Source organism: Centroberyx gerrardi, chromosome 18, assembly GCF_048128805.1.
Source record: "Centroberyx gerrardi isolate f3 chromosome 18, fCenGer3.hap1.cur.20231027, whole genome shotgun sequence".
In the NCBI taxonomy this organism is placed as follows: Eukaryota; Metazoa; Chordata; class Actinopteri; order Beryciformes; family Berycidae; genus Centroberyx; species Centroberyx gerrardi.
This window is the reverse complement of record NC_136014.1, coordinates 2,930,103-3,074,281: the sequence shown is the minus strand read 5'-3', so window position 1 is coordinate 3,074,281 and position 144,179 is coordinate 2,930,103. Positions and strand designations below refer to the sequence as shown.

The window sequence follows — 144,179 nt, the reverse complement described above, 5'->3', positions numbered from 1 at the left end:
CGTCCCACCAAGCTGATCAGGAACGCCGAGCAGGGTGGGTGGAGGGGGCCTGGAGGAGGGATTTGGAGGCAAGTGGCCCGGGGGCAGGACAAGGGCGGAGCAGAAAACCTCAGGCGGACGGCCTGGGGGCCGGACAGAGGCCGAACAGGAAAACTCAGGCGGACGGCCTGGAGGCAGGACAGAGGCCGAACAGGAAACCTCAGGCGCACGGCCTGGAGGCTGGACAGAGGCCAAACAGGAAACCTCAGGCGGATGGCCTGGAGGCAGGACGGGCAGTGCAGGTCTGGACGATGGCCTGGATACTGGCGACGAAGATGGAGCAGCTCCGGAAATCGACCTGGAAGCTGGCGACGTAGGAGAAGCAGCTCTGGAGGACGAGCAGGAGCACGACCAGAGTGGCGGAGCAGCTCTGGAGGACGACCAGAGTGGCGGAGCAGCTCTGGAGGATGAGCAGGAGGTCGACCAGAGTGGCGGAGCAGCTCTGGAGGACGGGCAGGAGGACGACCACACAGGCGGAGTCGCCCAGGAGGATGACCTGGAGACCGGCGACGCAGGCGGGAGACTGGAATGCAGGAGCAGAGGCCGGAGACTGGAATACCGGATCGGAGGCCGGAAACTGGAATGTAGGAGCAGAGGCCGGAGACTGGAATGCAGGAGCAGAGGCCGGAGACTGGAGTACAAGACCGGAGGCCGGAGACTGGAGTACAGGACCGGAGGCCGGAGACTGGAGTACAGGACCGGAGGCCGGAGACTGGAGTACAGGACCGGAGGCCGGAGACTGGAGTACAGGACCGGAAACCGAAGACTGGAGTACAGGACCGGAAACCGGAAACTGGAGTGCAGGACCGGAGGCCGAAGACTGGAGTGCAGGACCGGAAACCGAAGACTGGAGTACAGGACCGGAAACCGGAGTACCGGACCGGAGGCCGGAGACTGGAGTGCAGGACCGGAAACCGAAGACTGGAGTACAGGACAGGAAACCAGAAACTGGAGTACAGGACCGGAGGCCGGCGGCTGGAGAGCAGGGCCGGCACCGGTGTTACAGGAGTCACTGGAGACATAGAAATTGTCGGAGTCACTGGAGTAGTCAGTGTCACTGAAGTCGACGGTGTCATCGGAGTCACTGGAATCACTAGAGGCACTGGAATCACTAGAGTCACTGGAGCTGACCAGAGACTGGAATGCAGGACCGGAGTCCTGCAGTGGCCGTCGGCGGAGATGGCCGACGGGGAATAGTAGGGCGTCGGCAAATGTGGCTGACGGTTGGGAATCTGGCCGGAGGACGGCAGGCATGGCCGGAGGAGCCAGAGGAACAGGAGGCTGCTGGAGCCCAGCCACAGGAGACTGCAGCAGAACTGGTACTGAAGACTGCTGCAATTCAGGCTCAGCGGATTGCTGCAACACAGGAATGGAAGACAGTAGCAGTCCAGGAACAGAAGGCTTAAACAGCTCAGAAACAGAAGGCTCTTGCAGCATAGGAACAGGGGACCGCCGCAGCTCGAGGACTGGGAGCTTTCGCGGCGCATGAGCAGGGGACTGCTGCAGCTCAGCAGGAACAGGAGATTGCTGCAGCTCAGCAGGAACTGGAGATTGCTGCAGCTCAGCAGGGACAGGAGATTGCTGCAGCTCAGTAGGGACAGGAGACCACCGCTGCTCGGGGACCAGGAGCTTCCGCGGCGCAGGGACAGGAGACCACCACAGCCCGGGGACTGGCAGCTTACGTGGCGCAGGAACAGGAGACCACCGCAGCTCAGAGACTGGGAGCTTTCGCGGCGCAGGAGCAGGGGACTGCTGCAGCTCAGCGGGAACAGGAGATTGCTGCAGCTCAGCAGGGGCAGGAGATTGCTGCAGCTCAGCAGGGACAGGAGATTGCTGCAGCCCAGCAGGGACAGGAGACCGCCGCAGCTCAGAGACAGGGAGCTTTCGCGGTGCAGGAACAGGGGATTGCTACAGCTCAGCAGGAACAGGAGATTGCTGCAGCTCAGCAGGGACAGGAGATTGCTGCAGCTCAGCAGGGGCAGGCTGGACATCAGTAGTGGCGCTGGGGAACGGAGACTCTGTAGCGCTGGGCAGCGGAGGCTCTGTGGCGCTGGGCAGCGGAGGCTCTGTGGCGCTGGGCAACGGAGGCTCTGTGGCGCTGGGCAGCGGAGGCTCTGTGGCGCTGGGCAGCGGAGGCTCTGTGGCGCTGGGCAGCGGAGGCTCTGTGGCGCTGGGCTGCTGAGAGAGCCAGTGGCGTCGGGAGCCATGGGGACCTCGCCTCCTTTTGGAGACTCCGCGGTTTCCCGTGAAAAAGGCAAGGCGAGTCCCTTCATAGGGCGACCGCTGGACGTCAGGGTGGCTCCACAGCAGATCCATATTAGTCTCAGGGAATGCAGAATCAGGACAGGTAGGAAGCGAGCTAGCCGGCTCAGGACAGACAGGTAGTGGGCTAGCTGGCTCAGGACAGGCAGGTTGCAGACTCACAAACCCGAGCCTAACCGACTGGAGTGCAGGCTGGTTGCGAGCAGTCCGGGGTGCAGGCTGGTTGCGAGCAGTCCGGGGTGCAGGCTGGTTGCGAGCAGTCCGGGGTGCAGGCTGGAGGCTAGCAGGCCGGGAAACAGGCTGCGATGCAGGCCGAGATACAGGCTGGAGTCTAGGATGCAAGTGGCTATCATGATGGTGGTTAGCAGGCTGTGAAGCAGGCTGAATCACATGGCAAGATGCAGGCTGGAAGCTAGCTGGCCGGTTGCTAGCAGACAAGGCTGCTTGACGGGCAAAGTAAAAGGGAAATAGTCTGTAATCCAGTTGCTGAGGGTGTGTCTGCTGGGTCCATGACTGGCCGGATCATACTGTTACGGCCCGGTGTGGTGAGGACCCAAGTGCAAACACAGAGACAAGGGGCAGGAGCACAGTTCAAAAAACAGTTTAATTACTGGATAGGAAGCTGGTAGCTGGAAGCTGGAGCGAGGGCCTGGGCAGGCAGTCGGAAACCCTGGAGCTGAGGATAGGCCCGCAGCTGGGCCAAGGCAGGACAGGGAAGGAGCAGAGGTAAGCCAGGCAGAGCGGGCTCCCAAGAGCGGGGAGCCGAACTGATCCGACGAGGGAAGCCGGCGAGGCAGGAAGGCTGGAGTCTGGCTGGCAGGCTGAATGGTAGCCGAGTCCTTGGAAAAACCAAGTGTATGATCCGGCGGAGAGTGGATGGCAAACTGGGGACAAATACTATGGGCTGATAGGAAGCAGGTGAGCAGACGAGCAGACCGGTGATGAGCTGATTACAGGCAGGTGTGGAGGGAAGAAGCAGAGAAGGGAGGAAAGACCAAGGGCATCCAGTGGCTGGCAGGAGGATGGCAGGACTGGGGAGCGAAAGGGGCGGCGACCAGGACACAGGGGCAGACCATGGCAGACACAAGGGCTAGGGCTAAGAGGGCAGACACTAGAGCTGAAAGGGGCAGATCATGGCAGACAGGGGCAGACCATGACAGGTAGTGGTAATAGTAGTAGTAGTAGTAGCAGTTGCCCCACAACAGTAATGGTACTAGTAGTTTCAGTAGTATCTTTATAGTAGTAACTGTTACAATAGATAAAAGTAAAAGAAAATATATAATAAATAGAAAAAAAAAAAAAAAAGCAAAAAGGTAAGATAAACAGATGCAGCCATAGGGATAACAACAAATTGAATAAAATATACAGGCAAGGCAACAGGGTTAAGAAATGAATAGAAGTCAAAGGTTATAAAAAGGCCTTACGATAAAAGTATGTTTTAAGAAGAGATTTAAAAACTGATACTGACTGCCAGTTTGAGGTCCTCAGGCAGGCCGGTCCAAAGCCTAGGAGCCCTAACTGCAAAAGCCCAGTCACCTTTAGTCTTTAACCTGGACATAGGGACAGTCAGATGATTCCTGCCTGAGGATCTCAGAGTGCATGCAGGCTCATAAGGGATCAAAAGCCCAGAAAGATAACAGTCCATGCAAAGCCTTAAAAGTAGTCAATAAAATCTTAAAATCAATTCTAAAACGAACAGGCAACCAGTGAAGAGACGCTAAAATGGGACAGATGTGGTCCCATGTTTTAGTTTTTATTAAAAGCCTTGCTGCAGCATTCTGAACACATTGGAGCCGTTCTACCTCTCTTTGGTTAAGACAAGTAAACAGGGCATTGCAGAAATCAAGGCAAGATTAAATTAAAGCATGCATAATCCTCTCTGTATCACTGAAACTCAGTATGGACCTAATTTTAGCAATGTTCCATGAATGGAGAAAGCATGACTGGACAAGCTTTTTAGTATGTTGCTCAAAATTAAGGCTTGAGTCAAATAGGACTCCTAGGTTCCTTGAGGCAGGCATAATGCCGATTCACATGCAGCGCTCTAAACCGCTTGGAAAACGCAAGACGGGCTGTTTGCATCCTTTTATCAAGTGGCTCGGAAGGTTGCGCTACAGGCGTGCCAAGCAACCAAAGCCAACCCGGACTTCACACAAAGTTTGTTAGTAGTTATCTAAAATAATGGATTACCATCGCCGTAAAACTGTCGTAGTAGCTTTACTTCTTGATCTACATATGGAGCAGAAAAATATCTTGCCATGTCTGAATGCATCCGTCTCTCCAAGCCCGCAAAAATACAAGAGTACGGAGAATATCACCGGTAGATCCTAGACCTTCGCTTAGATGGTGAGTGATTATTTCAGGCTTTCATGCTATGTGACATGCAGTGCGCTTGTGGCATTCCAAAAAGTTGAGATATTTTTATCTCAGGATGCCATGGCCTGAAAAAAAGACGCCTCAATTAAACGCCTTAATTAAAAAATTATTAGCCATCCAGTCTTTAAGGTCCTTTAGGCAGTTATGCAGAGAGGCCAATATATATAGTTCACTCAGCTTGACTGAGAGATACAACTGTGTATCATCAGAATAACAGTGGAAGGAGATGCCGTGCCTTGTAATAATGTGACCCAAAGGAAGCATATACAGGGAGAACAGAATTGGTCCAAGCCCTGAGGCACACCCCCAAGGGACGACTGTGAGAGACAAACCCATCCAGGGACACAAGGAATTTCCTAGCAGTTAAGTAGGAGGAAAAACAGTCCAGGGCGGTCCCTGAGACACCAACCCACTGCCTCAATCTATCAATAAGGATACCATGATCTGTGGTATTAAATGCTACACTAAGGTCAAGCAGCACCAACACTGAGCACTGGCCTGCACTCGCCTGATGAAACTGCTATTAAAAAGAAATAATAAAAATGAATACTACTAATTACTATTCACACATAAAGATGTAGGTGTGTGTGTGTGTGATCCTGTCCACAGTGAACTATCATTTCAGCAGCTGTCAACAGTATGAGTGTTTCCCTCTCCCTCCTCTATCTGACACAGAGACACTGAGGAACCAAATCCCAATCCAAACCCAAACCAGAACGCAGGATAGAGTGGTTCAGTGAATGTGGAGTGGAAGGTGTGGATGTGGATCAGTGTGTCAGAGGAGACACTGTAGAAGGACAGAGTGCCAGCAGGCCAGTCCAGATACACTGCTACTCTGTTAGAACCAGAGAAGGAGGGGGAACTTATGGCTGTTGATCTGTTATTGTGACAGGCAAAGGAACCATCACCAAAGTAGAACAGACTCCAGGACTTTTCATTCCCTCCAATCCAGCTGTCAACACTGTATTGTCTCCTTCCAATTCCTCTGTAAGTCACTCCTATATAAACCCTTCCCTCCCACTCAACCTCCCAGTAACAGCGACCAGTCAGACCATTTCTACACAGCAGCTGATAACAGCGCTCAAATCTCTCTGGGTGATTAGGATATGGCTGCTCCTCTCTCTGCCATGTCACCTTTCTGTTGTCTTCAGACGGGAGGAGGTTTCTGTGTGCTGTGTTTGGGTCCAGTGTGAGGTCACAGGCATCTGATGGAGAGAACAAGACACAATACAGCAGCAGCTTCTCATCCAATACACCTGTTGTGTTTATTATTGGTTGATTTATTAACAGATTTACTGTTCATTTCTTCACAGTTTCATGATGACACATTTTGTCAGTAGGATTTGAATGAATAAATGTCACACATGAGATTTCTATTTAAATAGAAACTGAATTTGTGCTGCTTTGTTTTCATGAATCAAACTAAATACACACTTACACTTTCTCAGACCTGGTTTCAACCACCGCACTCCATCATGGTCCACACTGGGGGGGTAAATACAGTCAGACCAGCATAATATCTGTGATAATGGAACAAATAACCTTCATAACCTTCCATATGTGTGATTTTTCAGACGGCGTCACTCATATCGGCGTCACTCATATCCACCAACATTAAACAATATTCCTCAGCTCCGTAGCTCTGATCACACTGAATTTATGAATCAGAGTGAATGCTCATTATGTTGGAACAGACTGGAGCAGAGCAGACTAAAATGACCAGACTGAGTCTGTACGGTAACTCCACTCCTGTAAATAATGTCTGTAACCATAGTAACGTTTACTTCAGACCAATATGGCGGCTACCATCACCTGTGTTTTCAGTCTACTGGACACCAGGAACACCAGTAACCACAGGCATCAATGTATCCATAAGATTTTAATAAACCACCACTGACAGTGGCTTTGTTTTCTTTTTCCACCGCAGGAACTTGCTACTTTTAAACGACACAACATTTGCTTCACCTCAAGATTGCAAAACTGGACCAAACTGAATACCTGAATGTTTTAGGTAGCGAGTTTGGTTGTAGAATGCTTCACTCTCCTTAATAACTGAACTGTGTATGAACTGAACAGGATGAAGCTCCAATGAGGGGTGACAGCTGTATTTAGCTACAGTGTGGACGCAGCCAGTCTGACAGAGAAAATGTGTGTGACTCTCAGCCTTCTAGCAGACGTTGCCCCTCCATACCTGAGAGTGTCCAGTCTCCAGTGTGGATCCTCCAGTCCAGCAGAGAGCAGCTTCACTCCTGAGGCTCCTGGATGATTGTAGCTCAGGTCCAGCTCTCTCAGATGGGACGGGTTGGAGCTCAGAGCTGAGGCCAGAGAAGCACAGCCTTCCTCTGTGAGCAGACAGCCTGACAGCCTGCACACACACACACACACACACACACACACAAGCTACATGTTAGATATTTTTGAGTATACGACTGTGAAAATAGTTGACAATGCAGTCAAAAACTGTAACTTTCTCAAATGCAAACAGTTGACCCAGTGATCGGCTCTGTGGCTTCATCTGGTTCAGTTTGAGAGTTTTCAACTTAATTTGTGATAGAATCTTAGAAGTCCTTTCTGGTATTTGAGACAGCTGTGCAGGAGATCGGTGGGAGGAGTCGGTAAGGAAGATCAATGCGAATGACTGTCACCTGGGCTAATAGGCCTCAGAGGAGATATAAGGAGCAGACCTGGGACCTCATGTATAAACCGTGCGTACGCACAAAACCAGGCTCAAACTTTTTGGGATTTATAAAAAATAAACGTGACGTGAGAAAGTGCGCACCTCTACGGTAACTTTGACCCATCCGTACGCACATTTTGGACACGCTGTGAAATGGAGACTCTGATGGCCAAGCAGTGAAATCAAGTAAGATGTGATTATGACACTTTCAATCGGCTCTTTATGCTCCATAGGATCAAATTACAGACCTCTAATAATAATATCCCAGAGGAACATCCAGAACTTAATTATTTATTTGTTGCCTTAACACACCGTCAAGTTAACTCAAACAGTGTGCATCCTTTTTTGTAACATTTTGTAACAGACTGCCAATACGGCCTCATAAGTTCTGAGTCCCGTTTAATTCGGATAAACTCAAGATGTTAAGCATCTGGACTGACTGTCAAAGGGTTATTAAAGAACTTGCAATGATGGTGCGTAATGATGCGTTATGGTTGCTTTCATGGCGCACACGCACAGAGACGCTGTGGCCGGGCGCACACCGTCCGTACAGCCAGATCTTCACCACCAGTCGCGCCGATTGTCTGATACCCCGAGTCAGAAAATGAGAATTACACACTTGTCAAGTCTATTCCTAAGTCTGTAATGCATTTTATTAGTCAAATAAGAGTGTGAAATGTGAATGTGTGGTTTCGTTCACTCGTTCAAAAAAGAAAAGGCACATTTAGGATAGACCTGCGCGTTGCCTGCAGTCTCGTCTCGTTCTGATGTCATATCGGTGTCACCCTCTTTTTCTGGCATAATGCCACTAATTTGGGTTTCCGCTACTATCGAGGTGAGACGTCAGTCAAGGGCAAAGAGCTCCCTCGCCCCCACCAGTGGCACTGACACTTCGCTTTTTGGCAAACAGTTGTTTATTTATTTATTTATTTTGGTGATACCCGAACTAAGGCCAGCAAATAATACCTCTGGCTTTGTCTCGACCTCCCAACAAGCATTTCAATTTCACAATCTGTGAAATGTATATTTTTGATCTTGCGCTACGACTTCGCCATTTTCTCATACAAAGAGAATGGAATGACAAGTACATTTACATGCATATCAATATTCATGAAGGGCGTTTCATTAACCATTCATGGCTAATTGTGGGAGGTAACGGGGTGGGAGTAAATGCTTGTTCACGTGCACACAATTTCAAGTTGATTGATATTTATAAAAGGAAACTGGTGCACTGGAGGGCGTATGTAACTTTTCTACATCACAATATTTTTTTGGCGTATGCAGGTTTCCAGACTTCTGCTTACGTAGCCTTTTAGTGTGGAATCCACGCAAGGTTTTATACATGAGGCCCCAGGCCAGTCCCTCACCCTCTCTTCTCTTCTCGGCTTGGTCACACCATTGGGGACCCACCCAGACCTCCCATTTTGTTGGTTCTTTTGAAACAATCTACAACATCTCTTACACTGTCTCACACACCCAAAAATACAATATGGTACTGACTCATTGACTACCACATCCCACTTCTCCTTTTTGTTTAGTTGGGTAAAATAAACTTTTTTGAACCTTTTTTAAATGCGTATGGTCTCCCTCATTTGTTACAAGCTGAGTCACTTGTAACATATTTTAGGTTTCAGCAACTGATTCCGCAAGGAGAGGAAATAGTAAAATATTTTAATGGAAATAGTAAAATATTTTAATGGAAAGTAATTCACAGGAACTACAAAATAGTGCTAAATGCTGACATCACAACTGGTTTAAAAATAATGTAAGTAGAGAAAATCCTACACAGGTCAGGTGTTTATTTACTGACATTAACCTGCATGTAAAGCAGGATTCTGTTGAACAGATTGAAGAATCCTGACCTGAGAGAGAGACTTTTGAGAGCACAGACCTTAGTTTGGAGAAATGTGTCAAATCAATTGAAAAAAGCTGGATCTTACTTGATTTATTGGAGGCGTTGACCACTGGCAGCAGCCTCAGAAGAGCCTCCTCTGAAGAAGAGTATTTCTTCAGGTCAAACACGTCCAGCTCTTCTTCTGATGACAGTAAGATGAAGACAAGAGCCAACCACTGATCAGGGGAGAGTTCGTCTGTGGAGAGACTTCCTGATCTCAGGTACTGCTGGATCTCCTCTACTAGAGAATGGTCATTCAGCTCATTCAGACAGTGGAGCAGATTGATGCTTCTCTCTGGAGAGTGATTCTCCCTGATCCTCTTCTTGATGTACTGGACTGTTTCCTGATTGGTCTGTGAGCTGCTTCCTCCCTGTGTCATCAGGTCTTCTAGGAGAGTCAGATTGGTCTCCAGTGAAAGACCCAGGAGGAAGCGGAGGAACAAGTCCAGGTGTCCATTTGGACTCTTGCCTTGTCCACAGCACTCTGGTAGAGGTGATTTATCTGAGACTTGTCTCTGGAGGTTGACTGTGGTTCTGACAGCAGGTTGACACCAGAGTCAATGAATGAGACGATGACATAAACAGCAGCCAGAAACTCCTGAATGCTCAGATGGACAAAGCAGAACACCTTGTCCTGGCCCAGCCCACGCTCCTCTTTAAAGATCTGTGTGAACACTCCTGAGTACACTGAGGCTGCTCTGATATCAATGCCACACTCTGTCAGGTCGGCTTCATAGAAGATCAGGTTGCCTTTCTCCAGCTGCTCAAAAGCCAGTTTTCCCAGAGAGAGAATCATCTTCCTACTCTTTGTGTTCCAGTGTGGATCTGTCTCAGCTCTCCCATGATACTTGACATTCCCCAGTTTGGACTGAACCACCAAGAAGTGGATGTACATCTCAGTCAGGGTCTTGGGCAGGTCTCCTCTCTCACTGATTTTCAACACATGCTCCAGAACTGTAGCAGTGATCCAACAGAAGACTGGGATGTGGCACATGATGTGGAGGCTTCGTGAAGTCTTGACGTGGGAGATGATTCTGCTGGCCAGCTCCTCATCTCTGAATCTCTTCCTGAAGTACTCCTCCTTCTGTGGGTCAGTGAAGCCTCTCACCTCTGTCACCATGTCAACGCACCCAGGAGGGATCTGATTGGCTGCTGCACGTCGTGTGGTTATCCAGAGGCGAGCAGAGGGAAGCAGTTTCCCCTTGATGAGGTTTGTCAGCAGCACGTCCACTGAGGTTGACTCTGTCACATCAGTCAGGATCTCGTTGTTCTGGAAGTCTAGAGGAAGTCGACACTCATCCAGACCGTCAAAGATGAACACAACCTGGAACTTGTCAAACCTACAGATTCCTGCTTTTTTGGTCTCAATAAAGAAGTGATGAAGAAGTTCCACCAAGCTGTACTTTTTCCCTTTCAGCAGATTCAGCTCCCGGAAAGTGAATGGAAATGTGAACTGTATATCCTGGTTGGCTTTGTCTTCAGCCCAGTCCAGAGTGAATTTCTGTGTTAAGACTGTTTTCCCAATGCCAGCCACTCCCTTTGTCAACAATGTTCTGATTGGTTCATCTCTTCCAGGTAAGGGTTTAAAGATGTCTTCACATTGGATTGCTGTTTCCAGTCTTGCTCGTTTCCTGGATGCTGTTTCAATCTGTCTGATCTCATGTTCATCATTGACCTCTCCACTCCCTCCCTCTGTGATGTAAAGCTTTGTGTAGATCTGATTCAGAAGTGTTAGGTTTCCTGCTTTAGCAATCCCCTCAAACACACACTGAAACTTCTTCAGATTAGCTTTGAGTTGACGTTGACAGAGGGGAGCAAGAGTTTCTGAATGAACAAACAACAAATGAAATCAATGAGTGGATTTCAGTGTGGATGTTTATATTTTCCCACTCCATATCTATTCAGCTCATCAGTAGTGGAAAACATGTTTTGTGTGTGCAGCCCAGAAGAATTGAATAGATCTGATGCAGATGTGTACAGCAGAGTTTGGAAACATAAACATCTCTCATTTTCCCACCATTTCCCCTTTGCATCATGTTAAACATTTTAAAAGCCTCTTACTGCTCTGCAGAGTCAGCCAGCTCCTCCTGCTTCATTCTCCGCAGAAAGTGCTGTATGATTTGCAGAAAAGCCTCTCGGCTGCTCTTCCTCTGCTCTTCCTCCTCACCGTCCACCACCTCCTCATCCTCTCTCTGCCTCTCTAAGCATTCTGGGTAATCTGGACTGAGGACCCTCTGGACACTTTTCAGCTCATTCTTCACAAAGGTGATGATGTTCTCCTCAAGAAGCTGCAACAGAATAGTACATAGATTAAAGTTTCATATTAAAATCGTGGAACAGAACATAAAATCCATCTTGCATGGATTGAAAGCCCACTGGTCTAAAGAGTGCAGCATGGAGACTATAATAACCAGAATGGTTGATTTGTATTTTCTTTGCAGCTGAAGTAAAAGGTGGTGTTGTACATTTACGCACCATAAATATGGAGGCCAGGTCTGTTTGATGCTCCTGGGCAGACTGACCACTGGGAACCTCTTTCCTACGCTGGTGAACTCTGTAGAGAAAACATTAAGTATTAGGTCACCGGATATCAACACACACACACACACACACACACACACACACACACACACACACACACACACACACACACACACAGGTGTTGTGTTCTGTCATGATGAATCCTGGCAGAAACACAAGAACTCCACTGTAAATGTTTTTCTGGAATGTCTTTCCCAAAGCAGGTCATAGATCTCAGGACTTGATACCTCTTCTGAGGAGAGCTGCTTAACAACAAACGCATCCGTTTTAAATTCTTATCTTTGCTCAGCATAGTGCTGTCCTTCTTTGAACTCAATAAGGCGAACAATAGACTTATCACTCTTCATGGACACACAGCTGGGTTCAGGGGAGTCTGGTCTCTCCTGCTAGATCCTGATAGAAACACAGGATTGACAAAAGAAGGGTAGTTTTAACCTGAAGAGAAGCAGGATTTTGACCAGAAGGTCACCAGTTCAAATCCCAGAACCAGATAGAAAATTTGTGAGAGGAGAGTGAATGAGTAACGTTCTCCCCTTCATTCTCCCCTTTAATATGAAGCAGCTTCTATTGTAGCTGTCAAACTTTCCTTGTAGGAAAAATGATAAAAAACACAAGACCAATGTTGCATATCACTGTTAATATCTTACTCTCTTCAGAGGGGATTTGTTCTTATTTTTTTTAAATGCTAACATTAAATATTAACATTATGTTGACTTACTTTGTTTCAGAAGGTTGTTTATCTTCAAAATCAATAGGTTCCTCCATAGACCAGTCACTCTTCATGGACACACAGCTGGGTTCAGGGGAGTCTGGTCTCTCCTGCTGGATCCTGATAGAAACACAGGATTGACAAAAGAAGGGTAGTGTAATGGGTTGAGAAAATGAATTAAGAGAGATTTAAAAGTAAAGGAAAAAAGAGAACCCCCTATTTTTTTATTTTTCATTGTTATTTTGTTAATGAAATAGTTGGTATTAGGGATGTTAATGATTAATCAACGAACGATTAATCACCGTTAAGAATTTGATCGATCAAGAATATATTAACTGATTAATCGACAATGTAGGCTTTGTGTCATTTCTCATTTTTTTGCTTTTTCTACCACGAGGGCGCAATTTAAATTTCACTGCGGCGCTTATACAGAGGAAGAGGAAAGCCAAGCAAGGGCGAAAAGTCCAGTGTAGGAGAATTACACCTGAAAAGACGATAGTGTTCATTGTAAACATTATAATACAATGTTGAAATGCAGCATGTTGACAAGCACAATGACAGGGAATACAGGAAGATGCCCCTGGGTGGCGAAGTTGGCGCAACACTATTTCTGCCTCCCGACCCCGGGACATCTGTTCCATGTGTTTCAGCGGCTGGACTGACTGTCAACACTGGACTCATCCCCGACCACGTAGATATGCTCTTATTCTTCCATAAACGAGTAGATTATGGTGCCAGTGTTTCCAATACATAAACTGTGGCGCAGTGCCACAATATCACAAAATAAAAAAGTTAGTCAATGTATCTAAATCACTCTGTAGCCTAATGCGCCTAATGTGCGCATCACATCATGTCTTGACTGTAAATCAGTAAACCTGTTAACTGCCCAGACAACAAACAAACCAGTGACACACTCCTGTGCTCAACTTAGCAAATTGATGCTGACTGTAAGTGTGAAGGAAAAAAAACACAGAACATGTCACACTCGCAGGAAAAATGGCACCCTTCTGTAGACTTACAGCATCTTCACAAGCATGAACAGGAAGTGGTACGACAACTGCTCTTTGAAGAATGTGATGTGTTCGCTCAAGAGGAAGGAGATATTGGTTGCATTCCCAACTTACAACTGAAAATCAATGTTATGGATGATATCCCAGTTCAAAAATGCTACAACTCCATCCCGAAACCACTGTATAAGGAAGTAAAGGAGTATGTGCAAAATCTGTTGGATCGAGGTTGGATCAGAAAATCAGTGTCACCTTACTCCTCTCCCGTGGTTTGCGTCCGCAAGAAAGACCAGAGTCTGCGCCTTTGCGTAGACTTCAGAGGCCTCAACCGCAAGACCCGATCATCATCCATTGCCACGAATCAGGGACCTGCTGGACAGTCTGGGAGGCAATTCATGGTTTTCCATATTGGACCAAGGAAGCGCAAGAAAGGGCAACTCTCCTCCAGAACACCGATAGTTTGGACAGAGGAACACCAGAGTGTTGTTTCAAGTTTGGTGGACATGTTAACCAATCCTCCCATCCTACCTTATCCCAGCTTTGACCTTCCATTCATATTACACACAGATGCATCCAATGAAGGTTTGGGAGCAGTGTTATACCAACGTCAGGATAATAAGTTGCGTGTCATTGGCTACGGGTCAAGAACATTAACATCTGCCGAGAGAAACTACCACCTACATTCCGGTAAACTTGAGTTCTTGGCGCTAAAATGGGCCATTTGTGACAAGTTCCGGGACTATCTGTATTATGCTCCAACGTTCGGCGTCTATACAAATAACAATCCGTTGATTTATATCTTGACCACTGCACGACTGAACGCTGTTGGACATAGGTGGGTTGGCGAACTTGCCGACTTTCACTTTGACATAAAGTACTGGTAAAATGAACACAGACGCCGACACTCTCTCCAGATACCCCATAAAACTTAAAGACCAAATGAGTGAGGAAACGGAAACAGTATCGCCAAAGGTGGTGTCTGCAGTGTGGCAAGGTAGCAAAGCTGTGCGAGACAATGATGTCCCTTGGGTAGCTGCATTGCAAATCGGTGATGCTAGTGTTGAGTCAGTGCCAGTCAATAGTGCCTCTAGTGTCATACCCGAAAACATCAGAGCAGCACAACATGATGATTCAGCCATCAAAGAAGTTATCACCCTGAAACTGAAAGACTGGACTCCCAACGAGAAGGATAAGAGTCATGGGGAGAGAGACAAAAAGACTGCTCTATGAATGGAATAAGCTTACTGTGGATGATGGGATACTTTACAGAAGGACGGGACAAAACAAACAACTCGTCCTCCCTGAAAAATTGAAATGTCTGGTGTTAAAGAGCTTACATGATGACATGGGGCATGTAGGTGCAGAAAAGGTTAGTCAGTTGGCACATGAGAGGTTTTACTGGCCCTACATGCAGCAAGACATAGTGGACTGTGTAACCAAAAAATGTGTCTGTATCAAGCAAAAGCACCCCAATGTCCCACAGAGAGCTCCAGTGGGGTCTATCTCCACCAGTGCTCCGTTTGAACTAGTCTGTATCGACTACCTACACCTCGAGCCAAGCAGTGGAGGATATGAGTATATCCTTGTTCTAGTGGACCACTTCACTCGCTTTGCCCAGGCGTATCCAACGAGGAACAAAACAGGGAAAACTGCAGCTGAAAAGATATTTCAGGATTTTATCCCTCATTTCGGGTACCCAGAGAAGCTCCATCACGATCAAGGACGTGAGTTCAAGAACAACCTGTTCCAAAGACTACAACAACTATCAGGAATTGCTCACTCATGAACCACCCCTTATCATCCGCAAAGCAATCCAGTGGAACGACTGAACCGTACTCTCCTTCAAATGCTGCATACCCTACAAGAGGAAAAGAAAAGCCATTGGAAGGGCTATTTACCACACATTGTGCATGCCTATAACTGCACAAGGCATGAAGTGACTGAGTATTCTCCATTCTTTCTCTTGTATGGCCATGCTCTAAGGTTAGCCATTGACTTGTTGTTTCAGTCCAGAAAAGAGAATGAAACATCCAGCTCTGAGACGTTTGTGCAGAAATAGGCAGACAGAATGCGGGCTGCTTACCAGATAGCCTCCAACAACAGTGAGAAATCTTCAGCCAAAGGCAAGCGACAATATGACAGAGCAGTAAGAGGCGCTACTCTTCAGCCCGACGACAGAGTACTGGTAAAGAACCTCTCTGAGAGAGGAGGACCAGGGAAGCTACGTGCCTATTGGGAGGATACAGTACATTGTGTCATGGAGACAGTGGGAGATGGACCGGTGTATAAAGTACAGCCAGAGAAAGGCACTAAATCCCTGCACGTGCTTCACAGGAACCTCCTTCTACCAGTAAATGACCTACCTCTTGAAGAAGACCTGCCTGTGGAAAGAAACAAAGACAGAAAAGACGGAGGTTACCTGAAAATGACACCAGTCATCACCACGCCGATAGCTCTGATGAGGAAGAATATCCAGAGCAAAATCCCATGCTACAGACTGATACCGCCACCACAGCAAACCCACAATATGCCCCAGCACACTCTCAGAATCAGTTCAAGCTTCGCACAGCAGCCAGTGAATTCTGTCCTCCAGTCAGAGAATTGGCTGAGGAAACTCAAGACGAAGAAGAGGTGCAGAGTGAGTCTGAGGCACTGGAGGAACCGCCTGAACAGGAGAAGGTGGGAGACCAGGAGGTGCAGGAGCATGAGGCGCATGTGAGGAGATCACAAAGGGGAGGAAGACCAAGTGAAATGTTCACCTACGACATTTTAGGGCAACCGATATAGAGACACTTAAACGCTAAGGTGAACCCACTATTGTCAGGTCAGCCAATCCCAGTTCACTCCCAGTCACTCCCAGTCAGTTTTGTACCCTTCACTTACCCCATGCACCATCAGCCTTATGGTTACACTCAGCCTTACACCTACACTCAAGTACACTGAGCCCACTGACATAGCCATATATATATATGGCTATGTCAGTGGGCTCAGGGAGAGTGTAATGGGTTGAGAAAATGGACATTAAGAGAGATTCAAAAGTAAAGGAAAAAAGAGAACCCCCTATTTTTTTCATTTTTCATTGTTATTTTGCTAATTAAATAGTTGGTATAGTTCATTCATTCTACTCAGGGGGCAAGTCTTACACATCCAGGTCACTAGAGGGCTTTTTGCGCCTGAGGAACGATAGTGATACAGAGGCAAGCACTGTAAAACAATAAAGCCTGTGACAGTGAAAAGAAGCTGATGTTCTCTGCCTTTTTATTTCAAACCACAGGTTTGTAAATATTCCTCAAAATAACAAACAAATGTGATATTCTAAGAGTTAAACATGTACTTTGACATTGCGAAGTGGTTGTATTGGTTAAAGTAGTCCCAGTTGTGAGATATTCGGTTAGTTAGAGATCAAAGCTACATGTCGCTCTGTTAAGCTAGCGAACTGGTAATGTGTGAGTTAGCATCATGGCGACTGCCATGTGTCTGCATTAGTTAAGTTCATAAACGATAACTGGTTTAGTTCTAACCAAAAGGAACAAAGCAGCATGCACATGAATGAGTTTCACTTTTATACAAGCTTTGTTTATTTTGTAGTTTACACTGAATAATACTAATGACTGGATGAATATTGATATGTCAAGTACTTGAAATAATGTAATTCAAGTGTCTTAAATGGTTTGTAGTAAAGTATGGAGAAAGTATTCTGAAATGTTAATGTTTTCTAAATGTGTGTTGTTTTTTTTTAAATAACTGGTATAGAGTTAAGCACAAAGCCTACATTTCTTAAAGGTAAATTCTGCCATTGCATATTATGAATATTTTGTAGTTTACTGACAGAAGGAAAAGTATTTTGATGATTTGATTTTACTGTCAGTGAAGATGTATTTCAGTGGTTTATACATTGCAGAGGAGAAACCATTGCACAGTACATGGGTCTCTTGGTTATTGGTCATTTGTTAAAAGGACATTGTAGGTCAGTTTTATGATGAAAGTCTGTCGTCACTACATTGTTGAGCATCAATGAAAATACTTATTTTATTTGAATTGAGGCTGTATAGCCTCATGCCTATATGTTTTAAAGTAAAGATAGAACAATAAAGCCTGCGGTGACAGTGAAAAGAAGCTGATCTTCTCTGCCTCTTTATTTCAAACCACAGGACATTACACTGCCCACCCTGACCCTCCAAGTTAGGGAGGCAACAGTAGTTTTAACCTGAAGAGAAGCAGGATTTAGATCAGAAGGTCACCAGTTCAAATCCCAGAACCAGATAGAAAATCTGTGAGGAGAGTGAATGAGTAATGTTCTCCCCTTTGTTCTCCCCTTTAATATGAAGCAGCTTCTATTGTAGCTGCCGAACTTTCCCTGCACAAAAAAGGATAAAAAACATAAGAGCAATGTTGCATATCACTGTTAATATAGTACTCTCTTCAGAGGGGATTTGTTCTTATTTTTTTTTAAAAGCTAACTGTTCTGGCTTTCTATGTTACTTTTCAAATGAAGCCAGTCAGACGTCATATGAGACTTCCAACACGCAAATGTAGGTTATCTTCTTATCGTGAGATGAATTTGCTTGTAGGTCTTGTTGTACAGATGAAGGTGAATGAATGTTTGAATAGGTTATGTGGATGTGTATATCTATGGCAGCCTTACGTCAAGTTCAAATCAAAGTAGCTTAACGTAGGTTAAAGAAAATTACTCAAACGAGTTCAAAGTATCAAAACAACAAATGGTAATAAAAGATAATCAACTATCTTAGGAGCATGTGGTTGAAAAAAACTGTTTCTCTGCTGCGTCTCCCTCCTTTGTCGCACACCTGGTTCAATTAACCTCTTGCCGCACGTATGCTACATCATGTGTAGGCTGGTATCAGTCTCAGCCAGTCAATTACTTCGAAATATGCTCGTTAAATAAAATGGCTCCAACACTAACATTAAATATTAACATTATGTTGACATACTTTGTTTCAGAAGGTTGTTAATCTTCAAAATCAATAGGTTCCTCCATAGACCAGTCACTCTTCATGGACACACAGCTGGGTTCAGGGGAGTCTGGTCTCTCCTGCTGGACTAACAGAGACAGAGCTTTTACTCTGAATAATGATGCTGTAATGATTTCACTGCTGAGCTCTGAGATGGAGAACAGTCATGGACAGTTAGAGATCCTCATCTTACCTCTTAGCTTTGGTGTGGCTGTCATGTTCCCCAGACAGAGTGGTTTTAGAGGGAGGGAGCCCCTCCTCTCTCTCCTCAGACTGACTCATAGCAGAGCGAACACCTTTACACAAAAACAAACCCAACATGCTGAGTCAGCTGGACTGATTCATTACAACAAGGTTTCCATTACAGGATATATCACTTCTGCTTTTGTGATCATTCCTGACTGTAAAATGCACTGACTCCAGCCCAGTGGAGTCAGTGTCACCCTCAATCCATTTAATGAACAAAACAGCAAAAACACAAATACTGACGAGACAAAGACTGTTTGAAGTATTAAGAGAGCCTTGGCTAACAGGAAACACAAGCAACACACATCACAATAAAAAACTCCAGTCTGGTATCTGGTTAAATGTTGTGATTGTTTCTTGAATATAGCTTTAGAGGTCTGAGTTGTTGCTCTTTATACTACATTTGTAGTCAGAAATCTCCCTGGTTGTGCAGATGTATACCTTTACTTTTTCTCTACTCTTCAGGCTTATTTAGGAATGAAATTTATCTTAAGTTGTTTTTTTTTTAAAATATCTTAAAATGTTTTAAATCTCACTCTTTAATTCTACAGACATGTAATAACCCTGTTGATGATTTGCACTTTTGTTTTCACTCAGAAATAAAAAAAATATTTTTTTAGTCAGAATTGTCTTCATTCAGATTTTGTTCAAAACATTGGGACAATATCAAACCGTTAACCCAGTATTGTGTATCAAACGTCAGTTGAATGTATGAATGTAGAAAACACTAGGGAAGACCTGCTCTTTCCAACAAATGAACTCACCAGGTTTATACAGACAGAAGGATTTCTAAGCCTTGAGACTTTTAAGGTTCAAAAGGATTTTGTGTGAAAGGAAGTGAACCTCAGTTTTGTGGAGGTTGCAGTGTTTTGTACACTGTATTAACATAAACATAACATGTATCTGAGCTTTCACACTAGTTCTGATGCATATTTCACCAATGCAATGTATTGAGATTTCCACCTAACTAGAGTTTATCAAGCTTCCACTAGTCACAAATAAAACAATCTTCTTATGGCCACAAAGAGAACAAATGTTGGATATTATGGCACTATGAACGCCGTCTGCAAACAGCAGGTGATTTGAAACACTTTAGCACCTTGTCTTGCAAAAATCGACTATACTGTCATATCATACAATGTCAGATAGTGTATTCATCAAACAGTAATGTTACCTTGGAAGATGTTGCCTGGTGAATTCACATCCAGATGAAGTCACAGAGACTTTCTACCTTCATCTGTAGAGGAAACACTGACAGAGAAGACGCTGCTTATTCTCCTTCTTCAGTTCTGGGTGTCTGTTCATCTGAGGCTGCTGTCATATCCTCATAACTTCACTATCAAAGTGTAGAAACATCAATTTGACACCAAAGCGATCTAGATTCAAAAAAGGAGGGATGTCCGAACAAAATGAAATACAAAAGTTTATTATACGCACAGCAGCAAGCTGAGAAACTAAATTAGCAATCGTGTGATAAATCAAGATAAACAATAACAATATAATATAGAACAGCAAATATATGGAGACAATACTATATCCTACAACAAAATACATTAGAAGATAAGAGAAAAAGGATGAAAAGAGATAAAAAGAGATAAAAATCCACAAGGGGATTAATAAACTGATATCTTATCTTATCTTATCTTACCTTAAGAGCTCCTCAATATAGAAACGGCCACTTTACAAAAAACAATTTAGCAGTAATTCTTCGTTGAGACCCCTTGGACACTGACGATTTCTGATGTTGCTTTTGTGTTCAGATATTCTGATTTTCTATAGGCCTATTCTGACCAAACGGTCTAACCTGAGGCCAGAAACCAAGTCTAAGTCTAAGGCAGAGAAATCACAGATGTAGTTCTACTGTGTGTCCACTAGATGGAGACATTAACCACATCATCTACAGTGAACTAAACAGCAGACCAGCACACAGAGATGTCATGCATGGAGGAGAAATTGATATCGCTTTAAAATTCAATGACAGAGCTAGAATGAGACTGCAGATCTAAAATTTGTCTGACGCCACACAAAATGAAAAGTTTCTTGCTGAGGTGGTGCATGTACAGGAAGTTAGACTTCCCCATTTGATATTTCACTGTCTTTTGATTATTTTACTTTGCATTTTATTTTATGTGACATTTCTTGTATTTTAATGTATGCATTGTTTTATCTTTCATGTTTGTCTTCCTTGGCCGCCTTGAAGCAGCAAAAGCAGCCTGGTTAAATAAGTAAATATAATACATGGAAAGATAGTTTCCACAACATCATTATGTTGAACTTGTGTAATAAACCTTAATTTAACTGGTGTTTTTGTTAAGAAATGGTCAGAAAGCCTCCTTAGCATCGCTGGCTGCTAGTGAGAGGAACTGAAGTTTTTTCCCTCAAACCTGCAGGCAGACAGCAACAACTAATTATTAATTAGCTAATTCTACTTTTAGTAGACTTTAGATTTGAACATGAACACACACTAACACGAACATGTTGGAAAACCGTTAGAAGAGCGCTGAGTTGTGTTTTGAAGCTAAACATCGGTTTTCAGACAGACAAACCTTTAACAGCTGAGTTGTATATTTCCTCTTTTTCTAGTCTAAATAAGCAAACGGTAGGCGGTAACAGTCAGATAAAATATCTGCTGATAGAGTCAATCAAATAAAATACACGGTAAACTGTCATGTAAAGTGTTGGTTACAATACCTTTAGGTGGAGAAAATAATCTGCGTCACGACGATAAGTGAAAGTGAAATTAAGTCAGAGAGAGAGAGAGAGAGAGGTTTGCTTCAGGAAATAGCAATGTCTGTTGCTGTAGGCCTATTCAAATCTAAAGCTCATTTCCACAGCAAGTGAAGTGCGTGACTATTGTATACTGTAATATAATGTAACATAATATAACATATTGTAGCCCCGGGGAATAGGGGCGGGGAGAAGCCTCCCAGCATGTCCCGGGGGGCATTAGAATTGTTAGTTTGTTAGTCACGTTGTTGTGTTGCCACATTAGGCTACTTAGTGTTACTAGTTATTCCTTGTTATTCCCTGTTCCTTTTCTTGTCGGCTGAGAAGCTTTTCTGTTGTATTACATTTCACACATTGTTAAACCATGACGAAGGTTGTGTGTGAGTTTAGTGACTTGCCCTCAGTACAAGATTGGAGGTGCTCTATTGTAAATGGTGAATTGTGTGTTCATGACCTGTAAAAGCACACGTTTGATTGACGAAAATATCTTTACATCTGTTCTTCTGAATAATAATCCAGTGTAAACTAAAGTATGTAACGGCATTAGTGATGGGAATTACGGCTCTTGGAAGGGATCCGGATCTTATGGCTCCGTTCCTTTCCGAGAGGCATTCTTTTGAACGGCGGGGGGTTACTAGGTTTATCTGCGAAATAATCACTAGGATAATGATAGGGTAAGATTTGGATCAGATTAAAATTTAGACATCCCACCAATATAATTTAATTTCGTATGTGTGAACTAGGTTTAGCAGCACTAAATTACTCGTATTGCCAGACCTAATGTCAATGATCTGCATTGTAAACATTACACAAGGTGACGCCATATCCCTCTGCTTTGTCAGTGAATTTACTACTTTGAATTTACCCTCTGTATGAAATGTGTTATGTAAATAAAGTTGCCTTGCCTTGAATGCAATTCATGCAAGACTTAATATTAGAAAACATTTTATTGGCACAATAAAAAAACAAGTATAATGAACTTTTGTGCAAAACAGATTTTAGTGCAAATCAGATAGATAAACAATTATCTGAAAAACATTTCACACGAGAAAATTTTTAAGAATAAATAGTAAAACAACTTATCAAAATAATAATACTTTGTGCAAAAGGCCCATACTACAGCCAACTTCTGCACAATATTTAAATATTATAAAAATAGAGAAAAATAAAATAAAATAGAGACAAATATACAGATACTACTAGTATAAACCCTGCAATGGACTAGTGAACTGTCCTGGGGTGTGTACACCTGAGCTGCTTTGACAAAAACAGGAGATGAGCTCATCGGCTCAAACAAGGCTTACTTACTTGTAAACAATAACATAATATACATAATACTCACAGGTGTGTGAATTGACTTGGATATGAAGCGTCCGTAGCACAAAATAATATAACGTTAGTTTCTAAAGAGATAAGACGGAGCCCTCTCCTCTCCTCTCCTCCTCTCTTCTCCTCTCCTCTCCTCTCCTCTCCTCTCGTAAAAAAAAAAAAAATTCAGCAGCGGCGGTCATATTTCAGCACCTTGCGAGGCAGCTGGATTCGCGAGATCACGATCACGCAAGACCATCTGGTGCGTCAGGTTGGATTTAGGGCAGGCAGTGAAATTTGGGCACAACAATAAAAACAACGGCTCTCAAGGACGACTCGGTTCCTTTCGTTCGTACCAAAGAGCCGTTGAAAAGCATCGGATCGTTCGCGAACGTCACATCACTAAACAGCATATCATAACTTGTTGGCTAAACAAGGAACATCAAAAATAGATTGAAAGATTGACAGTGCTAATTACTTTATAGAACATTTTAGTGCTCTCCATTAACAAATAAAACAATAGTAAGTCCAGGGGCGTTCAGTGGCCCATGGGGGTCGTTTACCATTGACAGATGACTTTGAGTTTTCTGCACTGGGCTAGGGTTTGGGCTGTTAACTAATTAAGGTATGACAAATTCAAAAATCATGTTGGCTTTTTCCTTTAACAACTTCGAAAGAGGATTGGCCCAAGATTGTACGTAACAAGTTTTGTGTGAATCAGATGAACAGCCTAGGAGGAGTTGCAAAAAGAGTGTTTCTTAAATAATTAAAAATGGCGGGCAATAGAAAATGGTGGACATAGAAAGTGATATATGGGTTGGATTCAGCAACTTCAAAGAATCTAAGGACACAAGAATTTCAGTCTACGAAAATGTAAAAATGTAAAGTTGCTTGTTATAGCGCCACCATCTGGCCAATGTGCGTGGGCTGCCTTGCCTGAGTAGAGAACAATTCCAGCAAAAACAACAGGGTTCCAGCACTACGTGCTTGGACCCCTAAATATATTATATATTATACAATTGCGGTGTCCAAGCACAATTTGAAACACAATTAGACAGATAGATAAAACATTCGGAAAGGACAAGCCTGGATTTGAACCTTCCACATGACAAGCTGATGCTTTACCTACTAAGCCAAACACCTGTTACAGGTTTACTGAGGAGAAACTAACTAAAGTGAGTAGTACTGTGATACTGCAGCCTATGATTGAAAGATTGACAGTGCTAATGACAGGGCTACTTTATAGAACATTATAGTGCTCTCCATTAACAAATAAAACAATAGTAAGTCCAGGGACATTCCGTGGCCCATGGGGGGCCGTTTCAACATTCTATCATGAGGCCCTTTCCTCTCCTTTCAACCCTGCCCTAGCCACTTGCCTATATAGACCTACAGAACAGTTGAATTTGTTACAACCATTCACAACTGTAATTTATTTATCAAAATTTTTAAAAGTTGTGTTAAAAAAACAGACATTAAACGTCGATTGCGCGTTTCCATAGCTTTTTAGAAAAAACAAAATGTGAAATTAAAAACTGTTGCAAATGTTGACGTTCTAATTGATGTATTCAAATGAAAACAACAAAATATAACATTATAATATAGGTAACATTCAATATGGGACAGTAAAAGGAACAGGAAAACAATACTTGAATGACGAGCATGGAGCTGTCCTTTAAAAACTCTGACGGACCAAGCTCAGTTGAGTGATTTCCTGAAATAGTGAGAGGAGAGGGAGACAGAATGAAGCTTTCAGTTTAGTTTGGGATAATTTAGGATGACATTTTCTGTAACAAAACTAAGTGAGACAGAGGCCATTCAAAATTAAAAAGTAAAGACTCACCTTTAGATAAAATTCTGGCATCTGGCAGGTTTGAGTCTCATTTGCCAAATAAAGTGCAGCAGAGACAGAAGACTGAATCAGATGAGAACCACAACCTGTGCATTTTTTCTCAATTTTTCATATTGCGAAAATATCTTTCCTCTTTCCTCTTTCCTGTAAAACGGCGAGGTGTGCCAGACACATAATTTCTCTGTGGAAACTGTACATCTGTAATCTGAACTAGTCCCTGTCTCACAAGACCATCGTTAACAGACCGACGGACAAGTTTGAACTGCCCGCGCCTCTTGCACTGTGTGAGCTGTAATGGTAAGATTCTACCAGAGGGTGGCAGTGTGGAGTCAAGTCTTGACTACACAACTCCCAGCTTGCATCGAGGAATGACTTCCCTCTAGCTGTAAAAGACAGTAACAACAGTAATACAGATAGAAACACAGAGATGACTGACCTCTAGTGGTAAAAGACAGAAGAGTAACACAGATAGAAACACATAGAGATGACTGACCTCTAGTGGTAAAAGACAGTCTTACTGTAACAAGTAATACAGTAATACAGATAGAAACACATAGAGAAGTAATCATGATTTTGCCCTCTAGCGGTCACAGAGAGGAACTGCAAATCGAATCATGTAATTATTTGAACTATTAATAACAATATTAATATCAGTATTACGATTATCGGTGTTAATGTCAGTATTTATAACATCTGTACAGATAATAGTTTTAATAAAATGCACAATCATTCCACTAACAATAATATAATTATTAATATTAGATTAGATTAGATTCAACTTTATTGTCACTGCACAGAGTACAAGTACTGAGACAATGAAATGCAGTTTGGCATCTAACCAGGAAGTGCAAAATAGTCAACCCATTCTGTTGACTCAAATCCCTTGGTGTCGCCATAATGATAAACCATTAGTTTTCCTCTTTTTCTAGTCGAAATAAACTAATGGCAGACGCTAAGAGTCAGATAAAAGATCTGCTGTGACAGAGTCACTCATGTAAACTGTCATGTAAACTGTTGGTTACAATACCCTTTGTTGGAGAAAAGCTGCAACACTACGATAGGTTAAAGTGAAACTAAATCAGAAAGGGGACCCATTGAAAAAGTGAGCCTCTCAGTCAAGTACGTGACTATAGTAGTCTATACTTTAATATAATATAATAGAATAGAATAGAATACAAAATTTGAGTTTGGGGAAGCAAAAGCTATAAACAGGGAACATTAAAAACAGCAAAAATGGCAATGTATTGTCAATAGTTGTGTGTGTGTGTGTGTGTGTGTGTGTGTGTGTGTGTTTCACTGTCCCTCAGAGTCAGAGGCTATCTGCCCCCTAGTGGCCGTTAGGAGACATTCACTCACTCTAACTTCATTCCTGTGAGCCTTTTCACCACTAAACTGTCAGCATGCACTCCTCAGGCTTGGAGACCTTTGTTGAAGCCTTGTTTTTTTGGCTGCTGTGAAGGTTGCCTGGGCATTGTGCCATTTCATAAGACAAACCTGAAATATTCATATCAAATATGCCCTGCCTTTTAGCTTTTTTGTGTACTGGAGTCATTTTTAAAGTCAGTCATTTTACTTTTACTTAAGTGTGTTTTTAGCTGCATTTTAAATCACAAGCATTACAGCATGTTGCGTGCTCTCCACATCCGCATTTGGTCACCAAGAGGGTGCACAAGGGAGGCTGGATTAGGGTTAGGGTCTCACTCACAGGGTTCATACAAGGTCCTTAAAGTGCTTAAAGTCCTTGAATTTTACTTTTCAAAATGCAAGTACTGGAATACCTAGAAAATGAGCCTGTTATGTGGAGAAGTGCTTAAAAGAGCTTGAAATAAATAAATAAGCAAATAAAAGAATAAAATGTTTGCATTGCTTGACAGAATGCAAGTCAAAACATAGAAAAGAAGACCAATGTATTCTGGGAAAGACGACTTAAAAGCATGTCAACTAATTGTGCTCCGATCGATCGGCCACCGATCGTTATCGGCCGATATTCGTTCTAAATAGTTTGATCGGTGGTCTCTATAAAGGCCGATCAGAAGCGCCGATCAAATGACGCAAAACACGCGAGACAATTTGCGCCGCTAAAATGGCTTCACCGGTCTGGCAGTTCTACCAGGTGTCTGAAAAAGACAATACATTTGCAAAAATGTTAGGGAGAGACCAGTTGGGAAGAGATCCAAACAGAAGTAGTCTCTTTGTGCGGTCTCTCTCTCTCTCTCTCTCTCTCTCTCTCTCTCTCTCTCTCTCTCTCTCTCTCTCTCTCTCTCTCTCTCTCTCTCTCTCTCTCTGTCTCTCGCGCTCTCCCTCTGTGTCGCTCTCTCTCTCTCTCTCTGTGTGTGTCGCGCTCTCTCTCGCTCTCTGTCTCGCTCTCTCACTCTCTCGCTCTGTCTCTCTCTCTCTCTCTCTCTCTCTCTCTCGCTCTGTCTCGCTCGCTCGCTCTCTCTCTCCCCGGACCCGTCTGTTCGCCTCCCATTGCATACGTGAGGGATATTTTTTTTCCATGCCAAGAAGACGACCGGCTGAATTCCCAAAAAGAAGAACTAAGGGTTATTAACGTTATTCGGAATACAGTTGTGTTTCCGAGACTAGCAGATTAGCTGTATATAGGCTACTGTAGGTGCTAGTCAGTATCCACTGAGTGGACTGAAAACGTTAATATTTACTTTTTAACTCGGACTCTGAATGTTTGCTTCCTCAATCCAGATTAATATTGAAAAATATTTTGTTGCAGTTTTTATAGTTTCTAAAGTTGGAGTAAATTGATAAAGGCCCTGTGTTTTCCGGCTACTGGAATTGATCTTTGTTGCCTCAGTAGGCCTATATATAATTTATTGTTCTAACTTGGTGTGTTGTGCACATTTAGCTTTTATTCTAATTTTTATTTTATAAAATTGTATTTATTTTATTCCACAGGAAAGCTATATTTGTTAAGATCTAAGCTGCTCCCAATAACCAAGCGTAGGCTGCTATGGTTTAAGTTGTGTCTCTAAGTGAGAGAGTGGAATATGTTGCACATGTTGCCTGCCAATAAACAGTTGTCAATTCATGATACTTTCTCATGTCTTAATTTTAATACTTAATATACAATGTTGTTAAGAATAGTTAAATAAATAAATAATGCTACACGATGAATAGAAGGCTTCAAATAGACCCCGTGATCGGTGATCGGTGATTGGTATCGGCCGATACTGCTTCCAGCGATCGGTGATCGGTGATCGGCCCCAAAAATCCTGATCGGAGCACCCTTAAATGTGAACCTATGATATGAAATGCAGTAAGGTTTAGGGAAATGTTTCTTGCTTTTGTGCGGAGCCCTTATGAACAGAAAAAATAGTGCTGGAAAAAGACACATTTTTGGCAATTCATTCAACACAAATGTCTACAACAGATGCAAAAATCAGCTGTGTAGGACTTGCTGGTCCAAATGGATTATATTGTTTTCAGCTGAAATACACACTCACGATTATTGATACATATGTTGATTGTGCAAATCCTTACATGTAAAACAATATAAACAACAATCGTGCGTTGACACTCAGACATATGAAATGACAGTGATTTGATATTGTTGAAGAACAGATGGACTACACTTGGCAGGCACTTTTTGGAGTAGACTAAATGACTTAATTTGCTCACGTGTGAAAGCAGCCAATGCTGTCAGGACACTGTGGCAGAGGCCGCAGGGGACGTTTGCCCCCTTGTAAATAGTTCTGCCCCTGTATATAGTTTACCCCCCTCAGTATGTTTGTGACACATCACAAGCACACTGGTTCATCCAACAATATGGGGCATTTAATATAGCATTTCTTAGCGTTACTTAATATACAGTTCCTGCTTGTGAGAAACCAAACATTTGTACATTTCTTGAGTGATATTTGTGTGGCTACCCGCAAAGTCAATTTCAATGACTGTAACACTGTGCTTGTGATGCACCAGACCAATAGTGCTTGATTAGACAATATGGGGCTTTTCTTTCATCTTTTCATGCTACAAAGTGACTTTATGTGACTGTAACACTTTACTTGTGAACACCATAACAACATTGGTTTATTGTTCTATTTTGAAATGTGATGAGATTTGTTGCACTGTCCATCTCTAATTAAGTACTAATCGCATCACTGTTGCACTAGTTACACTCAGCTCCCCGTTTTGTTGTAGCACTACCGCATGTTCCAAAACTAGATGCACAAATATCAATATTTGAGTGCAAATCGATCAAGATATTTCCTTGAAAATGTTCATCCTTACTTTACAAATAAAATTGCATAGCCTTTTCCCTTCGGAAAATGGCCGGTGCGTTGAATTGACATGGAAGCATGTTGTTGTTTTTGTTTTTCACTCTGTTTTGTTATTTTGTTTGTTTGTTTCTGCTTCGGTTTTGAACCGGGCGCAGTCTTGGATCATGCTGTTGTTGCCGTCTTGAACGTCAAGCTCATTGTATCTGAACTTTAACTTTACATTTTCACCACAGTATCTCCTTGTATCCCCCTGATGCCTGAATTAAAGATAATTTTTTCTATTTTGATTTTAGGTCATTAAGCCACATTAAGCCCTCGTTTTTGCCTAAATTCAGACTTTGATGTTTTTTTTTTAAATGTTTATTTTTTCTAGACATTCTTTTTGGACTCTAATGAAGTGTTATGGTCTCTAATTCATGGCTACATTTTCAGAGTTTTTCATTTCAATATTAGCTCATTAAAGGTTTGTTTTCTGAGGTAAAATCGGTCTGTATTTTGAGAGTATAAGTTCCAAAATGGGGTGAAATTGGATAGATAGTGTAAAAACAGATTTACTATTAAATTCTTACGAAAATCATTAAACATGTATAAAACTTGGAGGCAAATATTCCTTTATTTTGAGTGAGGATAGGTAAATAAAGTTGTAATGATGGATCTTGTCTGCCTATAGTACTTTGACATCAAATCTGTGCTCTTTCTTTAATGTGACTTTGATTGTAGGCTATTTCGCTTTCTTACATTTTTGCATGTTGTCTGTTTTATGTTTCTCAAGATGTTGCTTTCTTGATCAGTTATCCCTTGATAAAAAAGTGATTTTTCATATTGTGAATAAACTGTTGAATATAGGCTAGCTTAAATAAAAAAATAAAAAAAATAAAAAATTAAAGTGCATTAGCTGAGTTGGCTGCATTAAATGTTCTTGCACGTATGCCTCTTTTTCTCTCAAGTGTTTTTCTCCAGATCTAATTTTGTTTTTTGCCTATGGCTAAAATGAAATGGATTTTTGGATCCCATTTACAAATCGTTCTGTTCTTAAAATGGGTTAAATAATGTCAGTAGAATTTACCTAAGATGAAGCTATTACATATTTTTTTATGATTAATATTTTTATTGGCATTTTCCAATAACATACACATGTACATAACATACAGTTGAGTAGAGTAGTTTGCAGACATCCAACAATAATGGCATGTATATTTGTACATGGAAACACACAGATCAAACCCGCCCCCCCCCCCCCCCCCCCAGCTATTACATATTTTAACACGTTACTGAATTTTTAAAAAGTATTTTTCTAACAGCCATGGTGTAGATGTTGTTGCTGTGTTATCATGAAAAGCTGAATGCTAAGCTCAGTCTGGCTTACATTTTTAAATTTTTTTCATTGAATCGCCTCAACTAATAAAGAAATGCAGAACAGAGGAACCTGAAAGAAGAAATAGTCAATATTAGTGTTGGACGCAGTTAAAGTCATTAACATCATTTTCACATTAGACTGAAAGTGGGCAGGGCCACAATCCCTTATTGGGCTGAAAAGTGATCAAGTCAAGTGTATTTATAGAACACATTTCATGCACAAGGCAGCACAATGTGCTTTACATTTAAGAATAGAAAACATAAGTACAGAGATATACATTCAAAACAGAAAGACACATAAAACACAATACAGTGATGTCACACTTGAGAGACAATTTGACAATGTAAATCAATGATGTCATACATTACATTTTCCTTGATTTTGAGATGAAATGACTCACAACTTATAAAACACAACAACAAAATGTATTTATTTTAGGATAATTCTAATCCAATTATATGTTTAGGTTTGGATGATGAGATGAGAATAAAATACTACTAAAAAGTTGCAAAAGAAAGATATTTTAACCTGTCAATCATCCACAACAGACTCCAAGATGAACAACTATAACTTGATTCTGTCTGGTTTAATATCCCATTCATTTCATCTTCACAATAAAATGTCCACGTTCTTGTACATGTGTGTTGTAAAAACCTTGTTCAGCTACCCAACACACAGAATACACTATTTACACTGTTTGATGGATGGTTTTTTACAGACAGCTGTCTTTGGTCAGCGGTCTGAGTGTTTCTCTACACAGGAGGCGACTCTCCCTCCTCTATCTGACACAAAGACATTGAGGATTCAGGCACAAACCCAAACCCATACCAGAACCCAAACACAGGGTAGAGGGGTTCAGTGAATGTGGAGTGGAAGGTGTGGAGGTGGATCAGTGTGTCAGAGGAGACTCTGTAGAAGGACAGAGAGCCAGCAGCCCAGTCCAGATACACTGCTACTCTGTCAGAGTCAGAGGAGGAGGGGGAGGGATGTATGTCTGTACTACTCTCATTGTGACAGGCAGAGTAACCGTTACCAGAGTAGGACAGACTCCAGGACTTTTCATTCCCCCCAAGCCTGCTGTCAGCACCCCATCCTCTCCTGCTGATTCCTCTGTAAGTCACTCCTATAGAAACCTCTCCTTTCCTCTCCACCTCCCAGTAACAGCGACCAGTCAGACCATTTCTACACAGCACCTGATAGAAGCGCTCAAATCTCTCTGGGTGGTCAGGATATGGCAGCTCCTCTTCCACCTCTGTCACCTTTCTGTTGTCTTCAGACAGAGACAGGTACCTGCTTACTGTGTTTAGGTCCAGTGTGAGTTCACAGGCATCTGATGGAGAGAACAAGACTCAATACAGCAGCAGTTTCCCATCTAATAGACCTGTTGTGTTTATTATCTGTTGAGGATAATTTTAGGATTTGAATGAATAGATGTCACATACATGAGCTTTACATTTAAATAGAAATTGAATGTGTGCTGCCTTGTTTTCATGAATATAAAAGTAAATACACTTACACTTCCTCAGACCTGGTTTCAACCACTGCACTCCACCATGATTCAAACTGGGGGTAAATAAAGTCAGACCAGCATAATCTCTTTGATAATGGAAACAAATAACCTTCATAATATATGAGTGATTTTCTGATTTTCCATACAATGTCACTCATATCTGTCATCATACAAACAATATTCCTCGGCTTCTCAGTGTGACAGAGAAAATGTGTGCGACTCTCAGCAACTCTCAGCCTTCTAGTTGACGTTGCTTCTTCATACCTGAAAGTGTCCAGTCTCCAATGTGGATCCTCCAGTCCAGCAGAGAGCAGCTTCACTCCTGAGGCTCCTGGATGATTGTAACTCAGGTCCAGCTCTCTCAGATGGGAGGGGTTGGAGCTCAGAGCTGAGGCCAGAGAAGCACAGCCTTCCTCTGTGAGCAGACAGCCTGACAGCCTGCACACAAACACACACACACACACACACACCAAGCTACATGTTAGAATTTTTTTTTAGTATATGGCTGTGAAAGCAGTCAAATTCAATTTGAGAGTTCTCCACTCAATTTGTGACTGAATCTTAGAAGTCCTTTCTGGTATTTTAGGTTTCAGCAACTAAGCCGCAAGGAGAGGAAATAGTGAAACAACTTCATGGAAACCAATTCCATGGGGGCTACAAAATAGTGCTAAATGCTGGCGTCACAATTGGTTTAAAAATCATGTAAGCAGAGAAAATCCTACACAGGTCAGGTGTTTATTTACTGACATTATCCTGCATGTAAAGCAGGATTTAAATGGTCATCTGTTGAACAGGCTGAAGACTCCTGACCTGAGACTGTTTTGAGAACATGGACCTTAGTTTGGAGAAATGTGTAAAATCAATTGAGAGAAACTGTAAATGGATCTTACTTGAGAGTTTCCAGTCTACAGTGTGGACTCCCCAGTCCAGCAGAAAGCAGCTTCACTCCTGAGTCCTTCAGGTTGTTGTTACTCAGGTCCAGCTCTCTCAGACTAGAGGACTGGGAGCTGAGAACTGAGGCCAGAGCTTGACAGCTTCTCTGACAGCTTACAGCCACTCAGCCTTAATGGACATGAACAGATATAAAAATGTTATTCTCTTATATTTTAATGTCAATGTTTGTGTCTTTCAACTTGCTACTACTAATAATGATAACCCTAACCCTAGATTGAGGGAAAGTCAGAAAGACATGAAGATCTCAGCTTGCTCTTCGGCTCATAGGGAACTAAGAGCTCTGCAGTGTAACTCATGGACAAAACTAGCCATGCTTTAAAGGTGATCAGTGAAATCTTAATATTAATTCTCAATCTGTGTTGTGATAACCAGTAGAGAGATGTTAAAATTGGGGATATATCATCTCAACTTAACACTAGTTAAAATCCTAGCTGCTCTATTCTGAACAAGCTGGAGATGTGACAGTGAATTATGGCAGTGCCGTAATCTAAATGACATATCAGAGCATGGATGATCTTTTCTAAATCCTTCATGTTTCATGGTTGTGTATTTGAATTTGGATCAGAATAAAACAAGTGCTGGAAAATTCCCAAACCTTCTTTCCAATGAAGCAAATCGAAATTGAAAATGCCGATGTAAAATGGCTGTGAATTGCTAATATATAACTTGTAGGGTCGCCCTTTGCAGATTCGGGAATCCTGACATGAGAGAGACCGTTTTGAGAGCACGGACCTTAGTTTGGAGAAATGTGTAAAATCAATTGAGAGAAACTGTAAATGGATCTTACTTGAGAGTCTCCAGTCTACAGTGTGGACTCCCCAGTCCAGCAGAGAGCAGCTTCACTCCTGAATCCTGCAGGTTGTTGTTACTCAGGTCCAGCTCTCTCAGACTAGAGGACTGGGAGCTGAGAACTGAGGCCAGAGCTTCACAGCTGTTTTCTGACAGTTCACAGCCACTTAGCCTGAAGGAGCATTAGTGATAAAGAAAAACAATAACTTTTAAAATATTTTTAATTTCTTCTGTATGCATATTAGGTTTAGTATATTGAATCTATCCAGTTTTTTATGCACCTACAATGATTTATTGGAGGCTTTGACCACTGGCAGCAGCCTCAGAAGAGCCTCCTCTGAAGAAGAGTATTTCTTCAGGTCAAACACGTCCAGCTCTTCTTCTGATGACAGTAAGATGAAGACCAGAGCCGACCACTGAGCAGGGGAGAGTTCGTCTGTGGAGAGATCTTCTGATCTCAGGTACTGTTGGATCTCCTCTACTAGAGAACGGTCATTCAGCTCATTCAGACAGTGGAACAGATTGATGTTTCTCTCTGGAGAGGGATTCTCCCTGATCCTCTTCTTGATGTACTGGACTGTCTCCTGATTGGTCTGTGAGCTACTATCTCTCTGTGTCAGCAGGCCTCGTAGGAGAGTCTGATTGGCCTGCACTGAAAGACCCAGGAGGAAGCGGAGGAACAAGTCCAGGTGTCCATTTGGACTCTGTAAGGCCTTGTCCACAGCACTCTGGTAGAGGTGATTTACCTGAGATGTGTCTCTTGGTTGAGATGGTGTGGAGGTTGATTGTGGTTCTGACAGCAGATTGACACCAGAGTCTATGAATGAGACAATGACATAAACGGCAGCCAGAAACTCCTGAATGCTCAGATGGACAAAGCAGAACACCTTGTCCTGGTTCAGCCCACGCTCCTCTTTAAAGATCTGTGTGAACACTCCTGAGTACACTGAGGCTGCTCTGATATCAATGCCACACTCTGTCAGGTCGGCTTCATAGAAGATCAGGTTGCCTTTCTCCAGCTGCTCAAAAGACAGTTTTCCCAGAGAGAGAATCATCTCCCTGCTCTCTTTATTCCAGAGTGGATCTGTCTCAGCTCTCCCATGATACTTGGACTGAACCACCAGGAAGTGGATGTACATCTCAGTCAGGGTCTTGGGCAGTTCTCCTCTCTCACTGGTTTTCAACACATGCTCCAGAACTGTAGCAGTGATCCAACAGAAGACTGGGATGTGGCACATGATGTGGAGGCTTCGTGAAGTCTTGATGTGGGAGATGATTCTGCTGGCCTGCTCCTCATCTCTGAATCTCTTCCTGAAGTACTCCTCTTTCTGTGGGTCAGTGAACCCTCTCACCTCTGTCACCATGTCAACACACTCAGGAGGGATCTGATTGGCTGCTGCAGGTTGTGTCGTTATCCAGAGGCGAGCAGAGGGAAGCAGTTTCCCCTTAATGAGGTTTGTCAGCAGCACGTCCACTGAGGTTGACTCTGTCACATCAGTCAGGATCTCGTTGTTCTGGAAGTCTAGAGGAAGTCGACACTCATCCAGACCGTCAAAGATGAACACAACCTGGAACTTGTCAAACCTGCAGATTCCTGCTTCTTTGGTCTCAATAAAGAAGTGATGAAGAAGTTCCACCAAGCTGTACTTTTTCCCTTTCAACAGATTCAGCTCTCGGAAAGTGAATGGAAATGTGAACTGTATATCCTGGTTGGCTTTGTCTTCAGCCCAGTCCAGAGTGAACTTCTGTGTTAAGACTGTTTTCCCAATGCCAGCCACTCCCTTTGTCATCAGTGTTCTGGTTGGTTTATCTCTTCCAGGTAAGGGTTTAAAGATGTCTTCACATCTGATTGGTGTTTTTGGTCTCGCTGGTTTCCTGGATGTTGTTTCAATCTGTCTGACCTCATGTTCATCACTGACCTCTCCACTCTCTTCCTCTGTGATGTAGAGCTCTGTGTAGATCTGATTCAGAAGTGTTGGGTTTCCTGCTTTAGCAATCCCCTCAAACAAACACTGAAACTTCTCCTTCAGATTAGATTTGAGTTGATGTTGGCACACTGCAGCAAGAGTTTCTGAATGAACAAACAACAAATGAAATGACTGGATTTCAGTGTGGGTGTATATATTTCCCCACTCCGTACTCCACTCCTCAGTAGTGGAAAAACATGTTTTGTGTGCGCAGCCCAGACGAGTTGCATAGATCTGATGCAGATGTGTAATGCATAATTACAGCAGACTTTGCAAATGTAAACATCTCCCCTTTTCACACCATTTGCATCATGTTAAACCTGTTAAAAGCCTCTTACTGCTCTGCAGAGAGTCAGCCAGCTCCTCCTGCTTCATTCTCCTCAGGAGGTGCAGCGTGATCTTCAGAAAAGCCTCTCTGCTGCTTCTCCTCTGCTCCTCCTCCTCACTGTCCACCACCTCCTCATTCTCCCTCTGCCTCTCTAAGCATTCTGAGTAATCTGGACTCAGAACCCCCTGGATCCTTATCAGCTCGTTCTTCACAAAGGTGGCAATGTTCTCCTCTAGAAGCTGGAACAGAATGCTATATAAATAAAAAATGTATATATTAAAATTGTGGAACACAACATCAAATCCATCTTGCATGGTTTGAAAGCCCACTGGTCTAAAGAGTGGAGCATGGAGACTATAATGACCTGGGCCTCGTTTCCCAAAAGCATCTTAAGGCTAGTGTTGCATTTGTCAGAAAGAAATGAGAACATTAATGCATCAAGACATCATTAAAACTCACTCGCCAGTTCTCGGAGTCATTCAACAAGATGAACACCGCACAGTGTATCAAGTATATTCTCACACACAAACTCCTGTGCACTATGAAATGCCTTCTCAGAAGTTTTCGTCTTTATCTTTTAAGGAATGTCAAGGTAACTCTCACTCCCTGCAGGGCCCTTTCCGGCTCAGGGCAGTGAGAGACGTTATTGTTCTTATTCCAAATAATGAGACTTACGATTTGCAGCTGTGGTTGTTTCACTTACTGATAACCCACTCTCCTCTCCTTCTGTCCAATCTGAAAGGTTTTAAAGCTTAAAAACAGAAAAGGTCAACAGTACTTTGTCACATAGGATAAGTTATGTTATCTTTTCATGCCCAAATATTCATGCACTATTTTCATGCAAAAAAAGGGAGGGTGTATATATTCAATGCGAAACCTCTTTCTTTTGACTCTTATTTTCTCATTTCTAATTGCACTTTGTGAGTGAACTCATATGTGTATTTCATATCCTCTTGCCTATATCGTGTTTTCCCTTCAATCCTGTTTGCTCCAAGCAGACCTAGGATTTTGGTCATTAAACTATGTCCATCCCATGGACCGAAATCCGACAAGGGTTACCTGTAATATTTCAGACAAGGTATCCTGTTCATTCTATCTCCCCGGGCGTCCTAGCCCTGGGCAAGAAGAGTTTCCTGAGGGGCGCCCCCACATATGTGCTCACTCTAGTGCTCAGTTCTTAATTTTGGATCCCGTCAAGCATCTCCCGGGCAAGACGAATAAAAATTCGTACTAACCCATTTTTGCTGTTTTGGGATCCTGCCGACAACGCCAAATTGTTGAGGAAAAAGTTCTGGAGTCAGAGATTCGTCTTACTTGAGTATATATTTATTAAAAGGAGTCTCGAGAGGAAGAGATGCACACAGCATGGAGGTTACATACACTTCTTCGAAGGAGAATAGGTTTGAGCTGGTCTTTATGTATCTTTCAAGGGTGCACAGAGTGTGCTGACATGGGAACAGGTCACAGGAAAAGGTTACAAACACATATGTTATGTCTTAGTTTTAGAGAGAATCTACAGATTAGTCTAGGACAGGAGCCACTTGTGTCAAGAGGCCTCTGACCTAGTAAGTTATGGGCTAAGGGTTATCAGTGAGGTGAACCTTCACCATGCAACCGTACATTCTCTGAGGGGCCCCAGTTCAGCTGTACATACATGCGTGTTAATTTTTCTTCCACAGCTAGGATGATCGTAGTATCCATCTTATGAAGCCTCTTTAGTTTGTGAGGTGTTTCCGAAAAGCATCTTAACTTAAGGCGCTCTTAAAAGTGATTGTAGATAGCGACTGCCTCTGAACGCTAAGTGCATCTTGAGAAGGAAAAAAACACTCCACCCTCTCACCTGCAGGACTCATAGCAATAAAAAAAAAGTCTTCGGGTGCTGAGGTAACCGTGAAAGAGGAGACAAAACATAAAATGGGTGGCGTCAGCAATTGCTGCAACTGGAGTGGTGAGCTTTTGGAGAAGGGACAGGGAGTGGAAAACTTTTTCAAAAGGATGTTCAATAATTTGCTGACACGCTGTGAAACCAGTCATGTAGGCTATTGTGCACCTGTTGTGGTGGCATCGCCCAGACTGCAATGTTGTGCGAAAACCTGAGCAGTGTGTAATTAAAAAAATAAAGTTGTCTTGATCAGAGAACAAAAGCTATGATATGAATCATCACTCCTAAATCTGAGGCTAGTTATTAGTTTTTGCTCAAGGGCCAAGTAGGCTAGGCTTCATTAACATTAACATTAAACCCACGAACATACTGTATGCCTATTGTATCCCTATATAAATTTAAATGTCTCTGTGGCAATTCAAAGCATATATAATTGTTTTATAGCATTTCATTTTTGTTTAGTAGCCTCTTTGATGTATTTGCATAATATCACATAACTTAATTAATCCGTTATTATGAAACTAAGTCAACAAAGGCTTCAATACCTTGCGCTCCAGTGCTGCTTTGAGAAACGCACGTAGGTAATGAACGAACCTTCGTTGGATCACACTTAAAAACACTCTTCACCTTTACCAGCCATCATTATTGGGAAACAAGGCCCAGAATGGTTGTTTTGCATTTTCATTGTAGCTGAAGTAAAAGTGATGTTGTACATTTACACACCATAAATATGGAGTCCAGACTGTTTGATGCTCCTGGGCAGACTGACCACTGGGAACCTCTTTCCTTTGCTGGTGAACTCTGTGGAGAAAACATTAAGTATTAGGTCTCCAGATACACACACACACACACACACGCACACATACACACACGCACACACAAGGTGATGTTTTCTGTCATGACGAATCCTGGAGGTGAACTCCTCTGATTTCCAATCAACTTTTGTTGAAATGGCAATAAAGTATTGAATTGAATTGAATAGTGTTTTGTACACAGTGTATTAACAGAAACATAATCTAAGCTTTCAGACTAGTTCTGAGACTTCCTGCATATTTCATCAATGCAATTAATTGAGATTACAACCTAACTAGGGTTTATCAGGCTTCCACTAAAAGTCACAAATAAAACAATGTTCTTTATGGCCACAAAGACAACAAATGTTGGATAGTATGGCACTATGAACACCATCTGCAAGCAGCAGGTGTATGATTTGACACTTAAGCACCTTGTCTTGCAAAAATCTGCTATACAGTCACAACATACAATGCCAGCTAGTGTATTCATCAAACAGTAATGTTACCTTGGAAGATGTTGCCTGGTGAATTCACATTCAGATCAAGTCACAGAGACTTTCTATCTTAATCTTTAGAGGAAACACTGACAGAGAAGACGCTGCTGCTTATTCTCCTTCGTCAGTTCTGGGTGTCTGTGAACATTTGATCTGAGGCTGCTGTCTCACAACTTCACTATCAAAGTCTATAAACATCAGTCTGACACCAAACCGGTCTAACCTGTGGCCAGAAACCAAGTCTGAGGCAGAGAAATCACAGATCAGGTAGGTGATGTAGTTCTATGGTTTGTCCACAAGGTGGTGACATTAACCACATCATCTACAGTGAGCTAAACAGCAGCCCAGCACACAGAGAGGTAGCAATGTAGCATGGAGGAGGAGACAGACATGAAGAGATTTTACTGTCTTTTGATTACATTGTTTTACTTTGCACTTTATTTTATGACATTTATTATATTGTAATGTATGTATTGCTTTATGTTTTTGGTTGTGTCATGTCTTGCTGCAGCTGAAGCAGGAAGTCAGTGAAAGCAGCCTGGTAAAATAAGTAAATATAATACATGAAAAGATAGATAGATAGTTTCCACAACATCATTAATGTTGAACTTGTGTGATAAATCTTATTTTAACGTGTTAAGAAATGGTCAGAAAGCCAGCTGTTAGCATCGCTGGCAGTGAGAGTCAAAGGGAACTGTAGGTTTTTCCGTCCTGCAGGCAGAAAGCAACACAACTAACTACTAACTACAACTTTTAGTAGACTTTAGATTTGAACATGAACACACACTAACACCAACATGTTGGAAAACCATTAGAAGAGCGTTGAGTTGTGCTTTGAAGCTAAACATCGGGTTTTCAGACAGACAAACCTAGTTTTCCTCTTTTTCTAGTCTAAATAAACTAACGGTAGACGGTAACAGTCAGACAAAAGATATTTTGCGATAGAGTCAGTAAAGTAAAATACATGCAAACTGTCATGTAAACAGCTGGTTAATACCTTTTAGTGGAGAAAATAGTCTGCAACACAACGATAAGTGAAAGTGAAACTAAACCAGAGAGAGAGAGAGAGAGAGAGAGAGAGAGAGAGAGAGAGAGAGAGAGAGACTGGCTCAACTCGCCTCGACTCGACTCGCTTTTGGTAGTACCACTTGGTTTTCCACTGCAGATAATACCCCCTCAATGTGTCCCCCCGCCTGCCCACCCGCCCGCCCACAACTGGTCGTCATAGCGACGCACACTAACGTACTATTCATACGTGAAATTGAGTATGTAGTGCGTTCCAACTGTATAGTATACTAGATTAGCAAGAATTTCTGAGTATGCGGCGTGAGTTTACTGGACATACTCAACCGCCCCAAAACGCACTGCGTCTCTTCAGACTGCGGAATGGCGGACTGCGAGGCAGACGGTCTCCGAAAACGTCGCAGCAGATTTACAAACAGGCGTTATTTGGTTACATGGTTACTTTCTCGCCTGAAAATATATTAAAACTTAATAAAGTGACATATTAACAGTCGTATTATCGTCGTAAATTATATTAAATGTACCATAATGACAGTAAAAGAGTGTTACTACACAATTATAACATCAAATGAGGTTTACTAATATAATAAGATACACAGCTTGTTTCTTTTTCTTCTCATGTATTTTTTCTGTTTCCTGTTGTTGCTCAGCTGATAACATCTGACTATTTGAGGGAGGGAACTATGAGAGAACTCATGTTGTAATGTTAGTAAACACAACGATCCTGTGCAGAATGGACCAGCGTAAGTGCTTATGCATTTTTAACAATAACCAAGAACAGAGCAGAAAGAGAGAAGACACAGGATAATGTGTCGATAGACTACAGAGTTTTACAATTGCAAGGCAGATGTAAATATGTGCTTAGTTCTAGTGAATCTTATGCAATATATTACTTGTCTGTTAAGTAGATTTAGTACCTCTAAGTGTTACCTCTAAATTAACAAAATGAAGGCAATTTGCTGTCTGCTGTGTGTGTGTGTGTGTGTGTGTGTGTGTGTGTGTGTGTGTGTGTGCACGCAATTAAAGGTCTCTGAGTAGAGTTTCCTTTTATATAGTGAAAGTTAAAGGTTCACAGGGGTGACGCAGTTTGGTTTTAGAGGTTAAAACATGGCTATATATACACTATATATGCTATATTACTCGTCTGTTTGTGCTTATATTGTTATATATTATTTGTCTGTTTGTAAAGTAGATTTAAAGTGGTACCTCTAAGTGTTACCTCTAAATTAACAAAATTAAGGCAATATGCTGTGTTCCGTGTGTGTGTGTGTGTGTGGGGTGTGTGTGTGTGTGTGTGTGTGTGTGTGCGCGCGCGCGCATTTAAAGGTCTCTGAGTAGAGTTTCCTATTATATAGCGGAAGTGAAAGTTAAAGGTTCACAGGAGTGACGCAGTTTGGTTTTAGAGGCTAAAATGTGGCTATTTCTCTTTGGAATCGAACCAGATAGTTAAATAATAGACCACATGTGTTTCTGTTTAAAGGTCTTTTGGTCACACTTTATTTCGATTGTCCAATCCTGATACTCAGCTCACTATCAAATGATTCTAAAAAAGTGTGCTGGCTTTCAGGTGATACTGAAAGTAGTGTGAAATTTAGTTAATAGATATTCATTGTCTGGGTTAGGGTTACATAGTCTGTGTGTGTGTGCGTGTGTGTGTGTGTGTGTGGGTGCAAAATAATAGAACAAGCCAAAGTCCCAGAAATAGGGCCAGAGCTTGTGTGTGTGTGTGTGTGTGTGTGTGTGTGTGTGTATGTGAGAGAGAGAGAGAGAGAGAGAGAGAGAGAGAGAGAGAGAGAGATAACAGAATCTAAATGAAACATGTTGCAAAATAATAGAACGAGGTTAAAAAGGAATGCGATTCAAGTTGTTCCATCTCTGTCTAACTATGTAAGTTAATGACAAAGTGAATTTACATTTCAGGCATTTGGGAGAGCAAGAGTCTGAAAACTAAGACACCGTGTGCCCTGTTGATGATGCTGTGACAACGAGCAGATGCAGCATGAATTGTTGTTGACGTAGCACTGCGGGAAGAAACTTTAAAGAGGTTTAGCGCCATCTTCTGGCTAACATGGGGAAGTTGTTAACAGCTTAGGTTCAGGTATGTTCCTGTTAACTGGGGATACCACTCATTAAAAAAATTTACACTACCAGTCAAAAGTTTGGACCCACCTGATTGAATGTATGTTTTTCATTCTCTTAAAGCTATTTTGGTCTAAAGGCTTACGTTTAAATGCTTTAAATGTGTTTCTTAGACAATTATAAATAGTGAAGTTGATGCCTATGTATGAATTTCTTTCCAAAGCCTTTGCCAGGCAAAGGGCGGCTGCTTTAAAGAATCTAAAATATAAGACAGTTTTGATTTGTTTAACACTTTTTTGGTCACTACATAATTCCATTTCATAGTTTTGATGTCTTTACTATTATTCTAAAATGTGGAAAATCAGCTATTAAAATGACATTTGCCCATGTCGCTGGCAAATTTAGTCAAATTCTACTGTATGTCATAGAATATTCATAGAAAGGGTTAGATAGATTAGCATTAGATAACTAATGCAGTTAATTTCAGTAATAAGTAATACATGTCTATAGCCATGACCAAGGAAACTGCAAAATAAAGATGTAGAATTTAAATACAATCAAGGAGATTTAAAGTCTAAGAGACCTATATTGTTTTTCCACTGCAGAAGTACCTTGCTGTACCTGTGTTGGGCCTGGGTCTGGTTCAGTACAATATGGCACAGGACCCTATAGGTCACATGTGTAACTATAGCAACAGCAGAACCATAGCAACCAGTGTCACCATCAACATGTCTTGACTTATTTTCAGAAACACCTTTCCGATGCACACTGTGGAATTAAGATTGTTCTGTATTTTCTCGTTGGCCCATAATCTGATTAGTGCTTGTAATTCTTCCATTTCCATTTGTTCAGTGATTTGTCAGTTTTCCAGTCTTTGTTAATATTTTGTCTCTTTTTCAACTTGCCACTTTTGTTCTGTTTGTTTACACCAGCTAGATATTTAAAATGGCGCTGTAACTGACTGTTGACTCTGTGCGTTGCTTGTGCATCACTTGCATGATGAGGACAATCCTGCCAGCAGGCTTTGAAACAGTTAGATAGATAGCATGCTTTTAATATATCTGAACTGTATTGAACCATAAACAAGATTTAATACAGTACAGCACACTAGTGCAGTGGGAAAAGCATACTAGTTCACTATAAGCATTGCATGAATATATATAATAAATATACATAGATTTTGTAATTTTACTAATTTATACTGTTCACCATTCAGCTTTGACATGAATTTCTCTGAGGAAAGTGCAGAGGGGGGCACTGCTGCCCACGAGGGCCACAGATCGGAGCCTCCAGCCCCCAGCTGCGTATCAATTAAGACAAGCCGTTCGAAGAAATCTTCTCCAGATTTCAGAAAGGAACCAACACCCTCAGACACAGAGTAAGATACCAAACACTCAAACATTGGACAAGAAAGTAAGCAACATGACTTTGTAAAAAAATAAACAGGTTTCAAGTTTGTTGGAGTTTAAAATTCATTTAACATGGTGTCAACATGTTTTGCAAAGGTTAAAACAAAAGAAAAAAAAAGTTTAGTTAAAAGAAAAATAAATACATGAAAAGAATAGATAACACAGGACTGGCAATCTGTTGGAGATGGATGGCTTAGGATAAGAAACTATTTCAGATTCCCTAATGTGGCCTGGACACCTACTCTGCTTTCTCTTAGCCAACTATTCATTTATCTTTTTGCTTATATAAACAATAGCTATAATAACTACTCAATGCGATGCTATGAATATCTTAATAATTTGGATGTACACAGTAAGGAAGAGATGAGAGGTAAAGGATGTCACTCAGGACCTCTGCGTCAAAGCAATGCATTAGTGCTATTGTAGTCCGCTTGCCCCAATGATTAGTCACAGGTTTGAATACAGCCTGGGACATTTGTCGCATGTCAGCCCTCTCTCTCTCTCCCAATCTTTCCTGGGTTCGAATCCAGCTTGGGACATTTATCTATCTATCTGTGTTCGCCCTGTGATGGACTGGCGACCTGTCCAGGGTGTTTCCTTGTGTTCTGCCCAATGCATGCTGGGATAGACTCCATCCCCCCATGACCCTGAATAGGAATAGGAGTCTCCTGCACCCAGTTCAATGAAGAGCGACTGGTCTATTAAAAGATGTACAGATTTAAGAAATAAACCAACGCCCTCAGATACAAAGCAAGATACCAGATATGGAAATAAAGAACAAGATGTATTGAAGCAAAATCTTTGAATGTTCAAATCATGTTGATATATTGTGTGAATATTCTGCATCTAATTCCAGGAGCCATAACCAGTTACAGAGACCAGGGTCTCCAACCCCCACTTGCCTGTCTATGAAAAGTGATGCATCGAAGCGCAGATATCTGGATTTCAGCGGAGAATCTGCACTTTCAAAGTGAGCAATTCAAACCATAATCCAATCTAAATATCCTTAATTTAATTGTTGAGAGTAGTGCAGGGTGGCATGTTGTATTACATGTAAATTGCACAAATTTTACAATAATTATATAAATATAATAATAATGTTTAAGTATATAGCATTCTTCCCAAAATAATTTGTAAGTGCTTTACAGCCGAACAGGACAACAGAAAAGACAGCAGGGAAAAGGAGCACAAAGGATGTAATATAAAAAGAGTTACAGAAATAAGAACAATAAAAAAAATAGTATAAAACAAACAAGAGAAGTTTATAAAAATAGGTCACACAGACTCGGCCAACTTCATATCTAGTCGTTTCAGAGTTTAGGGACTGTGACTGCAAAAGCCTGGTCTACCTTTGAGCCATTTTTGCCAACCTGAGTGTATGCTGTTGAGTATAGAGACATATGAACTTGGAAATGGTAGGGTAGGAATGCACCATGAAATTCATCATTTTTTATAAGTGAACATCATTAAAACCATAATATATCCATTTATCTTGGCAGTGAGAGCGAAGGCCCATCCAGCTGTGCAGAGTGTGGGGAGGCTGTGAGGGATCCAGTTTCCACCAAATGTGGACACTGGTTCTGCAGACCATGCATCACCTCATACTGGGACCAGCCTAGTCCATCAGGAGAAAACGGTTGCCCCAAGTGTGGAAAAAGATCTAGACTCTTACCACACACTGAAGTTATAGATGGCTGCAGTTCTGTCAATGGTAAGGCTACAAGTTGCTTTCAAGGAAACATCATAATGGGATTTTCTGAGGATTGTGTGAAGCTGAGAGGAGGGCTTCAGCAACAGCATTCTTGTTAGCTGAGTGCTGAGCCAAAAAAAAAAAATCCAATCCAATATGACTATTCAAAAAAGAGTGAGGTAGCACATCCAAAATAAGGGAAAAATGGCTAGAGACAATACTTACATTTCACTCAGATGACAGCCCACTGGCATCAGAATCAGAGTTACTTTAGTTGTCAAGTACGATAAATGTATAGGAAATAGTCTTGGTGGCAGGATTTCTTGACTGGTGGATTCTTGATTGGTGGAAGTTAATTGATTTTGGACCTATATAGAATTTGCTTCTTACATACCTGTAATACTTGGATCCGCAGATAATATTGGCTCCCAAGTCAGCTGTCAGTTGAAACAACAAGCTCTGTTGCTAGGCCTCTTGCCGCTAACAGCTAACAATGAGTCCAAACAGGGTTTGTCCAAATATCTCTAAAAATGCCAGTTTGTGAAATGTCGATATGGCAACCAACCAATGTCTACATTTTCACAGCCCACAAAACAGCAGCGCTGTACCATTTTGACTCTGTGGATAGTCTTCTACCAAACTCTACCTGGCTCCATGTGCAATTGTTTACTACCTGACCTGACCATCCGCAAAACTAGATCACGCCGTCAGTAATGCACTTTCACCCCACAGCAGTCTGTGCTGCGGCAGAGAAAAATAGTTCTGTCATTTCCTTATTAGTGAAAGTGAGAGTGATTGCGCAGTTGTGTCATGAAATCAGACCTAATTTATGTCCTTTGCAACTGTTCTGCTTACTCGCAACTCCCCTGTGGAGTCTACAAATGGCTTTTTTTGGAGATATTTTGACAAACCCCATTTGGACTGCTTGTTAGCAGCAAGAGGCAATGGGAACTTGGTGTTTCAACCAACAGCTGAATCAGGAGCCAATATTCTCTGTGGTATTACAGGTATGTAAGAGACAAATTTTCCCGAATTTCTCCACGGGGATTAATAAAGTGATATCTTATCTCATCTTGTCTTATCTTATCTTATATATAGGTCCAAAATCAATTAACTTATCCGTTTAAGTAATTTTGAATTAATTAAATTTTCTCCTACAGACTGTTTTAATCAGCACAGGATCAATATGAAAAAGAAAGCTGAATATGTGATGGGAGGCACTGATGAAAGGACTGGAACCCACCTCAACAGCATCTACACAGAGCTATACATCACCGAGGGAAAGAGTGAAGGGGTTAATACCCAACACGAGGTGTGGCAGCTCGAGATAATTGCCCATATGAAATTACTCTCTGACAAGCAGATCAACTGCAACAACATCTTTATATCCTTGCCCGGCCAAAAGACCCACATCAGAGCTGTTCTGACGATGGGCATTGCTGGTATTGGAAAAACATTCTCTGTGCAGAAGTTCACTCTGGACTGGGCAGAAGGCTTGGCAAACCAAGACGTGAATCTCATGATCCTCCTTTCGTTCCGGGAGCTGAACTTGATCAAAGACAAGCAATTCAGTTTTCTTGACCTTATAAAGCTTTTCCATCCAACGTTACAGATGGTCACGGCTGAGGAGCTCACTATCTGTAAAATCGTGTTCATCTTTGATGGACTGGATGAAAGCAGACTTCCATTGGATTTCGAGCACAATGAAGTTGTGTCCGATGTCACACAAACATCACCGGTGGATGCGCTTCTAACGAACCTCATCAAGGGGAATCTGCTGCCCTCGGCTCTCCTCTGGATAACCTCCAGACCAGCAGCAACCAACCAGATCCCTCCTGAGTATATTAACAGGGTAACAGAAGTGCAAGGGTTCACTGACCCACAGAAGGAGGAGTACGTCAGGAAGAGAGTCACCGATGATGAACTGGCCGGCAGAATCATCTCACACATCAAGGTAGCAAGGAGCCTCCACATCATGTGCCACATCCCAGTCTTCTGCTGGATGACTGCTACCGTTCTGGAGCACATGTTGAGTACAGATGAAACAGCAGAGATGCCCAAGACCCTGACTGAGATGTATGCTCACTTCCTGCTTGTGCAGACAAAGAAGAAGAATCAGAAGTATTATGACAGACATGAGGAGAGTCAGCAGGAGCTCATGGAGACTGAAAGGGACGTTCTTCTGAAGCTGGGCAGGATGGCATTTGAAAATCTTGAAAAAGGCAACCTCATATTCTACCAAGAAAACCTAGCAGACTGGGGACTTGACATCAAAGAGGCATCGGTATACTCAGGGTTGTGCACACAGATTTTTAAAAGTGAATCTGTGCTCTTCCAGAGAAGGGTCTACTGCTTTGTCCATCTCAGCATTCAGGAGTTCATTGCAGCTCTATACATATTCTATTGCTACACAACCAATAACATGGAAGCACTGAAGCCAATACTCGGGGGAATGTTTGGAGCAGTGTCACATTTAGACTATCTTCTCTGGGCTGCCACGCATAAAGCCCTAGAAAGTAAGAATGGCCACCTGGACCTCTTTGTCCGCTTCCTTCACGGCCTCTCTCTGGAGATGAACCAGAATCTCTTGCAAGGCCTGCTGCCTTGGACCAAGATCAGTCCAGAGGGTATCCAGAAAGCCATCAAAAATCTTAAGGGATTTCATGTGAAAAATGTGTCCCCAGAGAGATCAATCAATGTTTTCCACTGCCTGCTGGAGATGAATGACGACTCAGTGCATCAGGAGATCCAACAGTACATGCAGTCAGAGAACAGATCACAGGAACAGCTATCTCCCATCCAGTGCTCAGCTCTGGCCTACACGCTGAAGATGTCAACGGAGGTCCTGGATGTGTTTGACCTGAAGTCATACAACACTTCTTCGAGAGAAGGATGTATGAGGCTGATACCAGCTGTGAGGAACTCCAGGAGGGCTATGTAAGCATGCCTAATGTAGATCTAGATATATAGATGTATGTATGTATGTACAGATGTTGTCTTACATAATGTTTCCTGGCAGACTTTCTGGCTGTGGCTTTGCCACAATAGATGTTTGTGAGGTGTTAACCTCAGTTCTCAGCACCAACCCATCCCATCTGAGGGAACTGGACCTGAGTAACAACAACCTGCAGGATTCAGGAGTGAAACTGCTCTCTACTGGTTTGAAGAGTCCACACTGTAAACTGGAGACACTGAGGTTGGTTCTTTTAGTGATGTTGGTAGATCTTTGCTTCAGGTATTGTTTTTTAATCTATTTTTTTTCTCTACTTAACATTTATGCAGTTTGTTGGTGTCATACTGTTTACCTTTTCACTGTGTTATTGTCATTTAGTTTCTGTCAGTTCTGTATTCATGATTTTGAGATATATGTACAGTATAAGTTTCTTGGGGCTTCTTTGTCTCACCTGCACCATTTGTATATTTTCTTTTATTTTAGCATTTAAATTCTCAAGCACACTAAAACTAGAGACGATTATCAAAATCCAAGAATGCCAAGTCAATACTTGTGTCCTTCTGGAGAAAGTTCTTCCCAAGTTGTCTTGGAGAGAACAAACTTCTCAAGAAAGCGCAGAGAGGCGTCCTTACAGTTTGAATGTAATGTGTTCTCGCAATGAATCTTGGGGATTCCCATTTGTTTTCTTCAGCCAAGTCACCATCCAATGCATGCTTGGTTAGCAAGAAAACTTACAGGATCTTTATTTGTCCTCTGTCCTTGCGTACTTTTGTTTTGCAATCATACTTCCAACATTAGATACAGCATTACATCAAATGCATCATGAAAGACACAAGACTGAAAGACCCTACATGTTTTCAGCCTCAATTTTTTGATTTGTTGTTTGCTCACATGCCATTAATTCACTGTGATCTTAGACTCGATAATTGTGGGGCAACAGAGACATCTTGTGAATCGATAGCTACAGTTCTCAGCTCCAACTCCCACCTGAGAGAGCTGAACCTGAGTAACAACGAGCTGCAGGACTCAGGAGTGATTCTTCTCTCTGCTGGACTGGGGAGTCCAAACTGTAGACTGGAGACTCTGAGGTGCGTAATCCTTTTCTGTTTTCTTCATACAAGACCCTAAAGCAAAGTGTCCAGGAAGCCTCTGTGACGTTGCGTAGCAGCTGACCACTGACCACTTATGACCACTCCATGTTCTCCACCACCAGTGGAGAACGACTGGTGAAACAAATGAAACCAAATTATTTACAGTCAGCCATCTTTCTTCAGCGTTGAGCAGAATACATGGTTGGCTGATACTTCACTTGAGTTCCAGTTTAAAATGAAAATCAAGAATGTAAAAAGGTTAACTGGAGGAGGTTAACTGTCTCAAGCTTCATAAGAAGCTCTTTAACCTGTCTCGTCCCCTGCATCGACATCTCCCCTTCATGACTGAAGTGGATTTAAAGGGTGAAATCAATAAATTACCATAACTTTCACCTGTATTCACCTGGTCAGACTATTTAATGGAAAGAGCAGGTGGTCCTACTATTTTGTACTATTTGTAAACAGTCTAAAATGACACAACTAAGAGAAATATTGTGATATGAACCTCAATTTTGATTCCCGTTCCTCTGGACTCTGCAGGTTGTCAGGCTGTCTGTTCACAGAGGAAGGCTGTGCTTCTCTGGCCTCAGCTCTGAGCTCCAACCCCTCCTATCTGAGAGAGCTGGACCTGAGCTACAATCATCCAGGAGCCTCGGGAGTGAAGCTGCTGTCTGCTGGACTGGAGAATCCACACTGGAGACTGGACACTCTCAGGTCAGTGGAGGACTAAAAATAACATAGGACAATTTTAACCTATCTCCAAGGAAATAAAGAGGTCAAGGTGGTTAAAATTCAATGGACTTACCACTGAAGTTCAGCGTTATACAGTCTAAAGAGCTTCTAAAGTTGCATGAGGCAACTTTGCATTTTGGCGCCTCCAAATGGCAGTGAGAAGTAACTTGAAAACTTTTTGAACTTGCTTTATACCAAAGAAAACCGAGAGAAAGGAAAAAGATCTAATGTTGATGCGTCACTTTCTGAATTCCTGCCAGTGTCCTTACCCAACACCAGAATTTCATTTGGGCAAATACGGCAAATCTACTTTGTCTTAGTTAGTGGAGGTGGGACACTCTTTTCTCTTGCAGGTCTGCTTTTTGATTTAGGCTGATAAGACAGGTGTATTTTTACATTAAAAATATTGCCTAATTATAACTCAGGAAGCAATAAAGGTCTTATAAGCAAGTTATACAATGGCATCACATCACTGAATAAGGACACTACAGACTATGTGAAACAACGATGGGAAAAAGTGCTGGACATTGAAATAACTGAAGATGTGGCTGAATGCCTGGGAAACACAGTCGTCCTCCACCAACTCCCGGACCTGGAGAGACTTCTGTTGGAAAAACTTGATACGCTTTTTTATCACTCCTAAACAGAAGTCTAAACAAACTGGCACTCAGCTATGCTGCTGGAGAGAATGTGGAGAAAGCATCGTTGATCATGCTCATGTTTTCTGGTCCTGTCCCTCTATTCAGACTTTTTGGAAGGAAGTAGCAACAATCATCTCAAAAACCCTGGTTTTTAGTATCAGTACAACATTCACATCCCTCTATCTTGGACATATCCCTGACGGGTTAAGTAAAGATGATCCCTACCTCCTAAAGATCTTGCTGGTAGCAAGTAAAAAGGCCATTACAAAATATTGGCTTCAGAAAAACTGCCCTACTGCTGGCCTCTTTGTCTATATTGTTAAACACCTACATCTTCTAGAACAGATGACCTACTCCATATGGCCCCAAAAAGAACTGGGAGAAAAACGGTGGGAAAAATGGTGTGTTTATTTAGCCAATGAGACAGATCTAAGACAGATCATAATTATTGTATGTATCATGTATGATATTTTCTTTTAAATTAGGCAAATTTGCAAATTAGGCAATTTGATTTATTTTTTTATGACCAATTTTTTATTGATTCATATACATGACTTGGGCCGCTAGCATTCCCCTTCCCCATTCCCCCTCTCAGGCCTCTTCAAAACAAAAACAAACAAATAAATTTAGATGTACAAGTTCCGTGCATGTGTGTGTCAAGCCATCAATAGTACAACATTGCTTGACCTACTATCCACAAAACATCCACAGTACGCCAGCGAAAACACCCACATAATTAGGCTGGGTCAACCAAGTAGCAAATGCACAACTACAATACATAGTCCATGAGAATAGACATCGGAAACACACCAAGATCGTCCCAGGTATTACCGATTGACAGAAACGCGGTAAAGCACAACAGTAATAAAGGCAAAATAAATAAATAAATATTAAAGAGAAACAAACAAACAAACAAAAAAAAAAAAAAAAAAGTAATGAAGGGGGGTATAATAGTGCAAAGTGTTTCATATACATGCACATATATACACATATACATACACATACACATATATACACACACACACATACATACACATACTTATACATACATACACATATACATACATACATACATACACATACATATATGTATATACATATATACACATACACATATATACATATACATACATACATATATATATATACATACACATATACATACACACACATATACACATACACGCACACCCACTGCACACGTATATACATATACATATACAGCCCACATACAAGTACATATACAGTACACATGTACGCATATACACACACACACATATACACATACACGCACACCCACACGCACTGCACACGTATATACATATACAGCCCACATACAAGCATATACAGTACACATGTACGCATATACATACACATACATACGCATGCATACATACATGCAATACAATACAGTATAATATACTTTACACCCCACTAGTATTATATATGCCGTTTGACTAATTCGGCTGCATCTGTAAGTGCTTCAACTGTTTCCCTTTTTGCACCATTTACACTTGCTATTGATGATTCTAAAACAAGTATACTATAAAATAGAGACATCCACTGATCTAATTTAAGGACGTGCGGTGGTTTCCATCTCATTACTAAAATCTTTTTTGCTGCTGTAAGACCACAAAAGAATTTTTTTTTTTGTTTGCCTAATATATTGAGGGAGGAGTCGTCATTCAACAATATAACATTAGGCAAACATGGTATTTCAGTGCCAATAATATCTGATAAGACCTGTGCAATCTGTACCCAAAATGATCTTACACCTGAACATTCCCAAAACATATGGATGTAGGTGCCAATTGACCTTTGTGAACATAGCGAGCAAATAGGACTGGGGGTTATCTGTAGTTGGCAACACTTTCTAGGCGATAGATAGAATCTATGAATCATTTTATAGTGCAGCAACTGATTATTGTAATTGCGAGATGTTAATGAAATGTTCCTCCATACTCTTTTCCAATCTATTGTCAAGCCATCATTTTTCAAATCGGTATTCCAAACTTTAACAATTCCCATATAACCTTGAGTGTTGTGTTGCATCTTTTTGTACACATATGACACAAAACCCACACCTGGATGGAGAGTTCTCATCATTTCCACCATTGGGTGCATTTTGAGAGGCTGGTTCCATGGCACGCCATATGTGCGCATAGCAGTGCGCAACTGCAGATAAAAAAAAAAGGATGACCCAGGCAAATTAAAATCATGTTTCAGATCTTGGAAGGACCTTAATCCTTCGTCATTCATAATGTCTGGTAGAGTATAAATCCCTTGATTTTGCCACTGTGGGAAGTAGATTGGTTTCCCCCCAATATTCAAATGGTTATTCCTGAATATTGGAGTATCAAGGTGCCAATCCAATCTCCAAGCGCCCAGTTTTTCTACACAGTTCCATATATAAATAGAATGAGCAACAATCGGGCCAAAATGTTCGAAACAATAATGGTCAGACAAGGCAGAGAACAATACGTCTTTAAGTGAAAAAGGTGACACTATTTGCTTTTCAACCTCTATCCACGGCACCTTTGAGTTATCATTAAACCAGTTCTTTAAAGGGCGAAGCATGAAGGCATAGTAATACAATTCAAAATTTGGGACATTTAGACCCCCAGACATTCTGTCATGCTGTAATATAGTTGTTCTAATTCTAGGGAACTGTCCTTTCCAGATATATTTTGAGACACGACCTTGAAGTTTGTCCCAAAATCCAAGAGGAGGTGGCAGTGGTAGCATACTAGCGAAAAAATTTACTCTTGGCAGAATATTCATTTTCACTATTGAAATGCGTTCAGCTAATGATACAGTTAAATTGGCCCACTTATCAATATCAGCCTTTATAGACTTGTACATACTTTTGTAGTTTTGGTTTATAAGTCTATCTAGAGATGGATATATATCTATTCCCAGGTATCTAAAATTTTGTACAACAGGAATTTCTGTGTTTCCGTCCAGATCTGTCATTGCTGCATTCAAAGGTAGTAATAAGGACTTAGTCAAGTTGATCTTATAACCAGATATTGCACTAAATTTCGTAAATATGTCAAGAACGACTGGGAGTGTTGTAGGTACTTGGTCCATATAACATAATAAATCATCTGCGTATAAAGATATTTTGTGGTGTGTATTGTTAATTGTTATTGGTTTAGCTGCCTCAGATATTCTAATTTTTTGAGCCAACGGCTCAAGGGAAATCGCAAATAGTAATGCTGAGGCAGGACAACCCTGCCTTGTACCGCGTGCAATAGAAAACTGTGGAGAGCACTGATTTCCTGTTAAAACCATTGCTGTTGGGTTGTGATATAATATTTTTAACATATTCATGAATTTATCACCAAATCCCATATTATGCATTGTATACCAAAGATAAGGCCATTCGAGCCTATCGAATGCTTTTTCAGCATCGACTGACATCACAGCACATGGTGACTGCAAATTGGATGCTCCATGAATAATATGAAGGAGGTGGCGGATATTGTCAGATGATAGCCTATGTTTCACAAAGCCTGTTTGGTCGGGATGTACTAATACTGGCAGAACTGTCTCAAGTCGACAGGCTAGGACCTTAGCATATAATTTGATATCTGTATTTATAAGTGATATAGGTCTGTGACTGGAACATAAAATAGAGTCTTTCCCTTTCTTATGTAACAATGAAATAATGGCAGTATTTACGTCCCTATGGAAACCTCCTTGATCGATAGCTGTGTGTATCATTTCTAATAGTATTGGACCGAGGTCAGCCCAAAACTGCAAGTAAAATTCCGGAGGGAGACCATCCCATCCTGGAGATTTCCCTTGTTTCATGAGTTTCAAAGAGTCATATAGTTCTTGTAGTGTTATAGGAGAGTCCAAAAAATTAATGTCATTGACTGTAAGTTTAGGTAGCTTCAAACCTACAAAAAAGCTTTCCAATTCTTTTGTTGATGTGTCCAATTCAGACGTGTACAGGATCTTATAAAAGTGCTGAAATTCAAGATTAATTAAGTGTGGGTCATTAAGTAGGACTCCCTCATTGTTCATAATAATTGGAATATCAGCTAATCGTTCGTTCATCCGAATTTTGCTTGCCAATAAAAAACTTGGACTGCTGCCATCTAAGTAACAGGATTGTCTCGCTCTATGCACTAGAAATTCACCTCGTTTTAGATTTAACGCATTTAACTCTGTTTCAATGTTAGATAATGTTTTTTGTCTATCTGAATCAAATTGATTTTGCTGTTGCTTAATTAAAGCTGATTGAATGGTCTCCAAGTCAGAAATAGTTTTGAGTTGTGTCTTATTTAGACCAGATGAAAATGCTATCGATTTATTACGAATATATCCCTTAGCTGCACTCCACAAGAAGCGAATGTCCTTGACTGAATTCTTATTAAGTAAAATAAATTTGTGAAAGCCAGCTTTAAATTGGTCACTATACTGTTTGTTCTGCAGCAATGTCAGATTAAATCGCCATCTACTGGCCCTTGTTGGAACATTGGGAAAGACAAACCTGCACAAATTTGCATGATGATCTGACATAGACATATAATGAATTTCAGCTTTCTGTACAGAAGGAACCATTCCAGAGGAGACAAAAATGTAATCTATCCTTGAGAATGTTTGGTGTCTTGCAGAAAAAAAGGTATATTCTCTCCTTGCATGGTGCTGGAGTCTCCAGATGTCGACCAATGAGAAATTGGATATCAGTCTCTTTAAAGCGGAATTGGCAGAAGAAGTAGATTGGGTGCATGTGGATCTAACAATGGATCAAGTACAGCATTCATATCACCCCCTAAGATTATTTGATAACCAGTCATTTTGGTAATAATTCTTGATAAGAAGTAAAAAAAAACAGGTTCGTAGGAGTTAGGTGCATAACAAGTAATAAGTGCAATCTTCTCACCAACGAAATTTCCTTTCAGATAGGCGATTCTCCCATCTTGGTCGTTCCCTTTATCAACAATGTGGAACTTTAAGCTATTGCGCATGAGTATGATAACTCCTTTAGCTTTATTATTAGCAGATGATGAGGCAACAACTCTATAGTTATTCTTAATTTTATATATATCTTTTTCCATAACGTGTTTCCTGAAGCATCGCAATATCTGCCCCTTTTCTGCTTATAATATCAAGAGAGCTGGCAATCTTCAGGTCAGTGTTAAGGCCTCGTAAGTTCCATGAAAGAGTAACTAATTTGGCCATAATACGGAAGAGTATAATTCACACTTTTTATTATGTGTCAGCATGTACATCTTACTCAATAAAATTGAACAGTTCACCTGGAGCCCACCCTCCTCCCCACTCTTATTTGCAGCCATAAACCCTCCCATACCCCCCTCAGTTCCCTGCCTCCCAAGAGAAGGGGAAAAAAAGTCATAATACCATATCACATTATATTTACTGTACCCTTCTCTCTGACTCCCTTTACTCTGCTTCACGTTGCAAAGCTGTGGCATGGAAAAGCTTAACCCATCAGCCCTCTGATGGTACCACCCCCAGCCAGTCACTCGATCAGTCAATAATATCATTGTTCACAGCAATGGAGAGTGGTAGTTGTTTTGTTCATACCAACAGAAAAAAGAATGAAATAAAAAAAAAAAAAAATAAAGCAGAAAAAAAAAAAAGAATTTTTTACTTCTTTAAGACCACACTAAAATGTCTCTTGTATGCTGGTATAGATTGACGGTCTTTGAGGTCCAATATCACCTCAGAAAATTAAAAAAAAAAAAAAAATAGTATAGCTAAACAACAACAACAACAACAAACGAAGATAGTTTCTGAAGAAAGACTCGTCATTAATAATAATAACACTAAGGAAAAAAATAAAAATAAAAATAAAAAATAAATAAAACGCTACTTAACCAGCAGACAAACAGAACAGCCAGATGGCTAAGCGGACATACCTTTGGAATTGTCTCTCATGAGTGCGAATATTAATGGTATTCAGTCTTATCATATCTGCATCTGCATGACAGTCGGCCCCGAGTCATATAGGCAGAGAGCGCATCTAGGATTCCAGCGTTGGCTTGATCTCATTCATATAGAAGTCTTTCGCTTCAGATGCCTGCGTAAAGGAATGCGTCTTCTTGTTGAAAGTGATCAGAAGCTTGGTTGGTTGCACGATTCCGTATCTCAGGTTGGTCTTGCGTAGTAGTGCTCTCACCTCGTTAAAAGAGGCATGCTGTTCCCGTTGTTCCGATGTCATGTCGGGGTAGATGCTTATCCTATGGCCGCGGTACTGTAGCCCTTGTTTCCCCTTTTCTGAAGTCATGCGAAGGATGGTTCTTTTCACTTCAAAACTGTTCAGCCGTATTATCATGGTGCGCCTGTCGTGTTCCGCTGGTCCGGTGCGGTGTGCAATATTAATTAGAGGAGACGGTCCAAGCGCGTCTTGGCCAAAGATCTCATAAAAGAGTTTGTTCACAAACTGGGTTGGCTTGCCCTCTTCAATTCCCTTTGGCAGTCCGATTATTCTCAGATTAAATTTTCTACTATGACTGTCCAGAGCCAGAGTCTTTTCTTTCAATTTGCACACCTCCGTCTTGAGCCACTTATTTTCCTCCTCCAAAGACTTTGCGGTCGTTTCCATTGCATCGGCTGCGGTCTCGAGTTCTTTAACTTTACTCATGCATGACGCAACATTTGTTTGTAAGTCACTTAAAGATTCTTTGATAGGTTTAAGATTGTTTTCGAAGCCTTCTGTTATTTCTTCTCGCACGATTTGTCGGATCACGGAGGCAAGCTCGGCGTTCTCCATTGATTGTTTGGCTGCAGCCCGAGTCTTTGATGTCATTAGGATGTTTAGTAAATCCAGCAAAGTTTACTTCAGAAGTGATAGGGACACGGATATGAGGTTCGTACCTTGATAGGATATATTCTTTGTTTGGCGTTTTCTGTGGTAGAATTTAAAGTATAATTCGCAGAGGGCTGTGGCGAGAGCTTGGCGTGGTCACTCCATGCCGCCGGAAGCAATTTGATTTATTGATCACCCCATGACCTCATATTTGTTTGCTTTTTTATTTTTTGTTTCTTGTTTGCTTTTTGCTTGCTGTCCTTATAATGTGAAAAATGTTCATAAATAAAAAGTAAAAAAATAAAATAAATATTGCCTAGTGCAGCATTAAATTTAAACAAAATAGAGGGATTATGTATGTATACAACCAATGAAGACATTATTTATCATTAGTATAAAAGGGAATTGTAAACTGATGCATATTGGTTAAATAATTAAACATTGTTGTGATGGCTGCCTCTTTTCATCCCTACAGTATGAATCCCGGAGGAGAACACTGGATCAAACCCGGACGTAGAAAATGTGAGCACCGACACTGTTTCACACTGTTCACACTGCTGGTCACACTGCTGCTCCTCAGTTCATACGATGTTTTTTTTAAGTTCACAGTGGGTACATTTATTTAATCACAGTATTACAGTTCATGCTGCTGTCCACATAAGCCTGCCTCTACAACTACTTCTGCTGGTCAAGGATTGAATCCCACCAGATCTTTCTCTCCCACTCTGTACATTTCAACTCCTGTCTCAGTAAATAAAATAATATTAAGTGGAGTGAACTGCCCATTACATTTAAAAAGAATAATATGGTAACCAGCTCATATCCTGGTTAAAGCATAACTAGCTGTCATACCGATTCTGACCAAAATCTCATAAATTTCTTCACTGTAAAGCTAGTTACATCTCGCTTGCCTGTGTGTCAGGCCAATGAACACTCATCTTTTTCAACATATTGAAAGTCATGTGTTTTCACTACAGTTTTGATGCTACCTTTGCCATTACTTTAACACTTGCTGGTTTCCTCTTCCCGGCCAGCTTTGGCTTTGGCTGCCTGTCTACATGTGCCGCTGTGTAAAGTTATGCAAAATAAACAGTGAAAGTTAACTCTGTTAAGATGTCTCATAACAGAGTGAGTGTCAATATGTTGGAATAGATATGCTTTGGGTGCTTTTGGGGTTGGTTTTTGGAGAGTCCATCGGCCTATTAGGACTGTAGTGGACAACAAGATGCAAGTAGATTTTCAGAATTCACCAGTATCATGGAAAAAGATGGAAAAATAGAGTCTGAAAAAAAGTTGTGAGTTGTGCGGAGGTCATATTTGGGAAAATTTGGGATTATATGCATCTTCCTGCTCACAGATGTAACCATTTACATGAATTAACAGAACAACTAGAATTTAGACTGACCAAAAAAGAAAAGGGATAAGGAGTTCCATTGCCTCAGTACCCAAGCTAATATCTGCATATCCCATCTATGATACTGTACATTATTATCTGCCATTTGGTGAACGTTTTTATCCAAATCACCTAGATTTCACATAGATGAAAATGTTTCTATTGCTTAACATGTATGTGTTTCTTGCATCTGTGTGTCCTGGTCTCCCATCTCAGATGCTTGTGAGCTCACACTGGACCCAAACATGGTTGAAACGCACCTCTGTCTGTGTGAGGTGGGTAAAAAGGTGACACTGGAGAGGCAGCCGTCCACCAGTCGCCCAGAGCAACGCAGCTGTTGGAGGCAGGTGCTGTGTAGAGAGGGCCTGACCGGACGCTGCTACTGGGAGGTGAACTGGACCGGTCGGGTTTTGATCGGAGCGTCGTACGGGGAAACCGGCAGAATAGGGAACGATGACCACTGTAAGCTAGGGAATGATGAGAAGTCTTGGAGCCTGGGCTGCACAGATTACACCTACATTACGAGGCACAACAGGAAGAACACAACGGCCCCGGTCCGGCCGTCGGACTGTCACAGGGTCGGAGTGTATCTGGACTGGCCCGGCGGCACGCTATCCTTCTTCAGGGTCTTCCAGGGCACACGGACCCACATCCACACATTTCACTCCACATTCACCGAGCAGCTTTATCCAGGGTTTGGCCTGGTGGAGTCTGCCACAGTATCTCTGTGTCACATCACATAGCTTCTTTTAGGCTAATGCAGTTGCAAAAACTAAAACTAAAAAAATAACTGACAATGCCGGAAATGTGATTTAAAAAAAATAAGGGACAGATTGAAGGAAGAGAAATTACTAATACCTTTTGTTTTATGCTGTCTGTTTTACTTAGTGTTTTTGCTGATTTTGCTTTACCTCTTAATAGCACTTTAATAGATCTTCAGGGATTCTGCCTCATGCCTGCAAAGTCTGCAAAGAAATTAATTTGACATTTTACAGATCTCAAACATTTGGGAATTGCACAATTGCCTCTGTTTGAAGTATGGGGAAAAAATGTTCTCAAGTCCTGATACAGATGTGGCAATGTATTTTTTTGTCATATATATATTTTTGTCATTTATATTATATTCAGAGTGAAGAATTATATTCAGCTATAGAGTGAAGTGGGCTGGCAGGCAGTAATTGCACATCATATTGAACGACAGCTAAAATGTTCAAATCCAGTTAAGACATTAAAGGAACAGTTCACCCCAAAATAAAAATTCAGCAATTAACCACAGTTAGTCAAAACTTCACTGAAGTTTGTACAAAGTTGGCGCTTTCTAGAACAAAGTATTGTCATTGGGGAAAATCTAGGAGATAATAAGGTAAATATTGGACTTTTGGTCTGGAATTTTCAATTTTTTTTTTGTACAGGAAGCCCAGCTGTTGCTTTCATGATGATACACACATGTTTGTCTTGACATCAGGGGAACCGCTTGGAATTCTGGGAACCATGTCATTACTGGAACCACCCACCCCTCTTTTCTTAGCTAGGGTTAGGGTTTTATGTTTTTATGTTTTGTTTTATGTTTTGTTTAAATAATTTTAAAAGATTTTGAAGAGACAATGCCTGTATAGGAGTTATGTGAATGGACAATATTTATGTAAGTGTTGAGTTTTTTTGCAAATACTGATGGAGCCCTGGAGGTAAAATGGTGGTTTTTTTAATCTATTTTATTATTTTAAATTGTGCGAACGAGATCTATCTAAATAAAAAATATGTTCAAAGACAATTTTGCAAATCCTATTCTTGAGTGCTACGTCCTCATCCTTTTTTCTCCAAGCATTGCACAGTGTATCTCTCTTGCTTGCCGCACCCCCCTCCCCCTCTCCCATCTCTCCCTTGTGCTCTCCAGGCCTTCATGGTGATGAAAAAGATAAAGTCGTTTATTTATTTCCTTTGTACGTTACCTTATTAGATTGCTGTGGATTAGTGCCTTTCTAACAAGCATCGCCCACAAATGTTTCATGTTTGGGAAATCTGTCAAAGAGGGATAACTAGTTTTTATTGTTTTGTTTTTAGCCTATGAAAACCCGTTTTGGGACTGTGACATACATGGCAACGATAGTATAAAAATAATGCAATAAAAATTCAAGCTATAGAAATAAAGGCACATATAACTGAATTTATTGGCTCTTTATAACAGCAGGCCAACATCAAGCAAATATGAATATAATCAATTCTGACCAGGAGATATGAGGGGCCGTATAGGCCATATTTCAAATTATGCTCATGTATACACATATGAAACACACACACACATACATACATACTCTGTGCACATATGTGAAACACTTCTGTATACTGACACACATACATATGAAACGCTTGCACATATACGGTGAAACATTTATACATATGTATCTGAAACACTTACGCACATGTGAAACACTTGCATATACATTGGTGAGACACTTGTACATACAACTACTGCATATAAATACATAAAACACCCCTGTATGCATACATTAACCACTTGTACATGAATGTGTAAATTAAAAGTATACATATATATACAGGTATTGTAGGAGTGTTTCACATATCTATGTGTGAGTTTCTCACATGTATATGTGTGAGTGATCTCAGTATATCCGAAAGGTATCTCAGTATATACGGAAGGCAGAAGTAAAGCGTGACACATGCCCCAGCCCCAGAAGAGCCCTGGGCTGTGCGGTGATTTTGGCGTAGTGGCTAAGCTCAGATCAGCAAGTCATGTGACACCATGGGGCCCAAAAAGACTCTTTCCCATAGAGATACATTAGAAAAGAAATACCTGTAAACTGTAAAAAAAAATCAAAAAAAATCAAAAAAAAAAACATCTGGGTATTGCACAAGTTCAAAAGGGAATTTTGTAACTCACATTTTAAATCATTGGGTCCATTTTTCTTTAGAAGCCACCAAGAACTATGAAGCCTCTAAGCCACGGGAACGGTCCAAACACACTCACCGCTTCTACTTCCGTTGTTGACAGCTACACAGGCTAGCTGGCTGTTAGCGGAGGCTTTTAGCTGTATCCATCAAACTAGAGCTAACCCTACAAGTCTGCTGACATTTAGTTTTAACAGGCAAGACTTAAGAACAATAACGGATGGTTTCTATTTTGGTTTATTTTCTCTGCCGATTAAATAGGTCGCTTGCAAGTTAGCGAACATAGACTATGCCTATGTACTTTTCTTTAAGTTATGAATATATTTTGGCTTTGAGGGTTGTTCTCATTTCTTTTACTGTCTGTAAATGTATCTTTAGATGTCCAATTTGAGTTAACCTGCTTGAGTTACATACTGATAATGTCTATTATCTATGTAAATGGCACTGAGTCTATTTCCAACCAGGTGCGTTTCTGGGCACTGTACAGGGAGGTCAAGCATATAGATAGTAAAAAATAGTACTATAGTAGCATAGATAGTAATACGAATTTACTAACTAGTGAAAAGCCCTGAGCACATCATAAATAAGATAATTTCTCTTTGCTCTTAAACAAACACTTAACTTAACTTATAAAGGACACCAAGATGGCGCCGCGGATGGCTGCCTCGGTGTGTTGGTGCGCATTGTTTTGTCTTGTTTTGTTCGTAAATTCAGTGTTTTGCTATAGCACCAGGAGCTCTTTCACCAGAAAAGAGCTCATGAACATCAGGGATTCAACATCTGAGGATTTATTTCCCACTTTCATCGCCCCATCTGTGGAATTACTGGACATTCTGGTCAAAGGTGCACTCACCTTTGTGAACACAGTGAAACGCCGGAGGAGAGGAAAACGCGCCGGTGCGCTTGTGCGTCTCCGCCGACGCGGACTTCGCACACCGTTACCGGGAATATTTCTCTCTAACGTGCGTTCACTGGGAAACAAACTGGACGAACTTCAGCTACTGTTGGGGAAGAACAGAGACTTTTCTTCATCTTCCGTTCTGTGCTTCACGGAGACGTGGCTGTGTGGATCGATACCGGACTCTGCGCTGCAGCTGGCAGGATTCCAACTCTTCAGAGCGGATCGCCACAAGGAACTTTCCGGCAAGACGAAAGGTGGAGGTATCTGTTTTTATACTAACAGCGGATGGTGTAAGGATGTGTCAGTGATTCTACAGCACTGTTCTCCTGATCTGGAATCATTTTTCATCAACTGTAAACCCTTCTACTCCCCTCGTGAGTTCGTTTCATTCATTTTGGTCGGTGTTTACATTCCACCGCAGGCCAACGTGCAGGAGGCACAGCGCACGCTCGCCGACCAGATACTGTGTGTGGAGCGGACAAACCCGGATTCCTTAGTTATTGTCATCGGTGACTTTAACAAAGGAAATCTCACCCATGATCTCCCCAAATACAGACAGTTTATTAAATGCCCGACCAGAGAGGAGAACATTCTGGATCACTGTTACACCACAGTAAGCAGTGCCTATCACGCCGTCCCCCGCGCTGCACTGGGACACTCTGACCACGTCATGATCCACCTGATTCCTGCATACAGGCAGAAATTAAAGCTCTGCAAACCTGTGGTGAGGACATCAAAAAAGTGGACCAGTGAAGCTGTGGAGGATCTTCAGGCGTGCTTGGACTGCACTGACTGGGAGGTTTTCAGGACTGCTACCAACAGTCTGGACGAGTACACAGAGGCTGTGACGTCATACATCAGCTTCTGTGAGGACAGCTGTGTATCATCACGTACCACGGTGAGGTACAACAATGACAAACCCTGGTTCACAGCCAAACTCAGACAGCTAAGGTCGGAGAAGGAAGAAGCGTTTAGGAGTGGGGACAGAGACAGGTTCAAAGAGTCAAAGTACAGGTTTAGCAAGGCGGTGAGAGAAGCTAAACGACGGTACTCTGAGAAACTCCAACACCAGTTCTCAGCCAACGACTCTGCTTCTGTCTGGAAAGGGCTCAGACAGATCACCAACTACAAACCTAGAGCCCCCCACTCTGCTAACGACTTGCGCCTGGCCAACGACCTGAATGAGTTTTACTGCCGCTTTGAAAGACAATGGGACAGTCCTGACACCTCTCCACAGCTGCCCACCTCATTGCCCCCCTCCCCCCCTACCACAGTGACGACTCTCTCCATCCTGGAGAAGGACGTTAACAGGCTTTTCAAGAGACAGAACCCCCGCAAAGCAGCCGGGCCAGACTCTGTCTCTCCATCCACCCTGAAGCACTGTGCTGATCAGCTGTCTCCGGTGTTCACAGACATTTTCAACACCTCACTGGAGACATGCCACGTACCAGCCTGCTTCAAGACCTCCACCATCATCCCCGTCCCCAAAAAGCCAAGGACCACAGGACTTAATGACTACAGACCCGTCGCCCTGACATCTGTGGTGATGAAGTCATTTGAGCGCCTTGTGCTGTCACACCTCAAAAACATCACTGACCCTCTCCTGGACCCCCTGCAGTTCGCCTACAGAGCCAACAGGTCTGTAGACGATGCAGTAAACATGGCCCTCCACTTCATCCTCCAGCACCTGGACTCCTCAGGAACCTACGCCAGGATCCTGTTTGTGGACTTCAGCTCTGCCTTTAACACAATAATCCCGGCTCTGCTACAAGACAAGCTCTCCCAGCTGAGTGTGCCTGACTCCACCTGCAGGTGGATCACAGACTTCCTGTCGGACAGGAAGCAGCATGTGAAGCTGGGAAAACACGTCTCTGACTCCCGGACCATCAGCACCGGTTCCCCTCAAGGCTGCGTTCTTTCCCCTCTACTCTTCTCCCTGTACACCAACAGCTGCACCTCCAGTCATCAGTCTGTCAAGCTCTTGAAGTTCGCGGACGACACCACCCTCATTGGGCTCATCTCTGGTGGGGATGAGTCAGCCTACAGGCGGGAGATCGACTGCCTGGTGTCCTGGTGCGGACTGAACAACCTAGAGCTCAACGCTGTAAAGACAGTGGAGATGGTTGTGGACTTCAGGAAGAACCCGGCCCCACTCACCCCCATCACCCTGAGAGACTCCCCAGTCGACACTGTGGAGTCCATCCGCTTCCTGGGCTCCATCATCACCCAGGACCTCAAGTGGGAGCTGAATATCAGCTCCCTCACCAAGAAAGCACAACAGAGGATGTACTTCCTGCGGCAGCTGAGGAAGTTCAACCTGCCAAAGACGATGATGGCGCACTTCTACACCTCCATCGTTGAGTCCATCCTCACCTCCTCCATCACCATCTGGTACGCTGCTGCTACGGCCAAGGACAAGAGCAGACTGCAGCGTATCATTCGCTCCGCTGAGAAGGTGATTGGCTGCAATCTGCCATCTCTCCAGGACCTGTACGCCTCCAGGACCCTGAGGCGAGCAGGAAAGATTGTGGACGACCCCTCCCACCCTGGACACAAACTCTTTGAAAAACTCCCCTCTGGCAGGAGGCTGCGGTCCATCAGGACCAAAACCTCACGCCACAAGAACAGTTTCTTCCCGTCCGCAGCTGGCCTCATCAACAAGGCCCAGGATCCCCACTGACACGGACTCTTGCCCCCTCCCCCCATAGGCACTACACGCTACAGAAACGTACAGTCTCCACATCTGACTCAATGCGTTCATTATTTATTTATACATTCTGTACAGTAAACATTCCTCTGGCCAATTTTTTGCACATCCCTGCACTAACTGTACAGCTTTCCCATTTTCCATTACACTTCAATGGCAGATATATTGCACATGTTTCTTTTATTATATATATTTTTTTCACATTCTGTATTGTAAATATCTCTTTTTGTTTTTTTATTTTTTATATTTATATTCTTGACTTGACTACAGTACTTGTTGTGCTTTTTACTTCTACTTCCTATTTTTCTCCATGTTTATTGTATGCACCTACATACCAAGGCAAATTCCTTGTATTGTGAACTTTACTTGGCAATAAACCTGATTCTGATTCTGATTCTGATTCTGATTCTGAACTGGGAGTATTTTAGAGCAAGAGTTTCTGTAACTGAAGAAATTGAAGTAAGGGTCTTAGGGTCGGTGTCTTACAGAAAAACATCAACATCATCATGATAAGGGTGAAAACAGTTTAATTTGTGAAGCACTGGCTACAGTAGGGTGTCACCAACTCATCGGTGTCTGTGACCGATGTATGAACCATGTCACATCGAAAATGCTCAACATTAAGGTCAAATAACAGATATTTGAAATGTGTTTTTGTGTTGTTCTTAAATTTAGATTTGTTTTTCACAAATGTCTTTCCTTCTCTTTTTCTGAACTTCTCTCTTTCTCTCTCTTTCCTTCTTTCTCTTCATTAGGACTGATCAATTTATTTTCTATTTCTCTCCATTCCTCCCAATCTCTCTCCTCTTATTTAGTATTTCAGCAAACTCATCTGGAGTCAGGGTCACAGCAGTATGAAGGTATTTATGTTGCAAAACCCGAGAGCTTGTAGACTCGATGTGAGAAGTTGTAGAATACGATGTGAGAACGTGTAGAATAAATTTGAACTTGTATGTTGACATTTTGCGTGTACGGCAAGCCACATGGGTCTAGATGAAGTGAGCTCTGCCATGTTTCATTGGCCGCAGCCCCACATCACTGTTAATGAGTAAGTATTGTCCAACAGACAAGGATAAACCCTATTCTTAAGAAGATATGTAAATCTAGAAAAGTGAAATTAAAAGTTGAATAAATATTTTAGTTTATTTTAGTTTACAATGTGACCACCAGATGTCACCATTTGCTCTCTGCCATTCTTTTCTGTCGGGGGGAAATAAATGGGGGGGGGGGAAAGAATATATAAAAGTTGAATACATCCACACATCTCCTGTAGTACCTGAACATTTTAAAAGTGGACAGGGGTGTGAGTTCACTAAATCCACCCATGGGTGCTGCTCTGATGTGATTGTTTTTATAGATATAGCTTCAAGATTTCCGGTTTCAAAAAAACACTCTATGGGGGGATTCATGTATCAATAATCACAAATAGCCTATTAGCAAAAAAAATCCCGTATTTTTCTATTAAAATATGTATTAAAAATTAATCGGTGGAAGGGCCTTTCAGCCTGATTTGACAACTATAAGGTCCAAACCAGGCTGAAAGACAATTGCACTGATCATAGGGCAACTCGAAAATATGAGTGCGAGTTTCCCTTACATCTCAACCCTATTTATCAAAAGAAAAGTGGGTTAACAAAAAAAGTGGTAAACTGCATGTAAATGATTTTATCACGCAGTAATGTGTTTCAGTGGTATTTGGAACAAAATGAGATACTTCCTTTTCCGTCAACACGGAAGGGGATGTAGCTCAGTGGTAGAGCGCATGCTTTGCATGTATGAGGCCCCGGGTTCAATCCCCGGCATCTCCAGGTCTCTTTTTCTTCATGGAGCAATGTGGTCTTTAATTATTTTCTTAACACAGATAAATTATTCTGTTGCATAGAAAGGATATAAACTAGACTCCGCGCAGATTAGACATGGATCAGACATCGATACAAGCTAACCGTGTCACCTGCGTGATTCCGTCATACGTTTTCCTAATGCTGCATTCAAGTCACTTAGAAAATAATACGTCCTACTAAAAATACCGTTCAGCTCTACGGAAGAGGATTAGGGCCACGTGAAAAATTTGTTTGAGTTCTGACTTTAATCTCAGAATTCTGAGAATAAAGTCAGATTCTGATATTAAAGTCAGAATTCTGATAAAAAAGAGAATAAAGTCAAAATTCTGACTTTAATCTCAGAATTCTGAGAAAAAACTCAGAATTCTGAGGTTAATGTCAGAATTCTGAGCTAAAGGTCAGAATTCTGACTTTATTCTGACTTTTTTCTCAGAATTCGGACTTTATTCGCAGAATTCTGAGTTTAAAGTCAGAATTCTGACTTTAATCTCAGAATTCTGACTTTATTCACATGTGGCCCTAATCCTCTTCCGTATACCTCAGCTTTCAGCTGGTAAATACCAGAGCCATATAGAGAGACTCTCTATATGGCTCTGGTAAATACTACTTTGGAATTTGAGAGCCCCGTTTCATTACTCAAGTTAATATGTCCTCCTCTACTTCGACTCCGTACTTTGTAGCACCATATGTCACTGAAGTGGGGTCCAAGCAGGGAGTAGAGTATTTGAAATATAATGCACTTGCGCTTTTGCATTCATAATATTTAATTACAATTATTTTAAAAAACGACATCAATTAGATTAGTACCTTAGATTAGTAGGTAGTTTTTCCCACAGGACTTAAATGCATCATAAAGCTCCGCCCCTGCTAGACAACGGTAACTAAGGAGATCGATGTTTACTGCAAAGATGTCCTCCACGTTAGCTTGGAGCTGTCCAACAGAATAGCAATAATCTTGAGATTCCGTTATATCTTCCACACCTATAACATTGCCCCTGTATGGGTAATACTTCCTGAATACTTCCAGAAATGCAACTGAAACATCTTAAGACGCTTTTAACTCCCCAGGTAAGTTTAGTGACATGTTAGCTCCTGTTAGCTGTAAACTAACGTTAGCTATAGCCATGATATTCTCGGCTGTCTTGTATGGAGAGCGGTCACGCCAAACTCATATAAAACATCTGTCAATTTAATGCTGCCTTGCTCGTCGTTAAAGGGGCGCACCTCGTAGAACATGACTTAAAACCTTCTACAAATTAACAGCGTCCACGTGTCAATTCGGCATTCAATTGATCCACTAAGCCACCCTTAATATGAATAAAATCTCGACTTTTACAATTAGCTAACCTAGTTCACACTGCTCGTTCGCTACCGCCTTCCACTGTGTAGGCTAACCAGTTCTAAAGGTTGCAATTTTATTGAAATAAGTACCGCTTAGTGTATTGCATGCATGCCGAATTTAAGAGTGGATCCTAACGATTCGAAAAATCGCATAAGTCATGTCACACAAGGTTTCTGCGCTTGTCGATAAGCAACGCAGCATTCAATTCCCAGATTTATTATGATGTTTGGCGTGATGGTCTGTCCATACAAAAAAACCCAAACATATCGAGACTAAGATTAGCTAAACTCAGTTCCTAGCCACGAGCATAGTGAACGTGATGCCAGGCTGTTCTAGCAGTCAGTTTGGTGATAGTGTACATGTCTGCGTCTGCATGTTGACTGTGTGTCTCCCTTTACAGGAGGGTGCTGCCAAAGTGACATGCATGGCCTGGGCACCAAATAACAGCAAATTCGCTGTGTGCACTGTAGACAGAGTGGTGCTACTGTATGATGAGCAGGGAGAGAGGAGGGACAAGTTCTCTACCAAGCCCCTAGACTCCAAGGTAAGACAGGACAAGCACAACATAATGTTGTCTATCTAACTCACACACCACTAACAGGTCTGCAACATTCTATTATGGGGAATGCAGCAGTGGTAGAATGTATTATACTGATATATGGTGTTGTTAATGGGGTTTGGTCCAGTCAGTGTCTTCCACCTCTGATATGATGGATACAGCGTGATTGATTTTATATGTATTTTAGAATTGATCAAAAGTACAGTGGTTGTTTATGGGGAGCCCTTAACTTGAACTGATTTTAATGAGACAATTTTTGTCAGTGTGCATAAATAAGTTTTATTCTTATTCTTCAATGGATAGTTTTAGTGTCCCATAGTCTAAATGCTGTTTCAGAGGTTTTACCACCCTGATAACAATACAATGCTACGGGAAACACAGAATACTTTACTTTTTTTGTGTTTTTTGGTAGAAAATTAAAGATTATGAATATTTGTACATACTATCGGTTACTTCAATACAAAAGCATGGGTATCAGCCTTCAAAAGCCCATGTCAATCCAACCCTAGAGCACATCCTTGCATGTGTAATGCCCTTCAGTTCCTGCCTTGAATTTAAGTAAATTCAAAGTAAATTTCAGTGTCAGAGGGATATGTGATGAACCAAGATCCCAATTAAACTGTGTATAATATGGTGAATGAGTGCTCTAACATACTGTTCATGCACATAGAGGACATTACAAACATACCATTTATACCTAGCAATTTATCTCAAGTGGAAACTAAGCTGTTGAATCATCCCTTTTGTGTATTGCATGAACGTGCAGGCTTAATTGTAACTGTGTAATAATAATCCAGTGGTTTTGAAATCCTTTTGTCAGTATGGAAAGCAGAGCTATGTTGTCAAGGACATGGTCTTCTCCCCTGACTCCACTAAAATTGCCATTGGCCAGTCTGACAACATCATCTTCGTCTACAGAATAGGAGAGGATTGGTAATATGCTTTGGCCGATTTCATTTTCCATATTCAATTTCATTGTGGTGCGTATGTTGATGCAGCTGAACTGACGGTGTTATCTTCACTCCCAGGGGTGACAAGAAAGCCATTTGCAACAAATTTGTTCAGACGGTAAGTAGACACAAAAGTCTCTGTCTCGGAAAAACCAGGGGAGCAACACGGACGCCTATGAGATTTTCTTTGCCCAACTTAAAATCCAGTTACCCAAGCAACAGCTAATGTTATAACAATGATAATTGGTAATGTTAGCTAACTATTGTACTTAGCATAGAACATTAGCAACTGCAAGTGCAACTTTAAATTTCAAATTTATACGTTTAACCATTTACTACACTGGTGTTTTGATGGATTTAAGGTCATACGATGCAGAAAGTCAAACTTAAGTGTATTTTTAGGATTTTTAAGTTAAGCGTTTCCTGCTTGGAATTCTGACTTGAAGTGCCGTTCCATTGCATTTTTCCTAGTGGGAAGTCGGAATTTCCAGCTTCAATCTCTGGAAAGCAGCATCAGTCATGAATATTCTTAATATATCATTGTATCTTATGTGTTGCAGAGTGCTGTGACTTGCTTGCTTTGGCCTGCTGAGCACGCTATTGTCTTTGGATTAGTTGAGGGCAAGGTAAGTTCTCACACTGTCCTTGCCACTTACTTATTCAATTGTATTATTCTCAAATCAATAATACAATTGGATAACTACTGTTTCAGAATAGGGTTCGACCGATACATTGGTTTGTGGATATTGTCCTTTTATTAAAAATGGGATGTGGTCCAGTCAGTGTCGACCACCTCTGATATGATGGATATGATGCAGTTTGATTGATTACATATTTATTGTAGAATTGATCAATACTACACTGGTTATCAATGGGAATTATATTTTGATCAGATTCCACATGTATGCATGAATATGTTTTTATTATTATTGTTATTATTATCAACAGTAGTAACAGCAAAAGTAGCATCAATAGAAGCAGTGGTAGCAGTAGTAGTGGAAATAGTAGCGGTGGTAGTAGTTGCAGTAATGGTAATTGCAGTAGTAGTAGCAACAGTAGTAGTAGTAGTAGTAGTGGTAGTAGCAACAGTAGAAGTAATGGTAGTAGCAACAGTAGTAGTAGTGGTAGTAGCAACAATAGCAACAGCAATAGTAGTAGTAGTGGTAGTAGCAACAGTAGTAGTAGTAGTAGTAGTAGTAGTGGTAGTAGCAACAGTAGTAGTAGTGGTAGTAGCAACAATAGCAACAGTAATAGTAGTAGTAGTGGTAGTAGCAACAGTAGTAGTAGTAGTAGTAGTAGTGGTAGTAGCAACAGTAGTAGTAGTAGTAGTAGTAGTAGTAGTGGTAGTAGCAATAGTAGTAGTAGTAGTAGTAGTAGTAGTAGTAGTAGTAGTGGTGGTAGCAACAGTAGTAGTAGTAGTAGTAGCAGTAGTAGTAGTAGTAGTAGTAGTAGTAGTAGTGGTAGTAGCAACAGTAGTAGTAGTAGTAGTAGTGGTAGTAGCAACGGTAGTAGTAGTAGTAGTAGTAGTAGTAGTAGTAGTAGTAGTGGTGGTAGCTACAGTAGTAGTAGTAGTAGTAGTAGTGGTAGTAGCAACAGTAGTAGTAGTAGTAGTAGTAGTAGTAGTAGTAGTAGTGGTAGTAGCAACAGTAGTAGTAGTAGTAGTAGTGGTAGTAGCAACAGTAGTAGTAGTAGTAGTAGTGGTAGTAGCAACAGTAGTAGTAGTAGTAGTAGTAGTGGTAGTAGCAACAGTAGTAGTAGTAGTAGTAGTAGTGGTAGTAGCAACAGTAGTAGTAGTAGTAGTAGTAGTGGTAGTAGCAACAGTAGTAGTAGTAGTAGTAGTAGTAGTAGTAGTAGTAGTAGTAGTGTCCCATGATCTAGGCGAAATGCTGTTTCAGAGGCTTTTCTACCCTGACAACAATAAACCTCTGTGGGAAACACTGAGTCCTTGGAATTGTTTGGCATGAAAATGGGCAAATTTAATGATATTGAACATTGGCACAAAATATTGGCAGCTTCGAACCAAAAATATTATTAATGACCTTCATAAACCCATCTCAGTGGAACTCTATTTCGAACTGTAAATGAAAAATGAATGTTTGTATGTTTAAAGGATATTTATTCTATGCTTTCTATCTCCTCTCACAGGTTCGCCTTGCCAACACTCAAACTAACAAGTCATCCACCATCTACGGCACAGAGTCGTGTGTTGTCTCACTGGCTTCTAAGTAAATGCATTATACATGTTCTTTTTTTCATATAGCCCCATTCTCAGTCAAGATTAAAGGGGGATAAAACACATCCATCCTTGTAATCTTGAAAATACATTGTTGTGTTATCCTGGATTTTAAGTGGAAATCTCAACCAACAAACTGCCCTATGGCCCAAATTCTCTTCCATTGAGTGCTATTTGTAAGAAATGTTGTCCTGGTTCTCAGTGTTCCTGGTAAGGGCATCCTGTCTGGCCATGCTGATGGGACTGTGGTGCGTTACTTCTTTGATGATGAAGGCTCAGGGGAGTCTCAGGTACCCACAGCCTAACAGATCATTCATCTTTATCCTCATTTCACTTATCTCATACTGCATGCATTTCATATCTTTGGTATATTTTCATATCGTACATATTTTCATTCATTTTTTTTCCTTGCCTCAGTATGTGCTACTGTTCATTCATATATTCTACTTAACATATTCTAGTGTTGGGATGGCAGAGATTGATAAAGATGCAAAGTTTGACATCATCTGGTTTGAAAGCTGCTAATGATGAAGATGTTGTAAGTAACGCTAGCAAAATATTTCTGTACATGAACTTCTGCTGACATGCTAGCTAGCTTGCTGGGTAATGACAGTGATGGCTGCAACATGTCGCCAAGTACAGTAAGTAAGTAAATAAAACTTTATTTATATAGTGACTTTTTAAAACACACCGTTTACAAAGAGAGAATAAAAAAAGTAGCTAATGTTAGCTTGCTAACTTGTATTTTGCATACATTACCTTCCTTTGCTACCAATAAGATTATTGGTAAGAATTTTGAATTTTGAATTGACAAGAGTAGACAATGACATATACACGCACTGCTCTGTGGGACGGATCTGGAGGATTCGGAGCAAACTAGATGATGTCAAACAGTCTTTCTGAACCTCTGCCATCGTCACTTGTGTTAATACCTAATTTGCTATATTCTTATGTTCTATTTTTCTTTGCTGTATCCTATTGCTATTTTCTGCTGCAACAACTCAATTTCCCCACAGGGTTCATTGAATTTTTGCTAGATTGTCCTGTTGGTCAACTTATCCATTAAGTGATGAGAACATAGACACCAAAACACCCTTGTGTCCCCAGTAGATCATTGGCTTCGGTGCTCCATGCTAACCGAAGCCAATGATGTTTAGTGATAGCTGGCTCCATGCTAACACTTAAGCATACACTATGTTGAGTGATAGTTGGCTCCATGCTAACACTTAAGCATACACTATGTTGAGTGATAGTTGGCTCCATGCTAACGCTTTAGCATACACTATGTTGAGTGATAGTAGGCTCCATGTTAATACTTTAGTGCTATGTTGAGTGATAGTATGGAGCACTGGAGCCAATGATCTACTGGGGACACATGAATGATTTTGGTGTCTATGTTCTCTGTCATCCTATTTTTGTCATATTCCTTGTGTAAAGGCAGACGCATATTTACACAGGGTAACATATTAACACGCATTGACACAGGGTAAGCTGTTGATGCACCCGTGCCCTCCCTACGCCCTGGCCTGGGGTGCCAACAGCATCATGGTGGGTGGCTGTGATAAGAAGGTGGTGGCCTACGGCAGAGAGGGCCACATCCAGCAGACCTTTGACTACAGTCGTGATCGGACGGAGAAGGAGTTCACCGTGGCCGCCACCAGCCCCAGTGGGCAGTCTGTAGTGTTCGGCAGCTATGACCGGTCAGTATATTCTCTCTCAATACGGATGTAGAAGTATGGCAAAGCTGTGCTACTTCTCTGCTCATGTGGGTTTAAAGGGTCACTTAACAATTTTGTATTTGACTAGGGTTAGACAGATTAGATGGGGCTGGTACTGGACTTTTATTAAATGGGCCAGTGATTGAGTCTTATATTAAGGTGTGAAAATATCTGCCTCTAGGTGGCAGTGTGGGCCAAGGGTTCAGCTGGACCTGGATCTCTAGTCTTGGAAAGATAGCTCAGGACCAAACATAGAAACTCTCCCCCACGGTGACAAATGCCTGGCATCTACCTAACTATATCTGAATGCTGGTATCTGTGGGTAAATCTATATGTCAAACAAAAGTTTTCTGTCCTAATAACGTCTATTACGTCTGACATATTGTCCAGGTTGCGGGTGTTTAACTGGGCTCCGAGGAGGGGCGTGTGGGACGAAGCCAAACCTAAAGAGATTCCCAACCTCTACACCATCACTGCCTTGGCCTGGAAGAAAGACGGATCACGCCTCTGTGCTGTAAGTACTTCCTCTGCTCTTCTCTACTTTCTCTGTACATGTATTTCTTCAAGAGTGGGACATTAACCACTACCTCTTCAGCGGGATAGTTCCTCGATGTCCATTGCATCGAAACCTCTAAAGAAATCTAATAGCCTAAATATTATCAAATGCTAATGATTTATTTTAATCAATTTAAATTATCATCATATATCATCTTATTTTAGTTCTTTGACCCACACCAGTGATGCACATTCTACTTGCCAAAGCAAAATTTTGGAAATGCCAAAACCTTCAAAGTGGCAGTTAATTATTTTTTTTAAATTTACTATTTGATCTAATCTTTTAAAATTTTCACGTCAGTTTTTGATCAACATGACCATTTATTTCTTGATTTTATTGTGGATAACTAACCTGAAAATTATAAAATGAGAAAAGGAAAACATTTTTATCAAATGATTTTATCAATACTGTGACTTTATGGCTGTTTAGTGCTACAAAAGGTAGAGAATTGTTTCATCGCTTCTGCTTTATTTTTTAATCCTGTGCTCTCTCTCTCTTTCTCTCTCTCTCTCTCTCTCTCTCTCTCTCTGTCTCTCTCTCTCTCTTTCTCTCTCTCTCTCTGTCCCTCTTTAACAATGCCATAAACATTTTCATTCAACTATTACAACAACACAGATGATGATTCTACATGTAATGCCCTTATAATATTTGGTTTATGTGACACATCTTGGGCATCTCCCAAGTGGACATCAATGCAACAGTTGAATCTAAAACATTGACAAAATTGCTTGAAAATCTATGCATCTGTGAATGTTTTTACAGTTGTCAAATGTTTCAATTTATCATCACAGGGACTGCTGATGGTTGTGACAGACACATTTATAGAAATGTGATGAATGTGCCTCTAATGCCACTGCCATCAAATAAGTTCAGTCAGACAACTAACGTATTGAATGGGAACATTTAATTCAGAACAAATGTAGAAATAGATTTTATTTTGTTGTCAAGGCTCTGTTTCGTAACTCTCTGCCAAATGTAATTTAACGGTCCCATATCGTGTAAAACAGGATTCCCCTTGCCTCTTTGATTCTAAAGGAGTTGGATGTGCTATCTAAACATGGTGAAAGTATCAAAACGCACAGTCGCCAACTAAATCCACATAATCCACGTTAGAAAAGCGAGCCTCTAAACGAGCCGTTTGGACTTCCGTAACTTTGTGGTGTCACAAAGTGTTTTTTTCAAAGCGGTTGAGCGGTTGTCATTGTTTATTACCGGAGAGTTTTCCCTACCTGTAGCTGCCGGGCTGTGGTGTCTCACGTTTCACTCTTGAAACAGTTAGCCAATCAGAACAGAGGGGTTATTAATATTAATGAACCCTGTTATTTTTGTGTGTGTTTATGTTTTTACAGGGAACACTGTGCGGGGGAGTGGAACAGTTTGATTGCTGCCTGCGGAGGAACATCTATAAGAACAAGTTTGAGATGACCTACGTTGGCCTGAGCCAGGTAGAGAGAGAGAGAACGGAAATTGAAATATTTGTCTCAACCACCAAACTATCTTATCTTTCATTGCGCAAAAAGTTAAGACGATGGGCAGGAGAAGTCCAGTCCTCGCTTTGGTTTTCTCCCCATGGCAATTAACAAATTGCATGCTGCTGAAATGGAAAATAGCCCATGCACAGTTTTCATTTTTTTCAAACAAAAATGAAAAAGTTGAAAAACTGGGTCCATAATCTCAATTTTGCATTTATCCAAGGGGCAACAAACTGAGATTTTGGGAAATTGCACCCAATTTTAGATAGATTCTGAATTATTAATAAACTGATACACTGATACACAGCTTTCTAAAGTTGAGAAAAATTCAACTTTTTAGCGGAGACCACATGACCTGGACCAGCCAGTCACATTGAAGAAGAGGAGACGATCAGACTGACTGTTTATGACAACGACCACAAGCAGAATTAAAATGAAAGTAGAGAGGAAGTAGCAGCAAACAACAAACAAGAACAAACCTGCTTTTTCTTACCAGCCCAAAAAGCAGTTTAGGCAGCACTTTTTCTACAAAAAATGTGAAATAGTGTGAACATGCCCAAAAATGGTTCACTGGAAGATGAGATGCTTTCCTGTTTCGTCAGGAATCATTTTTACCACCATCATATCTCTTATATAGAAATAGATTTCCTCATTGTAAACTGTTCTTTGTCTTTGTCCTCCTCCACCTCACCAACTCCATCCTCTGCTTCATCTCCCCTTCCCCCTCTTCTAGGTGATTGTGAGGAACCTGTCCTCAGGGACCCGAGTGGTCTTGAAGTCCTACTATGGTTATGAGATAGAGGAGGTCAAGATCATGGGCAAGGACCGCTACCTGGTGGCCCACACCTCCGATACTCTACTGCTGGGAGACTTGCTGACCAATAAACTCAGTGAGGTAGGAATCAAACATACCTGGTGTCCAATAGAATCAGAGAGCCAGGAATCTAAACATACCCGGCACTCAATAAACTCAGCGAGGTAGGAATCAAATATACGTGGTTTCCAATGAATTCAGTGAGGTAGGAATCAAACATACCCAATGTCTAATAAACTCAGCAAGGTAGGAATCAAACATACCTGGTGTCCAATTAACTTGAAATGGTAGAAATCAAACATACCCAATATCCAATTAACTCATAGAGGTAGGAATCAAACATACCTGGTGTCTAATCAATCAGACTTCAAGGCCAGTGGCTTAAACACACAAAACACTCTTCTCTTTGAAAATTGTACTTATTTATTTGGAAATAACTGCACAATTGCTGGAGATTCCATAGAGGTTTGCTTAATATTTAGAGGTGCTACATGTAGCGTTTTGAAACATTAAAAAATCAACGAAAAGATTATTGTATCATGTTTAGGGATGTCAGTTTCGGTTAATTTTGCTTTCGATAGGCTGACACCCATTAACCGGTAACTAACCGGTTAATTTTTAAGAAAAAACGCAAAATTACGTGAAATACCAGAAAGTGGCGCTTTCCTTTTAGTCCGGCGCTCCATTGATTCAACTAGTGCAGTGCCCGTTCGCCCCGCTGCTGCACAGAGCGCTGTTCGCTTGTTTATTCAAAGTTTATTAGTAATTAACTTATCGCGTATCCAAATTGTACCAAATCCGACACTGCACGTCCTTGGGTCCCCAGCAATACACCCGCCAAGTGTGAAGTAGATCGGACGAACGGTTCTCGAGATATGCGAAGAACACACACACTCACACACTCAGTCAGACTCACAGACAGACAGAGATTCCTTGCTTTAGTAGATAGATGAGCTTTGGCGCCGCATTTCGAAGTGCTGTCCATTTGCTGTAATTTGCATATAAATATCTGCACTTGTTATGCACCCCGCAGCGTAGCCCGTTTTAATATTAAGTGCTGACCTTGCCCACCCGGGCCAGCTTCGGCGTATGCCGGTAGCAATTACAAGTGGACCCTATCCTACAGTCCCTGCTCTCAGTGGAGGGAGGGAGCTACGCTGTGTGTGGGAAGCGCTGTGATCGTCAGACCTCTCTGGATTAGACAAGCAAGTAGAGAAAACCGGCATCAGCCGAACCAATTTATTGCCAAATGCTTTGGGATTCAACACTTTAACATTGCTTCCCATGGTCAGAAAAAGTCGCCAGATTTGTCGCTAGTCGCTTTTGAGAAATAAAGTCGCCAGGGGGGTCTGAAAAGTCGCTATGTCTAGCGACAAAGTCGCCAAATTGGCAACACTGGTGTATGCAAATTAACCTATAGACCAACATGCGTAACCGGTCAAAAATATTCTCTTGCCATATTCTATTGACATCCCTAATCATGTTATAATATGTTATAATATGCTATAATTACTAGAAACAAATGTAATATAATCCATAATCATATGTCTGGAAAACAATTAACACCTAAATTATGATTTATTCTTGCGAGCTATCTAAGTGGCTACAGCTGTTTGGATGTGATGGGATAGGTAGGCCAGCTAGCTACATGTTGTAAACAAAAAAATAAGGTTGAATGGGATCTCCATGCACACCTTCTATTCAAAGTTGAAGTCGAACTAGGAACAAAAATGTAATGACTGAGAGAATGTGAGAACCAGATTTTTGCCCAAATGTGATTGGTTCTCATGTTATGACCATTGTGCTCATTTCCATATCGGGCCTGGTTCACGTCACAACCTATCCTGTGTTGGGCTTTGATAGGGGCAGGTTTGGTTATTAGCAATTAATAATTAATAATTGTGAAATTATTAATATTCATAAAATTATTGACGGGAGTCAATATTAACGGGGCACCACCCTGGAATCAGGGACCAATAACCGAACCTTCAATACAGTCTCAGAATGGCTGTTCACCCCCAAATGACAGTGTTTAGGTACCACTGTACATTTATGAGTGAACAGTGAAGGGTGAATTCGTACACAGGCCCTCACAACCAGCCGTTATTACAGCACATATACACAAGGAATCACAGACAACTTCTCTTTAAAAGTATAACAGAGTTTATTTAACTTTAGTAATATCAATCAATAATCAATAACACTGCAGTTAATCAACAACTATTATACAACTATAACTATAGGTCTAACTAGCAAGCATAAAGGCACAAACAGCATATGGCACGTATGGATGCGTGCGTATGTGTGTGTGTGTGTGTGTGTGTGTGTGTGAGAGAGAGAGAGAGAGAAGGCAAGATGGCCGACGTGACCATGTGAGTGGAACGTCTCGCGAGAGTTCAAGATGGCGGCTGTGACCGCGCAGTTTGAACAAAGGGGCTTTGGAACCAAGATGGAGTTGGAGTTAGGCAGCTAAACCAACACCATCTAATTCTTAGGTAGCAATGAATGTGTAATGAGATGTGGGTGTGTGTGTGTGTGTGTGTGTGGGTTAGTAAGAGAGAGAGAGAGAGAGTAAGGGGGGAACACTCAGGGTAAACCTAGAGATTCTACTCGCCGTCTAGAGACACAACAATAGCCTTTTACCACACAGGAACTCGGGGTACGACTTGGAAATAGTACGCCGGGTTACTGGTCTTTGAACTGGTAAAATGCAGTATATTGGCTCTATACGGTGGCTACTAACATGGATGCAAGCTCAGCGGCATGCAATTGAACACAAATCAGCTTTACATTCACACAATCAAATTAAGCAGCAAGCATAATGATTGACGTATTATTCATACAGCATAATATGGACGTGGCCGTCCGATGCGCTTCCCAATACGCATAAATACAGCTTCTGATCAGTAAGCTTATTTAACACACCTATTCTAGTCTCTGCCCAGAACCAAAGCCTCTTACTTGGGAATCACTCTCGAGTGATTGGTGTGTGGTTGAGTCCATCTTATCGATCCAGGGGTTTTCCCAGGATATCTGCGGGACCGTTATCTCTTCGTGCACGGAACAACGGCCAGCTGGCTTTCCTCGTAGGCAGCGAAGATGTCAGCCAGGAGTCGACTTGGTTGAAGAAACGTATCCTTACGTTGTCTTCTTGGAGGGAAGGAGTGTCCTTAGCTGTATTCTCTTCCAGTCCACTTCTGCAGGTCTGCTACACACGGCAGTGCGTGTAAGGAATTAGAATGTCGGATACTCGAACAGCAAGTCTAATCCTTCTGGATTCAACAGTGTTATGGCTAACACTAAACAGTCTGGTCTCGTCCCGCGAGTTGAAGACTGCGCCTCGGTTAAACAAAAGAACAGTTCGAACGTTTCAGGTACCACCTTGTTTAGCAACGGGGTCGCAATAAGGGGCGATGAGGAAAGGTATCTCTGGAATTTATACTCTTGGTGACGTCATGGGGACATCCCGGGGTTCTCCCGAGTCTCGTCCAATGAGAGACCAGAGGTTGGGTTTCAGCCAGTTCGCACCTAGGTGTGAACTTCAGGGCCTGTTGGAATTTTGGTGCTGCTTTCCTTTGTTTAAGGTCCCAGCCCAGCGGGTGGGCTAGAGTTCAGGTTTCTGATTCCCTTGTTAGGCCGGTGGTTTAGGCTTTCAATCTTACATGTAGGCCTTTCCTTTGTTTGACCACATGGCCTGGCCCAACACCTGTCATGTTGTGTGCATGCGATTACTAGCTTCTCATAGACAATGAATGTCTGTCTGTTCACCTTGAAATCAAGTCTGGTGGTCAGCTGGTGTGAGTGTTGCTCCATCATGTGAGTCTGCTGCCTCTCTTTCAGGTGCCGTGGCCTGGCTCCGGGGGAAACGAAAAGTTCTTCTTTGAAAACGAAACAGTAGGACCACACACACACACACACACACACACACACACACACCTTAGTGTATCATGATGTGCAGATTTCTCTACTTCCCTGGCTGATGAATAATGAAAGATGCATCTACCTGTCTGTTATCCTAGTAGACTACAGCAGCGCCAAGGCAATATTTGTCAAGGAGCACACAAGTATTTAAGTAGAATATCATATTGTATAGTTTAAAGTAGGATTAGATGGGGCCGATATTGTCCTTTTATACAAAATGGTTATCTGGCCCAGTCTTTGTCGCCCATCTCTGATATAATGGATATGATTCAGTTTGATTGATTACATATTTATTGTAGAATTGATCAGTACTACTGCCTAAACGATCTGTACCTCACATCTGTACCGTAAGTCCTAGAGCAATCAAATTTGCTGGATAGGCTTTAAATCTCCCCCACTACGTTTCAAGTGTATTTTTCCTAGGTCAAAGAAATAAGTTGCATGGAATAGTGCCACACCATTCTGTTGTATTTTATTTTTTCAGGTATGCATGATTTTCAATGCCGGGGAGCTGAGCCTGGTGGAGTACGCTAACAACGAGATCCTGGGCTCAGTCAGGACCGAGTTTATGAACCCTCACCTCATCAGGTAGGGCTAGTCACACGAAACAAACACACCTCATCAAATTAGAAACACCAAAGAAACACACTTCATCAGGTTTGTCCGGTAACACAAAACAAACAGAAAGTAGTCAGACAGACATGGATGGATTCAGTTATTGTTTTATTGCATTGTCATAATGGGGAAAAATATACAGTAATGAGCAGGGTGGACTAAAGTTCAAATGTTATCATCTATATGCCGAATTTACCAGGTCACCGTAGCGATTCGTAAAAGGTCTTAAATTATTTTCTACCAGGTAAGCAAGGCAACATTAAACTGCCAGATATTTTAATTGAGTCAGGCATGACGTTCTCTCCATACAAGGAAGAACAGAGCACATTGGGTCTACTGGGTCCACCCAGTTCAAGCCTACATGACAGCAAGCATCCACCCTGCTGAAAAGTCCTTGAGCAAGACACTGAATCCCTACCAGCTCCAGGTGTGCTGTTCTGTAGCAGACCTCTGACCTCCCTGTGGAGGAGGGCAAGAGTGAAGAGAATTTCACAATAAGAACCACACAGAAGCTTATTGTTATTATTCAAATTTAGACCAAAGGAAAAACATAAGAAGTCTTGAGTGGAGTTTTATTCCTTGTAAATGATTTGAGAACAGCTTCAGTGTCTTCAGCTTCCTGAGACACACATCTGGGCACAAGGGACTTTTTCCCCTGGGTGTCGACTGGAAGGCAGCCATCTCCTCCATGGCTGCCAATACTGGCCTAACACACTTGTCACTTATTCAGCCACACTGTGCCTTCTCATCTCCTCTGCCAATAATCAAGTCTTATTCTCCCCACTTGATGAAAGAGTTGCAAATTGTGTCCTAGCTAGTAGTAGTGAGCTACATAGAAAGCTCAATACATCAGTTTGCTTCCTTGCAGACAGCTATTGTTGTTTAAAGCAATATTCCACTTAGTTTTAACATGAGGGTTATTCAGCACTTGACTGCCATGAAAACCAGAATATAAACTAATCTGGACGAGTTTGTAGCGTTCGGATTTTTATTTCCCATTCATTTGAATGAGGCCACGAAAATAACCTGAAAACTGACATTTAACATGTTGGTGAACAGATTCAACAACAGATCCTGCTACTGTGATTTTCAATTGACTATGGGTCCAACGTTTGAGAACACAATTTTGCCAAATAGCATTTTTATTGATAGAGGAAAACCTAGGGGAGGGATACATTTAGGAGAGATAGTTCCTGCTTGGGAGACCGGATCTACTTTTATTTTTAAATACTAATTTTTGTCTAAACCAAGAATAGAAATGCAAAATGACGACCGACCAAATTACTGCTTTATTGTCTTAAAAGCGGGATCTGTTGTTGAATCTGTTCACAAACGTGTTAAATGTCAGTTTTCAGTATATTTTCATGGCCTCATTCAAACACTACAACCGCTACAAACTCGTGCAGCTGCATCTGATCTTGGTGATTAGTTTATATTCTGGTTTTCTTGGTGGTCAAGTGCCAAATAACCCCCATGTTAAAACTAAGTGGAATATTGCTTTAAAAGTAGTGTATCACAGCCTGGCAGGCCTATTGCTGCAGCATTGTCATATTTGGATATATAGCAGTAGCAGTGTAGAATATCAAACATTTAGCTTCCCAGCAATCTAGTTCGCTATTTGCAACTACCAACAGCTAGCAGCTCACTAGGCCACATGTTCACATGGTTTTAGACAACAGTCAGTTTTAGCTAGAATTGCCAAATTGATATGATTTTCCCAACACGATTCACATACAAACATACATACAAAAATTGACAAAAGTTGGAAGACTTTCTCTTGTGGTTGGCAAAGTGAAGTGTCCTAACCCACTCTTAGCAACCTTGAAAGAGTTAGCTGCCTTCCAGTCGTCACTCAGGGAACAAACTGAATTTGAAAATATAGTTTAACTCTAAATTCAGTAGTAATCACATTAAATTTCAAATTGCCAAAGTCATTTATTCAACAAATCATTTATGCCATTCAAATACAATCTCTGCTGGTGTATTTCCAGCATTGTCCTCTAGATGGAAGTATTGAGCCATGGCAGAAATCCCTAGGCATCATTTTAGTGAGGCTGAACAAGAGTTTAACCAGCGAGAAGGTAGTCATTTTATCACAGATCAGCCCTAATGTATTCAGCCTGTCAGTCAGCACAGATCCACACTAATGTATTCAGCCCTGTCAAAAGTGTCAAGAGTGGAGGTCCCTCTGTCTCTGGCTAATAGCCGACTGCTACTATGGTAACTAACAGGTGACGGCATACTCTGATTGCTCCTAGCCTCTGGCTGGACACTACAGCACTACAACGTTATGGTCATGGGGATCTTGGAATTTCAATGATGAATAGAGGCTGAATCCAATTATGTTGAGTTGATGGTGACTTTACTTTACTTATGTTTAATCTATGTTCAATTATGTTAAATTGATCAATACGTTTTTTTCAGTGGTTTTCTAAAAGTGTGTGTGTGCTTGTGTGTGTGTGTGCGTCTAGTGTCCGTCTGAATGAGAGGAAGCAGAGAGGAGTTGAAGACAACAAGAAGCTTGCGTACCTGATCGACATAAAGACCATCGCTATTGGTAAGGGTGTGTGTGTGTTGTGTTTGTGTGTGTGTGTGTGTGTCGGGGGGGGTGATGTATTCAATATCTATAAATATGACCATTTTCAGGCCTGAGAACTGAACTGTAGCTGAAATGTGTTGTGATGCCCGTGGTGAGTTTTGAAAGCCAGAAATCTCAGCATCTGGCCAAGTAATCGTTGAGTCATTGGTATTGATCAACCCCCGCAGATATATTATGGTGTATTTGTGGTATGGGGCAGGAAAAATAGTACGCAATGCACCTTTAAATGGAGAGCAGCTTCAGTCTGCAGCTTTTGTTAGTTTACAAAGGACATTTGAACACTGTAGGACGCTGACGCTGTTGTGCTGCCTATTGATTATGTTAAAGACCATTTGATTTTAACTGGTCCACACACACACACACATACACATACACACACCTGTTTCCTCTCTTCTTGACTCCTCTTTTATCCTCTGTTCTTCTTTCCCCTCTGCTCCCATCCCAGCCTAGGGAACCCTTTGCTTAGCCTGGACTCAGAAGTGTGTGTGTGTATGTTTGTAAGTTTCTGTTGAAGCAGGCATATGCCTCTCCCTGAGAGAACGACTTTCAATTTGGATACAACCCCTGGGCTGCTCGATGTGGTGTGTGTGTGTGTGTGTGTGTGTGTGTGCATGCCACAGTCTGAAGCCATGCCCAGTGCTGAGCCCAGAACCATCTGCTACCCTGTGTGTGTGTGTGTGTGTGTGTGAGAGTGTGCGTGTGCACACGTGTGTGTGCGTGTGCCCAGCCGCAGCGTAGCCACTTCCTGTGCTAATGAAGTCCAGGCCCGTCCGTCTGTCAAGCTGCTATGTTGACCAGACGGACTGTGTTTGTGTGTGTGTGTGTGTGTGTGTGGGTGTGTTTGTGTGTGCACAGGCACGCCTCTGTCTTCAGTGGCAGGTGAAAATGAGAATCAACCTCGATCCAATTTATTTCGTCCCTCTTGATGGACAGGACCGCTCTTGCTTTTTTCTTCTTTTACTCCGAGACACCATTCTCTCCATCCGTCCATCCTTTTCTTTTCTCTCTCGCCCTCCTTCCTCCCACTTCCGTGTACCCAGGCTTCTTACCGGTCATGTGACTCCTGGCACATAATGTAATTTTGAGAGGTTTTATTCCAGACAGGGAAAGTCAGGGAATATCAAGGAATTTTACAAATGGGCCACTTTACAGGAATGTACCAGAATATATTTGCAACTGTTTCACAAATTCATTGCATTAGATGGTTTTCAGCCCAACTGGAGTGGAGATCGGACTGAAAAACAACATTAACAAACCAGGAAGACAGAACATTTTTAGGTCATGGAAGCACTCCAACTTCATGGAAAAAGTCATGGAATTTTGCATCAGATCCATGGTGGGAACCCTTTGTACCTTCCTGCCCTCCCCCAGCTACTTTATTCCCTCCATCTCCATCTCTATCCCTTCCCCTCTCTCCACCAGTCTTGTTTAAAGAAGTGTAAAATCTTTGGGGTTTGTCTTTTGAACCGGCCTTGTCAGCATCATCATTAGGACAGATTAAAGCGGAGGCCAGGCTTTGCTTCCAAGCCTCTCCGCCGCTGCAGAGGATTCATCTAAAAGTCAGCTTGGCGTTGCCACAGCCATTAATTGGGTTGGGCCAATTTTGTGTATATCTCACGTGGTTTTTCATAACAATAAGCCAAGCGATAGGCAAAATGAATAGCTGTACATCATTTGCTGAAGAAGACCATACACTGAAACGGTTTAAATTTTGGCTGCCAAGTTTGGCGCCATACTGGGGAAAAATCCTTTGTCTCAGTCATTTCTGTGAGTTTGATAAGTATCTCTGTCCGGTGCGCATGCTAACACTTTAGCATACAGTATGTTAAAGAGTAACTAAACCCCACCCAAATCTGTGGTGAAGCCTGACACCTAATGGTGAAAAGTAGGGTATTGAACTGGCCATCTGCTATTGGCTGGTCTTTGTGCCAGGAGTACAACAGGTGGTGACATCACCTGGCACAGAGACCAGCCAATAGCAGATGGGCGGCTAGCAGTAGTAAATTAGAACTTGTAGCAGTTCTATAGGCTGGATGGTTAGTTCATTATTTTACCCTTATTTTCTCCCAATTTCCCCCCCTATTTTCTCCCAATGTAGTCAATGCCAAATCCCGATGTGCTCCACGGTCTCCAATCGTTGACCCTCTCCCGGTGTTCTCACATGATCTAATTTCTCCCGATTTTCTCCCATATTTCGATCCAATTTCAAAATCTGCCCATTTATCATACCTGTTAAAATAGTAACACAAAAAATCTAGGCCCTATACGATCACTGCTGGTCCCGAACGGTCAACAAACTACATTACACCAAAAATGCAGTTTCTATGGTTCCGTTATTAGCAATTGTCACTTCCAACTACTTCCGTCTTTAAACTGCTTCTTTTTTGGCTGGAATTCAATGGGAGTGGGAGTGGGTCAATGGGAATCTCACATTCAGACCCATATCTTTTTATGTGTGAGAGGCTTATTTGATTTAGGCAAAACAGTGTAATGTTTAAGGTGTTGGTATAAGCTACGGACAGCGGTGTAAGATCCAGACGGGTCTTTAAGTTAGTAAAAAAAAAAATTGTTTAGCAGGTGCTCCCGTTCTACACATGCATAGTATGGTAATATTGTAAGTTTAGACAGTTGTAACATTCCTTCTCAATTGTCTTTGTAATTAGTTCAGTGATGGTTGGAGCCAAACAAATTTATAGGCTGAACTCTATGTTCAAATTAAATTACGCAATGCAAATAGTGAAATATGTAATTTTATGCATTGATTTATTTTTAGTAAATAAAATGACTTTTTACAAGAAATTAAAAGATGCAGATGCAGTTTTCATTCTGTATCTTCATTATTTTATACATAGTTTTGGATTACTAAAAGGCCTATCTTCATACTTTGGCCGATTGATTGATTGACTAGCCGATGTTGTTGTTTTTTGATAAAAGACCATTATCAGCCTGATACATGGCAAACTGATGTAGCAGCCTAGCTTACACCTTCACTGCTTAGCTAATCTGTCGGCCCTTCCCTCCCTCCAGTGGACTTGGCCGGAGGCTACAACCTGGGAACCATCAGCCACGACTCCAAGATCGACTGGCTGGAGCTGAACGAGACGGGACGCAAACTGCTGTTCAGGGACAAGAAAATGCGGGTGAGAATGAAACATCCACGCCCTGAGGGATTTAAGGAGAGGAAACCATGGGAGAGAGGCCTAGAGGCACCAAGGCAGAGAGGGCATATAATAAACAAAATAATAAATAATAAAGTATATTAAAAATTAAACAGGGTTTGAGGCACTCTATTGTGATGATAATATCCACCCTCGGATGCTCTTACACCGCTTCCAGACATGCCGAGAATTGGCTATGTCCGAACTTTTTTTTTTGGTTCAACATTTTTGCGCCTTTTTCCTCATCACTTCTGCATGAAAATGAGTGAGTATCTTTGCTAATTCTATTGTTAATAATATTGTTAATAATAATGCAGATGTTCAGCTGTTATTGTGGATAGATAGAGTTTATATCCTATACTACGTTCTCGTTGCCGACACTGAGCATTGTTGAAAGTGATTATCTAAGCTAATTATCTGACCTGGGGTCAGTGCAACCACATACCCAAGGCATTGCCTACCTTTCCCAAGGAGGTTTTCAATGCATACATTCAGTGATCTTTTTGTAGCTAGCACTTCCATGTTTGTAGCGTACTGTGGTAACCCGGAAAAGGCAGTGAGCATACGGTTCGGTCGGCCAATGGTAGTACATAGGAGGCGGGTGTACACCAGCGAAATGCCATTGAAATAGAGACAGAGTGAACAATGAGACAGAGCTGAGTGACATCGCACTGAATGTTCGCTGTCACACTCAACCAGTGAGGACAAGACAATAGAAAGTTATGTTCTCGATTTATTTTTTCGCGTCACTCAGTCGCTTTCGCTCTGTCGCATCGTGGTATGTTAGGAATAGGTGTTACTCTGTTAGATATTATCAGTTTGTGATGTTCAATGCATTCCAGGAGTTATTTTGTGATGAGGTCTTTACTTTTTTTTATGTACCCACTTTCCCTCAACCTGCCTTGTCTACCTCTGCTTCAGTTAGTGGTAGTGATTTCAGGCCTTTTGTCTTGTTGTTTTGTTGAGTTCCCTACCAAAAGGTATTTGATAGTTATGTTACATGGTTTGGCTTGACAGATGGAAACCAGCCAGTCACGCATCTTGCCTTGAGCTCATCATGTCGCAACTTCTCATTGAAATATCTTTTTTTTACTCCTTTGTCCCCGATGTCTCCTCCTTCACTTGCTGCAACACACCACTTCTCTTATTATCTGTGTCTGCTGGCCTATTCAACAATATGTCTTATGTCTAATAGGTCTTATCTAGACGGTGAGGCTGCCCTATTTTATGTTTTTCTTGGTAACGAGATTTCATATCGAAACAATTTGAAACTACCTTGCTAAGCATGGTGTCTGGGAGTGGTCAAGGGAAGAAGAAAAAACTGCTTTTTCCCCAGTTTGGGCAAACTTTGTTGACCCACCACAGTGGCTGGTGGACCTAACAAATTTACCAACCACTGCTCAAAATCACCCACATTTGGTGGGTGGCGGGTGTTAATTGCCCACCCTGGTTGTGAGGTCAAAAACTACATGAGAAACCACCGTAGTGTTTCCCGCAGACTCATTAAACAAATTAAACCTTATGTTGCCTTCCCACAGCCATGTTAAAATCGGTATGATTTGAGAACAGCTAAGGAAAGATGAAACTTTAATGATCCCCATGGGAAAATTGGATACAAGCAAAAACACACAGAAACAGAATATAAATAAGTATAGAGCAAATGGGGGTATAAAACAGCAAAGAACTGACAATTCCAGCATGTCAAGTACATTGAGTAGAAATGTATGAATGAAAGTATGAAAAAAATGCATGAATGAATGAGTGAACAGCAGTAGAACTTACTGGACAAAAAAATGAATGAAAATGGAAAAAGAAATCAAGATAAATGCAATATAGGCTATACGAATGAGAAAGAATATGGGATTATGAAGAGAACAAATAGAGTTTATATATGAGTTCAGAGCTCATATACATACATATACATTTATTTGTATGATGGGAATGGTGGAGATGGGATTGTTAAAAATTCTGTCATGGTATTATTGGCTGGAATTTCTTTGTACACCTCCTGGTACGCCATGAAGTAATCACTAAAAATGCCAAATTTTGAAAAAAACGTATCAGTATCTTGCTTCCCTTTCCGATTGTAATAAATTTGAATGGAACCCCAACTCATAAGGATCTTTTGAACATAATTCCATGACGTCTCTCTCAACTAATCAACAAAAGGTGTCCACTGAGCTTTGTCCACTGTCCATTGTTCACATGAGGTATAAATCTACTTTTTGGTAAAGGTTCATCTTTTGTCCCCGTCAGAAAACTCAACCCTTTCACCACAAAACTTGAACTGTTTAGATTCTTCAGGTCGATCAAACTAAAGACATTCTATGCTAAAGATGCAGTGAAGAGTCCTTCAATCTCTCTTACACAAAGCGAGGTCGCATCGTTCAAGCAGCGGCACCACTGAGTGAGGAAAAGAAACTGTTTAAACCAAAAAGTAGATTTCCTCTTCCTTCATATATTTAAGACACCACTGATTTTCTGAATCAGCGGTCAAGTAGAGATGATATTCATTCCAATGATTTACTATGCTCAATGGACACAAATGCCCTTTAGACCCTTTATAAACCATGTGGCGACCCTAGAACCAAAAAAGTGAAATCCGCACTCCTCCTTTTTTTGGTACTTGAATTAAGCCTATTTGAAATCAACGCACCAGAGAAGCCTTAATATGGGCTTTCTTAGTCACTGAGCCTAGATACTTTCAAATATTTTTTGGACAAACGACAGGAACAACAGTCTATTTTTTGATTATATAAAGGGCTGATTTAGGTTTATTGCTGACATATACTGTACACTACATGGCCAAAAGTATGTGGACACCTGCTCGTCGAGCATCTCATTCCAAATTCATGGGCATTAATATGGAGTTGGTCCCCCCCTTTGCTTCTATAACAGCCTCCACTCTTCTGGGAAAGCTTTCCACTAGATGTTGAAACATTGCTGCAGGGTGGTGCTTGCCATTCAGCCACAAGAGCATTGGTGAGGCTGGCACTGATGTTGGGCGATTAGGCTCTCAGTCGCTGTTCCAGTTCATCCCAAAGGTGTTGGATGGGATTGAGGTCAGGGTTGCCTTCGGTTTGTTGTGGTGTGGTTTACACTGGCCCGTGCGCATCCCTGACATGAGTGCAAAATTGAGTGTGACTGACCGTGTATGTGTGTCTGTGTGTGGGTACAGGCACATGCAGGCAGCGGCTGTACTAGGCAATAGCATTTGCCGCCCTAGGCAATTGCCTATGTCGCCTATGCCAGAAACGGCCACTGCTAAGGGGCCTAGCCTGAACCATGAAAAACCGCCCCAGACCATTATTCTTCCTCCACTAAACTTTACAGTTGGCATTATGCATTTGAGCAGGTAGCATTCTCCACATAACCGCCAAATCCAGATTTGTCCATCAGACTGCCAGATGGTGAAGTGTGATGCATCACTCCAGAAAACGCGTTTCCACTGCTCCAGAGTCCAATCACAGCGAGCGTTACACCTGTCCAGCTGATGCTTGCCATTGTGCATGGTGATCTTCAGCTTGTGTGTGGCTGCTCGGCCATGGAAACCCATTTCATGATGCTCTGACGAACAGCTCCTGCAATGTTGCTTCCAGAGGCAGTTTGGAACTCGGTAGTGAGTGTTGCAAGGACATACGCGTTACATGCTTCAGCACTCGGTGGTCCCGTTCTGCGAACTTGTGTGGCCACTTTGCGCCTGAGCTGTTGATGAACTGACTTGGAAAGGTGGCATCCTATGACAGTGCCACGTTGAAAGCCACTGAGCTCTTCAGTACAGCCCATTCTACTGCGAATATTTGTCTATGGAGATTGCATGGCTGTGTGCTTGATTTTATATACCTGTCAGCAATGGGTGTGACTGAAATAGCCGAATCCACTAATTAGAAGCATACTTCACAGACAGAAACAATTTCTTACATTTTTCTTCATGTCATTTACCCTCTCTGAGAAGGAATTTACCTTACAGCCAATTTGTAAGAGCAAGACGAATTGTACTAAAGAAACAGATTTTGATTAACATGCCAGTGACCAGTATTGTCGCTTTATAGAAAGGGGGTATGATAAAACAGTTGTAGACAAATGTCTCGATAACGCTTGCAAGGTTGAACGTCATAATCTGTTGAGTCCTCGCCCTATAGACAGTTCTCCTTCCCCTATTACCTGTGTGTCAGTCCCATATTTAAAGGACTGAAAGATACTGTGAAAGACCATTGGCGCATGTTAAGTTCAGATCATTGCATTGGCCATGCATGTAGTGAAAGACCTAGATTTACATACAAGAGATCTAGAAATATCACTTTGGATCAAACACTCTAACCCCAAATGGATTGAATGAGGTCCTGTTAGTTTTTATTAGATATATTGTTGAATATGAATTGTGTTGGACTCTGTTCATTTCAATATACTGTATGTATGCATTGTCAAGGAGCAGTTAGCTAAGGAGTGGAATGATGGTTGATCAGGTGTTGTGTGGATTGAAAGCACCTGTTATGTTGTGTTTGCTGAGGCTATGTAAACCCTGCCAGTTTGGTTGTTCATTATTACACAGTTACTGAGGAAGGCAGAAGCTGAAACGTCTAGCTTTGCCCCCTTGCACATATGGCATAAAATAACGTTAAAGATCCCATATTGTGTAAAATGGGATTTTCCATGCCTCTTTGATTCTAAAGAAGTTGGATGTGCTATCTAAACATGGTGAAAGTATCAAAACGCACAGTAGCCAACTAAATCCACACAATCCATATTAGAAAAGCGAGCCTCTAAACAAGCCGTTTGGACTTCCATAACTTTGAGGCGTCACAAAGGTTTGCTCATTATCATTTTTGTAAGAAATAATAGCAAACAAAGTGTTTTTTTCAAAGCGGTTGAGTGGTTGACATTGTTTATTCCCGGAGAGTTTTCCCTACATGTAGCTGCCGGGGTCTCACATTTCACTCTTGAAACGGTTAGCCAATCAGAATGTTAATATTAATGAGCCTTGAAGACACAGTGACAGAAACAGCCTGTAAGGCTCAGAGAGATGCTTGAAAATGAACGTGTAAAAATGGATTGAGAGTGTTTTTGGTACATGACACCACACACACAGCTTTGAATGGACCTCAAGACACAAAATAAAATACTGGAAAGTGGAGAATATGGGACCTTTAAGCTACACGAACTGAATCTTGCTGAGTGCGGTCCGTTTTTTGGATTGACATTTTGGTGATATAACATTCTCTTAGTGAGCTCCTTTAGTGAATCTGGGCCATCATCTTACCTCAGTTGCTTGTGTCCTCTTGCTTCCTTCATGAAATTGAGTGGAGAAACAAAAGGCTTCAAAGTGGAACCTCTGGCCGTCCTTTAAATTTTCGTCCACTTCGTTAATCAGATGTGAAACATTTAGAAAAAGTGCAAGTGTCATTCCGCTTCTGTGAGTGGGAGCGCTGAGATCCACTGCTCAGTGAGAAGCTGTGCGCAGGGCTGAGAATGGCAGGGAGCTGTTGTCAGTTGCTGCCCCAGGGCCATTAAACAGTTTGATGCTTTAGCCCTTGGGCAAAGACATGGGGAACTCTGGTAATTGGGAATCCCTTGTGGCTTCTAACTTTTGGCTGCAGTGGCACAGACTTGGTGTAACTCGTAATGATGTTTTAACTTTAGCTCCTGTCTGATTGAGATAATTCTTCACCTTTTTCTCAGACAGAAGGGCCTCTAGAGGAATGATTACATCTAGGGAATTTGTTTAATTTAACGTTTGAAAAAACTTTGCAAATCTACTTTGTTTCAGTTTTTTGTGCTCACTAAACTTTAATGGTCTACAGATTTTTTCACCGAAAATATAAAGTGAAATATATTTTGTTCACCTGTGGCCTTAGAATGAATTCCAATTGAACATTTGCCTCTTAGACCAAGGATGGTAATGGGATCCAAAAAATCTCCATAATCACCCCTTCCGATTCAGACGGTGGGAAGTTTTGCAGGCCTTACACACATCGAGATCTTCACATTTGAGCAGTTCCTATTCACACTTGATGTGGGCACTTTGGAGTTTGGGCGTGTCTTTCCTTGCACAGAGGTTTATTCAAAACCTTGGCTACTTTTTCCTTCCCATCAGGTGGAAAACTGAGTCATGGACTTTTCTCCTACACTCTGCTGAGGCATTAACATAAAGATTGAATTGGCAACATGCCCTTGGGACATTAATTGGATAAAAACATAAAATATATTTAACAAAACCTAAAATGACTAGGCTAATCCTTTTTTCCCAATAAGAAATCACTATAATATTTTTGTATTAAATACGTTTTATAACAAAGGTAAGTTTCTTAATTTTGAGTTGCTTTTAACTCAACTTACTGACAAGCCACTCCCGAATTGCATTGCTCATTGCATTGAAACTTTGTGCAAATACTTGTTATGGTAACGTGTGCATCTCATACCAATTGAATGTTCTTGGAATGTTGTCTTTTCTTATTCCTATAAATTTAAGCAACATGATGGAATCTGTCCTTTGCATCTCAGTATAGCCAATATGTATATAATGTATGATGCATCATTGCCATTACCATTGAGAACGGCAACAGGCAGTGATGTAGACTGGCTGTATTTTTCCATGAAATTCTGCAGCTTTAGTATTTGTATGGAAGGCGTTCTATATAAGAAAACCCACCTAATAATGTTAAATGGAAAGTACAATTTAGTGGTGGAAATAACAGTTTAGGAAACTAGGTTCTCCATCATCCATGTGATAATTCACGAAAATAATATATATATATTTATATATACTAAATATAGTGTATATATATACTGTATTATAAATACAGTATATATATTATATGTAATAATATATTTATATACTGCATTTTTGACTTTGTTATATTATATGTATAAATATATTCTAAATGCGAAAAAGGTACATCCAATACATCCATTTCAGCCCATATCCCTCCTCAGTGTTGAAGCAATCATCTACTTTGATGGCACAATGGTTAAGAAACTACTCAGAAAGGAACCAGCTATTTGGTACATAATTGCAAAAAGCAGCAATATCAGGCTTCTTAGGGTATTTAGAACACACAGGGAGGATTTGGCAAAGTCAGTCAGCCAGGAGAGATCTTCATGTTGTATTTTTAGATCTGAGAAATGAATTTGGTTCAGTACCACTCAACCTTCTGTGGGTAGCTTTTGATTTCTGTACAGTACTGAAGTACTCAAAATCTGTAATTAAAAAAGTCTATTTCCATATACATACAAATATGTTTTACAACACGGAATTTACCATGGCATGAGAGCAGCACTGGGTAATTGGTATCATGGCACCCTTCATATATGGACAATATGAAAACTATAATTACAACAGCACCCTGTACAAAAAGGATGCTTGCCAAGTTGAATGATAACCAAAAATGGGCTAGGATGAATGTAAAACCATGCAAATAAAGAAGCATCCTTATTGTCAAGGGGAAACTGTCAGAAGATTCTACATTGACAAGGAAGCAATTCCAACAATAAGGGAATAGTCAATAGTTTAGGGTGGTAAAACGCAAACCTTACAAAGAGCAGATTCAGGGGTTAAAACAGGATGTGGTAAGAGGTTTCAGGGGGTTCCCCAAATTTTTGAGTAGCCAGCCAGATGGGAGAAGTAGCCGACTAAGGGATGTTTGCGGTGGCAAGATACATTTTTCCGGTGATGCCATTTTTACCAAATTAATAAACAAACCTTAAATATGTTTATGAAAGCATGACAATTAAAATAACATAAATACAAGTTTTTATTAAAGGACCAATGCTGAATTGAAAAATTAACTGATAATGTTTTTTAATTGTGAATGTTTAATGTACTTTCTTGAGTCCAGTGCAATTTTTAAATTGTAGGAAATAAGTAGTCTAAAACAAAAATATTATTACAAATAGTAATAAATATAATACCAAAGTGCATATTTTAGTCTTCTCAGAGCAAATCTCTCTCCTGAGTACTACTGCACTCACAGAACTGAGATCCAATAATGAAAGAAACATAAATCAGTTTAAATAATGAGGAAATGCCCCCAATTTTACATGGTCATAACACGCATACTGGGGCTTTAACACACCCTCCTAAAACAGAAGCCCCTCTAATCTTTCCCTGTTCCTCCCTTTACTTCTCCCATTTATATTTTGAACATTGGCAAAATGGAGTCAGTGCAAGTGGGACTTGTCAGGATTGGTTAAACTTGGGTGGTAACATCAAAGTTAAGGACCAGAATGGCTTGCGCAGTTTAACATCACGTTGTTCAGTCAATAGCCTCTTTAGACACTTACACTTGTTATGTTACGTAACATTATCATCCTTAATTTGAAAGAGACGGAGGTAAGTGTTGTGGGACAAATTCTCAAATTTTATATCCTGCCGGTTTCCTCAACATTGCAGTTGCTCCTAACAGTTCTGCAGTCTCGGCCCAAATGTTGTGGTTAAAAGTATCAAGTTCCTGCGGTGGAAAAAGAGAATATGACGCCGCTGTCAGTGGCGGTTTATTAAGATCTTATGGATTAATTGACGCCTCTGGTTACTTATGTTACTGGTGTCAAATAAACTGAAAATACAGGCAGTGGTAGCCGCCATATTGGTCTGAAGTAAACGTTACTATGGTTACAGACATTATTTCCAGCCATCGCGAGATCGGAGGAGTGGAGTGACTCCTGTTAGCTGTACATACACAGTCTAGTCATTTTACTTCAGTCTGCTCCAGTGTGTACCATACATATGCGCAGTCACTCTCATTCATAAATTCGGTTGTCACTACCAAATTCTAATAGTGTGTACGTTTAGTGACATTCAGTTATAAAAGTAGCCAGCCAGACAGAGGTGAGTAGACGGCTAAATAGCCGGTAGCTGGCGCTTGGGGAACCCCGTGAGGTTTAGAGTGCAGAGAGAGGTAAATGTCAACATGCAAGCTCAAATTGTGGTGTCTGCAGGTCATGCTGATGTGGCCATTGATGGTGTATGATGCCCATAATGAATGTAGAAAAGTCCTCAGTGTTGAAGCAATCAGCTACTTTAGTTTTCATCTCCCTCCCTTTCCTTCCTCCCCAGCTCCATCTGTACGACATCGAGAGCGCTGCGAAGATCACGGTGCTGAGTTTCTGCTCCTATGTCCAGTGGGTGCCTGGCAGTGATGTGGTGGTTGCCCAGAACAGAGGGAACCTCTGCATCTGGTACAGCATCGACAGTCCTGAGAGCATCACCATGTTCCCACTCAGGGTGAGACGCCGTGCTGTGTGTGTGTGTGTGTGTGTGTGTGTGTGTATGTGTGTATGGAGAAAGAAGACATTAACATCACTGAAAGGTTTACTACATTCTAGGATTACACCAATATACAGGGCTGATATTGACCTTTTATTAAAAATTTAAAATTGGAAATTGGTCAGTTTCGTTCACCTCTGATGTGATGTATATGATGCTGTTTGATTGATTATGTATTTATTGTAGAATTGATAAATACTACATTAGTTGTTAGTTGTCTGTGGAATCCCTTAACCTGAACTGATTATAATGCTACATTTTGATCGGATTCCACACAAATATGCATGAATATGTCTTATTAAAAGCTTCATTGGAGCATACCACTCTGTTATCCAGGATTAATTTGGTTTTACCTCTCTTTCCCAGGGAGATGTTGTGGACCTGGAGAGGGCCAATGGGAAGACAGATGTGATTGTAACAGAGGGCGTCAGCACTGTGACATACACACTGGACGAAGGCCTCATTGAGTTTGGTACTGCTGTTGATGATGGGGATTATCACAGGTAGGCTTAAAGCCATATTTCGTTCCGATATGTATAGGGCAATATTGGCCTTTTATTAAAAATCAAATATGGGCCAGTCACTGCCACCTCTGATATAAGGGATGTGACACAGTTTGTTTGATTACATATTTATTGTAGAATTGATCAATACTGCACTGGTTGTGTATGGGAAGACCTTAACCTTAACCTGAATTGATGCTAATGAATTGTATGTATGAATGAACTTGAATTCTTATTCTTATTCATAGTCCTAGTCCTAGTTCTTGACCTAGACTTAGTCTTGGTCCTGGGTTTCTGTGGAGAGTTTTAGTGTCCGATGGTCTCAATGCCAATAGTTTCAGTGGCTTTTCCACCCTGCCAGTCCCCTGTTCCCCTGGGCAAATATAATGCACACATTACCTCTGCCTTTACCTACCACTGCCTCTGCCTGACGGAAGTCTCTTATTCCAGTATAAGCAAATGAGGCTAACATTAGCTGACTTGCTGCTGCGACATTACAACATCTACAAATAGATAAATAGATACAAATACAAAAATTACTTGGACGGCTGTTAATTTACATGAATAGGCCGCAAAATATTTAGATTAAATGGGAATAACTGACATTCAAGTATACTCTAGTTTAGGTTTCTGCCAGAATGGCAGAGAAAATAAAAAATCTCCCCAGGAAAACGCATTTTAAAAGAAGTAATGCCAAATTGTTTGGAATTGACATGAGCTGTTATTTATAAAACTCAGAGGCAAGCTTAGTGTGATGTTATGGGCTGAGACCATCATAAACCTGAATTAGTGGCTCAGTCTATATATACCATCTGACTAGAGCAGGTGGTATTTTGTGCTTTTTTTAAATTCCATCCGTCCATCCATTTCCTAGCCGCATATCTGGTTCAGGGTTGCGGTTGCAACAAGGCATGCAGAGCAGCCCAGAATTCCTTTTCCTCAGTGACTTCCTCCACTGCATGCTGGGAGATGTAGTCCCTCCAGTGTGTCCTTGGTCTGCCCCAGGGTCTCCTCCCAGTTAGTCGGTACACCTCCAAATGGAGGCGCCTGAGGGCCACCCTTACCAGGTGCCTGAACCTCCTCAACTGGCTTCTCTCAATGTGGAGGAGCAGCGGCTTAACTCCAAGGTCCTGAGCTCTTCACCCTATCATGAAGAGTGAGGCAAGCCACCCTGCAGAGAAACCTCATTTCAGCCACTTGTGTCCGCGATCTCATTCTTTTGGTCACTACCCAGAGCTCGATCCCAGGTGAGGGTTGGAGCGAAGATCAACTGGTAAATTGAGACATTTGCCATGTCACTCAGCTCTCTCCTTACGACCATGGTCTGATACAGCGCCCACATTACGGCAATGGCTGGACCTAACCACCGGTCAACCTCACGATCCCTTTTACCCACACTCATAAATAAGACCCTCAGATACCTGAACTCCTCTACTTGGGGCAGTGGCTCACCCCTTACCTGAAGGTGTGAGCCAGCATGAAGCCATGGCTTCAGACGTGGAGATGCTGACCCTCACCCCAAACCACTCCAATGCACATCAGAGATCACAGTCTGATGAAGCCAAAAGGACATCATCATCAGCAAACAGGAGAGATGCCACATCACCAAACTGGACATCCTGTCCATCAATATCATGAACAGGAGGGGGAACAAGGCATCCTTGTCAGAGTCCAATGCCCAACTTGAAGGAGCTTGACTTGCCAAGAATACAAACAGCACTCAATCCAAGTGTACAGAGCATGAATTCCACAGGGTACCTCTGGTGGCTTTTTCCAAAGCCACAAAACACATGTTAACAGGATTAGACAACTCCCATGACTCCTTGATTATCCAAGATGGTGATAAAAAAAATCCACATTGCTTGCATGAGCTTTTTTTGGGAGGCTGAGCAGTGTGATTCATCAATAGCTGGAACCAACTGCTTCTGTTGTCTCTGCCAAGGAGACTGGCTCAGACCTTTCAGAATCTTCTAGCCCTGCCTCCTGAACAGAGGAGTTGAGTATGTCGGGTTGAGGAGTGCTTCAAGGTGTTCCTTCCACCTTCTGACAATTTCCCCGATGGAGGTCAGTGTTTCCTTGCCCCTGCTGAGAACAGCCGAATGGTTTTACAGAACCTTGTGGAATACATAAGGGGCCATGTCCACCAAGCAACCTCTTGAGCACTTGAAGCACTGGTGCTGAGTGCTTTGGTGTCAGGTGAGCGCTAGAGTGGGGAGCGCTGAGAAGATGTCTCCGGGTGTTGTTGCTATGATAAATGTTAGCCTAGCTAATGTTAGCTACAAAACGGCAGTAAGCCAGCTCTTGGTCCCGCCCCTTCTTCATCCTCATTGGTCTGTAGAACTCTTAAGTGACATTGATGAGCGGTGCGCTTCAGACAAAGTTGGAATTGTTTTAATTTGAGAACAGGTCCAGCCTCACGGCGCTAAGCGCTAAAAAGAGGTGAGGTACCTGTTTTGGGTCGTAAGCGCTGAAAGCGCAACTTTTCCATAGGAAATAATGAAAAAACAGCGCTAGCGATTTTTTCACAGGTCTTCGGTGGACACGGGGCCTAAATGCTCTAAGGAGGGTGGTGGTGCTGCAATGTAACGACGGCAGCTTTCTCTATGGTCCAAGACAAATTTCTCTAAGGAGACCAATAAATTTAATCTTGAATCTTGAATCTAGAAAAAAAACTAATGGTAAAACTGACTTGGTAATTCAGGTGTTTGAATAAGAAAACAGTCCCACAGCCCATAACGTAACACTTCAGCAAAGCTGATGCGGCTGACACGATGGCTTGAACCCAGGTTTTCCAGTTGAAGGACGGTCTCTCTACTCACTACACCACCGTGCTGCCCTATATTTCTATATTTGTGGTCAAGTTGCAACTGTACTTGTACTGTGCGTCACCCTGCAGCTGCAACACACAATACTGTTGGAATCAACTCTGTTCGCTTTTGTTTCATGCTTTAGGGGTTGTCTTGACCCCCGACTCAGCTCTCCCTCTGTGTGTGTGTTTGTGCAGAGCCACAGCGTTCTTGGAGACTCTGGAGATGTCGTCAGAGACCGAGGCCATGTGGAAGACTCTCAGCAAGCTGTCTCTAGAGGCACGCCAGCTACACATTGCTGAAAGGTCAGCACACACATACACACACACATAAGATAGGATGATGACCCATGTATGATATACCAACCTATATATACACCTATATACCTCTTTGATGTACCCTTTCCGTCTCTTCTTCTTTTCTTCTTCTTTCCTCACAAACCTTAGGTTAATGTTGGACTCTTCCTCAGGTGGAGAGGTCTTCCTCCTAAAGGTAGATCATCTGTACAAAGAGAAATCCTGAGCCAGCGCATATCTCAACACTTTGTCGGTGTTGTTGTTCCCTAACCTAACCTAAACCTAATCCTAATTGTAATCTAAACCCTAAACCCAACCCTAATTCTAATTTAGCCCCTTGAAGTGACGACCAGCCAAAATGTCCTCATTCCAAAGGTCTGAACTTGTTCTCACAAGGACGGAAGCAGAAGGACACACACACACAGACACACACACAGCAGATGGCACAGAGGGCTGTGTCCCTCCCTGACCTCGTCCTCTAACTTAGCTAATCATCAAAGCCAGTTTTCAGTTTCCTATCATAAGCATTTTCTCTCTCTCCATCTTTATTTCGCTCTGTGTTTTGAGAAAGTTTTCAAATTTGCATTCTGCGTTGTCATTAATAATGCATATGCTGTTCGTTATGCATTGGCTTGATTTGCATAAATCATGCAATCGGGGAAAAGAACTGTTTTGTCCGGAGAGGAGAATGTTAATGAGAGAGGGAAGTGATGAAGACAGTGAGGCAGACAGAGGGAGATATTCAACTTTTTTCTTTCATGACTTGTTCATTAGTCTGATGCAACTGTTCAGAAAGAGTTGGTAATAAAGTGGCCAAATGTTAAGATGTGCCTTTTCATGGCTCAGCCCTCAGATCACAGCATATCTAAAGGCTAATTATACGCAAGCTCTAATTTATCTCTGTTCGTTAAGCGAACAGCCTTCCAGAGCTTTGACTAGTCAATATTTGTTTGGGCTTGCTCTATCTTCACTGGACTATATGTAGGAATATAAATCTTTGTGTGTTTGTGTTTGTCTTTCTTTCTTTCTTTCTTTCTTTCTTTCTTGTGCAGGTGTTTCGCTGCCTTGGGGGATGTCTCCACAGTTCGCTTCCTCCACCAAGCCAACCAGATTGCTGACAAGGTGTCAAAGGAAACGGTGTGTGGAGTTTCAGATCATCACAGACACAAGACACATCCTTGTATCTCCACACTGACCAGACGTACAATAGATGAGGCACAAAAGGAGATTGCCTTACAGCACAAAATTGGAAGAGAGTCCTGTTCTTTCAGTGCAAACAGAGCTAAAGCTTTCAGAGTTTCTGGCAATGGCAGATAGTGGAAGGAGTAAGTGGCTGATGAAAAAATCACTTTTAGCATGTTTATCCTTTTCAGTAAAGCGAAAGAGAAAACTGACACAAAGATCCTTTTTGCAACAGGGTTTATAGGAAATGGGGTCTTACTTTTGAGAAACACTAGCACAAACAATACCACTTGCATGAGAAAGAGGCTGCCAGTCGTCTTGACCATGGTTTCATTTGTTTATGGTAATTATACCCAGATATTACAATTAATATGACTATGATACTGTATATTGATGTTTAAATATGATACACATAGCACCTTTAAGGCAGGGTGACGCCCCGAAGCTGTTGAGTAAAATACTCCCGCACCACATTGGAATGGTGTCTCTGGTCAGATATTAAGGATTAATAAGATTAATAAAAGGCCAATATCATCCCGTAACAAAAAACAAAAAAATAAATAAAAAATAGAAATTGTCCAGTGAAATTTGAAATCCCAGAAAATCTTTAACTACTGTAACTGGTGGACAATCAAAAGGTTTCTAGAAACACATATCAGTCAATCTCTGTTAGAATTTCAAGGGATTTGAAGTTGGTCACTTTTTTATGTTAACAAAATCTTTGTTCTTGAAATGATTTAACATTTGCCCTACAGTATAAATTGTATACTTTTGCTTGTGTGTGTGTGTGTGTGTGTGTGTGTGTGTGTTCTGACCAGGGAGGGGATGGGACAGAGTTCTATCAAGTCCAAGCTCGTTTGGCCATGCTGGATAAGAACTTCAAACTGGCTGAGATGTACTACATGGAGCAGGTTGGTAAGCCCTGTGTTGCTTAAAAAAGCTGGAAGAAATCAAATAAATATTTCTTCAGCCAATCACAGTGTGACATTCAAATCTGTGATTCTTGTCTTGTGTATGATGCATTCATGTCATAGGAATAACTATTGGAACAACTTGGTTAAATGCAACAATGTGCACTGTTGCAGCTGATGTTAGTGTTGGTTCTGTTGTTGTTCTGCTTGACCTCAGCTCTTCGTTTGATGCTGTTGATCACAAAATCTTAGCCAATGGTTTTAGGGATTGTGTGGGAGTCTCAAATACTGCTCTAAACTGGCTTATTTCTTTCTCTGACAGAAAGTTCTCTGAGTAATTCCCAGCACATATGAGCTGTGGAGTACCGCAAGGATCCATTCTAGTGCCCTTACTATTCTCTATATACATGCTTCCACTTGGCTATATAATTTGCAGTCATAATATCTCCTTCCATTGTTATGCTGACAACAACAACAACACTAAAAACCTACACACTAATAACCCGGTTTCTCTCAAGAATTCTTTGACTGACATCATCAAATGTTGGATGCCTCTAAACTTTCTCCAACTTAATGATGATGAATCTGAGGTTGTTTTATTACACCTGCTGATAATAATTCAAGAACGTCTTTGCAACCCGGCAACCCACAATAAACTGTCTGCTAGAAATTTGGGAGTAATCTTTGATTCAGACCTGAACTTTGAAAATCATGTCCATTTGCTTCCAGTTCATTTCAGAATTGATTTAAAAATTTTACTGATTACTTTTAAGGCATTAAATGGTCTTGCCCCAGTTTACATTTCTGAGCTTTTATGTCCTTACTCACCTAAGCGCAATCTTAGATCTGCTGCTGAAGCCTTACTGTCTCTTCTGTGGTCTAGACTAAAGACTTATGGGGATCAGGCTTTTGTTCTCAGGGCCCCCAAGCTTTGGAACAACCTACCTGAGGAAATTTGTTGAGCAAACTCATCATCATTCTTTTAAGAAACTATTAAAACTCATTTTTATAAATTAGCATTTTTTATATAGCTGGTTTTTATTATGATCTATTCCTTCTTGTGCTCTTTGTTTGGTTTGTCCTCATTGGTGTTTTATTTGTTCTATTTTATTTGGCATTTTTATGGTTTTCTTATGGCTTTTAATGTGTGTGAAGCACTTTATAACAATTGCTTATCTCTTGGACTTTATTGCCTTATGGATTTGGATTTATCTTATTTTTGTAAAGCACTTTGTAGTGAGTTCATGTTTTACAGCAAACCAAACATTGTAATGTCAACCACAAACCAAAAATCCTGCAAGTAGTGGTGTCCTGCAATGGCATTTTAAGAGCTGTGGTCGCAAAAAGGCCAGTGATGAAAATCCTTAATTTTATTGGTTTAAATATTGGTTGGTTTTCATATCATTCCCCACACTTTACTACAGGTATTTTCTTGTCGCTGACGTCAGTATTCAGGAAGTCAGAGAAATCCGTGTCCCTCACCAAACCAAGAGTTTTCAAGATAGATACATTGATTGATGGATTGGATGTGTCAAGTGTTTAATTTCATGCTTTCTGTTCCTGCAGAATGCCGTAGATGAAGTGATAGAGATGTACCAGGAGCTCCACATGTGGGACGACTGCATTGCTGTGGCTGAAGCCAAGGTATTGAGGGACACCAGTGCAGTTTGTCTGAGGGCAGTTTGGTTCTTGTTGGGCATATTTGATTTGTTTTCATTGTGTGCTGTACACAAATGTGTTGTAACTTATTCCTGTGGTAAGTGGCCATTTCACACCTTCCATTCACATCTATTTGAGCCTCTCTGTTCAGCAGTTTTGAAGTGAGTGAACAAAGGTGATTGCTCAGACATGCCGAAGCACTTCTGTTGTTGCATCTGCACAGCCTTTTCTGTTGTACAATTATCTTTTGATAATTGTGTAATTACAGTGTGATTATTTAATAAAAATTTGCAGGGGTGGAAAGAGTGCTTCCATATCCTATTCAAGTAGAAGTAGTGTTACTTTGCTGAAATTTTACTTTATGGTGTAATAATCTACTTATTTATTACATTTATTATTTAATTAAAGTGAAAAGTAGTTTATTTAAACCTGCAATAAGCAGACCTCAGTCATAACCAATCCTGAAACTAATTTGTGCTATGTGGAGATTTAATTGAGACATAATGATATAAACCAATATCCACACACGTGGGCCAGCTGTGTTGCTGTTTTCACCTCTTTTCTAAAGCTTGTTGTCAAATACGTACACTTAGCTATTAGAATTTATCCTTCCATTTGTCGTTCGTAGGCTTCCATACTGCAGTGGCTTTGCTGTGTGTTATTTACAAATGTGTTGCAGTTTCTGTCGCCCTCTAGTGCTCAGAAATATCGCTTATTGCAGCTTTAAAATGTACTCAGTTACCGAGTTACTACTGAGTAATAAAAACAGCCATCAGTCATTGTTATACTTCAGTCAAGACATATTTAATTAAAAGTGAAATTACTGACAAAAAATACTCAAAAGTACACTGAAAAGCTACTCAGTTACAGTAATGAGAGGAATGGTCTTATTACTTCCACATTTAAAAATATGCAATATACAACAATTAAATGCGATTGAAGTGAACATAATTTTTGTGAAACATGTCAAATATTGGTGTTATAATCCCCCCACCCCAAAATAACCTAAGGGCCACCCAGAGCTGGACAGCCTGCGTGGGAACTATTACCGGTGGCTGACGGAGACGGGTCAGGACGAGAAGGCCGGCGAGGTAAAGGAGGGCGAGGGAGATTTCCAGGGCGCCATCAACCTCTACCTGAAGGCCGGGCTCCCGGCTAAGGCCGCCCGCCTCGCCATTGGCCGGCCAGAGGTCACCAACAACAGCGACGCCGTCAGCCGCATCGCCGCCGCTCTCATCAAGGGAGAGTTCTACGAGAGGGTGGGTGTGCTCTGTTTTCTCAGATTTTTATGTCCCGCATGGTATGTGGGAGATTATGTCATCATGGTGGCATCTCTGTCTGTAACAATAACTCACATTTGATTTTGGAGCACTTTGCTGCATACATTTACATATTAATAAAGAAAAACTGATTTTCTTGAAACCACTATAACTCCTTAATGATTTAAGATACAGAGTTTATATTAATACCACCCATGTGCTATGTGAAGACAAGCATGTTGACATAGAAAAATTTGCTAAATTAATACATTAATTAGTTAAATTAATAGACTCATTAGCATAACTGGTTATCTATATATATCATGGTTATTATTGCAGGACATTAGGCAGCTCAAGTGCTTGTCTTTATCTTTATTATACGTTCTTTTGGGTGCCTGAATCGCTCGACAAAATCTGAACCAGGCTAGGGAACCAGGATAGGGAAATACTGAATACTGGCATGAAAATGGTACAATTTAAAAATATTGAATATTGGCACAAAATATTGGCTTTTCGACAACTTCAGTCCAATAATATCGGTATCGGTGTTCAAAAATCTGTTATCAGTCAAACCCTATCCTTTACCCGCTCTCTCGTCTCCTGCTCTATTCCCCCTTCTCTCTTTACCTCTTGCTTTCCTTTTCTCCCTCACCTCGTCTCCCTCTCTTTTCCTAACAGATGCCAGGAGAGGAGAGGTATCTCTGTATCTGCGAGGAACAATGGTTCTCTCTTCTTTTTTTCCAATCTCTTCTACACACTTTCTCTCTCGCTCCATCTGTTATTTCTCTGTGTGTCTCTCTCTGCAGCCATCTGTGTGAGAACTCTATTCTTCTTTTCCTCCAGCCATCTGTGTTTGCATAACAGAGGTGGGAAAGAGGCTCAGAGAGTGAGGGAGAAAGTTGGGAGTAAAGTTTGCTGCTGTCTCCTGATGGTAAAATATCAGGTTAAACCGATGTTTGAAGGCCGCTACGGATACTGATATTTTTGGTCGAAGCTGCCGATAACCAAGATTTTTCGCCAACATTCAGTGTCTGCAAAGAAACTCTGTGTTTCCTCCAGAATTTAATTCTGCTTCCATGGGACACTATAACTCTCCATTGAAACCCATACTAATGAAATTGTTTAAGGTGGATTGTTGGTCCATTTTAGAACACCCTCCTCCATTTTCTCCACTTTCCTGTGTCCCCATCCTCTTTCTCACTCTTCTTCTTCCCTCATTCTGCTCCATCTCACTCTTACTTCTCCATCCTGCTGAAAAGGAAGAGGCTGATGGAGGAGGATGAAGGAGGAAGAAGAGTGAAAAGGAGGATAGAGAGGGAAGATTAAGGAGGAGAAGGATGGAGAAGCATGTTTCGGCTTAATATATCAGTTTGCCCTAGTAAATTGATTTGTCTCTATCCCTCTCTCCAGGCAGGAGATCTGTATGAGAAGATCAGAAACAACCAGAGAGCTCTGGAATGCTACTGCAAAGGAAATGCCTTCAGGAAAGGTACATCAACAGAGAAGTAGCTAGCATCTATACCTCTGTTATTCTACCATGTTATTTTAGCCTTCAGTTGTTTAATATTTTTCTGCATTTTCAAGAAATTTGAGACATTTTGTGATGATTCATCACTGCTATGAGTTTCCAGTGCAAATGAAAACCTTAAACACCTTGAAAACCCACAAAACACAAAATTGATACAAGAAATTTTGCCTTGGAAAAGTTGCTAGTCAAAAGTTGGAAGTCAGAAATTCCCAGCTGGTTGGTTATAACATCCGCCTGTTCCAGCGGTCCAGCTGGAAAAATCAGTGAAGAAACATGGACGCCTACGACATTTTCTTTGCCCAACGTAAAATACTGTTCCCCAGCTAATGTTATGTCAGTGATAGTTGGCAACGTTTGCTAACGCTTGCTAGTTAGCATAGAACGGTAGCAACTGTAAGTGCAACTTCACTTTTCAAATCTATACGTTTAACCATTTACTACACAGGTGTTTTGATAGATTTAAGTCATTCGATGCTGAAAACTGAACCTAAGTGTATTTTGAGGATTCTAAACATTAACGTATTAACATATTAAACGTAACGCCGTGTAGCGTTTACACTGTATGCATCTTGGAAACCTTGGGGTTGAGAAATGCTACATGGAATTCCGACTTGAAGGGCCGTTCCATTACATTTTTCCTAGAAGGAAGTTTGAATTTTTGATTTTCCAACATCTCTGTAATGGAGCTATAATCCATTGCCTGAACAGGTGGATGAATAAGCAGTGTCATTATGTACGTAATATGGCACAATGGAGTAAGTCTTCAGAAAGAAACGTGAAACCTCACACTTTAGCATGCTATTTTCATAAAAAATGGTGAGTGGTTTTATTCATTTTTGAGGAATCTAAGGTACACTTTCTGATGGAGGCCTATGCCAGCGATGACTCGGCAGAAAGTGGCTCCCAGGTATCTCAGTCGTGTGAAAAGTTGGAGGTATGTAGCTGGGTGTATGTATAAGTTTGTGTTTATGTTTCTCTCCCTGTCTACCTTAGCGGTGGAGCTGGCTCGCCTCGCCTTCCCAGCCGATGTGGTGAAACTGGAGGAGGCCTGGGGAGACTATCTAGTCCAGCAGAAACAGATGGACGCCGCCATCAACCATTTCATCGAAGCTGGGTATGTAATGTCTGGGAGGGATGGAGAGAGGAATGAAGAAAGAAAGATGTGGACGGATGGAGAGGAGGAAAAGATAGTCAAGCTGCTGATGTATTGTGCTGATATTCAATATCTTTAAATTTGTTTAAAGATTTATACAATGTTCCCTTGAGAATTGTATCCTTGTCAGGGTGGAAAAGCCTCTGAAACAGCATTTAGACCATGAGACACTAAAACTCTCCACTGAAACACAACATGAAAATATAGTAATAAAACTGGCCTAATCAAATCCAGAGAGTTTCAGAGATAATTGAATATGCCACTGAGAGTCATTTTCATACAACAGGTACATTTTGATGTCTGTTGCAAGGCTGATTAAAGTATCGTTTAAGTGTGAGTCTTTGTTAATGCAGTTGGTCCAGGAAGAGGAGTGGCAGTAGGTGTGTGTGTGTGTTGATGAAGTGACTTATAACTAATTGACTGGTTAATCACATAGAGATGCTCACTGCTGTTCATTAGGCTGCATTGCTCTGGTCCCCAGGGTGCACACACACACACACACACACACACACACACACACACACACACCTACACACACACACCCACACACCAAATGGACCGAAGGGAACATTGATGATGCTGATTCATAACATTATCTAATTTTAGCAGTCAGTCACTTCATGTTATCAACGTTATATTTATCTCTAAACCAACTAGGCCTGTAACTTTAGCTATCATTAGCAGTCAGCTACATATTTGTCTCAATACCAACTAGATGTAATTGTGTAAGTTGCAGCCTATAACTTAGCCTGGTTCCATAACTATTATAACTACTTTTATTTATAAAAGGCAGCAGTATAAAACAGCAGTTTTAACCAGCTAAAGTTTCCTAATCCTAACGTTAGCTAGCAGACACGGCTAACATGAACAGTTTGACTGTCAAAGAAGCTCCACTAAGGATATGAAGCATAATATTAACATAATGCTGACTGTTAATAAGAAGATGTTGGTTTGGAGATAAATATAAGTGAGGAGCCTGGTCTCTGAAATTTCATTAAATGAGCATGAAGTCTTACAATGCAAATATGTACAAAAGGTGAGAGACATATGTTCTCCCGCCATAAAAGGATTATGTGAAGGAGACACCACACACACACACACACACACACACACACACACACATAGGTACTACAATATACATTTTCTCTACTCTCATCTCCTCCTAGCTGCTCCATTAAGGCCATAGAGGCGGCCATTGGGGCTCGGCAGTGGAAGAAAGCCGTCCACATCCTGGAGCTGCAGGAGGATTCATCGGCAGGGAAATACTACCTGAAGATAGCTCAGTACTACGCCTCCATGCAGGACTATGAGGTGAGAGAGATGGAGGGAGGGAGGTAAAGATGAAGGAGAAGGGAAGGAGGGGAAGAAATGTGAGTAAACTGTGACCTTCAAGTGATCATCATAAGGCACCACAAATGCCAACAGAGCTAAAAACTCATTTGTATTTTCAGAAAAGCATTCATTTATGTTTTCCTGCTCACCAGAAGAGCAGGTATCTGCATGTGCTGAAGAGACTATAGTATTTTCATTAGGTCCTTGTTGAATTGCCATGTCTGTGGTAGTGACCCTTATAGACCAGCTGATAGCCCGTAAGCTACAGCTCTTTTTGATGCTAGTTTTCACTGCAGTTGCTCTGGAAGATTGATTTTTCCACTTCACATTTCTCTACAATTTAAATTGCTTGTGGAAGCATTTGGCTAGCTAGTAGAAGATTTATTTGAGGTTTCGTGGTTTCCTGATTAGGTAAGTTGTGTCATTTCCCAACATTAGATTGATTGGTTTAAGTTGTGCATGTTGTTAGTTGGACTTCTTCATTGCAAGTGGGCTTAATGCTTTGTTGAGGATGTAACCTAACGTTAGCGTAGGAAGACTTGCTATCTTCATATAATCTTACATCAGTTTGGTACTTACTAGGGATGGGACGATATATCGAAATACAATATATTGCAATACAAAAGTGACAATACGTATCGTGGGGCAGAAAAATGAATGGTGATATTAGCTCTATTTTATTCTGCTGTAGTAATCACAAATTAGTCAGCTTGACCATCACAATTTCACAAGCTCTCCATTGTAATTATATTATTTGTACTTTGTAGTGACATTTTTAAATTGTTGTTTACATTCTAGCAGCCAATGCCATCACTAGAAAAATTTGTGGCTCAGAAATAAACATAATCAACAGTCAGACTTTGTTGGCACTGAACTTTTATTTATTACATCGTATCATGGTTGTATTGAATCCTGAACCCCATATCGTGTATCGAATCGTATCGTGAGATAAGCAGGTCGTCCCATCCCTAGTACTTACTATGATGTATATTACATATTTACCTCATAAAGATTTATGTCAGTCTAAAAAGGTGTGGAAACTATTCTGTAAATAAAAAGGCGAGGAAACTGAGTTTAGGTGGGTTTACCCTCCATTACATCCCTGAATGCTACACTAGCCGTGAGAAGGAAAATGGCAGTGAGGGAAATGAGCAATGACAATTTCCCACAGGCAATTGAAATATGTCTTTCTGCTCATCCCTCTGAGATAAACACACACATGCACACAAAACCCTGTACATGCATTTCAGCCAGGAAGGCAGAGCCCAGGATCGCCTTCAGTGCCCCTGGAGTAGTGTGAGCTGCCTTGCTCAAGGGTGCTTTGGCAATGATGACAGGGAACTATGGCTGCAATCGAAGCTTAAATATGAGAAATAAAGGAATGGGGAAATGTGGAGGGAGAGGCGAGAGAGAATCCGGGCATAAATTCAAAGAGAAACGAGAAGCAAAAGAGAGATAATGGTGAACTGCGGCATGTTGTGCTTGTTATGATGAGCCAAGCTTAGCCAAACACTCTCTGCAGATTGCCAGGCTCTGAAAATAGCAGGCTATCTCGGTCTGTCTGCTCCTTGGGTGTATTCACAGAATGTAATTAAGATAACAAGCCTTTGCTCTCCAACTTCTGGAATTTGCAGGAAAGACTAAATGCAAATTGAAATGATAAAGAAAGCAGACACCCGTGGTTTTCATGGGGAAACAGGGGTGTTTATCCAGGAAAAACATTGACTAGACTTTTCTCAAACAGAATAGACGAAATGCCAACACCTGCAAATGTGCCAAACTCTCTCCCATTAGCTATCAATTCTTCTCGGGGAGAATATTGTCTCTGCATGCAAAACAGAAAAGATTTGACTGTTTTAAAGGGCCAATCACAATGCAAACAAGGGGGTAGCTCTGCCTCAGAAAGTAAGTAAAACTGATTGACTGAGCTATTCATTTAAAGATGATGATGATGGTGTGTGACAGCGAAGCATAAGTTTCGAATATTTACATGTTTTATTTGTAGACAGAGGAGTCTTTTAAGTTTTCACATGCTTGCCATACATTTTTCATTTTCATTCGTCCTTTTTCAATCAGGTCATCTCATTGTCTCGTCATTAAAACATTATTCCATCAAATTCTACTTTATATGAAGAAGTCACAAACATAGCAAATGTGAAATATGACTTAAAAATCATTGAATTGATTGCTAGAAATTCTAATTTCAAAGTGTTTTGCAGTGCATTTTGTTCCGTTTAGCAGGTGCATCATAGCAGAAACCAACTAACTAAACTAACTGTGATCTGGTAGTATCATTACCAGATTTAAAACACAGTAGAGATTGAGGTACAGGGAAGCTTATAATGCAATGCAGACCAGCCAACGTTTTGATATAAATCACAATGGTTTGTGTGAAATTTATCTCCTGTAATAAAACTAGGCTTGGGCGAACATTTTGTGGGGGGGTATTTTATTTTATTTCTTCTAAATTACATCAAATTTCTAGGCTATAATAATAATAATTATTATTAACAGCCTAGAAATTTGATCTTACTGTTCAAGCATTGGAGGAAACAATGGCCATTTGGTATAATTTGCTCATTCCTGCTATTTCCGGAAAAACGGGCTGATTGTGGAAAAGGGAACCCACTCGAATTAAAAAGACTAATTTTTCACTTCAAGTATGATTATTTTAGTTTTTTTTACTATCCTACCACGAGTAGATTATAGGTTTATACATTTAAAAGTGATATTCGGTATCGCAGGAAATATCGCGATATTCACAAAATATTGCGATGTTCGATAATATCCAATATCAGCCCAAGCCTAAATGAAACACAAGGCACTGTGGGAAACTGCATTCAGTAGCTTCGAAGTAGACGGGGCACCATGATAATACAAAATGTCTCCATATTCAAATACTGACATGACTGTAGATTTTCTATTATCAAAAGACAAGCATGCTACAAAATTCTTTTTTTTTCTCAGTTTTTAGGTAAAGGTCTTGAATGATAATTTACTATATGGCTATATTCCAAGGTATTTGTATTATTGCACAAGTTCAAGTTGAGTACCATTTAGTGTATAGATACTAAGATTAGCAAAATTTGTATTGAGAGTCCTAGTGAATAAGATTTTTTTGTCTGAGTTCAAAGAAAGAGATTGATGAGGGATATCTGGAGAGCATCAAAGGCACTCTATAATCTAGTCTCCCTCTAAGTCTCGGTCAGTCTTGTGTATGTAACCATAATTGACATGCTTAAAAATGGCCTGAAATGGGAGTGTAATTCTGTTTGAAATATTATTTGCACCACCTACTTGTGTCTCATACAAAAAATATGATTCTTTTCCGCTTTGCTCCATCTCAAAGCTGCAACCAAAATTTGCTGGTTTCATCATCTTTTCCTAAATGCCGTTTGAGCCTTTTGCATTATGTTCTCTCCGCAGAATTGACCTTTAAGTGTTTCAATACCTTAATGCGCTGCGGATTTTCCTCAAAAGGTCAAAAGGTTTTTATTTTCGGTTGTGCATTCCAAGTGATCACAAAAGACTATAGTCTGAACCACTTTGTCTCCTCACAATTACTCCAAATACTGTAGTTCTGTAGAATATGAGCTTGTGATATTCAGATTCTGTGTGTGCGTGTGTACTGTGTGTTTGTTACTACTGTCTGTAGGTGGCAGAGCGGCTGTTTGTGAAGGGCGGTCACATTAAAGATGCCATAGACATGTACACTGCAGCTGGACGCTGGGAGGAGGCTCATAAGGTCAGTATGGACACAGAATCACACACACACACATACACACACACACACAATATACAGAGTAGGGATAGACCAATATGCAATTTTGATGGCCGATGACAATGATTTTTTATTGAACCTGCCGATAATGTTTTGAAATTCTACACGCCATGTATTCAGTGTTTCCCCCAGAATTGTATTCTTGTCAGGGTGTAAAAGCTTCTGAAACAGCATTTAGACCATGGAACACTAAAACCTAGGATAATAATCATAATAATAATAAAACATGCATACTTGTGTGGAATGAATGAAATAATAATTGTCACTGGTGTGCTCTGTGTTCAGCTGGCAGTGAAGTGTATGACGGAGGAGGACGTATCGGCTCTGTACATCAGTAGAGCTCAGGAGCTGGAGAGAGACGGGAAGTACAAGGAGGCAGAGAGGTAAACTACTGTTTCATTAATGTCAAGTCTCAAGTCAAGTCTACAAATAAAGAGTCCAGATATTTTGTTTTCTTAAAGAAAATTATTCCATACAAATTCAGAAAACAGAATTTAAATTCAGTCGTCTGCTGGAACAAATCTCATCACTTTCAATCTAAGTAATTTACACAAACACAAGATCTCAAGTCAAGACTTTAGAAGCCGTTTCAAGTCATCAAAGTACAAGTCAAAGTCAAGTCCCAAGTCACCAGAACCCAAGTCAAGTCAAGTCTCAAGTCTTCTCTTTATGCATCAAGTCAAGTCTCAAGCAATTAAAATTGTGACTCGAGTCCCCACCTCTGGCGATACATGATTAAAAGATTCATATAATTTTAACACAGTGAACAAACTACTGTATGTAGAGCTCAAATGGCTCAGTAAGAGCTACCGCGTAGACCAGCCACTAGAGGGCTTCCAGTGTCATTTAAAGAGTCTGGTCTCCCCAAGCGGCCAAAACCTCGGGTGAATTTTGAAGCCAATAAGGAAGTGTCGGCTGGTGGCAATTCCTCCAACGTCCGCTAGGGGCCCCCTCCAAAAAGACTCCAAACCTGGCCCAACTCCATGCAAGTCAATGGGACCACAACCCAACTTCGCACTAAAAATATAAAGTCAGTAAATTTTTTTGGCAAGAGGTCTAATTTCACTTCTTCTAATGTGTGTCCTTATGGCGATTTTCAAAATAATTGTGTCATTAACGGCATACAACGGATATAAAACAGGGTTGTTTTCCTAGTGATTGGCAGGTCACCTGTCCAGTGATCGACAGGTCACCGATTATGGACCAATAGTAGGTGGAGCTGCGGCTCTGCGGACAACCCGAATTCTACCCTTACGCTTAAACCTTAAAGCTATGATCCACGATTTGTGGTCCATTTATGCTCATGTGCACCCTCTTGTGGCTGTGCAAGAGGAATTACAAAAACATATGCCCCAGAATGTTAACAGTTTGTTTTTAGCAAAAGCTAACCTTGCTGGCTTGTTGATGGGATTCGGAAATTACAAATACACTGTAAGCCCTGTCCGGACAGGATTATTAACACAGGACAACATTGGTAATGTAATTAAGTACCTTGCATGTCAGTTTTTTTAATGACCGATTCGGTTTGAACTGACACAGTCTCTGCGCTCATTGACAAGATGATTGAGAAAGATATTTTATTAGATATTTTAGATATTGCATATATCACAGTAGTTTTTATAATTTCTCACCGCATACATTTAATTTTTTTCACATGTATAATTTCATTCTTGTTTTCTTTGTCTCAGTATGTTCTGCTTGTGTTATTTTGCACAGCCTCCTCAGCTGCTAAACTGACAATTACACACACACAAACACACAAACTTTCTATTACGCTCCCTCCATCCACTACACTGGGGGGTTGTGCTGCAGGGTCGAGGTCCGGCCTCCACAACAAATTGACAAACAGAAAGGCGCTCAATGCTAAATTGGACTTTGATGAGGTACCGCTGTGCTTTGACCAAGAGTAATTGTTACATAGTGCACCTTCGCCCGAACTAACTCACTAACAAACACACACACACCCGCGCACACACACACATACATACAGAAAAGCAACAGCAACCTATCTGACTTTCCATTCTAGTCGGACCGATTTAAGTTGTGTCTAATGCAAGGTGTCACCTCGTACCTCAGCTCCATCAAAAGCCCTCTCTTACTTTATTGATTCTTGCACTGATGAAAACAGCACAATTCATCAGTTAAAGGGTGTGTGTGTGTGTGTGTGTGTGTGTGTGTGTGCAGGCTGTTTGCCACGGTGAAGCAGCCAGACCTGGCCATCACCATGTATAAGAAGAACAGGATGTTTGAGGATGTTATTCGCCTGGTGGCCAAACACCATCCTGACCTGCTAACTGAGACGCACCTCCACCTGGCCAAGGTACAATACGGTGGGGTCAAAATGACCAAGTCAGAATGCCATGCTATTCACTCTGAGCACAATGTGTAGAAGCTGCCATTAGTGCTGGTCAAAAAACAAAGCCTTTTTGTGCCTGTCATGGTCATGCATAATGTATATTATATGTAAATCTCATTATTTTGCCCACATAATATTTATTCATAGGCAAGGTCATGAAAATCGAAATTGCACGCAATTCACTAACACTTCGCAACACCAACTGCTCCATGTTATTGTACTGCATATAAGATCCTTTGAAAGGTGACTTAAAGACTTTGCACAAAGAGTTTGTCCATTCAGAATGGCTGTTATCATTGCTGCAAAACACATGCATCGGTGCCAGTAAGTCAGGAAGCAAGGGAGAGGGTTTTAATCAGTAGGCTTGGGCGATATCCAAAAGGTAATATTGCGATTCTGCGATATACGATATTATCGTATCGTATCAGGGGGGGTTTGTTTTTTTGTTTTCATCCAGAAAAATGGGCTGATTGTGGAAATGGGAACCCTCTTGAATTAAAAAGACAATTTTTTCACTTCAAGTATGATTTTTTTTTTTTTTTTCATTCTAGTGATATTGCTTGTAAGAAGCAAAACGCAGAATATCAAAATACATACAATGTGATTGACACCAGGATTTTACATGCCCATAAACACCCAATTCACCAAATGGCGATGCCAGGCGAATTCATTGTGTTCAGTGGATCATCGCTGTTAGCTCAAGGAACTGAGGTGTAAAAAAATGCATAGATTGCGCAATCTTAGTGAATGTGGACGTAAATGTTTCCCCCAGAATGATATTCCTGTCAGGGTGGATAAACAGCATTTACACCATGAGACACTAAAACTCTCCACTGGAAAATTCCTGCATACTTGTGTGGAATCTGATCAAAATGTCTCATTAGAATCAGTTCAGGTTAAGGGCTTCCCATAGACAACCATTGTTTTATTGATCAATTCTAACATAAATATGTAATCATTCAAACTGCATTATATTCATCACATCAGAGTTGGATGACACTGACTGGACTAGATTCCATTTTTAATAAAAGGCCAAAAGGTCACGATTTGGTGGGTAATTTCCCTTTTTGCTGTGTCAAAAAGCAGGAAAAAGCTTGTTAGCAGGGCATGAAATGTACTTATTGACATTATTAGTGCCTAATAATTCCTAATAAGTGCCCTATAATGTAATTCCTAATATAATGCACTGTAGGCCATACTGTGTCTGCTGCCTGCTGTGTGTCTTGTAGGAGCTGGAGACTGAGTCCAGGTTCTCAGAGGCGGAGTACCACTACATGGAGGCTGAGGAGTGGAAGGCTGCTGTCCACATGTACCGAGTCAGTGACATGTGGGAGGAAGCATACAGGGTATATACAGTCCTATTTTTGTTCTGTTGTTGTTGGTTGTTAGTTGGTAATCCCACCCCCAAGCTATTGTACACTATGCCTTCAGTGTTTCCCACAGGTTGACAATTTAAGCCTTTGTGTGGGAAACACTGGCCTTACAAACATCTGATCGCTCCAGAAAGAAATATCGCTTGCTAGGGAATGTTCACATTTCAGCCTCAGGCCTGCTGCATCCCATCCAGTTATTCCACATCCACTCATGACTTCTTTTTGGTGAAAAGTGAAAAAACGGCAATGTTGATGCATGTCAGAGATGAGATGAAACTTCAGCTACAATGGCTAAAAAGTCTTAGCATAACCAGGTGTAAATGAGCTCTTTTGTCTCATGTCCTCCCTCTCTTTCTGCCATCCTTCCTTTCTCTCTCCACTGTAGAATATCAAATAAAGCAAAAATGCCCAAAAGTAATCTGAAAAAATGTAGTTAGTATAGCTATAACAGCAGAATAACCTTTTTTAAAGGTTTTCTCTTGATTGCGAGGATTCTCTACGGTTAGGGGTTAGGAAATGAATGTAGTCAATGACGGTCCTCATAAGTATAGTAATGTGTGTGTGTGTGTCAGGTGGCTAAGAGCCATGGTGGTGCTGGTGCCCAGAAGCAGGTTGCCTACCTGTGGGCCAGGAGCCTGGGAGGAGAGGCTGCTGTCAAGCTGCTCAACAAGTTTGGCCTGCTAGAGTACGCCATCGACTTCGCTTCAGATAACTGGTGAGCAGAACCACAACACATAGACCCAACAGCCTGTAGATGGCGCTGCGATTTATTGTTGCATCTAGAGTCCAAATGCAACCCATTCAAAATCTTGAAGGAAATCTTGGAACACATACCATGTGGCAAAAAGTGGATGATCAAAAACGGGATCTGATGTGATGTCTTCATCCTTGAGCGGATAAAAAACTGAAGTAAAAATAGAGACCCAAAAGTTTGAATTCATTGTTAAAATCCACTTTGACAGAAAACTTAATGTCCAAGTGCACCATCCATCCTACTTGCCTACATGCAATTCATGTAAGCTTCCTTCTCTGTGAGCCGGGGCTGCCTCATGCACACCAACACCAAAGTACCACCCCTGCTCTCACAGACTCTTGGGGTATTCCATTTCCAAAATTGTTTTTGTCCATACTAGACTGTTAGGCCTTTAGACTGTCAGCGTCATCTCCAATCTCACCTTTACACATTTGACCTTGTCTGCTATATAGGCTTGGGCCGATATTCCATATTATCGAATATCACGATATTTTGTGAATGTCGTGATATTTTGTGAATATCGCGATATTTCCCACGATATCGAATATCAAGGTTCATTGTTGTATGCAGTGATCTGTGCATTGTGACATGCTTTTCTTCTCCTCTTCAGCGTGTTTGACTTTGCCTTTGAGCTGGCCCGCCTTTCATCCAAACAGAAGATCCCCGAGATCCACCTCAAACATGCCATGTACATGGAAGATGAGGTAGATATGCCACATTCTTACCACATACAGTAACGTAATGATCTTAGTCAACTTCAAAAACCTCTTCACATGTTCCCAATGATTGAAATGTCTCCCTTCCTTCAGCTGCTAAGTTTCAAGTATCTAGTACTAATCCTAAATTCTGGCAATGTTTCCTCTTCAAGGGCAAGTTTGCTGAGGCTGAGGTTGAGTTCATCAAAGCAGGAAAGCCCAAAGAAGCTGTGCTTATGTGAGTACTGAAGATGGTATATAATATAAATAATATATAATAATATATATCAATTTACTGATATATCAGGCCGATATTGGCCTTTTAATAAAAAAAGAATTTCCTTAAAATGGCTTTCAATGGAGAGATGTACTGTCCCATAATGGTATCAGTGCTGTTTCAGAGGCTTTTCCACCCTGACAGGTATAAAATTCTGGGGGAAACATTGAGTGGCTATCAAAGCCCATATTAGTCGAGTTCTATTTAGCATGCTATTGTAGTTACCTAGACAAGCTTTTATATGAAGATAGTCCTCTAGAACTAGTTTAGATTTGATCCAAATCGTACCATGTTAAAAAGAACACAGTGACTTAAGCTACAAAAGTCAGACTTCAAGCCTTCAAAGAAAGTCTTCTGAGTACCTTGAGACTTCAAAGGAGGGAGCATCTCCAGCGCTGCCTGCCAACACAGCTTTTTACCCTCACAGCTACCTCCCCATGCACATGGATTATTCAAGTTCTACACACACATGCACACACACTTTAGCACATGAATGCACTGCCTCTCGCAAATGAAGTTGGGTAACTAGTACCTGCAATGCCTACCTGGGGTGTCTGCACTACACTTGACATACTTGACTGCATTCACATTACGTCAATGTTAAACTTACACTACATGTGTCTAAAGGCAGTGACTCCATTTGATGTTAATTCTTGCCGTAATCTTAGAGGTTTGGATCTTTGGACCTGATCTTTTGGGTCTAGCACCAGGTACACAGAAACTTCATGCTCGAAACGAATGAATGGTATTGTCTGCACTCAAAAGTAGAGTCATGGCCATAGCCGTGCTCATCTAAAAAACGAAACATAACAAAATAACCTCAGTACCTTCTTAGGAATGCCATGACACTGAAGGTGGCCAAGTGACGAAATGTTTGTCTATTCTTTGGCTCTCGCCTGAATGATTTAAAGATTAACTGAACCCCAAACCCAAATTTGTGGTGAAGCCTGACATCTAATGGTGAAAAGTAGGGTACTGAACTGGCCGCCTGCTATTGGCTGGTCTTTGGTGCCAGGTGATGTCACCTTCTATAGAGTACAACAGGTGGTGACATCACCTGGCACCAAAGATCAGCCAATAGCAGATGGCCAGTTCAGTACCCTACTTTTCACCATTAGATGTCAGGCTTCACCACAAATTTGGGTTTGGGGATTAGTTACTCTTTAAGAATGTAAAAAAGGAACATGCATCCTACTTTTTGAATGCGGACCATACTATCTATGTTGTTCAGTCTTATGTTGTTAGGGTAAGCACTAGTTCTGAGCGCAAGTGACTTGTTAACTTCATATTCACAAACATGTAGGCACACTCCGTCTCTTTCTGTCACACAGACTCAATTACTTAAATAAATTCAAAGGTGCTTTATTGAAATGACATAAAAAAGTACAACAAATCTAACGAGCAAACACAAAAATTTGACTTTAACAAATGGTTCAATAACATCATATCAATCAATTAATGAATTAATCTCATCAAAATGACTACACACCATTTTGAGTTTTGGAAGATTAATTTCTTTTACTTCATAGTTATTACCGTGCAGGAGGAAGTGCTGCTCTGTCTCTTCGGCAGCAGACTGTCTATGTGCATTCAGTGTGTGTGTGTGTGTGTGTGTGCGTCAGGTAGGCTTGTGGTTGGGAGCTTGATCTCTGGAAGCACTGCACTGCAGAGAGATCCAGAATAGAGGTGTGCTGCGAAAGAGCTGTGTCATTGAAAATAACACAGCTCCACAGCTAATGGCTCTATATCATTTATGTAACATGGGGCACTGTGACCTAGCAGACTAAGATGCGTACCATGTGCTCACAGTTCAGTTGAAGCTGTCAGTATTTTGTAACAGTGTTCAGTATCTTTACATTTGATGATTTTCAAGCTAAAAAAAATCCAGAAACAACAAGGATTCAGTGTTTCCCCCAGAATTGTATGTAATGGACACTAGAACTCTCCATTGAAAGCCATGCTAATGAAATTATTTTAGCTAGATTAGCAGCTTTTACAGACTGTACTGTACTAACCCTGTAGCTGAATTAGTGAAAAACAAGCATGGAATTTGTGAGCTTGGCCCTGGGGGAAGCCAGCATGCATGAAAAAATGCTAGTACTAAAGTGACTCACTCTTTTAGAACCTGAGTTTGGCAAACCTATGCTTTACAGACCAAGCTAAACTCAAAGTGATGCAGCAGTCAGGCTAGTATAGTTTGTGTGTCCCGCAATGGCACATGTGCAGTATGTAACTGTTTGGACATTTTTGGCACAGACCGACCAACTTATACTAGCTGCCGGTTATATTTTCTGTAAGTCACAAAATGCTAACAAGCTAGCAGACTTCCGTGCAGGAGTCATGTTAGCATTTTGAGACTTCAAGAAAAAACATTTTATTGATCATGCTGTTGTTTGACAACCGTGAAAAGGTAACGACAAATTATTTACACCATATACATTTCACATCAATTATTAGAACACAGAAAAAACAACCACAGAAAATGCCGATTTACTGTTTTGCTCATAGAAATTGAATAGGGTTCCGCACTTGTACCGCACTTTGCAGGAGTGGCCTTTTTGCCGCGTCATCGCCATTCTTATCTATATTGGGTTCTCAAAAGGCATTCTGGGAAACATAGGAAATCGCTAACTGAAGTAGAAGTAGACGAGGCAGATTGAGGGAAAGTGGGTACAACCAAAAAGAAATTACAACACTTAATCACAAAATAATGCCTGGAGTGCACTGATCACAGATTGATGATATTTAACAGTGCAAGAGTATCCAAACGGTTAGTTTTCCTTTAAGAAATTCCAGTAGCTTACTGCTTGCTACAGCAGGTTGTTTAGAAGTGCTGGACATTGAAGGCAACTGTTTCTGTAGAAATGATATGGAGATAGGATTTTGATGGTCACTGAAAAAGGCATCATGCTTTAGTTTTTTTTTTTCTTTTCCTGGGTGTGTGTGCGCGCGCATGTGCAAACTCTTCCAGGTATGTCCACAACCAGGACTGGGCCAGCGCCCAGCGGGTGGCCGAGGGCCACGACCCAGACAGTGTGTGTGAGGTTCTGGTCGGCCAAGCCAAGTTCTGCTTCGAGCAAAAGGACTTCCAGAAGGCTGAGGCCTTCCTGCTCCGCGCACAGAGACCTGAACTGGCTGTTAAATACTACAAGGTAGCTATGAGAGCCAAAATGGTTAATACTCTATACTCTCTCTCGGACCCAAATCGGAGAATATTTTTATTGTTAGATATGGTTTTGTCCAGAATTCCATGACTATCTATATTGTAGGTAGAGAGATAACAGAGAAACTATGATCAAAATAGTCTTTCTTCTACATTCTAATTCTCATTCTAATTCTCTAATTGTGTTCACTTCTTGTAAATGAAATAATGGTGAAGTTTAATAATTCATCAATTTACTGGGGACCCCCTGGAACCCCCTAAAGGACCCCTGATGGTCCCCGGACCCCACGTTGAGAACTGCTGCTCTAGATAAACATTAATACTAACACTTACAGGGTATCAACATATCCTATTCAAGTAGAAGTACTGTTAGAAGTAAAACTACAACCACACAAACACAAACCAATAACAGCTGGATGGATGTTAACTAAGCTACTATCATGGATAAAATTGGTGTTTCCTCCACATGCTTTAGCTGCAGGTTTTTTAAAATATAGTCACAACATACTATACGTAAATGTAAAAATACTCACTTAAAAAAAAAACACAACTACATGGGGTGTCCAAATGCCAAAAAAGCAGTCTTAAAAAATTTACAACTACACTAAAAAGCTACTCAGTTATAGTAATGAGAATAAATTCGTCCCTGCCCTTATACCTCCCAACCAGTTGGTCTAGTCCAGTGGTTCTCAACGTGGAGTCCGGGGACCACCAGGGGTCCTTGAGGGGGTTCCAGGGGATCCCTGGCAAACTGATGAATTATTAAACTTCACCATTATTTCATTTACAAGAAGTTAACACAATTAGAGAATGTAGAATAATGACTGTTTTGATCATAGTTTCACTGTTATCTCTCTACCTACAATACAGATAATCATAATCATATCTAACAATATAAATATTCTCAGATTTGAGTCCCAGAGACAAATATGGGGTGCTTGATATGAAAAAGGTTGAGAATCACTGGTGTAGTCTACCAAAGGTGTATGTGGAGCAAAAAATACAGCAAGACAAAATCAGAATACCTTTAATCACCAAATACATTTACATTACTGTAATTTGTGCACATATTTATAAACGAGTCCATGAATGAAATCTGGGTGTTGTAGTGCAGACCCAGTTTAACATGTGTTTTGTATTGGATAAACTCACTTTCAAACAATTTCTAATGTGACAGATAACAGATAGAAAAGAGGTTAAACAAAGAATTAATTTCAGGATTTGGGGACGAGACTGGGCCGTACAGATTAAAATCTATTTCTGAGTCTTAGATCTCTCCGTCTAAGAGGCTTAACATGAACAACTGTCCGACCTGATTCTCCTCTCTCAAACAAAACTAATGTTGTCTCTCTCTCTCTGGCTCTCATGCATTATCTATGTTTCTCAATCTCTTTTCTTTTTTTGTTCTCACACTCTCGTTCTGTCTCGCTCTCTCAAGCCTGCCTATTATTTTACTCGCAGGCTTCCTATTCTATTCTCTTCCATATTCTCATCTCAGTATTCTGTGTGTGTGTGTTTTGGAAGGTTAGACCGATATGTGGGTCATTTTTATTAAAAATGGGATCTGGTCCAGTCAATGTCATATACCTGTGATATGAGGGATATGATGCAGTTTGATTGATTACACATTTATTGTAGAATTGATCAATACTACACTGGTTGTCTGTGGGAAGACCTTAACCTGAATTGATTCTAATGAGACATTTTGATCAGATTTCACACAATGCATGGATATGTTTATCAGTAGTAGTAGTAGTATTAGCTTTATTAGTTATTATTAGTATTATTATTAGCCTGGTTTATCAATGGAGTGCATGGTCTAAATACTGTTTCAGAGGCATTTTTTGACATGAAAATAATATTTAAAGATGCTGAATATTGGCACAAAAAATATTAGTATTGGCCTTCAAAAGCACATGTCAGATGAACACTAGTGTGTGTGTGTGGTTGCAGGTACCTAAGTCTAAAATTGCTGGTCAAACAGAGCATACCAATGTTTTCATATTTCCTATTTTAAAATTCAAAGCATGAGATTTGCGATCCGCTTCACAGGCTGTTGTTGTCGTCGTTGAGATTTGATGTTTTATTTATCGAGGTTGTTTATCTGTGTTTCTGAGGATGCGGAGATGTGGAGCGACGCCATGCGCATCTGTAAGGAGTACCTCCCCAACAAGCTCTCCGTCCTCCAGGAGGAATATGACAAGGAGGCCGCCAAGAAGGGAACCCGGTGAGACCAGGACCAAATAATAGAGCATCATGGGCCTCATTTCGTATGCCTTTTAAACTTATAAACCTATAATCTACCAGTGGTAGGATAGTGAAGTGAAGTGAAAAATTTGTCTTTTTAATTCAAGTGGGTTCCCTTTTCCACAATCAGCCCAATTTTCTGGAAATAGCAGGAATGTCACTGACGTATCTTTCTGACGACTGCAACTATAAAAAAGTTAGTGTTAAAATTAGTGTTAGCCTTGGTTAGCCAGTTAGGATGTTGTGACCCTCGATCACAGTTACTTGCGCAGTCGTCTGACAACAGAAACAGAAAGATATGTCAGTGACAACACCTGTATTGTGTTATACATTATGTTGAAACACAAAATAAGTTATCACAGACAGAGTTATGGTCGACAGAAAGTTGTCTTTTTAACATTGCTGCCAATGGTGAGAACTGAGCTATACCCTGCGGAAGTATGGCAGCCATGTTTGTGAAAAGGGTCTATTCTGGACAATCTGTGAGTAGTTTTCCTTCTGCTACACCCCCTTTGGTTTGTCTAGAAAGCGATGTGTGAGTGATGAGCTGAACGAAACTCTCAAACTCACTCAAACAAGGGTAGACTAGCAACTAAACCCCAAATCCACATCCAAAGATCAACCAATAGCAGATGGCAATTTCAGTAGCATGGTTTTTACCATCAGATGGCGGACTTACACAGATTTGCGTTTTGGAGTTTAGTTACTCTTTAAGTTGCTAAGCACCAGCAATTTACCTGATGTACAACAACATGGTGAATGTAAATATTGATGCCTATCGGTGCATCGAGTAAAATCTTAAAATCAATTCTAAACCCAACAGGCATATGATAAAAATCCAAATCCTAAAATTAGAAAATCATATATATTGAATTTATATCTTGGATAATGATAAAGATTTTAGATATAACGTTCTGGAGAAAATCAATGTTGCTTACTTATTTTAAATTAAAAAATCACTTTGGCTCGGACTTGGTTGTACAAAATTGGTACATGAGAACCTTTTATTATTAATGAGGCCCAATATTTGTGGGACATTATGTTCAGGGTTTGTCCTGGATTCTGTTGACCCATTGTGTCTCAGGGGCCTCAAGTATTTATTGAGAAGCTTCCCGAAAGCTGGAGGAAAACCACAAAATCCACCATCAACGTTTTACAAGTTCTCCCCACAGCCCACCAGTATAATCTATGCACAAAGAGTCAGTTTGATGCTTTATTAAAACATGTTTTTTGTTTTTTTTTATCCAAAATTAAAACTCGTAACGAGGAACAGCTCGTTAGCCAGCGAACTCGCAGCATGCAGCCGCTATCCTCTCATCTCTTCTCCGTCTCTAATGACTTGCGGGGGGGGAAACATCAAAGGCTTCCTTTGGAAAGAGAGGGAAAAAAGGGGTGAAAGTGAGAAAAGTGTAAATTATTCCTGCATAGTTTTCAGTTCAGGCCCCAGCTGAATCTAATGTGGCCCCCGTCTTGTGGGCATCTGCAAGCCTCAGTCGAGGCTGAGCTCAATTGAGCTTGCTAATATATATTGCCTTTTCAACTTGACTTGTGCATCTGACTTTAACCCCACTGATGTGCAGGAAATAGAGAGAGAGATTGAGAAGAGATGGAGAAATGGTTGTCCTCCGTGATTAAATAAGGGGGGCCTTGGACAGGGTTTCCACTAGCCATGGAATTCCTGGAATATCACAGAATTTTAGAGGTGTTTGCCAGACAGGGAAAGTCAGGGAAATTGATAAATTCACTTTACAGCAGAGGTGTGACCAAGTCAACTTCGAGTCGCAAGTCAGTCTCAGGTCTTGAGGCACAAGTCTCAGTCAAGTCCCAAGTCTAAATGTAGATTACCAAGTCAAGTCTAAGTCAAGTCCATGTCATTAATGTCAACTTTCAAGTCTAAATGTAGAACACCAAGTCAAGTCAGAACAAATCAAGAGTCCAGTATCAATTTAATATCTTAAAGAAAACTAAATATCTAGGACTTTTCAATGCAATATGGTTTTAATAGGATAAAAACTTGGTAAGAGCATCATGAGTTTGATTTCTATAATCAGTTTCAACTTCAATAAATTCAATCATTCCATACAAATTCAAAAAACAGAATTTAAAGTCTGTCGTCTGCTGGAACAAATCTCATCACTTTCAAGTCATTTAGTCAGTCATTTACACAAACACAAGATCTCAAGTCAAGACTTTAGAAACCTTTTCAAGTCATCAAAGTACAAGTCAGAGTCAAGTCCCAAGTCACCAGAACCCAAGTCAAGTCAAGTCTCAAGTCTTCTCTTCATGTATCAAGTCAAGTCTCAAGCAATTAAAACTGTGACTCGAGTCCCCACTTCTGGCTTTACAGGAATGAAGCAGAATATATTTTCCAACTTGTTTCCCCACATTCATTGCACTAAATGGTGGTTTTCAGCCCAACTGTTGCAGAAACCAGAGTGTTCACGCCTTTAGAAAAAACAACTTTAACAAACCAGGAAGGAAGAAAATGTTTTGGTCATGGAAGCGCTCTTACTTAGTTATGGAAAGTCATGGAAAAGTCATCGAATTTTACATCATAGTCACATCACAGTCTCCTGACGTGATATCTCAGACACCACTGATCAGATTTTGACAGAACTTGGGAGAATGATGCATCTCACCACTGCATTCCACCATTTTGGGATTGTCCCATGGGGAGCGCTACAAATGCAGGTCATTGTTTATTGTTCCCTGTTTGCCTTGTTTCATACTTGACACAGTGCTAATGCCATGTAGCACTTAAAGGGTAACTTCGGTATTTTTCAACCTGGACCCTATTTTCCCATCTTTTTGTGTCTAACTGACTAAAGGGGACAACAATTTTTGAAATTGGTCCAGTGTTGAGCGAGATCGCTTCAGCCGGCAGCCGCGAAACGAGCTGCAATGTAATCCGACGGGGCAAATCCCACCGTCAATGTACGTCCACTAAAAGTGCTTGTTTTTGCCACTGACAGGCTCAGATTGTTATTATAAGTGTCTGACAACATTATGGAAAGGACCCTACAGAGAAATGAAACGTTTTTCTTTACCTTTCGCTTGATCCGGTCTGTGTTTAATACCGAAGTTACCCTATAAATGCTGTCTCATGTATGTACCTAATTGTCCAGTTTGTCTGTGTGTCTCCTTGCCGGTCTGTGTTGGTGATGGTGTGTGTGTGTGTGTGTGTGTGTGTGTGTGTGTGTGTTTGTTCAGTGGCGTGGAGGGCCTGGTGGATCAGGCTAAGGAGTGGGAACAGTCGGGGGAATACTCCCGGGCTGTAGAGTTTTACCTCAAGGTGAAGGACGGCTCCAACACACCTCTAATGGAGAAGTGCTGGATGAAGGTAAAAGCCACCTCACCTCTGACTGCCTTTACTAGATTAACATTTGCAGATTGTCTCATTTGTCTCTGGTAATTATACTAATATCTCAAAATTTATGTGGTAATGATTTATTGATGTTAACATACACATAGCACCTTTTACATTGTATTAGTGTTGTTGGTAATTCTCTTGACGTTTTCTTCCCATTCCTTATAATTCTACCCCATTCTGCCTCTGGAAATTATACTTTGTCATTTCTTTTGAAATACGTTTTTGCGCCCAGCACAGTAAATGCCAGGTGGAGAGTGTAAACCTTGTGTGTCCTGTAAGTGTACTGTTTGACATATGGCTGTGTGTGTGTGTGTGTATGTGTGTGTGTGTGTGTGTGTCCTGTCTCCAGGCAGCAGAACTGTCCATCAAGTTCCTCAGTGGAGAGAGAGCAGTGGAAGTGATCCAGACGGTTGGACCGCGCCTCACACAGCTTAGGAAGTACAGCGCTGTGAGTGAACACACACACACACACACACACACACAGATCGCACTTTCTCTCTCTGTTGGACCTTGTCTCACACAGCTCCAAAGTGCAGCACACACACACACACACACAGTGTAGTGTTTGCATCAATTATCAGCAATCCCCCCAAAAAAAGTTTTTTTTTTTAAGATTTGAAGCGTTGAAGTAGTTCTAAATTGCTGCATGATTTTAATTTAAGTCATCCTCCTGAGTCTGTCATCTTCAGCCTCTTCTTTTGATATCCAATGAGTGTTTTTATTCACCTCTTTTTTCTTTCTCTCTTTGTGTTTTGTGGTTCTGTGGTGAAGGCTGCAGAGCTCTACCTGAACCTGGACCTTATTAAGGAGGCCATTGACGTTTTTATTGAGGGTGAGGAGTGGAACAAAGCCAAGAGAGTCGCCAAGGAGCTGGAGCCAAGGTTTTAAAGGGGGGGGAGCACGCACGCAAGCACACACACACACACACAAAGAAGTGCACCATCGTTGGTGAATTATCGGTGGCAAGGACAGGCACTAATGCCGAATCCAAAGTCAAAGCACACAAACATGCATAACATTGGATCCAAGGACATACACACACAAGCATGCACACACTTAGTGTTTGATAGCTGATATTTTTTGGATTGAAGGTTCTGATGGTTTCAATGGAGAGTTTCAGTGTCCCATGGTGTAAATGCTGTTTCAGAGGCTTTTCCACCCTAACAAATAAAATTCTGGGGGAAACACTGAATGTTTGTCATTTTAAACATAATCTGACATGAAATTGTTGAGATTTAAAGATGTTGAATATTGGTACAAAATATTGACTATCAGCTTCAATCCAAAAATATCTGTATCATATCACTACTAGGTATTTTTGATGCTGCACCATATTAACAGAACATACATATAACCTTATAACAATACTATGAATAGTTGATAGTTCAGAAAAATGGGGGTTGATTTAATCTTCCTTTGCACCATATCTAACCCACTATGCCCGCCTCTTGTTCCTGGTAGGTATGAAGGCTACGTCGACCAGAAATACAAAGACCACCTCAAGAACCAAGGCAAAGTGGACTCTGTAAGTAGCCTTAAAGATAGTAATATGTTTGGGCTGAACAAGGGAAAATGCGCACATCATCAGCATATCGTGAGACTTCCTGGTTTTACATATGCAAGCCTCTTCTCAGTCTAAGTCCTCAGCACATGGAGGATTCCTGTGCATTGAAGTCTACAAAATAATATGAAGTCTTACCTCTCGCTGCTGTTTGGCACCACCAATGTGTGAAGATTGCATAGTGCAGCTTTTACTATGAAAATGTCTTATGACAAAAAAAAATGAAGCAAAAGATCCATTTAGGATTGAAATGTCACTTTGCAAAAGCTGGGAATGGACTCGTTTTTTTTTATTTTTTATTTTTTTTCATTCTACATTTTACAAGGCTAAAAGGTAGGCTTGGGTCAATATTTGATATTATCGAATATCGCGATATTCACGCAATAATCGCGATATTCGATAATATTGAATTCCCGCAATATCGAATACCATTTTTCTGGAAATAGCATGAATGAGCAAATTATACCAAATGACCATTGTTTCCTCCAATGCTTGAATAGTAAGATCAAATTTATAGGCTGTTAATAATAATAATAATAATTATTATAGCCTAGAAATTTGATGTAAACGTATATTGCGATATTTCGGTGGGACAGTATCACAATATTACATTTTGAATATCGCCCAAGCCTACTAAAAGGTCTTTCTTAATTGAATATGATTGTGTGTCCAGCTGGTAGGCGTGGATGTGATGGCGGCCCTGGACATGTATGCAGAGAGAGGCCAGTGGGAGAAATGTCTGGACACAGCGTCTAAACAGGTACAGGACTACTAAACAGAATTTGTCTCACATCATATTTCATATTCTCTGTTAGGGGTCTATGGCCTTAATATCATGTAGTCGGAGTCCTAGTTATGAAAACATGTCATCAGCAGCTTTTCACCATGGTTGTGTCCGTGTGTCTCATAGTTTCTGTGTTGTGTGTTGGCAGAACTTTAAGATCCTCCATAAGTACGTCGCTCTGTATGCCACTCACCTCATCAAGGAGGAAGACGCTCTGAAGGCCCTGCAGCTCTATGTACAGCATGGAGCACCGCCCAACCCTCAGGTACACACACCACACACACACACACATACACACACTATAAGTACTAATTGATGAAAACAGGGTGGTTGCGATGCTAAGTAGTCAGGAAACCAAGGAGAAAAGTTTCTTGCTTTCACTTGTTTTTTATTCTTATATATGTACACTACTTTGAAGCAGAGTTCTCCTACAGTTCACATGCGTTGGTAGACGTTGTATAAAAGCTACAATACCCATGATAGTCCACTTTTGTGCTACTTAGGTGTTAATTAACATTGGTTGCTTTGCTAAAGTAGCTTGCCAGCTAGTTAGCTAGCTAACAAAGACAGATTCAGGTTAACTGAGCTGCCTCTTCTCAAACTACAACTGTTTTGGAGACTAGGACTAAAGACAAGACAGTTTACTGTGTCACAGTAACACACGCATCTCTTTTGCTAGCCTTGTTGTTATATGTTTAGACATGATTTGTGCACAGCCAGTTCTCCAGCGGACCTCCATGATGGTGCCAGCCGTGGTTGCGAGGAGATTCGTGACACAACTGCAAAGCCTCTATAGAGAGGTGGAGCTTCTAAATGTGTTTCCGCCTGTTTCCCCCAGAACTTCAACATCTACAAGCGTCTCTTCCTGGACCTTCTGAACATGCCTGCGACTGATGGACCAGAGTCTTACCGCATGTGGGCCGACCTCCGCGATGTCCTGCTGCTGCTGGTAAAGCAAAATTACCTATGGTATACTGGAAGGGAAGAGGGTGAATATGATGGAAGCAGAGATAGACCTTAGTCATTCTGTATGAAGTAAATAAGTAAAATATTTACCAGCAGAGATGTGGCATAGATTAACCACTACAATTCTACAATAAATATGTAATCAGTCAAACTGCATCATATCCATCGTAGCTTTCAGAGGTGGATGACAGTGACTAGACCAGATCCCATTTTTAATAAAAGCACAATACCGCCCCCATACAGTATATGTCTAGCCCTATTGACAGTCATGCTTGTGTTATGTGTTGTGTGTTTGTGTGTTTTCAGTGTGAGAATGTGTCCAAGTCTGCCGAGGCCAACTCACCGGCCCACGAAGAGTTTGAACAGATGCTGCTGATCACTCACTACTACGCCACGCGATCCGCTGCTAAAGGAGTAGACCAGCTGGTACACACACACACACACACACACACACACATACACACACACATAAAATTGTGAGTGAGTGTGTGAGCATAAAAACAATAGCGACATTGACATACAGTACCTGCCTACATACAATATTTGAGTTCAGTTCCAAAACACAATATAATGATTTTGAGAAGAACAATCATGACCTGAAGCTCATCATTCAGTATCTCTAAAATATAGAGAAGCCCATCTGTAAAAGTGTTAGCAATTTGTCAGCCAAAGACTTACTTTAAAAGTACCATAATTTCTTTAACTTTTTTGTTAGCAAATATTTTGCTGATTTGATTGAGATGAAATTGGGGAATGATGCATCTCACCACTGTGTTCCAGCATTTCCAAATTACACTGATTTGGCCAAAGGGGAGCGTTACAATTGCAGGTCAAAATTAAAAAAAATTAATAACCAGTCAGATCTCTCACACTGCAAATTTGTATGTCATGAAATTTGAAGCATATATGTAGCTATCTTTGCTCTATAAATTTGTTGTCTGGACCATCAACATAAACCACATTGGACTTTTCCACACTTAAGGCTTTTTCATTTATTTACTGATTGGCCCAAGGATGAGTGCATCATTTGTAAAATCAAACAATATTCCAAAAAGAAAAGACTAGTAGACAATCCAAATGGCCTTACAAAATGTATTTGTATTGTTCCACAACATAATATAAGACAGATATTTTTTTACTGACTGGTCCAAAGGGGGCTGTATCATAGGTTGGCGGCCACATGTTGATTGTTGCCTTGATTTGAATTGTGGATAACTCATTTTAGAATGAGACTCTTCAGTGTTGCGCTGTGTTTTTATTTCCAGGTGAGCGTGGCGGCCAAGCTGTCTGTGTCTCTGCTGCGTCACACTGAGCTGGTTCCAGCCGACAAGGCTTTCTACGAGGCCGGCATGGCCTGCAGGGTGGGTCCACTGACACACAGGAAGAGCCACAGTACTTCTGCTGCCACTTCCGTTTACATCTGCTGAGTGTCTATACTCATTCACTTTTACAATCTGATACTTTCACACTTAGGCCATTTAGTTTTGTGGGCCTTGAGGCAAGGTCAAGTGTGAGTGTGTGTGAGACCGAGTTAATTTTCAATGCAACATAATCAGTAATTTGCATAAGCAGTCACTTCCTAATATCGGCTATTTATCCTGCATGTTGCATCAGATGATGAAAAAAAAAGTGAAAATCTATATGGATCGCTGTCTCTCTGTGCATGTGTATGGATCGCTTTCTCATGTCTCTCTCGCTCTTTCTCTCTCTCTCTCTCTCTCTGTGTAAGGATCGCTTTCACATTCGTCTCTCTCTCTCTGTGTATGGACCGCTTTGTCATGCGTCTCTCCGCTCTCTCTCTCTCTCTCTCTCTCTCTCTCTCTCTCTCTCTCTCTCTCTCTCTCTCTCTCTCTCTCTCTCTATCTCTATCTGTGTAGGGACTGCTTTCTCATGTGTGTGTCTCTCTCTCTATCCCCTGGATACATGGAATGCTTTTGATTTTTTTGTCAAGGAAGTAGTCAAATTTAAACATGTTGAATATCGGCAAGCTTCAGTCCAAAAATATTGGTACTGGTCTTCAAAAATCCACATTGGTCAAACCCTACTGTCTATTTTAACCTATTATTCAGATACATCTATAAGTGCAGGTGCTTCCCTGTACTGTGTACATCTGTATATTGGGTGCATTGATAACCAGTAGTGACTTACTAACTCTAATTACTAATTATTTCATGAAGAAATACAGCTCATCTTAGCAGTAAGTGATCAGTGACCCTCCTAAACAGTGGTGGAAAATGTGTGTTCTCAATATTGGAACCAGTCAGAGAGACATGTGGTCTAGTCCCGTGGGAAATCTGCTGTTAGCTGTAGATAGATGAAATAAAGTGTGTGTGTGTGTGTGTGTGTGTGTGTAGAGGGTGTAAGTAATGAACTTCTGACCAAACCAGCAGCACTTTCGATATTTGCACCTGAGCTCTGAAATATGAATTTCGGGACGAACCCAGTCGGCCTCCTGTTACATCAAAGTGTGCTTCTCTCAAAAAGTTTTGGATGTAGAACTTTTCCCTCCTTGGCGGGAAATGAATTTTGTTTTCATGTATAGTGGTATGTCTGTATGGAACAGAGCTAATATTTCATATATTGTCTTATGACAGATATACAGTATTGTCTGTTAATCACAGGTTTATCTCAGCTTCCAGAAATAAGCAGACTTATTGATTGACATTTTGTTTTCTGGAAGATATTAAATTGATACTGGACTCTTGATTTGTTCTGACTTGACTTGCTGTTCTACATTTAGACTTGAGACTTGACTTGAGACTTGTGCCTCAAGAGTTGAGACTGACTTGGGACTTGAGCGAAGTTGACTTGGTCACACCTCTGTTGTGTACTAATAATACTCTACATTATTTCTCTATGTTATTCCTCTCCTTCCGGCAGGTGATTGGCTGGGAGAACATGGCTTTCATCTTCCTCAACCACTTCCTGGATCTGTCTGATGTGAGTTAACCAATCCCTGCTCTCCTCTGGGACTAGACAAGGGACTAGACAACGAAATGAACAGTCTAGCTACTCCCATCTTTTGTTGTATTGGTTGAATTCTCCCTACAAAAGTCGGAGAGGTCTATAATGAAAAAACTACGTCAAATTTCACTGAGCCAAACAGATGTACGTAATCCTTCACTTTCACCAGGGTGGCACACGCTGCATCTCCTATGCACAAGTAAACTTTTAGACTATTGAAATCTCTGTTGTAATGAAATCAAAGATGGCCGACAGATGCCAGACTTTCATGAAACAAAATTCCGTCGTTAGGGAAACAAGGAATAACGGCTGTTGATTGGCTGATGAGGGTGAAAAGTTCATCCATGGCCAACGTTTCTCAGCCGACAAGCGTGTTGATCGTCCGCACATCGGCCAAGTTTCCCCGGTCGCTCAGCTCTATAGGAAATGAATGGACTTCCAGTGACTTGTTTGATTGTTTTGCTTGCAGTGTGAACGCATGGTTAGATACTGCAACTCTCTGTATTCCTGCCTCAGTAAAAATGCAGCAGCTAGGAACGAAAAGACCAGATCACATCATCCTTGTATTGGTTACCTGTTAATTTCGCAATTGACTTTCACCTTTTAACCCCATACAAGCCAGATCAGAGGTTCCTATTGGCTGGTTAAGTCTGGCTGACTTTTTAAATTTGTCTCCCTTTTATGATTTACTTTTATGATTCTTTCTGTTTTTGTATTTCTTACCTTGGTTTCATTGCTTTTGCTGTCAACTTTATCTTTTTTTGTTTACTTTGTAGAACGGCTATTACTCTCCAAAAAGGAATATTACTGATGGATATTACTCTGTGTGTGTGTGTGTGTGTGTGTGTGTGTGTGTGTGTGTGTGTCCAGGGCATTGATGAGGGTACCCTGGACACTCTGGACCACTCTGACTTCCAGGACACTGACATTCCCTTCGAGGTTCCAGTTCCCACCAAACTCCATGTCACCGTAAGACGTCGACTCCACCCACTAAACACGCATGATGATGTGATGGTGTCCCATGATGCTCTAAATGCTGTTTCAGAGGCTTTTCCACCCTGACAAGAATACAATTCTGCAGGAAACACTGAACTGAACACTGACTTCTTATTGAACTCATTGTAGTTTCATTCATTCGTATAGTTTCATAGTTTCATTAGCTATGTGCAATCAGAAATAGGCTTTGTTTCTTAATTTTAGTTGTTAAATTGATCTTAAATCCAACTCCAGAAGCTCTTATAAAGTCTGAAATGTAGCTTTCTGAAACCTGCAGATACCCTGGATTAGATATTGGATTATTTCATAACATTTACCCTATTTTCAGTTATGCTGGATAATGCTGTAAAATATACATGCTGTGTGTGTGTGTGTGTGTGTGTGTGTGTGTGTGTGTGTGTGTGTGTGTGTGTGTGTGTGCGTGTGTGTGTCTCAGGACGCCCAGCGGGAGCAGATCCGTGACTGGGTGCTGACGGTGTCCATGGACCAGCGGGTGGAGCAGGTTCTGCCGCGCGACGAGAGGAACTCATACGAAGCCTCACTGCTGGCCGCCAACACCGGTATCCGCTCTCTGCCCTGCATCCTCACCGGTAAGACACACACACACACACACACACACTCACACGCTCTACTATTCTGTTTCAAACTTCATCAAAGCTGGTGGATTCCAAAATTCAAATAAGATCAGATGAAACTTTAATAATCCCTGTGGGGAAATGGGTTCGTTGCAACAGAAAAATAGCGAAGAAAAATTGAAGAGTATAGCAATCCGGGGTATTAAACATAACACATGCAACAATTCCAATGTTTCAAGAACATATGAAGTGGAAACCTATGAATGAAAGTATGATAAATAAGAGTTACTGTCAAGGTCTCAAATGACCACCTGTCAAGCACCAAATACTGGTAAAATTAGTCTTTGGTGTTTGCCTGTTCTCATACTTTGTCCCTCCTGGCCACTGTACACGCTCTCTGATCGTGAGCCAATCAAATCAAAGCAACACACTGGTTCTGTATCAAACAGGCTCTACACAAAGCGGTAGCAACTAAATTGGGACTCCCTGTTTTCACACCGTTTTGCCTGGATTACTTAAATGGGGGCATGTTTTTGTAGAGCATAGACAACCTGTGCATTCCAAGCGATAGTATAATCCAATTTGCTGGAACATAACTGGGATATGGTCAATCATATGTTTATATAAGGATATCAAGTTTTCAATGTAAAAAAAGCTCAACTGTGAGCGTGAAACACTCTTTCCCTGTCACACAGGTAGGCTACACTCAAAAATGAATGAAAATATATACAAAAAATGAATTATATATGGTGTGAAAAAAAATACATTGACACATTCACCAGCCACTTACCAGTCAAAATTGGCCGCAGTTGAATTGGCTACTGGCAGGCGTTAATTTCCCGCCTTGCCTTGAATGAAAGCGCACACACTCACGCACACACACACACACTGACAGTATATTCCACCCTCTGCAACCCTCCCACCCCCACTCCCCAGGCTACCCTGTGCTGAGGAATAAGATGGAGTTCAGAGCCCCGGGGAAGGCAGCCAACAAGGACGACTGGAACAAATTCCTTATGGCCACTAAGGTGAGACAGACAGACAGATTTCTCCTCGCAAAAAGAGCAACTCTTTCAAAGCTGGACTGTCCCTTGATGTTATGGTTCAGGTAGAGTTTTAGGGTAGAAAATCCATGTGTGGGGTAATTTATCTCGTATTTCAGCGCTTGGTCTTCTTCTGAGCCGCTATCTGTGCGAAGTTGTTGTACTAGTTTTTCAAGTGCCTGGTTAAATTAGTAGTATTGTAATCAGCTCTGCTGCTGCCACCCTTCCAAACAGCTGTTTGACTGCTTTCAGTCTCCAGTTTAAAGTCATTCCAGATAGCAGGCATGACTGCTGCCCAGCTGCTTTCAAAGTGGTGGACGATGCTTGTTTACAGCAAATACTTTTTTTCTGAATGGATCAGAGGTGGGAAATTAAAAGTTTTGTGGTCTTCATAAGGTCATAAGTCAGGGCAGTCAGAGTGCTACATCACTCCTCTGTAGCTGTACACTATCAAACTACATCACTCCTCTGTAGCTGTACACTATCAAACTACATCACTCCTCTATAGCTGAACACTATCAAACTACATCACTCCTCTGTAGCTGAACACTATCAAACTACATCACTCTATAGCTGAACACTATCAAACTATATCACTCTGTAGCTGTACACTATCAAACTACATCACTCCTCTGTAGCTGTACACTGTCAAACTACATCACTCCTCTGTAGCTGAACACTATCAAACTACATCACTCCTCTGTAGCTGGACACTATCAAACTACATCACTCCTCTGTAGCTGTACACTACATCACTCCTCTGTAGCTGTACACTACATCACTCCTCTATAGCTGAACACTATCAAACCACATCACTTCAGTTGAGGTGATCTCTAGTCTTGTTTCTCACTTTGAAACATTTTCATGTTCAGTTTTATAGTATCCAAGGTTATGCCATTCATTTTTCTTTCATTGACCCTTTATGTAATCAAGTAGTCTCATTGAGATCTAGATGTGTTTTTCAAGAGAGACCTGAGAACAAAAAAACATGCATAAAAATTCACAATACAATTCAGTCAAACAGGCAACAACATACAAGGACAAACATAAAAGGTAAACGGTTTTTTTTTAATTTCATGTCTACTAAAGTGATTTGCAGTCTGTTACATTAACAAGGTGCACAGTGATCTGGTAGCATCATTACTGGATTTAAAAGACAGTAGAGATGTGAGGTACAGGGAACCTTCTAGATAAATATAATGCAATACATTTCCCTTCAGCCAACTTTTTGACAGAAATCACAATGGCGTGTGAAATGTAACTAATAATGCCACGTTCCCATAAATATGAGATGAAAAAAACATTCATATCAACCTCCTAGTGGTAATTACAAGTACGACGAGGGAATTTTTTGTAGGCTCCGATATCACACTATTCACACTAATACAATCAACTCTACTTAGGAAAAGTGAGCTATATCTGCTGCAGTTCCTTTATGGTTGGTTTTAAACTAGGCACTGTGGCAAACTGCATCCAGTAGCTTCAAAGTGGAAGGGGCAGCATGTGAATATAAAATGTCTCCATATGGATTTTTGTTTTAGTGTTAATATTTAGAATTAGATTCCCACACGCTGACTCTCCTATCATGAAACCAAAGACACGTTTGATTCATAATTGATCCACACCTTTGATCACACCATTACCCACACACACACATACACAAAGGTTAGAATACGGAGTGAGAGGAGGTTCTCTGAGGCCTCGCTAACAAAAGCCAAACTAATTTCACTGAGTTTCATCATCTCTCCCAGTATCAGTGATTTGGATTTTACATGTGCGATCAGCAGAGTGGACCATCATTACATCACCTTTACTTGTAACACACACACATACACACTCACACACACACACAAACATATACACTTTTATATGTACCTCCCACATGTGTTTTGTGATTGGCTGTTGCATGTGTCTGTCTCCCCCCCTGCAGACCACTCACAGTCCAGAGTGCCAGGACGTCCTGAAGTTCATCAGCCAATGGTGCGGCGGTCTGCCCGCCTCCGGATTCTCCTTCCACTGAGACACACACACATACAAACACGCACACTCCAGCCCTCCTACTTCATCTCTTTTTTATCACATGCTAACGCCTTTGCCCCAGGCTTTCAAATATTTAATCCATCCATCCATCTTCCTCCTCTCTTCTTCCTCCTTCTGGTGGTCCGTCACTGCAATCAATCAAACTGCATCATATCCATCGTATTAGAGCTGGACGACACTGACTGGACCAGATCCCATTTTTACTTAAAGGACTATATCGGGCCAATATTGTTATCCAAGAATTCATGCTAAGAATAAAATTCTAGGGAAACACTGAATATTCTTAATTTTCTGGAACTTTTTTTGGCATGAAAATTGTCAAATTTAAAGATTTTGAATATGAACATCTTAAAATCCAAAAATATCAGTGTCATATTAGCCTTCAGTAACCCATATTATTTGACTCTTAGTTTGTGTATGAAACTGTTCAGCGTCATTCCTCATCGACAGACCTGGACATGAAGTGACTCCGGCGCTTAATGTCGGTCCGTCAGTAACAAAAACACACAACGTTTCATTGACCTGCTGTGCTAGCATGCTATTTTAGTCCTAGATGGCCTCCTATTGGTCAGCTGATCCCGAGGTGTCGCCATGGAAACACACATTCCTCCGCTCTGTTGTTTTCCCTTGTTAGTTCTCCTGCGTCATCCCTCTCTCTCCACAAACATACATTCTTTCTGTCTGTCTCTCTCATCAGTAGGACTTTTTCTCAGGATGACGTTACTGGATGAAAACCAAAGTGTTCTGTCAGAGATTTTAACAAAGGCCTTTTTGCTTCAGAATATTATCATACTTTATAGATCCGACTGGTACTGTATTCACCATTAGAAGTACTATTTGATGTGCAGAATCTATTATATCTAATCTTTCTGTTTTTTCTATGTATGTGTGTTTCAACTTTCCAAAAGCAGTAAGAACTAGATATAATGTGAAAAACATGATGGACAATCTCTGACCATGCCTTGGTTTGTTTGATATGGAATGTATTTTTCATAGTAAAGTTAAAATAAAAATTAATTTTGAACATTTTCCTCCTGACTGCTGTTTTTAATGCCCTTCCGGTATGTAACTGTTGGTATTAGCAAATCCAGGGTCTACATCAAGCTAAAAGATGTCAAATTGTTTGCAGGCCTACTGCATGTACATATTGTACATTTCCAAATGTCTCTTTACATGGCAGCACAGGTAAACAGTGCCATTAGGTAGATTGGGTAGATTAGGTACATTAGGTTCATGAGGTAAATTAGGTTCATTAGGTAGATAGGGTGTATAGGTATATTAGGTACATTTGATTCATTAGGTACATTGGATAGATTGGGTAGATTAGATACATTAGTTACTTTAGGGTCATTAGGTTCATGAGGTAGATTAGTTACTTTAGGGTCATTAGGTTCATGAGATAGATTAGTTACTTTACGGTCATTAGGTTCATGAGGTAGATTAGTTACTTTAGGGTCATTAGGTTCATGAGGTAGATTAGTTACTTTAGGGTCATTAGGTTCATGAGGTAGATTAGTTACTTTAGGGTCATTAGGTTCATGAGGTACATTAGTTACTTTAGGTAGATTGGGTATATTAGGTTCATGAGGTAGAGTAGCTACTTTAGGTTCATTAAGTAGATTACTGCAAGTACATTAGGTTCATGAGGTAGTTACTTTAGATTCATTAGGTAGATTAGTTACTTTAGGTTTATTAGGTACATTAGGTTCATGAGGTAGAGTAGTTACTTTAGGTTCATTAGGTAGATTAGGTTCATGAGGTACATTATTTACTTTAGGTTCAATAGGTTACCCAATCGTTGATTGGCTGGATTAGGTAGATTAAGTAGTTTAACTAGAGAAACTGTTATCTCCTCTGGCTCTGCCATGTAGATAGAACAGTCACACACTAAGATTTAAGAAATTACCATCCTTGTTTAGACAAATCCATAAAACTGAATGGCTGACAAATTACAATGTATTTCAGCAATAAATAATGGGCCTTAAAAGAACATCAGTCAGGATCTGAACTACATGACCGGTACTCTATCTGAAAAATTAATAACATAAGCCCTAGGAAAGACCTGTCCCAAATTTCTATTTTGAAATATGGTTCATCACTGGTCAGTAAAATTACTTCTACTTCTCTCTCCCTTTAGCCTAATTATCCTGAAGTGACTTTTCCTGTTAGATACTGGCAGTGTAATATAGACAAAATGACAGCGACATGTTTCATCAGTTAAGGCTTACAAAATCACACATCGGCAAAACACAACACATGGACATGGTCACTTTATGTACATTTCATGAAAAATGAAATCTTAAAGGCAGCATATCTCAAAATAATTATATTGTATTGCGTCTTTTATTGTCTACTGCAGATATAATTTAAGATGGTTCATTTATTTAATGTTCCTCAGTTTCTGCCCCAGCATCTTACTAGTGCCTTTTACAATAATAAAAGTTGTTCAGGGTTCTTACTGGAATGGAATTTTACATCGGGGCCACAGTGGGAAGACCTAATGATACTTCAATTTCACACAACAAACTTTTAGAAAGGATTTCCAATATAGCCTTTTGGAATTCCACGTCATTTTGTAGATTATGGTCATCTGAAAGACTAACTGAACAACTGCTCAACTGCAGCCTAACATCAAGTCCTTTCTTGTAACTGCAGCATCTGAAACTCAAGGTTGCATTACGCACATCTATATACATACAGTATATACCGCCTCTTTTCCTTGCAGAAGCGCATTCGCGATCAATATAAAAGCCTATGTGTGAGGAGAAAATGCATTATTAAGTGGTAGCTCATGCAATTTCCTGCCTTGCTACTCGGTCTAGTCTGTGCCTCATGTCTCTTAATTGTAACCTGTAAGAGAAACTGAGCACTCACATACACTGTTAAGCCTTGATGCTTTGTATACAGACAGCTGAATTCAGACCATGTGAGTGTTTTATATTTCCCTTTTCACCACATCACACTGCAAACATTTTCCAGACATCTGCCACAACAATATATATGGAAGATAGAAATGAATCTCAGTAAAACACGGTTTTGTGCCACATTTTGACATTTTATTGGTAAGAAATTGATGTACAACAATAATCAACATAGTCTTATGGTTAAAGTGCAGCACTGGACAAGGCCTTAGGAGCCCTGAGTTATAGGCCGTGGGTTTTTTTATAGTGACAGAAGGCTAGAAGTCTATTCTATATGGTATTCTGAAGGTCCATTTAATTCAACAATTCCACAAGCCTGGGTCAAATTCATCCAATTTCCACTCACCTTCCCATTTCCTGTGATTCTACACCTTTATTCCCACTGAGGTTATTTATTAACACTGCGTGTCAGTCCCATATGATTCAGTGCCACATGGAACGCGGTTTGGTACATTGTCGTCTTTTGGCACTGAAGCTGTGCGGGCCGATGTGGACCCTTGGCTCATACTCCAACCTCCTCCATCCTCTCCGTCACACAGCTCTGGGATGGGATGGCTGTACATTCATGTTGGATTTTTTCTTGAATACACAATGTACTAGTAACGCCTGTCTTCCCTCTGTTCCTACGTACATCTGTACATATTATCAACATATCTGGGAGATGTATAGTTCTACATGCTTGATCATGTCCTCTGGTAGACCTGTTAATGCGAATACCATCCTGTCTATATGCTGTAATCTTTCACATATTGTCCCCTCATTGTTATATATTGCATATATTGATGTTTTTATAATTCTCCACCTTTCATAGTGCACAAATCTCACATTGTCTTTCTGTCTCAGTAAATTCTTCTGCTACTGATTCTATTGTTGCTATTTAGCACATCCTGTTGATGCTGGAGTCCAGACTTTTTTTGCACTTTTTCATTCATACAATTCTTTTATATGTTTTAATGTTGCAATTGTCGATTGAGTATGTTTATATAACCCCCATTTGCTCTGTTACTTGCTTATATCATATTCTTCTTTGCTGTATCCTACTTGCTCCTGCAATGACCTAATTTCCCCATAGGGATCAACAAAGCTTCATCGAATCGAATCAAATCAAATCAAATTAAAAAATCTAATCTAATCTAATCTAATCTAATGTAATTCTAACCTGAAATAGCTTGTCAATAAAGACACAGTTTTTTATCTTTTCTCTCGCAGCACTGCCTGCTAGAGCCATTAATCTTTGGGGAAATAAAAGCTTTGCAGTTGTGCCACAAATCTAGCCACAGCGGTTGGAGCCATCTTGGAGTTCCACTGGAGAATTGGCTGTATGCAAATAATGGCTTGATACATAACAACCAGGCTAGAAAAAGAGAGCTAGCTGAAAAAGCATGTTGTGGTGTGGCTGTAGATCCATTCAGTAATGTAATAAGTAATAGTGAATGGTCTGATAAGGTAGTATTGTTTCCTCATTTGGGTTTCTGTGAGTTGTAGCTTGAGAAGAGTCAGCTCAGTTAACCTGAACAAACTGTTAGCTAGCTAACTAGCCAGCAACTGATGTTAATGTGACTTCTAGTACTAATGCTAGCTTCTATTAGAAACGTTAACAAGTCTACAGATCAGATGTGTTAACAAGACAGTGATGGTTAGCTAGCTAACAAGCTGACATTATCCAAACACTAAATCGATCAGATTTAGAAATGCAATCAGCTTCTCAGCCATTGTTGCCCAAGAGCTGTTGACCTCCAAGATGGCCGCCAGAGAGTGTGTTTCGTCACTGAAAGCCCTCTACTGAGTGAGTCTAGTGTCAGACAGGAGACCCGCAGGACAACCGGTAATAGAATTTGGGTGATATTTGGCCTCTCTCTTGGCATTCACCGCGTGCCTTAATTGTATGGACATTTAAATCAAGGTCCGCTGTGAACACGAGGAGAGACAACCTGCTCTGTCCTATGCAGTCCTGCTTTGTCCCATTCTGTCCAGATCTGTCCCAATTTGTCCCACTCTGTCCCACTTTGTCCCGTTCCATCCCTATTTGTCTCATTCCGGTCTATCCCACTATGTCCCACTATATCTTGCCTTGTCCTGATTTCTACGACAGTCTGAAGCCTTACGCTGCCTTCAAGGTCTCCTCAAAAGCTCATAGTTCCATGTGCAGAAGTCATAACCAACTTATGCATTCAAGTGGTTTTGGTGGGAAAGAACAAAATGGACCCTGTAATAAAAGTAGTTTTGACTTTTGACTTTATTTCCTGTGCCACCAACATGCTAAATTCTCATGTGCCGGTTGATGATGACTGCCCCATATATGTCAAGGTTTAGGTTTTGCACCAATGATGAGGTTGATGGTCATGCTGGTTGCGATGGTGATGATGCTGTAGTGATGATGGGGTTGGGTAGTGACGGTTGGATGTATTTTATGTTTTATGCTATATGCTACATGGAAGGTTTTATGTACATTGTATTTTACGTATTTCATGTTCTACGTTTTTGTACATTGTATTTTATGTATTTTTGCTTGGCTGCAAGACGAATTTCAGGGGACAATAAAGTTGAATTGAATTGAATTGAATTGAACTGAATTGATTTATTATCCAGTTTGTTGGGTTGTTCGTGTATGCACATGAAGGCAGCTTTACATGACTATACTGACGATTCTGACAATACTGACAATATTGACAAGGTATACTATGTATGACTACTACACTGACTACTGACTATACCGACAATTTATACTGACTATACTATCTATATTAACTATACTATGTATATTGACTATACTGACTATCTATACTAACTATACTATGTATGCTGACTATACTGACTACATTATGTATAACCTATCTATACTGACTATTTTGACTATGCTATGTATACTGACTATACTGATTGTACTGACTATGTATACTGTCTATACCGATTATATATGCTGACAATACTTGTTATGTATACTAACTACTGACTATACTATGTATACTATGTATGACTCACCAAACTGTCTATACTGATTATACTGACTAGACTGACTATACTCACCATAATAAATATATACTGACTATACTGATTGTACTAATTATACTGTGTATACTGACTATAGTCATTATACTGACCATACTATGTATACTTACTATACTGATTATGTACACTGACTACAGTAAACTGATTATACTATGTAATAATAATAAGTTATTTACACTTTTTGTCACAGTTACAAGGTGAGACAAAAGTCAAAATAAAAGAAAGTCCAAAGACAACAAAAATGACCAAAAGAGAGAAAGTAAAATAACAATACGATGGACAATAAAAGGCAAAAGCAGCATAAAAAGCAACATAAAGAAGAATAAGCATGGATCCTAAACAGACTTAAAAAAACAGGAGAAATAAAATGATGACATAAAAGCAAGACAGATTATAAAAAGGC

At 41.1% G+C, this 144,179-nt stretch overlaps 2 protein-coding genes, 1 non-coding gene and 2 pseudogenes across 5 annotated transcripts; 3 read left to right on the top strand and 2 right to left on the bottom strand.

Moving 5' to 3' along the window:
- Positions 1–4,940: 4,940 nt before the first annotated feature.
- Positions 4,941–12,612, bottom strand: LOC139920539 (NLR family CARD domain-containing protein 3-like; annotated as a pseudogene). Its single transcript, XR_013507425.1, has 8 exons — positions 12,508–12,612; positions 11,724–11,802; positions 11,310–11,536; positions 9,124–11,072; positions 8,339–8,369; positions 6,869–7,042; positions 6,116–6,162; positions 4,941–5,882 (listed from the first exon to the last, which is right to left on the bottom strand). The product of XR_013507425.1 is annotated as an NLR family CARD domain-containing protein 3-like (transcript).
- Positions 12,613–30,921: 18,309 nt separating this feature from the next.
- LOC139920531 (protein NLRC3-like) lies at positions 30,922–36,235 on the bottom strand (annotated as a pseudogene). Its single transcript, XR_013507424.1, has 7 exons — positions 35,762–36,235; positions 33,742–35,527; positions 33,455–33,628; positions 32,604–32,775; positions 31,978–32,151; positions 31,720–31,766; positions 30,922–31,533 (listed from the first exon to the last, which is right to left on the bottom strand). The product of XR_013507424.1 is annotated as a protein NLRC3-like (transcript).
- A 4,395-nt stretch (positions 36,236–40,630) lies between these two features.
- On the top strand, positions 40,631–60,487 carry LOC139920530 (protein NLRC3-like). The gene is made up of 11 exons (XM_071910552.2): positions 40,631–40,687; positions 41,865–42,042; positions 43,240–43,401; positions 44,289–44,402; positions 44,932–45,143; positions 46,283–48,059; positions 48,142–48,318; positions 48,993–49,163; positions 49,707–49,880; positions 57,799–57,845; positions 58,933–60,487. Exons 3-11 carry the CDS (start codon positions 43,247–43,249, stop codon positions 59,457–59,459), a joined length of 3,354 nt encoding a protein of 1,117 aa, XP_071766653.2. The 5' UTR covers positions 40,631–40,687; positions 41,865–42,042; positions 43,240–43,246; the 3' UTR covers positions 59,460–60,487.
- A 6,480-nt stretch (positions 60,488–66,967) lies between these two features.
- Positions 66,968–67,039, top strand: trnaa-ugc (transfer RNA alanine (anticodon UGC)). Its single transcript has one exon. It is a non-coding gene; the product is annotated as a tRNA-Ala (tRNA).
- Positions 67,040–68,065: 1,026 nt separating this feature from the next.
- ift172 (intraflagellar transport 172) lies at positions 68,066–138,803 on the top strand. Its single transcript, XM_071910549.2, has 48 exons — positions 68,066–68,140; positions 68,815–68,958; positions 69,794–69,906; positions 70,002–70,041; positions 70,484–70,549; positions 72,069–72,148; positions 72,359–72,446; positions 73,642–73,856; positions 74,265–74,388; positions 75,780–75,875; positions 76,636–76,797; positions 80,557–80,610; positions 81,122–81,225; positions 83,724–83,809; positions 86,879–86,991; positions 96,062–96,229; positions 96,638–96,774; positions 99,779–99,886; positions 100,930–101,014; positions 101,878–101,970; positions 103,537–103,614; positions 104,640–104,888; positions 106,299–106,377; positions 107,410–107,530; positions 108,736–108,880; positions 112,557–112,646; positions 112,968–113,065; positions 114,867–115,002; positions 116,268–116,384; positions 116,984–117,126; positions 117,776–117,869; positions 118,034–118,098; positions 121,109–121,289; positions 123,418–123,527; positions 126,758–126,887; positions 127,267–127,365; positions 127,689–127,798; positions 128,379–128,442; positions 129,152–129,238; positions 129,411–129,527; positions 130,101–130,211; positions 130,535–130,654; positions 131,494–131,589; positions 133,109–133,168; positions 134,063–134,161; positions 134,625–134,778; positions 135,700–135,791; positions 137,737–138,803. The coding sequence occupies exons 1-48, from the start codon at positions 68,102–68,104 to the stop codon at positions 137,824–137,826; spliced, it is 5,250 nt and encodes a 1,749-aa protein (XP_071766650.2). The 5' UTR covers positions 68,066–68,101; the 3' UTR covers positions 137,827–138,803.
- The last annotated feature ends 5,376 nt before the right edge of the window (positions 138,804–144,179 follow it).

Excerpts from the sequence above, each read along its gene's own strand:
- LOC139920530 (XM_071910552.2), top strand. The coding sequence starts at position 43,247 with ATGAATTTCTCTGAGGAAAGTGCAGAGGGGGGCACTGCTGCCCACGAG. Across the intron at positions 43,402-44,288 it reads CCAACACCCTCAGACACAGA|GAGCCATAACCAGTTACAGA; the intron begins GTAAGATACCAA and ends ATCTAATTCCAG. Across the intron at positions 44,403-44,931 it reads GGAGAATCTGCACTTTCAAA|TGAGAGCGAAGGCCCATCCA; the intron begins GTGAGCAATTCA and ends TTATCTTGGCAG.
- ift172 (XM_071910549.2), top strand. The coding sequence starts at position 68,102 with ATGCAACTGAAACATCTTAAGACGCTTTTAACTCCCCAG. Across the intron at positions 76,798-80,556 it reads TGACCAATAAACTCAGTGAG|GTGCCGTGGCCTGGCTCCGG; the intron begins GTAGGAATCAAA and ends CCTCTCTTTCAG. Across the intron at positions 80,611-81,121 it reads TCTTCTTTGAAAACGAAACA|GTATGCATGATTTTCAATGC; the intron begins GTAGGACCACAC and ends TTATTTTTTCAG.